The sequence below is a fragment of the Rhea americana genome, unplaced genomic scaffold, assembly GCF_003343005.1.
Source record: "Rhea americana isolate MKP2758 unplaced genomic scaffold, rheAme1 scaffold_13, whole genome shotgun sequence".
In the NCBI taxonomy this organism is placed as follows: Eukaryota; Metazoa; Chordata; class Aves; order Rheiformes; family Rheidae; genus Rhea; species Rhea americana.
This window is the reverse complement of record NW_028185372.1, coordinates 3319550-3463728: the sequence shown is the minus strand read 5'-3', so window position 1 is coordinate 3463728 and position 144179 is coordinate 3319550.

The following is a 144179-nucleotide window of genomic DNA, read 5'->3' as shown; positions in this document are numbered from 1 at the left end:
AATCTCCCATAGGAGCTCCTTGTTTTTTTCCTGCCTTCTCTCCCAGGCCCACTCTTTCTTTGCCCATGCCTCACATTAGGAAGCTAGTCTTCAAAAAGCACCACAAAATGGCTCTTCATAATACTATCATATTCTGCTCAAAGGATGACTATTTTTTTCCACTGTTTCCCTAAACTGTTTTCCTCAATGTTACGTTTTTTGGAGGTTAATCGTAGTGCACAGAAGAGTAGTTCATAGGCAGCTCCAGGTTGCTAAGCAGAGCTTCCTCTCAAATCAAGATTCACAGAGGGAGCCAAAATGCAACATGTACAAGCACCCGTAATAAGGTTTTCATGGAGTCACAGGCTGTGGTTTTAGACCTCTAATCGGCACTCTCCATAACAGAAGGAATCCATRCAAGACACAGATTCCCAGTCATACACCCTGTGCTCACTTTCACAGCCTCCCTATCGACTCCTCAATCCAGACAACAGAGGCCTCCTCACTCAGTGGACCTTTTGGCAAATACTCCAACCAACAAACTGGCATGTGAGAAGAAGGAACTGTTGGTAGTGACGTATTGCTGGAGGTGCCACCCAACTATTATATCAAGGCCAGCCATTGGGTTGTGCTTTTATCCACAGCTGAGGTAAATTACAGAGAACCTTCTTCATGAAAGTCTGCGGGAATGGACGTAAGTTAGGTGGTGTCAAGACTTAGGTAGTTCTGGGCCTGTCCAGAAGCAGACCTCCAGGCTAYGAGAGAGCTTTTAACTTATATAAGGACCTTAGGACTTTAGATGCCTCGTGGGTTAGATGCAAGCTGAGAGTAGTTTTGAAGATCTGGAGTTGGGAGGTCAGTGTCCCCAGCACTCACATGTTAAGTGCCCAAGGCCTTTAGCCATATTAAAAGCTTTCAGTGTTTTGTGCTTCTTGCTATCTGGTCTCTCTGAACGCAAGCTGACCCTGAAGCAGAGATATTTACTGGAATCTGGGGGGGTTTTTGCATGACTGAAAACTTGGAATGTAGTTCTTTACAGTAACTGCACTTGCAGCAAGTTTAGACGCTTTAAAGCTTCTACAGCTGAACTCCTGATTTCCCCAAAATAACAGAGAGAGCAAAAACAATACTAAGGAAGGTATTAGCCTTATTTTCATAAAACTGTTCGCTTTAAGAGACAGCCTGCTGGTTATTTACACTTACTTGAGGAGCCTTGGTTTGGGTTATACTATGTGATATCTCTATTACTTCATCTTTTGAACTCTTATTCATCTAAAGTAAAATCACCTCCTCTGGCTGACAGTCTTCTGGGTAAAACTTCATTTGAAAATGGACTGCCTAAGGATTTTTTATAGTGTTTTCTGATATTACTATCTTCTGTTTCTGATATTACTCTTTAAATACTACTGCATGTTTAAAGAGCACCTTATTATTAAGTAATGAGAGCAATGAATGGTTGAGAAGACAAATCATTTAAATTTTTATTCAGACTACAAATTGAACCTCAAACCTTATTCTTTCTGGGTCTGCCTCTGGGAAYGAGGAAAATGCTATTCGTAGGGCATATTTGGCATGTTTACTAAACAGGAAGTATCATAAGTACTACTTTTCCCAATCAGACATCTCTGTGCAGCAGAAGGAAGAGATTAGATGCTCATTATTTAGACGTTCCTTCATCTCCAAAGGACCATGAAATGACTTTGGATGCCCTACCATCACCACTGTTTAGATAACCTATATTGCTAGCCAGTAACTTTACTGTAGTCATTTATATTATTTATCACAGTGAAATTACTCATAAAATTTTATCACTCATGTCAACAGAATTAAAGTTCAGTTTATGCAGAGTATCTCTGTACATCATACCTTGGATGGGCTAATGTGCTGGACACCGCCTGTAGCCTGATCAAGGACATTCTGTAACATTCTTTCAATACAAAGTCACAAGGAAATCCAAAATTACACTAGAAGGATATACAGAAGTCTATCATTCTATCAACAAATCAAAGGACAAGAAGTCAAGAATATTATAAAACAACACAAACATTTCAGTCACCTTGAAGGTACAAAAAAAATTTCACATCCTTCAACTAAATTGCAGTGTTCAGAAAACTGACCTGGAAGGGTATGCTGAAAACTTTCTAAAGCAGCGTATCATGCTCACACATCAAAATCTGTTGGCTTTGTTGGGGATTTTTGTTTAGCACACTAATGTTTCACTGCAGCTGCTACTCTTTCTCTCTTAGCTAGTTTAACCATTACACAGCTTCCAAGAGCCATACGCTATCTTCTCAGCCAAATTTAGGCTTAAATCTAAAAGCTGCATTATTGGCTTGTATTGGTTGATTTAATCTTGCTACTCAGATATGCCATACAGACTGTCTTCCGAGAGCCCATATATGAAAATCCTTTTGATTTGTCAAGATCTTGTTTGAAGAAAGTCTGAAGCAAAAACTCATCAGCTTATACAAGAATAAAATTAGTTCCAATGAGAGGCTGGAAAACAATGTGTTTTTTTTTAAAAAAAAAAAAAAAAAAAAAAAAAAGAAAAGCCTCTCCCACTGACCTGTTGATAGCATTTTCTCCGTTTATAAAGATAGTACAACCAAATGATAATTCTGTAACCTCTGCTTTATACCAGCCAGTGAAACATGTTTTCCACCTCTGGAATCATCGCCACACATTTACTATCTTGACACAGGTAAAATGACACAGTTGCAGATCTGAGATTACCTTAATTACCTTTAAAAATAAAGTAGAGAAAAATCTGATACTGCCTACATCCACTGCAATAGAAAAAGTAGCAGTGAAACAAATTGCAAAAAGAAATATGAGTCTGGAAAACTTTTTTAGGACAGGGAGAATGAAGCGTTGGAACAGATTGTGTGCAAGCTTATGGGATCTATCTTTAGAGGTCTTTAAGGACATCTCTTGGAAATGGTTYGGGTACAGCTGATCCTGCCTTGTGGCAGAGGGAAAAATCAGATGAGGTCCTGAGATCTCCTCCAGCCCTCTTCCATGYGATTAGCAGTTTTCTCCTATCACTYCCCATTTTAAGGACTATGTGTTTGTGCAACACTATCTAGTGAACACATTTTACAACATGTCTCTTCCATACAGACTTTTCAAGAGGATCTTTGTCAACAACGTGGTTTATGATACCCAGGCCACAGAAGTTAAATTCATTCTTATATAAACTTTTTACCTTTCTTACAGGCAAATATGAGAATTTTGAAGGCCATAGAAAGAAGGTTGATTAAAACAGAAGTTCCCCCCAAAAGCTGCTTTTTCAAAATGATTTCCTCTCAACTCTTCGCATAAGTTTAAATATACTTTTCCAAGGTAGGAAACCCCTTAACAGTTTGGTTTTGAGTTGCAATAAAACTATTGCACTTCTGACAGCATGATACAGGCCAGTTTTCTTCCCTTTGCTTTTAACCATAATCTTTTTTTCAGTTTCTTCAAATCACTAAAGCACAAGGGTGGTAGAAATTGGTTCATGTCAATGTTATGACAGTAGTTTCATCACTCAAACAAATGTGATAAATGGCAATCAAAATCAATCTCTATTAACTAATTTCTGAGCTCTTCTACACAGAATGCTGAGAGGCAATGTAAATTTATCAGACATCATAAAGGCTATTTCTTTTTGCTTTAAGCTAATAAACTAACAGTTTCAAAAGGTTAATCACATAAAAATTCTAAAACCCTTGCACAGTGAGGAAAAGAGTAGCAATAAAATAATTCATTATGAAATGGTATTTGCCTAAAACAGACTTTTCTCCCTGGACTTTAAAGTGASTGAACAAATAAGCTATCATATCTAATCCTTTTGAATTCTGTCCACAAGTATCCATCTACTTTTTAATTCAGCAACTTTAAGGATGTTGCTAATACTTTGTGCCAATTTCTGAGAGTGGGAAACCTGGCAAAACTATCCTGGGAACTAACCACAAGTAATCTGTTCTCTAGGGATCAAGGTTCTTGTTTTGACCCCAGTTTTTGAGCAACTGGTAGTTGTATCTTCTGCCAAGAAATGAATAATAGTCACACATTTATTGAAGTTTCTTTGCTTCATCTCAACTGGTATTTTTCCTCAGACTGAACATAAATCTTGGGATATACTTCAACTGGCATACAGTTCCCATCCACATTTATGATGCTGTAGTCACAAGCCTATTACCATTGCTTAACAACAAACCTATTTTCCCATTATTAAAAATAGGAAAGGACTCATTGCCTGTAAAAATGAGCTACAGATTAACAAATAAAAGTTTTTTATTTGTTACACTTCGTACTGCACTGTTACAACTTGATCACACTTTCAACCTTACCGCCCTAGCCCACTATTGCAGCATCAGGCCAACATCCTGCTGAAAGAAAGGAGCAAAAAGACTAAAAACAAGCTCTTGTGCCATGAACAAGTATTTATGAAAAATCTAAAAAGTTATTATATTTGTGTGTCTTCCAGTGAAGACATCGATGACAATTCAAGCCTGGAATTGTCATTTGACCCTAAAATARATAGAGGCCATTCAAAATTGTTAGGAGGAATTCTCTAAAATAGGTTTGCTAAGGAAAACCTTGCCAATCAACTAAGAGAAAGTCATGGTTGTGAAAGAGTAAAGTGTAAGTGTGCATACACGTGCACACACACATGTAAGCAAACTTTGAGGCCTTAGGCCTGAGAAAACACTTCAGTAATCCTATTAGTTGCACCATATTAACACAACTACAAAGTAGCCATAACGATGAGACATTGCTATATTTGAGTAAAACGGATGCTTCCCAAAGGATTCCCTAAAAACGTGAAATAGGTTGAACTTTAAGAATCAAGTAGGAGGTTTTGGGCAATAGCATCTAATATATATACAGAGCTGAAGACCGTAAAGTCCATCCTTTCTTCCTAGCACACTAAGTCTTCTATTAAGTTATACATTAATCCTTATTCCTTTTAATTTTTTAATTATATACAGCAGCTTCAATTTTTAAGCATTTTCTAAATTTGATAYAGTGATCAAAGAAAGTTAAGGTTGCAGAACCAAGCACTCAAGACTTCAAGTGCCAGAAGTAAGTCTTACAAGTTATCCAAATATTCAGTTTATTTTATCATGTACTCTTTTTAGTAGTGTATCACAAATGAAACAGTGATCTGTACTGTGCAGTGAAAATATACAGTCCTAAATGAATCACAAGCCTCCCAGAAATGGTACACACATTCAGAAACGATAGGTGATAAGGTGAAAATTTGCCTTAAAATTGGCAAAAGCATGGATGCAAAACGTTTTAAATGATTCACCCTTGCACTCAGACTTGCCTATTCTGAGGAAAAATTTCATCAGAAAGTTTTTGAACTTTTTYCCTTTTCATTCTCTCCTAGGCTGCAGCACACAAGTTTTTCTTGCAAGTGCTGACTCTTCTTCAAAACATCCTGAAGAAAATTATATTTTGAACATTTTGGTCTTGCTCATCCTGGCTCATCATTTTCCTCCCAGTCTTTCTCCTTCTGAAATACACTACTATCCCTTTTCTCATTTTGTACCAGAATCAGCAGAGATGAAATCTGGCTGTGTGAGTATGTATTTTCTAGGTATGCAAAGTGCAGGTTCTACCTCAGAGACAGAAGCTATGAGAGAGAGTATCATTTAAGCTGATTTCAGTTGGCCAATTACAAGAAGCACAATTTCTGCATATGCAGATTCAGACTTTCCAAGACTTGTCAAAAATTTTCATAGGTTCAAGAAGAAACACTTTCTGAGCACTCTCCTGATATGCCCACAATAMTCCAATCAAGTTTCAACCTTTGCTCCCAAGTATGGACAGCACACTATCAGTCAAAGAAAATGTTGCCAGAATTGTTTTAACATTGCAACACACTGCATTTTCTCCAGTATTTTCTTGGAAATGGCTAAACTGTTTTGGCTGAAACTTTCTGGGAAAAAAATAAATAAAAAGAAAGAAAAAGGAGCCCAATATCATCTAATGGTAAATTTTAGCCTAAAAGCCTAATATTTGGCCAAGCAGGAATTAAACTAAAATGGAAGCATTATTTCGATAGATCTCAGTAATAGGCAATACTGCCAACACCTGCAAAAGGTAGTCCATATAAAGGCCARAGAATTAATGAATAGCAATAACAGTGGGGAGCTCCAAGCCAAAACACCAAATTGGACAGTAACAGAAATTGATAGCAGGTCTTAAATTTGAAACAGCCCATAAAACTGGTAGTTCTAAGTATTTTTACTGTCCTTGTACTGTGTGGTATTATGTTCTATCTGTCCTACTACGTATACAGATAGGTGCACACATAAAGTCCTCAGTTGATGCCTTCTTCTAACAAATGAAGGTATTTCAGTACAGATGCATCAATCACTAAACCAAATTCAATAAGAAAAAGTTCAGATTCAGCAATTGTGAGACATGATTTAACAAAGCAGAAATGTTTCTGGTATTTGCCTTTATAATTACAGAGGATTGTTCAGCAGTAACACACAAAAAAAAAATTGCCAGAAGTCATATGGCACTAGGCCAAGACATAATGTATTTAAATACTTTTATGTTCATTAAGGTTCATATTTGAAAAGAAATAAACAAACAAAAAGGCACCATACAAATGTAAGCTTTGGTGCATCAGGTTGTTAACTCTGAAAAGCTGGAATGAAATTACAGCAAAGAAAAACATGTGTTTTATTTTAAAAAGAAAACCACAAAATAACTTTTGGGGGATATTAAACTGCAAAAATCTGGACTAGAGAATTTTATGGGTTACTGTGGTATGGGCTTCTTAGGCAATCATACTTCATCTAAATTCCTCAACTCATGATGAATAAGATATTAATATGAATTTAATTAAAGCCAATGTACTATCATAAATCAAGAATTAATCATTAGTCCATAGTAATTTGTTTTTTTGAAAATCATARGTAAGTTAATGTATAATTTAGGGTCAGATACTCAGCATCTGAGTTTTTTTTTTTCTCTTAAAGTCTGCACTTAAATTTCGTAACTTAAGGTCTGAGAGAATTACTAGGTGGAATTATACGCAAGAGGCCAAATTACTAGACTTAAAGGTCCTTTCTGGCCACAGGATCTATTCCTTCACTTACTCAAGAGGTGGAGAGCAAGTTTATGAGGCCTATATCCCTATATCCCAGGCGGGCAGCTCAAACAGCCACCCGCAGCTGGCACGCAGAAAGTAAGCGTCAGGCACACTGTGCCCTCTGCACACAAGCAATGCAACTAATCCCTGCTCAAGTGCTAYCCTAGGCTTACCTGAGTACAAGGCTTTTCTGGTAGCTGGCTCACTTTGGACCTYGGGCAAGACTACCTGTCTTACCAGATCATCGTGCCAGGAGCAGTGTTGCTGCGTAAGTACAGCACCTTTGGGCAGCAAACKATTTAGTGCATAGCATGACCCTGCACCGGGCACAGCACATGCGCACCAACACGGGCTCTGTATCACACCCGCAGACTCTCACTGCGGGTTCTTCTGCATTGGAGCAGTATGTCCTGTCTGTTGGACCTCTGCATAGGTGGGGGCTGTTGATTAACAGTGGCTTTGCAACCACTTAATCAAAAGCAGACCTGATGGAACTGGAAGGCATAAAGAATCATCCACAACTGGCATTAATTTATAAGCATTAAACAGTAGAAAAAACTAGTCTGGAAAGTTTAGATTACAGGTGGCCAAATACCCATTTGAATGCCTAAGGCCAAAATCTAGGTAGGAATAGCATTCTCAAAACCCACCTCATYCCATAAACACAAACTTCCTTAGTAAAATCATAGAATAATGTAGAATAATAAGTTAGAAAGGACCTCCCAAGGATATCTAGTCCAATACTCTGCCCAAACCAGGCCCATCTTCAAAGTTAGATCAGTTTGAGGTGATTATTATTGCTTTTTAAAAATGTCCAAGGTTGGACACACTTCTCTTAGCTTCTCWGGATACCTATCCAGTGCTTAGCCATCCTCAAAGGAAAGAATTTTTCATATATCCATTTGGAATGCCCTTGCTTCAATTTGTGACTGTTGTTCTTGTCCTTTAGCTGTGCACCTCTGAGCAGATTTGGGCTCTTCCCTCCTCCCCTTTTTTTWAATATATAAGCTCCCATCAGGTAGCTTATAAGAAAAGAAAAACTAAATCTATCTACTCTTGCCCTTCCCTGCCCCCAGCCTTTTCTCTTATGGGCTAAACAAACCTTAACTCTGAGTTTCTGCTTGATTATGCTCTCCTGTTCCTAACTAGTAACCCTCTGCTGGACTTTCTCCAGTTTATCAACAGCTCTCTTTTACTGGGAGGCCCAAAACTGGGCACGATACTCCAGGTGTGGCCTCAAGACACATGAATAGAGGGGAATAGTYACTTCCCTCAACCTGCTGGCTGCGATCCTGCTAACACACTCCAGCACATAGTTTGCCTTCATTGCTGTAAAGGCACACAGATGAGTCACACTTTGCTAAAGTCCAAGCAGTCCTGAGCAGATAGGGATCTAGCTCAAACCCAGACTTCGACAGAATCAGAGAAAATAAGTATTCATCTGCTTATCTTGCTCTGGTAGAGTTGATCTGGCAGATTTATTTGATGCAATACAACATAAAACAGCTGGCTAAAAGGGAATTCTCCACCTTGCAGATATAACAACCTGGTGGTTAGCTGACTCACACATACACATTGTGGAAACTGGTTCATCTYGATGACATATATGAGGGGTTTTGAACTTGTGCATCTTCAAGGAAAGTACTTCACCTCTTGACTTCTCCAGGCCCAGAGTTTGTTGGAAGGACAAGCCTTAAATGATTTGTCTTAAATTAAATTTTGATGAAATAGAAAATGAAACAAAGGCCTCATGCTTGGTAATCTCTAATCACCAGGCTTTATAATCACTCCCACTTTCTCTGCTCAAACAAAGGTGTAATTGTTTCAAGTGGAACAATTATAACAAGTAGCAGTGAGAAGTCTCCACCAAGCGCTTTCTGGGAGGTAAGAGAGGTTAAAATCCCCCACTTCTCCAYCCCCAGGCTTGGAAATTTAGAACATAAGGCTCCCATACTCAGAGTGATTACGTTTGCCATTGATTTGCTGATTTAAGGACACCATATCTGCTCCTGACTTTTTTTTGGGGGGGGAGGGAAGAGAAATGATAACAAAAAAAAATGCCATTTCCTTAGTTCGTAAGGGGAGGAAAAGYGGAGGATAGCTTTGGAAGATGGCTCCAGGCTATGTCTTTCAAGRATACAGGTAATTCAGTCTAAACGTGAAGAAATATTTAACAATTGCTTTGAAAAGAAAAGAACTACCTGAGATAAGCAAAAAAGCCAAGTAGATATTAGTTCTTTAAAATCTTTTGCTTATCAAACGTATAAGGAGAGATGATCAACTAAATGGGAAAATAACAACAAAATATTTATGAGCCTCCTCYGATTTACWTTTTCTTTTCCTTTCTTTTTCTTAGTTAGTGTCAGGGTCCTAAAACAYGATCAATACAATGGGAGTTCTGTGAAAGGCTCTTTTCACAGAAAAAGCCTGTATATTCTGCCATTGCTTTAATTTGTCTCAATAGAAAATTACTTAAAAAAAAAGTTAAAATTAAGCAAGCCAAGAAGAATCAAGGGAAAGAAAAATAAGGTATGTATTAGAATATAGAAAGGGATGGGCAAAGACAAGGAAGACTCATTTCAAGTGTTTAACCTTGTGTAGGCTACTCAGGAAACGTCCTGAAAGTTCAGCTGCACACCACTTCCTCCTGCAGAGCCTGATCCAAACAAATGAGGACGACATACTTATCTTGGCATCACATGCCCCTTGACATTAGCTCTGGCTCTAGTCATAACTGTTCAGCAGTGGCACAGGAGGGCTTCCACACCTGCTGAGCACTTGCAACCTCAGCTGAAGTCAGACACTTGTGGAGGATTTCAAGCTAACCTAGGCCTCCCAGTTATTTGTAAGCAGAGGAGCACGCTCTCTTTAAACTRTTTGCATTCTCTGTTCTTCAGTCAGCCTGCAAACCACACGACTGACAAGGCTATAGCAATGCTTATATTTAGATACCACGTTAGAGTAATGTGTTGTGGATGCTAATACAGAGGCTTCTAAAACCTATGGTTTTCAAGTTGGTCTCTACAGTATATACTTAATTGCTAGTGCTGTTGCTAACAATAGTGACACAACTGATGTGAAGATGACTAGTACTTGTTCATACTAATGCTAACTAGGGAGGTATCAAAAGTCCCCAGAAGTCAACAGTAAACTTTTCTCAGAACACAAAAGGCATTTCTGAAACTTCCTATCTCATTCTCAGATTTTCAATTAAGCACAGAAAAATGCTTTGCTGGATTCACACTGCATAAAAYCCAGCCTCATCAAGGAGGTTGTAGTACTGATGCTTTCCTTTGTCTCCTATTTTTTTTATTTATTTGTTTTTATTTTTTTTTATTTAAACCCAACAGTGCCATGTTTACAAAACTCATACAGGTTGCAGGAGACTAAAATTTAAATAGTTTCTCATCCTCTCTCGCATATTCTGAAGAGTCTAAGTGTACTCTGAGTGTCTAGTAGGATATGRAACAGGACCTGAAAATAATGTTTGCCCGCTCTCCACATTGCCCTAAACAGTTGGCTGGGGCAGTAYGTTTCCTCATCTGCCTTAACTGATAACAATTATTCTAGAGCAAAATGATAGAGCTTCCACAAGAAGGTCTAGGAAATTCCAAAATATCCAATAAGCTGATGCTCAGAGCTCTTTGGTGGGGTCCTCAGGCAAAAGGACAGCTGCCCTCACCAGAGAGGCATCCCAGTCGCTTGGCTATTGAACAAAGCAGGATGCTGGCTGAGAAGGGGTTAATGTGTTTCCCACACACCTAAGCAGAAGCACAAGTTACCTTGAAGCCTRAAACTAAGTACTGAGCTACTTCAGCATTTCCTGTTGTCTAATTTAAGTAGCTCCCTATKCAACATGAAGATCTTAAAGCGTTAAGTCCTTTCCATGTGCAGTAGGCAGACACAAGAAAGTTCACCCTGTGCRCTCTGTAGGTAGCAGGAAATGTAAGAGAGGAACTAATTTTTTTCTTTTATTTTCCTCTCCATGTCTCTTGCCAGGACAAGAAGCTTCCAATATTAACTTCATTCATCATAAATAATAAAACTGTCAAGGACAATAGCATGTCTCATGAGAGCACGAGAGTCGTCTCTGCATTTGGCCTGGTCAACAGAAAATCTCCCACCAAGAGGGGATTGACAGTGAATTTGGCAGCCTTTTTGGCAAGACAAAATACACGGAAAAAGAAATATCTACATTAATAGAACAGGGTGCGAGATGGGGAAAAAATGAAGAGCTGCCATACTTCACAGGAACAAGAAAATTGGTAAACTGCACTAGCCTTAAGCATTTATTAAGTGCTCAGTCTCCATAATAATTAGCATGGAATAAATATGGATATATTAACCTTTAAATGGGTTACGGGGGTGCAGCTCTGATCTAAAGGTGTAAGGGGTACCGTACAGCCATGAGTTCGCTGCTGCAAGTGCCAGTGCACCCCACTGTGCATTGCAATGCCTGCTGCTACAGACAGGCAGCAGTTAAAGTCCTGGATATATCCACAGCTGTCTATATCCGGGAATTCAAAATAAGTTGCCAGGATGATCTTTTAGGCACTTGGGCTTGGATCTTAATACGTTATGATTTATGGTTTGACTTGGAGGCAGATGAATTTCCATTTCTGGACTGAAGTCCAACATGCCAAATGTGCTCATCTAGAAACAGTATTTTTAGGAAGAAATTGTTATAGATATTTGGAAGATGGATTTTCTGCCTGTTTTTTCAATAGCTGAGTAGTGGGTTCCATGCATTTCCAGTGGAACAGACAGTCGCATCAGTAAAGCATGTATCAGAGTTTGCCAAATAGAAATCTGTTTCAACAATTTTTATTTACTAGAATCTCTGATTTAACCTAGTTGATCATAATTTTCTAGAGTGCCAGATCCTATTAGCTAAATTGATTTTGAAGCAAACAAATTGAGCCCACAGATTTATTTGGCTGCTATGATCAAGCCTGGTTAATGGACTTGGAAGGGTTTTTTTGGGGGTTTTGGTTGTTTTGGGGGAGGTTGCTTTATCTTTGCTAAAYGATAAACGCACTAAGTTGGCATATGTTGTCTTCTTTTGGAACAGAGGCAGTGCAGGGATCATCTGCCGTAATTTAGCAGGCCAAAGTGCCAATATCTGCTATTGTACTAACTTAACTGTTCTGGTGAACAGTTCAGRTTCCTGATCCGTCTGATGAAGCAAYGGAACTAATTGTTAGCTGTAATTCAGCAGGAGAAAGAAGGGAAAGCAGAAAGCATCTAGCAGAAAAGAAAGTAGACTATATCCTATTTGAAAAATAAAAAGATTTWAAAAAAAGRAAGACAGAAAARAAAATAATTATAAAGACAAAGGAAAAAGGCTACAAGCAGAGTAAAAGTAAAGCTCAGTGAACCAACAAAGATACTCAATTAGTTGTATTCAATTTTCATATTGCTAGCAGCATTTATCTGGGGCTTTATTGTTAACTTGATCCRTTAGTGGAACTGCTGGCTTCACAGTTTGTTTCCTTCAGTCACCACTATGTTCTGGYGTTCAGCGAGACATTTACAGTTCTTCGTTCCTCTTGGGATAACTTTTTGAAGTGGAACAGGAACTTTTTGCTATTCAAGGTCCTTCAGAGCTCTTTCGCCTGGACCAACTACCAGGTGTGCATGTGCTTTTGAACAGAAAGAGCGATGGAGAGAGGGAGGAAAAGAGGGAGAAAGTCTAAAGTAATTACTACAATTGAGTTGTTTTACTCATTACTATCATTATGTCTAGAAACAAATTAGTGATGTAGTATCACTCTGACTTTCCTAACAAAATATCTTTTTGTGACTATAAAATAGCAATAGAATAACATTATTTTCAAATTTCCATAAAGCAACTAGCCTAAACTTAAGATTTCTCAAGTTGTAGCTCCCAATCGAAAGTCACTGAGATTTTTACCTCCATAAACTTTTTGCCAAAAGACATTTCATACACAAACAATTCAAGTTTTCTAAAAGTAGCTTTTAAAAAGCTATTTTTGTTCCCACAGCTATGTCTCCATGAAAACCCAGTCTTGTATTATAAGCAAAGGAATGTGATTCATACAAGTAAGACATGCTAGCAATTAAGATTGTAAAGCAAAAATGAGCCAAGATTTCTAAAATAACTCTAGGGAATGACAGTCTCAAGTATCTGTACATCATATTAGCCTTCTATTCTACTTCACTATTGCAACATGCCCAATTCATTCAGAGGAGATGCTCTTTTTCCCTTGAGAAAACTGCATATAGCACAATTTCTTTCTTGTTTAACTTGCACTATTTGGAACWTTTTTTTTAAGAGAACATCTTTCTGCTTTTGCTATCGGTTGGAGACTACAAATAATTGATTTAAGTTTCTAAAACAATGAGTCACTTTTAGCCACTAACACGCCTACATCAAATGCAAGATCTACAGACCACAGCTTGCAATTACTTGCTTTGCGACACTGAGTCTTTGTCCAAATTTCTCCCTGTTCAGCCTACTGAATTCAAAACTTTWGCTGTGTGTGAACATCATCCTTATCCCTGGAGGCAAGAGGAACATACCACCTTTGTACCCAGCTCTGGGAAGGGAGGAGAAGGGTTGTGTTTTTGTTATTGTTTCATGAAAGAAAATAATCTGTGAGAACAGTATGGTACGAATTTATCAGCCCAGATCTGTTTTACAGAAATCTAACATGGCTAAAGGTTCCCCACTCCCTCATAAACCATTTACATAAGAGCTGTTTATGACTTCTCAGTATTGCACATAACCACTTCAAACCACAGTAYAGCCATTAAAGTTCACCTCAGCTCAGCAGGTTCTGGCCAAAACAACACTTGGCAATGGCTCTCTGGGGGAAACAGGGCCTCTGTAAGAGATGGTGGTAATTTGGTGGCTACTTTGCTCAGCATTAGTACTGGCTTTTTTTCCACAGGACAACACAAAAGGGTGCTGTGCTAATGCAGGTGCTCAGATGAGAAATACAAACTACATCTTCCATGAATAGGGAAGAAAAAAAAAAAATCCCTCCTTCCACCCTAGTCCCAGCCATCAAACACAATGGTAACAACCCTGAAAGGGCTGCTTCCACTATCAAGCAGCATTTTCCTTCTAACACTTTTTTTTTTTTTTTGCAGGTTTGTGCAAGCATGTGTCTTTCCAACTGGACAACTCATCTCCCAAAGAACAGCAGCAAACCATTAATCTGCCATAAACTTTGTCAAACCCAGACCAGAAGGTCTGGTACCTGGAGACCAGTGGAACATCCTACCTGCAGCTTTGATTCAGCTTTGTTTCATTTAAGTAAAAATATGTTTTTCAGTACCAGTAGGACTCTGCTTCAGATATGTAATGGAACAACAGTGACATCCATTGGCTAAAGTAAACCCAAATTGGAACTATTCATTATACATGAATTATTACTTATTAACTATAGTGACATAAGTTGTTCTGCTACATTTTTATGTGATCTATAATCACTAGTGTTTTTAGGAGTGCCATAGAAGCAAAGCTAAGTTTCACACTCTTTCTCCAGGTCTTAAAAGAGAAGTGATCAGTAAGCTTAATTTGCCTAGGAGAGAAAACACACACTATACTRCAAGACACTGATAACTGGAGAGATTTCATTTCCTGAATATTATAATCCTATGAAAACTTAAAAGCTGGAGAAAATACCAACACATCAAAATATTTGCAAGATGCAGATATGGTTATCTTYTTTCTTTTTATATGGTAGATACTGCTAAAAGGCTAGACCCCAACTCCATTTTGAACTAAAAAACCCTGACCCTTCCCCTCTACCACTTCTTGCACATTACAGGGTGTTTTCATTAGTTTTTGTAGGGTTTTTTTTAGGAAACTATGTTGCCAACAGTTTAAGAGGCTGTTGACATCAAGAGTAGTCAAAGCATTCCAGTGATGCTTGTGGCAAGTCCTAAATACAGAAATAGTATAAATTTCCCCAATTCTGTTGGTACGCTGAAGACAGCATCAACCATTTGGGGTGCAGATCTGTACTGCAAGCTCACAGCTAAGAGGTTATTTACCATGAACCTCAAGTCTGTTTCAGGCTGCCATTTTCCCCAAGAGAGAATCCTCATTTTTAAAAGTACAACTTTTATTTTCAGAGATATGGTTCTTTGTTCCCAGAAGCAGGATTTTAAACTGGGTTTTATTAAAACACATGGTATGTCCTTACAATCAGTTATAAATCAGTCCAGACCATGCTACATGATGTAGCATTCTCTGATATATCATAAGGGAGTTCTATGCCCCAGTCTTTGTGCCATCAGCCACTTTTATCAGTAAGTTTTATGTCTTTAATCCTGTACTATTTCAATATCCTACCAGGAAGAAAATATAAAATGTGAGTGTGACTCCCCAGTAAATTATGGCCAAGTGTTGAGGTCATTCTATATAGTCCACCTATTTCAGTTTCGCTTTTCTAGTTTCTCAGTTTAAATGTTGTGTGRCACTACATCCAATGTTTTTCAGAAGCTCAGTTTTACATCACACTATATCTGTCATTGATCAAAGCTATTACTGAGCCAGAAGAAAGCACATTTGTTCTGCAGTATCTATTCTCCGCCAATCTATGTTGACTGATGGAGTTACATTACACTTCTTTTTTTTTGTTTTGGAGCTTCATTAATCTATTTGTTACAGTCCAGGCTTTACCCTGGCCTAATCCTGCCAGCCTATATATCCTTTTTAGCATTTGACATAAAACTAACTTTCTTGTCTTTGGAAATTCCATGGTGTTCTAAGGTTTAGTAAAAGTCAGTTAATGGCCCAGAGAACTTACTGGCCACAGCAGTCCATATAATCAATRTTTTAAATAAAAACTATATCCCCAGTTATAAGTGAATATTCTTTCTTCTTTTTTTCCTCTAAACACAAAACAGAAATATTAATTATATCATTCTCCACCTTGCTCCTGACAATTCTAATTTCTGAACACATCAGAATACAGATCAGCACTTAACATTGTATTCTCTCGGTCACTTGCTTGCTGGTTATATGTCACAGTTTCTTGAGCACAGTTTAATGCATGGTTTTGAGCAGAGAGTTCATGGCTGAATATTAGTATAATGCTTACTGGAAAAGGAGATGTGCTCTTTTATAAGRTGACATTAAGCTTTATTTCAAGAGTATCTTATGGAAATCTAAAATGACTTGTATAATGGAGATGCTAAATCACCTAAAAATATTATTCTTAATATTATTAAGGCCAAAGCATTGTATATGATGGCAAACTGAACTTTACTTGCAAGTTCCCTGTGTTTTAATTTTTCAGGCTTTTTATGGTTGTAAAAATGATTTCCTTATTTATCCTCAACAGTCCTTCAGCTGACAAATTTCCCTACTAACACTTTTTTGCAATAGAAATAAAGTTACGAATATGACTTTCTGTTTCAGTGTTACTAGTTTATTCCCTCTGTCCCTAWCCACAGTGTAACACAGGGATTAGCCAAACTCTTAAAATAACATTCGTTCCTAATTTTACTAAGACGTTGCTACTTTTTACTGCTTTAGCTTTTATTTTTATAAGCACTTTTACTGCTTCTTTCCTGGTGGTGRATCAGAGAACGTCGTGTCAGAGGTATGCCTGGCATCAGGTATCAGAGGCATGTCTGCTTTGGCTTGTATTCATTCTTTTCTTCCCTCTCAATACACAAAATCAGACACAACTTTATTTACCCAAGTTTAATACTGGTTTGCTTTCAAATCTGCAATGATAGTTAATCATTGTATAGGACACTGCCACTCAGAAAAAAAAAATCATAACAGCTTCACCCATATATGATGATCAATTAATATATAATATATATTAATATTATATATTAATATAAAACGTACTGATGAATATGAGCTTCATAAAACCTTTAGTTATGGTTTATACAAGCATCCAGAATGCTCTTAATCTTAATASTAATTTTTGAAAGTTTGGTTTTGGTCTTGATTTATAACAATATGCTACCAGTTTCAAGCAACTAGTTCAAAGATTTCTACTAAAAATCCTGTGAACTGCTCACATGAGATCAGCAAGTTCAGCAGAGTTCAGAAAGGTATTATAATATACTCACTTGTTTTAAACTGGTTAATTTCTTCTAAACACTTAGATATCTGTAGAGATAGACCAAATCATRTTGAAAGTTGGGTTAGAAGTACAAAACCCAGAGGAGCAGCTTTGAATCTAGTCTTTTCCCTTCATAAAAAGTGATACTTCTCCAAAACAATCATAGTTATCCAAAACAAAATGTTTTATTCTGTCCTATCCTATCCACAACTAATTGTTTAGATCCAGAAATATTCCAAACAGTATCAGTTAGGAGCGTAACACAAACACACTCCTTCCAGTTTATCTTGTGGCTCATCAGCCACATCAAAGAAATCRATTATTTGCCCAGCACTATTTGTATGACTGGTCTGTTGCATGGGAGGAAAAGTCTATGGGCTTGAATGGCTGTTTGCAAGTTACTTRTTAAGTAAATTGTTGGAAATTTTGATTTAAGCCTATTTGTGAGGACATTGCTTGGAGAAGGACAGACAGATGATGAGTAATATCTTCCACCCTGCCACTTTCAAGTTACATGGAAGAGTTGAACCTGATCTGAACCTGGATGTGACTAGGCATTTTTTTTACAAAATGTAAATGTATTTGAAGGGAAATCACTGTCACATCTACTCCATTCTGGAATTGATTTGGCACTAAAAAATCAATATGCTGCTTGTCAGAGGAAACAATATTTCTCAAAAACAGTCTTCACATAAACATTTGAGCTAGATCATTCCAGCTTTGCATCTTCACTCAAGAATGCAATTTAGTCATGCACTAACAGGTAAGCTGTGGTGAGAGGGAGAGATAAGTAGTGCTGGCACTAAACATTTAATGGGTCTGCTTGGACTGTGCTTCACTTTGATATTCAACTAAATTTGCAGACATTCAGCAAGTTCAGAGATATCTCCTCCAGCCTTGTTCRCAACCTCCCATTTTAAGTGGGAGTGGAAACCATAGACTTCAGCAGCATCAAGTGCAAGAGAAGATGTGTTCTTAAGTACTTATTTGAGCAGAAATGTTTTTCTCAGTCAGAGCCTGACAGAGCAGCTAATATCTCAGAAGAATATGAGGATGCTCTCCTGGCTAATATAAATATGATTTAATTTTTTTTCCCTGATACTCCCTTTCACTCATTTATTTTCTACTGAGGGGGTATCAGGATGAAAACAAGACTTTTTCTTCTACGAGTTTATCTGATCCCTCTTTGATGTCTCAGTCTACATTAGTAATCCCTGGTATGAGGCAAAACAATAATTTTTCCAGTAACTGGATGTGCTATGAAAGACAAGGTCATGCAACAAAGTGTGGAAAAAAATAAAAAGACAACAGATATTCTCCAGCCTACATTCAAATGTCTAAAAAGTAGGGAAAGACTTCCTGAGTAACACACAAGAACACCACTTTCATGATTTCTCCTTTGTTTCATTGAAGTGATATAACAAATGCTTAGTACTCCCAGTAACCACATCTTTAAAAGCTTTGTTTCTACCCTTGTTACTGACCTACTAATTTCCCTCTTTTTGGAATAAGTGGTAACAAAGATCAGGATGCATATTTTTACTGTGCACGCTTATTTTCTCTATCTTTCAGGTGCTCTCTAGTAATGTAAGCAAACATCATTAACCAGACTAAGGATGTTTGCTTCCTTTCATCTAGCAATAGTTACAAATGCTACAGAGTAGAAAATATGAGTCAGAATCATAAAGCTGTTCAGACAAAAAAAAGCTCTGATACACATCAAATTTCTAATATTAAAAGCTGAGCAATGTTAGCACTTTGCTATTGTATACCACTATCTCTATAGTCACAGAAATCTGACTTAAAGCCCATAAACTTCAGGTTTCTTAAAGACATCAGCAGATACAGATTCAGGCCTTCAGACACTGCTAATACTGAACAAAATAGAACATGTGTTGTAATCTTATGCCCAAATCCTCAAATGGCACCTAGGAACTTAATTCCTACTAGATCCTCGTGGGAATGAGGAGCTAAACAGGCAATATTCTCAAAGCCTTTTCTGATCTGAGGCCCAGATCACTTAATCCCTCAATACAGAGCTGAGCACTTACCTCAGAAAAAGCTACATCCRTGGAGAACAGTACTTCAAGAGAGGYTCTTCAGGGGTGAAAACTTCCAGTTGCAGGATACATGGCTAAAAATTTCCCTTAGCAAAGTGTGCAGTTTCTCCTTTTTGCTTCTTAGTGTTTATTTCTTTGCCAGTTCATCACAAGTTACTTTTATTCAAAGCGTTATGCTTTGGGGAGCTTCCACATCAAGAGATTATGCAAATAACTTGGCTGTCTGCTTTCCATCTAGCAAAACAGAGGCTAGTGGTAGCAAACGTTTGAAGAAAAAGGTTAAAAACCAAGTGTTATTTTCCTCTATGTACCCTCCAGGTTTCCAGCAATTTCTGGTCAAGGGAATTCTGCACCTTTGTGTTACYGTAGCTTCCTTCCATTAATTTGACTAATGGCTTTCAAAGCCYAATTTCTCACCTTCATAACCTCCTGTCTCACGAGACCCTAACAGACATTTGCGCAGACAGCACAAGCAAGTGAGGGGATTACATAAGATCTACCCAAAGAGGTGCACCTGGGCAGACTGAYGTACAGCACTACTTCCTGTGTGGGAGCAAGAGGAGGAGGTGCTGAGGGGCCTTTTGGCAACACATCCTGGCCCCTTAGAATAAGCCGCATCAGAATACTGCAACTTGTCTGCAAACAGAGCASAGTTTTCCTTAGCCTGTATTTTTGGACACTTATTGCTAGAAGCCTTCTCAGAGGCCTGCTCCCCTGGAGCCTAAAGCAGCAAAAGCCTGTTGTGTGCAGTCAGCATCTCTAATGATTGCAGCTGCACTGTCCTCTGCTCCCACAGCTTCAGCACATCAACTCGCAGCCAAAGAGTAACTGCACCTGCAGCACATTCAGTCCCAATCACCTGCTAACAAGTGGCCAAGAGTTCAAACAAATCTTCCACTTAACTCAAGTTTTAAACAGAATGGAGCTATAGGCTCACCATACATCAACCATATCACTTGTCAAATGCCACTTCCATGACATTTCATTTTCCACCATCAAGTTCTGCTCATAAATATATTGGCACAAATAACATTTATTGCAAATAGTGCTAGTTCTTGTTTACACTGAAGTAACCAAGATCAAAATATGTCCTTCTMATGCACCACCAAAACAAAGAATACATTACAGATTATTTGTGTGTGGTGTCAAGTCTTCAGTCAGAGTCATTACTATTTACAGATATCAGAAGAAAAAAGGCTGAATGAGGATGCTTGACAAGGTAAAGAGGAAGATTTGCATGCTTATATGCTTAGGGATAAATATGTCTTTATTCTATAATGAAAAGCCTGTCAGCCATGTCAGAGCTGGTATAGTGAATAGAAGCTGTAAAGGCAGCTTATGACCATATAAAGGATGTGACAACAAAGATGGAAAGAAGGGGGTCACTAAAATGAATCCAAGAGAATTCAGAAAGAAATTGAAGGCAACCYGTGTATGTTCACTCATACATAGAATTCATTAAAGAAAAAGTCCTTCTATAGCAGAGAAGCAGCAAATTCTGACAGCAGAATGCTATTTCTTTAAAGCTCATTTCTCCACCTATTGCAATACAGGCAGACAATTTGAGCTACAATATAGAAGTTTTAAAAAAGAAAATGATTACTGAACACCACACACTAGCACCAGGGCTTCACATAGTAAGTCAAAATGAGTTCTTCCATTGACATAAAAGGGTAAGAATTTAATTCATGGAGTGTAATTCTGCCCACAACACATTTAGTGTATACCTGCTTTAATATCTAGCATTCTGGAAACACTGAAGAAAATGTCCACTTGAACTTTGAATAAATAAATCCCCCTTTCCTCCTTCTGTTTCTTAAATGCTTCAGTAGGAAGAGCATATGCAATGATCTAGAATATTACTTTTGCCTTTTCTTTACAAGACTCACGTTCTTTCAAAATGTCTCTCTTACTTTCCAGGTCTTAGGACAGGAGGGAACATCTTAAATTTAATTTTAGTTGCCTGTTATTGAAGAAGAAAAGAAGTCCTTAGCACAGAAGGCTACATCTTGGAAGCAAAGGAATTCCATAAGAGCTGTGAAGAGTTAAATTATAGCAGCTCTTTCACAGAATGTTAAATAGAAAACAGTTCTTCAGCTTTAAAGAAATGGGTGGCAGGGGGAGAAGTAGGATCATTCTCTTAAATTTGTACCATGTCTTCACTGCATAATCAAAATGACTACTTCATCTCATTATTAGCAAGGGTGGAGATATTCGGTTTGAAAGCAAAGACATTGTCTAGCAGAACACAGCCTATGGAAGTTTCCAAATTGAGAAGCAGATCCTAAGCTCAGTGTGGCCAAGTCAAAGAGAAATGATAAATGTTCCCTGCAGAATAAGTACTGAAGTAAGGAATGATGAAAGAGATAGAAGTAAACATAGGAACTGCGAAATGCTAGTGGAGTTCACTGAATGCCACATAGAGGGCTGGTCATCTGTGTTCAGCRGAGGTGGCTTCAGACTGAACGGATGCATCTGAGAATTCTTAGTCTCCTCTCAGACTTTCGTGGAGAATGGAAATAAGAATAAAACAAATAGAAAGGTTTTTTAAAGATACAAGATAGCACAAAAAATTTGCAATGACCATTAATAAGGTTGGGTCAGAAATTATGTGGGATATTGAGCCATCAAATCATTAAGCTTCAACATAGAACTTGGCAAGTTTGTCATGGACTCCAATCTGTTTTGAAGGTTAAGGGTGAATGTTAGGAGAATTGAAAATAGCTTCTCCCTCACACTGTCTACATCTTTCTGCAGACACACTTCAAATTGAATTAAAATCATGTAGCCGGTGCTAACATCTTACAAAACTAAGGATAATAGGTATCTCGGTAGGGAGTAGGAAGTTCCCCATCCCAGCCTCCACCTCCCAAATGTTAAGTTTCCTTATCTATTTATTCTCATCTTTAATCCTCAGGATTCAGAGCAGATCTCTGCTTCTCTTGCTGAATCACAGCTATAAGGCTTCCTCAAGCCTAAAAGTGGTAGAACCCTCTTATAAAAACATATTGGATGTTAATTCACTCAATGGCTTTACTYAGACCAGGATTACCACTTAGCTCATTCTACTGTGGCCACAAGTGATGCCTAAGGAAGGACTAAGTACCATCGTATTTGTCCAGTTCTTCCACTTTGTGGATCAGGGATTGCCTAAAAAAACGTTTTGTSTGTGGTTAGGGAGAAGCTTTCCAATGCAATTTTCATCAGAGGAATGTTTGTAGACATCCATTACTGCCCACTATTAACAGCAGAACAGGCTTGATGGGTAAAAAACCCTGGTCTGGGAAAGCAACTGTTCTGTTCCCAAGCACTGATCTTTTCTGCTTTTTATAGATAACATTCCTCCCACATTCCCTTTGCCTAGTCTGTCTTGATAGACTAACTTCCAAAATATCATTAAAAGTTTTTAAAAGAAAAAAAAACTGCAATGATGGTTTTTTGGGGGAAAGAGCAGATAAAACAAGCAATATTACCTTTTTATAGTGATTTTCCTTTGGAAGCCAAGACAGTTTACAGAGGAGACTGGGAGATTTGCTACTCTTATTTTTAAGGTGAGCAATATCTGAGAAGTTTTGCAAGCCTGAATAGGCACAATTATTGGGATGAGGCTTGATATGAAATTGGATTATAAAGTACACCAAGCAGAGCTGGGGAGTTAACATGGCTATGATTTATGACAGATTTTATTTTTTTATTATTATCTCAAAGAAGCTGCAAGGAGAATAGGAGGATTACAAAATGGTTTTGAGCAAGCAGAAAAGAAAGAAGCCCTGGATAACACCAAGAATGTTAGGTATTTTGTAGAAGAGAGTGACAGAAGGTGAAAGTATCATGGATATGTGGTGCATGAGGTCTGAAGCCAGCACAAGCCAGACAAGCATAGTGGGATTTAGCCATTGAAACAAACAATTTCCCCATAAGAAGACATATTTTTGGTGTTTCTTACTGGAATTTGCTCCCCACCCTACTAGCCCAACAGAGCTTGTTGTTACTTGAGCATCAGGGCACACTGCCAGGTCAACTTTCCCAGGCTTTCCTAATAGGAGTTAGTCCCTGCTATGTGGGAGTCCTAACAAGCATAAGATACACTTTGTCTGTTTAAAATAATTAACTGTAGAGGCTTTTTTTTTTCTTTTTAACTTTAAAGATAAAGATATTCAAAAAATGAATAAAGGAGTTTACTTTTTTAAAATTATTAAATAAATGTTATACATAAAAAAGGAGTAAGGCAAGTTCTCTGTAAGGATTTTACAGGTCAGACTGCATGATGGCAGCCCTATTTGGCTTTGTCATTTATGAATCAAAGAATCAATGAAAGCTGAATCAATCATAAACCTAACTCCAGTGGAAGACAGAGGAGAGAGCAACATGCCTGGCTACAACAACATCACTTACCATGGGAACAAGTGCTTTACTGATCTCTCCCTACCCCATTCCCAGACAGTTTATATTCATCTGATTAGCTACACCAGTTACATCAYATATGTCATTCACAACAGGATTATGTCACCCTTCAGAACCATTCTCTACCCATAGTAATCACTATAGGCTAAATGAAGAGTCCTGTTTATTAAGCTAGTGAAGAAAGAACTATATTTTTAAAAAGAATATTTTTTAGGCTTACTGGCAGTTGGAGTAAGGTTGGGATGAGTACCTATTACACTACCTCATGTATCACCAGAGACTGGAGAGCAGGTATCACCAGAGACTGGAGAACACATTTTGGCAAGTTTGCTGTAGAAAAACATATTGCTGTCAGTCACCAAATGAAATTCATCCCCCTAACAAGAGGGAGTTAGGTTCAGGGTTAGCCTTCAAAGAATGTTACTTGTAATCTACATTGATTTTGTCAACTAAATCTGGCCAAATGTCCCTACATTGAAATTTAAAAGAATATATTATAAAGTTTCCTAATGAAGTAGCACTTCAATTTCAAAATTCACCTGTTTCAAGGAATAGAAGACAAAGGAATTTTTAAAGGATTAACCAACAAAAAAGTAATTTACTTCAGCAAATCCTTGCTTCTGCAACTTTTTCATCTGAGCACCAAACTCAAAGAGTGATTATTTGCTATTGCCCTCACTAGAGTACTGTGACTCCCTTCGTTCTTCTCTGCAGCTGCATTCTGGCCTTACAATTGCATGCTTCTTATTGACTGATTCCATCAGGCACCTTCACCTCTGCTTTCACCTCKGCATTGGGCCCTCTGCTTTCTTTTCTGAGCAAAACCTTGAATCTGCATTTCGTTGCTCCCTCCCTTTCAGGACTCCTTAGTTAGTTACACAAGAAAGCAAAAGCTATCAGACAACAGATCCTGCTACTTCAGAGATTAACTTGAGGGCTATTTCTCTAGCAGTTAGCTGCCCACTTAGATTCATAATTTAGCCATTAAATAGTAACTAGACACTGGTCTAAAGACAAAATAGGCATGAAGGAGACAATGATCCTTGGGATCTCCCAGCTCTAATATTTTAGTGCTGTATGACTCAATTGGTTTATTCTCATTGGATTCAGTAAATGAACTAAAAGTATTAATACAGCATTTCAATATGCATTATCATCAGCTCAAATGTCTGTGAAACCTACCATGCTCCTTCACCTTGTTACTGTGTGATCTTTTGAAGACATTGCATCATTCTTCACTGCCCTTTGAAGGCATGCAATGCAGCAAGAACTTTCAGGAACTCTTCCAAAKATATTATAGTTATTCAGATTTGCACTTTTAACAGAACTGACCATTAAGTAACTACCCAAGTTTCAATTATACACCAAATAAACAGCAATAATTGCCTTTAGAAACATGCGTACCTTTTGCACCAAATACAATTCAGAAGGTGCAAGTGCTTGAATACTCATTGTTTTCTGGTACTTGCRTTCTCTTTAAGAATCATCCTAGTCCAGAAGCTGATCAACACTAAAGGGTCAAATTGTAAATAGAATTTTTACCATAATTAAGACTAACATTAAGATGATTGTGTTATTTATGCAATATTTAGAGGCCATGTAAAATAACTTAACTTACTAGAGAGAAAATATTTTTAATTTTAAAGTCATACAATTACCATCACAAGTACAATTTTGGGTGAAATGTACTGTATTATTTCAAATGGAAATTTACCAGGTATGACTGATGCAAGCTTTTGTAGATCACGTAAAATATCTCTTTTCCAGCTTAGATTGCTGGAAGTGGCTATGGTTTTCCCGGTCATTTTCTAACAATGCAAGTAAGCAACATGGATTACGTTCCAGCTGCCAAAAGTACTCCCTGTGCCCCGTGCTGAAATTTTTTCCCTTGGTTATTTCATACTGCTGGACAGTAAACCACAGGAACTTCAAATTACAGGAATTCTTACAGTTTATTCATATTAAAGTCTTGCTCCAGTGACTTGAGGTCTGCTATTTTACACTACACATGATTCCCAGTTCCCAAGCCTGCTGACTCACCAATTCATACTGAATCATATCAGTAGCTCCAACTGTTTTTCATCTTTATGTACTACTTGTTTGCCTTTGAGCCAATTTCTCAAGCTTTCTGTATGAAGAAACTAAAGATTGCTGCACATGAATATGAACAGGATGCATGCTAACYATACCTGTCTGCACTCAATTCCTTTTTGCTAGAAAAATAGCCTTATTTCTAATGGGTGAAAAATCAATGGATGCACGTCAATCCTTTTACCACAAAARTGTCTATCAGCCCCCTTTTTACCCCACCCTATCAACTTTGGCACATTCTTTTTCGTTTGATCTACCCACGAATAAAAGTAGTTATTAGCATTACAATGTAATACTCTGAAGTATAACTCTTGAGTTCCCATAATATCAWATTTATTGAGAAAACACTGCATGATCTGACTTCACTTTGTTAAAAGCTTTGAGGTGAATTGTTTTAGGAACAGTGCAGCAACAGCTTCAGCCAAATACAAAGCAGGTWGGAACCCACAAATTCCCGAGAGCTTCATTACCCAAGCTTATACAACTGCTACATTTCTCCACTTGTACTGCTTAAGTAGATCCTACCAGTGGGGCCAAACTGTGGAGTTAGTCTGGGGGTGTGTGTTCAYTGGAAGTTAGGAGTGGAAGTGACAAGGAGGCAAAAAAAACCCCACATTTCCTAAACCCTCGTAGCCCCAGACCTCATAGGATCACAGAAGTGTTGGTTAGAAAGCCACTCCATGTTCTGTGCTTTCTTCCCATTCTCCAAGCGGAAGCAGGAGTTAATTTGTGTGACACATACACCCCCTCGCCTACACTGGCTTGTAAGGACATCTTCTGGTAGCAATTATTCCATACTCCTGTGAGTCAGCCTTTCTTACCCTCAGCATAGTTGCAGAAGAATCTAATCTGAAGCAAGTGACAACAGTGAGTCTGACAGACCAGAATTTTCCTTCTTTCTCAGCATGAGTAGACAAAYAAGTTGCCTATTGACAGTGTTCTTCATAAGAGAGAAAATTTTCCTCAWCATAAAGATTCTTCTAGGAAACTGTCCACTTCTCATCTGGACAAAATTTATTCAATTGCCCTGAACTCAACTCAGTATTGACAATACCACTTGACTCTCTGAACGTAATCCTTTATGCTACCATCATTCATTTCAACATTCTTTAGCAAAGTCACGGTAAAAAAGCATAACACATTCCTTATAATCAGGAACAGAAGAAACATGGAGAGAACATAYGAGGATCAGACAGAATGCTTATAGAAGTGAATGGAAAGACCACTGTGGATGTACCTAAGTCATCTATGTTCCTATTTACAGTAGGCTAAAAACCCACAGGCTTCCTGCACAGTCTGGTCTCTCCAAATTCCTGGCATATATGCTTGCATGGAGAGGTAGAAGACACTTAAAAAGAACCACAGAAACAGTTGTTCAGAGGGACCTCTGGAGTTCTCTAGTTTGATCTCCTGCTCAAAAAGCATTACCAATAACAGATCAGATCAGCCATGGCCTAAAGACCTACATCCATCCTGTATGGATGGACATCCATCCTACTCTCTGGGTAAGTGACCTACTCCAGAACTACATTAACTTAGCAATTTTTTCCCCTAATGTCCAAGCAGAGCTGCCAACCTCCAATTTGCAGTGCTTGTGCCTTGTTTTATCTTCTGGAACTACCAAGTTTAGTTCTGTTACCTGACAAAGCTGTTATTAGGTCATCCGTTAGTCTTCTCTTCACCAGATTAAGCAAAYCCAGTTCCCTCAAACTCCCATCACAAGAATGTGCTCTAGACTTCTGGCCAACTCTGCCAGACTCCTTCTGGTTTCTTTCCTTTCCTCTGGAAATGGGGGCCCAAAACAGGACATAATATTCCAGTGGTGGACTGCTCAGCAGCAGGAGCAAGGGCAGAGCCAGGTAATATGAGTCTTCACTCCCACGGTCTCATCTGATAATGGTGTAGGGCTGTGCTCATATCACAGGCTCTGCAGAAGAGACAGGAAGCTTACAGCCCTTTTCAGTATCAGAGGTATATCAATAGAACTCATTTCTATGAGCATTGATTCAGGCCAAAAGATAKCATTACAGGCAATTACTTAGTATCTCAGACAACTTTCATTCCTTTTCGTTCTTTTTCCTTCATGCAGGTACTACTTGACTGATTATTCTCCTTTTCCTCTTCTAGCAGSAAATTTATTCACTAAGAATTAATGAAAGCAAATTATTGTCTATTAAGATGTCGCAATTCYTAATCACAGGATTCAGCGTCAAGAAGTAAAGAATGATTATTGGAACATCAAGGTTTAACTTAACATTTTATTACTTGGCAAGGCATCCTCTGAACTGACAAGGAAATGGACAGCCTTGCATAGTATATCCRTACTGGTAGCTCTGAAACAGAATTTACAGAGTTTTAGGACTTTGTTTTTTAAGAAGCATTTAGCCTAGGTGCTCTCACACTAAAATAAAAAGCTTTACAAAAAATTAGATACAATTTTTGGATTAATTTACTGTTGTTAAAGCAAGTATTGGCAAAGACTTCATGCTTTGCATGGATTTACAATTAACAATCATTGCATTAACAATTGTTAATGACATTTATTGACTGACTAGATGTGTATAAGTTGCCCCAGCAACTGTGTTTGGAGAAAAGTAGAAGTGCTTATCCAGAGACCAGCTGATAGTCCTTCCCACTGAGTAAAGCAGGAAACAGCCTAACGTATCAAAGATATAAATGCTRTTTGCAACATTCAGAAGTCAACCTGGGTTACTCCAGGACAGGCCAACCTTCAGAAGCCAGTTCAAGCTTCCTCAGGAGAAGAAAACATTGTCTTCTGGAATGAAAGGTTTGGTGCCTCTGATAGCAGAGCTGTACAGCATCTATTTGGATACAAGAGGTGAAGGTATTCTGAAAGAGGTCATTCTTTTTAACTGAAGACCTTAAAACTCTAGATTTGGCAAAACAGGAGATTCAATTAATTGACAATTGCAAGTTGTGCAGTTCCCAGATTGAAAGTATATGTAAATACAGAAAACATGTAGGAAATACAATAGATAAAAATCTCATCCTCATTGCTATCCTTCCCATACATCACCAGGTTCACCACCCTTTCTAATATTTCACCACCTGTAATGTTTTCTCAGGCTACAGATCATTAACTGGTGGCCACTGATTTTCAGCTCTACAGAGCAGATGAGACTTCTTATGAGAGGAGTCACTGGCCCTGCAGCATTGCTGTCCTTCCCAAGAGACACAGTGCTCTTTCCCGCAGCCCGAGCTCACAGTGTGGAAGAGATTTTGAATACCTCTCGCCTTCTTATAATGAAAAAAACCCACACAACTACCAGGGGCTGGCCAGCCCCAGCCTTCCCCAATGCTGTGCCGCAGACAGGCTGGCACCCAGCGTCACCGCAGAACCCCAAACGCTACAGTCACGCTCCCTCCGCGCTCAAACCTTTCCTGTGCTGTCCATCCTGCCACACCAAGGCGGGGGGGGGACGACACTTCACTCACGACACTGCTGGAGGCAGCCAGGTTTCCTCCCCCAGCCCCCTCCCAGCCAGCCCTTACTTTCCAGGGCTTGCAGCCAGTGCGGATGAGCCCAGGACAGCCGCCAACCTGTTGCAGAGCTGCGAGCTGGACCCCTGTGGAGCCGCCTGTCCCTGCAGCAGCAGTCCATGCAAATATTTACTTATTGCTGCAGGTACATATAAACAGAAGTGCATTAAACCAATTCAAACCACACTTAAGTATCACAGCAGATGTACCCTCCTCCAGAATATGGCCAAATATGTGGTGTCTGCAGCGACAGAGGATTAAGTGGCCAATTAAGCCTCTCAAAAGAGATTGTTTCCAATTAGAAGAATTAAGAAAAAAAAAAGTATTCAATAAACAACTGCAAGTCCTCTACAGAAGTCATCACTGAACTTGTTTTGCTGTCTTGACTTTGATGGAAGATTAATGTTGGCATCCCCCCACCAGCATAAGAGTTACTTAAACCAGTTCCCCAAGAGGAATAAGTTGCACAGTAAGAATGGTTGTTTCCATAGGTATAGCTCTCTACATTATTTGCCAGCATAACTGTGTTCAACAGAAGCAAAGTCTTAAGTGTAAATCAATTTCATTACTAATTAGGTGCTACTGCAAGAGAATCAACYTTATGTGGCCAGAAGTGTGAGCTCCTGGTGCGTCCCCAAGGTTTTCCAGGTCCAACTTGTSCTGTTCGAGTGCTCCCAAAGAACAGAGTTACTCTGTCGGACCTCTAGCATGGTCTCCGTCTATCCACTCGTATGACTGGTAGTCACAGCTTGTCTCTAAGCAGCTCAAGGAGCAGGAGCCCAAGAGTCTGAACTTTCTGACTGGAGCTTGGGGTGAGCAGAGCCTGGAGCAGCGTTTGAGGTCATTGCTTGCCTGCCCTTCACAAAGCAGCAGTTCAACCATCTCCATTTAATATATGGCCTCTTACAGTAAAACAGCCAGTTTTGGCTTGCCTCAAAATACTGCAGTGCGAATCGCAAACGGGCACTTGCAACTCAGCTGCCAATGCATTAGGCTTGGGCTGATGCTTAGAGGCTGTTATCTCATCAGTCACTGCAAGACATCTCCATGCGTGAACAGCACTGACAAAGCAGTTTAGAAATCAAATACAGAGGGTTAGCTTGAAGAACAGATAAGCAAACCTTGTGGCATACCCTGACATTTGTCACTGACATATTTGACCCATTGTCACATAAATATTTTGGGATTTTTCTGCTATAAAAAATCTGGGATTTATGTTTCCTAGCAATCAGATTGCTCTATGTGTGGATTTTTTTTTAATAGTACTACTCTGTTAAGTGTTCATTCTCCCTCCTTTTAGTTTATTGTGATTTTTTGCTTTCCATGTTTTTTTTTAATTGGTCATCTCAGGYGTCTTTAAACATGATAAAATCTAGGAATTAAGTAGACTTTGCAAACAGGATGCAGGTACAGTCAGTCCGCTGTTCCCCTGTAACATCAGGCCCATCTATGTATGTCCTTGGAAATTTTCAAGATCACATTGAAYAACGCCTTGAGCAAGCTGATCTAATCTCAGAGCTGACCCTAACTTGAGCAGGAGGTTAGAGAGAAGATCTCCTGAGATCCCTTGCAACCTGGATTGTTCTTTGATTCTATGTCTTTCTGTTGTGGTCATTTCTATGACATCCGAGTTTCTTTACTCATGCATTAAGCAACATGACTAACATCTGCCATATATTGTTTGTTTTCTTCCCTCTCCCCAGGGAAGACATAAGGGAGAGTCTGGTATTGGCAGAGTGTTTTGCATTTGTTTGTTTGCTTAGCATGCATGTTGCCATGTGTTTACAACAGAAAACAATTTCAGAGAAAAGCTTCATTGAGTCAGAGTGGAAGGTATAATGATTATAATGGTCCTCAGAAATAGCAGGAGTTCCTCAAATCCTCAGGTAAGAGAGTGCTTCTTTTCTTTATGTCACAACACAGCTGGACATAATTTTCCTCCTAGATTTGTTTTTCTCAGGCTTAACGTCTTRAATGTAAACAGCAGGATTTTGAACCTGATTCAGAATTCAATAGGGAACTAGGAAACTAGTACAGAGAGTAAAGGCTACGTCTAACGTGGTCATGATAATACATGTTGCTGGGGAGAGTGCTACTATGTTCTGTGTTTGCTGAAGATGCCTAAGAATTGGCAGTTTCACACACAGACACATTACACGTATCAAGGTCATCTGGGATGAGACAAGGAAAAAGTTCAAAAACTGAGGACAGGACAGAATGGCAAATTGAAACACTCTTTTCCATTCAGAAGGAGAAAGGAAGAAGCACTATGCAAGGGTATTACACGCTGAACTTTCCCAAATAAAGGACTAAGGTGAACAAGTGATTCAGAAACGTATATCTGGTGTATGTTCAGTGGAAAAAAAACCTGTGTATTGGTTGCAAGCGCTTCAAAATAGCTTCTTCTATCTATCAGCCCCATCTTACTGGCTTGAATACAACTTCAGGCAGCTGTTTTTCATACAGGGCTGATGTTTTCTAGGATTAAGACTGCCTGAAACTTCCTATTCTAATAAAATACTGAAAATAGTTTTCACTTACTTATCACTTGCCAAACCTTTTCAAGGGGCGACTGAAATTTCACGTATCGATGATAAATATTTTGGTAGAATTTCACTCCTGTATCTTTGAATGAGGCAAGGAAAAATATGTTCTGCCTTTGTTAAAAATATAGGCAACTCTTCTGTGAAAAAGCCCTGAAAACCCTTAGTCTTAAAGAGACTATATGAAGACTGCTAAGGAAGTGGTCAGCCTTTTTCCAAAACAGATTTTTTGTTGCTTCTGTGAAAATATATCCGTATTTGGGCAAATTATAACCCTCTGAAGAATCTCAATTCATATACAACCAATATAAAATGTTTCTCCTTGTGCTCTGCTCTCTTGTAGCCTCTAGGCTCCCCAGACCGTGCATTCACCATCTCCAAAAGGCCAGAGATACAAAGCAAAAGGCCTGTAAGTCTTCTCCCATAGAGATGGAGAACCAATAAACCAATAAGGCTTCTTTGGGCGGATCACTAATACTAAAAACCATATATTTCTTCTGTGCACATCARGCTCTCTTTTCTGGCAAGAGGGATGAAGAGGCTGTGCCAGTGAAAAATATGTGCTAAAATGCCGGAGAACTCAACTGTTCACAGAAATCTTTTTGATTTTTTTACAAGGAGGGAGAAAAGAGATCACRATACGAACTCAGGTACAGAGGGAACAAGAAATGCTCAGCTTTGGTAAAGCCCAGAAAGGCATGACATGTAATCCTTTATTGGGGATAACTAATTTTGCATTTGGCATTTTTTTTTTCAATAGACCTTCATTATCAATTGATCTAGATTGTTTCATGTAACAGTTCTGTTCCTGCTGTTATATATTATTCTGCTAAGCTTGTATRTTATCTGCAAAAGTTTTGAATTGTGGTTTTATATTTACTTCCAGTTCATTGGCGAAAATGTTGAGTGGACAGGATCTACATCAAACCAAACAGAGCCATCTCAGAAATGCGTTGATGAGGTTAGGTATCCACATATATACCCGCTCAGAGATCTCACCTACACTGCAATCTTTTAATTGTTTTTCAGTTTAGCCTCATGTCAGCTTTCTGACTTCAAGATTGCCACGGCTGCTGAAAATAACATAACGGGAATAATTTTATCTTTAGGTTACTGATGTGCATGCAAAAGGTTTAAAATATTTCCCACTGGAAAGAAAACATTGAATAACTATTCAGTGAACTAAATAATACTAATTAGTTAATAGGTAGTTAACTAGTTAATAACTATTAAGTGAACACTGTTCAGCACCAGATGGACAGGTCTACTATGGAAAAAACAATATAACAATGTGTGATTACAGTCTGTATCCTAATCATAGGATTAGGATCCTATATGTAATCAATGTGTGATTACAGTCTGTATCCTMCAGTCTGTATCCTCATATGGGGAAAAGTTAAAGTTCCATGCAAGAGCTTTATTCTGGCATTTCCTATTGTTACTTCATCATTTCCCAAAAATTCTTCATTATTACTATTACAATCCATTATGCCTTGTTAAACAACAATAGGAAAGTTATTATCTTTGGCTCATTTCCTTTTAATAAAGGGAGAGAGAATCCTGTAAAATCCTGTCTTTGCCATTTTCTTCTATTAGTCTTTCAATAAGCAGATGGGAACAAAAATAATCACATCAGGCTTCTAGCACTCTTTTAAGATATAACTATCAGAAACACATGTTATTACCATCTTGACCTTGGCAYGAAGGTTATGGCATGTTTGTTGAAACAATGCCAGTTGTTAGCCGGATGGCCAATTAAGTGCTACAAATCCCCGTTGAAGCATTTTCCTGTTTTCCCATGTGTATAAAAAGCTGATCTGAAAGTTTCAAAAAAGTGTTCTGGGAATTGAATGGGCCCAAGTACACTTAAATGTCACCAGTCAAACTTGTGAAGCAACTAGATACGGAAAAGCAAGAAAAAAAACAAGAGTTTCTAAGTTTGTAGGTAACCCAAGAAATTTTCTCTGCTTTCTCTAGAGATCATCCTCAGATAGAACACTATTAAAACATTTTAAAGAAAAAGGAGATGAAAAGCAAAGAAGCTGCTGTGTCATTTAAACAGAAAATGTGTCTTGGGGTTTAAGAAATGCCAAGCAAATTACGGAAAAATGGAGAGCAGAAGTGAAGGAGCAGCTGGAATCTGTGGTGAATGAAGCCAGTGGAGATGTATAAAACAAGAAGTAGAAAGCCAAAAGGAGAGAGAGATGCTGAAGAAAACCAACGGTGAGTCCTGAAGCTCAGTTTAGAGACCTCGAGGAACTTGGAAAAGGATTGATGGGATCCCACCTACTGTACTGGTCTGGGTTGGAGTTTCTGCACTCCTTGCATTTAATAAATACAGTAACTCTAAGACTATGATACAGGAATGACAGCAACTGGTAGTAGTAGTGATTAAAGATGTGAACTCAACAGAGGTTAAAAAAAAAAAATCAAAAGCTAGGACAAATACTGATGGTGCACAAGTAGATGTGATTAGGAATGTCCTTACTAGCACCTGAAATGCTTGAATTGATCTCCAAGAGATGATCACAGTTATGTTTTATTTTTAGTTAAAGTTTTCATTTCAACTTTATGTATATACACCAAAGTGATACTGAGTGGTTTTAGGCATATTGTTTTTCTCTCAACCACCAGTTCAGCATAGGCTGAAATTTGACTTCTATCGTTGTTCTAGAGTAATTTACAGAACAGCAATTGTGAGGATTATTTGTAAAATGATCTGCTTCTGCTTATTTGTGTGATAAACATTCGTAGCAAGTAATATCCAACAACATAAAATACCAGAAGAAAATGAAGTACAGATTTTCTAGTAATCGTTTTCATAATCTAGACTATATAGTATGAACTATTCATATCCTTTGGCTCAGAATCATCTGTAAGTCCATTCTAAGGCAAATTATAGGTGACCAGAATCACACATATATACCTCAATGAAAGGATACTCTTCCTGGAAGTTCCTTAAGTTTTTTCCACCCACAGAAATCCCTAGTGACACTGAAGCCAAAGGAAGATTAATGTCTTATATTTAAAATTAGAAAAGTAATTACTGAGGGTGTTTTCTGCAGAAATTTGGAAATATTCTTTTTTATTATGTCATTTTATATAACTGTATAATGTAGAACAAAGGAGTATTGTCCTAATTTCAGACTTGTCCCATGCAATATTACAAAGGAATCATGATGAGAAAAGATTTTAATAGAGTTTTCTGATTTCTCACTTTTAAACAAATGTTACTGAATAAAACATTTTTTAGTTTGTAACAGACATTGGGAGTCTCCTCAGACAGTGCAAAGCATGTAATGTATTCTTGTTATCTGAACCTTCAGCTCTCAAAGCAATGAGGAATCACTGACTTGACTGGAAATAATATGTGTAACCAGCATTTGTATAACTGGAAAAAGGCAATAAGGAGGTAATCTTCTCTTGAACAAAAGTAGAGACAATAGGAAACCTTCCATTGCACTGTTATTACTACATTGCTAGCCATGATGCTGTAAATTGTGTTAAACTGAATAATAGAAAAATGGATATAAAAGGTGAATGTCAGCTACATATTTCAAGTGATTTTCTAATTTCTAAGCAAATTTCGTACTTTGCAAAGCCATTAAAAAAAAAAAAAGCTTTTCTAATAAAGTCAACAAAAGTCATACAGTGGTGAAAAATGAATACAACTGAAGTCAGTGTTTTTACTGCAGTCACATATACTCATATCGGAAAAAAATAAACAAAGCAATATTGTGGGAATAGCCATGACAGAACAGATTTTGTTTAACTTGAACCTATGGGAAATACTGCCAAAACTACTTACTTCAGTACCTGTACTGTGATCCAGTTGTTCTACATCCGATCTTGTTTTAGCCATGGGTCACACTTCTGAAAAAACACAAAGAGTCAGCAAATAGAACAGTGTTTTTAATGGTTACAGATAATTTTTAGTTCTGTAACTACTTAACAGAGGCAAAACTGAAATTGGGCCTTTAGTCCAAATATTCCTGTAAAATATTTATGATTTGCCTGCTCAGAACAAACAAAGCAGTAAATAAGCATGGCTGTTGTGCATCGCTCCTATCACAACGATCTCCAAGGAGCTGCGCTGCAGCCGGAACRCTTGGCTCTTGCACTGAGCAGTTGAAGAGTTTGTTCATGCAAAGGAAGCACACGCAGCCCTCTCTTACACCGAATAGAACCAAAAGGTACCGAAACACATTAAAATAGTAACCCTTACTTTCAAAATAGATATCCAGTTAAGTATCTGACAGRAAAACAGCTCTCTCTAAAATACGTATGCTCTCCATAGGAGAAATTTTATTTTAACTTTAGCAACATTGCAAGACCATGGGAAGTGTTATAGAAAGAAAAATGCACATGCATACAAACACCATCCTTCCTCTCCTGATAAGCTGGACATTACGCAGAAATAAGTGAAAAGTACTACTCAGACTAAATTACAGCTTCTTTGTATCTTAGTGATTATCACCATCTTTTTCAAATTCATTTACTGTCACTGTTAACCTACGGAAGAGATTTGGAGGTTTTAATAGTCATGAGTTCCAGCTGAATGAGACTAAATAATAGAGCAAGTAACAAAACAGAGAAATTTATGTAAAGAAAATAAAGTGACTATGGAAGTTATCCTGGCAAGTCCTCATCTTACACAGGAGAACTCAGACCTCTTCGTACAGGTAAAAATATTTATTTTGGTCTGCTGGTAACTTTATTAGAATCTGTAATACAATTACACTAGCCAAAGAACATTCCTTTATAAACATTAATTGTATGAAAAATTCTGTGTGTTGGATAAAATACTTCTGTCTGCCTGTCTCACCCATTGTAATTATCTCCAAATCCCAAGTCAGACATTCTATAAACATTTTTTTTGTTTTTGTTTTTGTTTTGTTTTTTTTTACAGTGGAGGTTCATCCCTTTATAGTATTTGTGGTGTCCATGGATCAACCATGTTTTCCATCTCTCATTGTGCAAACACAACAGCTCTAAATCTCTTTTCTCTTAAAAATGACTTCCTCCCTAAAGCAAAGATTTGGGAAAATAACTTTGGCTTTAAAATGCACTGAACAGTGTAAGTGCAATAAAATCATACAGGGTGATAGCTTCAATTGATCATTTAGATTCCATTGGAAATTTATACAGAACCATTAAACTTTTGACAGAAATTTCTGTCCCCAAAATATGTGATTTCAAGACTGCATCTCCTTCTGAGGTACTCTCTAGCCATACGATGAGATTCTTTCACTGTTATGTACCATGTGCTGGGTGAGGTTCATCTGAATTTCAGTAAAACCTCAGCTACGTCAAAGAAATGAGCCCAAGTGGAATGTAGCATTCTCTATATTTTTGGCTCCTCTGACAGGATTATTCCACCAGTATTATTATTCAGCAGCGTCACAGAAAGTCCAATGGGGAGTGTAACCATACAAATCTCTGTAACACAGCCAACTAAAAGACAGTGGGTTTGAAATCACTAGAAAAGCAAAAAAAAATCCACCGAAATGGAAGTTGGGAAGACCACATTGTGGCTATGCATAATGAGCAGACAGGATTTCTTTTGAATCCTTTCCACCCTGAATCCCTGGCTGGATAAGTGTATACACACCTGAATAAAGCATCGTTATGATTTAAGCCAAGAAGGATAAAGAATCCCATTTTGATGGCGATCATCCATTTAGATTCAGTTCAACCAGCGAAGTGATACCTGTTTCTATAAGCTCAAGGCCAAGCTCAAGCTACTCTTCCTGTATGAAAAAATACGGTCTGTTTAAAATGGAACACTGTGCTCTAGGTGCTTGGTGGGTGTTTCAGTGCATTTGTTCAAAGAACTGAAATCTCTTTCCTGAACCCTATTACAAGAGGATTTATGTTGTCAGTTAATGACAAATCATCCTGTCTGACACCAACAAAACAGTAGTTTGACTATTAAATTAACAAAAGTAACATTATGTTATGTGCCTAATGAGCTGGAAATACATTCAATTTGCACTCCACTTGCAATGCAAACATTAAACAGCCATCCAGACCTGTACTTAGACTAACATTTATCAAAATAAACCTTAAACAGAGATTAAACACAATTTATCTCAGGCTTATTAGATGCTGTCTTTTTTTTCAGTTGTATTGTGATTTAGCTCCTAGACAGAACAATATAAACTCAAAGATAATGGGTAAATGAGTAAATGGTAAATGGGTTTACAATAATAGGAAGTACCTAGAGAAAGGGAAAACACTCTATAACTCAGACATTACTTAATGAAACTAAAAGCCATGTAACCGACTTGAACCAAAGCTTACACTTCAGATGGGTTTTGAAAAAGAAAAAGGAACGGAAAATGTGAAACACACTCCTTTGGGGCAATTATGACACTTCTGTGAAGCAGAAAAGAGTGGGCACATCAGGGAATAAACAGAGCTGAATCAGTTACTGGTCATGTCACACTGAATGTGTTGATTAAAATCCTGAAGTTATTGGAAGAAGTTTCCCAGGTATGACTCTCATCAGGTATTGCTCAAGTCTGGGCATTAGTAGCACAGTGTGCTGAAATACTCTTTCCATCTCATCAAATATTCACCTTCCCGAAGYTCACTTGCCCCCATGTATGTGCTTACATAACCAGACAGTGGTTGCTCAGCCACTCCACTACAAGGGCTTCCACACACTACTTCTGTTTCCTAGTTTAGGTAAACAGATTTGTCATTCCCACTGTCACATATTTAACATGACTAATTCCACATAGATTATGCCTTCAGCCTTTAAAAGCCATAACAGTCTGATGTCTTCTAGCCTCAAAATCGTGCTTTCAGTATCAGTATGAAAAGGTTCATTCCAGTGGTATGTAACACAATAGGTGGCAACAATTTGGGGCTCTCTGTGTGCTCTGAAGCATAGTTACTGCATGTTCCTGCATGGTTTGGACTTGGGTATGTTGAAGCAGAAGTTTCCATTCTAAGAAGTCTGCACTCACTTGAGATATTTGGCAATATTCTCCCTTAGTCCTGTTGCTTAGCCTTAGCTCTGATGCTGCCACTGCCTCCTTGCATGGAAGCATGTGTAAGCCTCGTGTTTGTGTATGAGAACTTGTTCAGGTGTCCCGGAGTCACAACTGGACCTGTCATGGAGCTAATGAAAAGCCAGCCGAACTTATTGATAGGAATCCATCTCTTATCAATAGTAAACTTCTAAAAATTTATTTAGGCCTTGCAGTAACAGCCGAATTTTACCATGTTATGAGCAGCAGTAATACTGAAGTTTGTTTTYTGTAGTCCAAGTAAGGCCACTGTGCATTTATTTACAGTCTCTTCACATGGAAGAGCTTCCTGGTGCAGTCAGYTTTGTAGGGCATTTTATGTCTCAAGCTACTTGTTTCATGTCCTGCCAAATCAGATGCACARCTGAAACTTCCCAGGCACATATCTGTGCAAGACATTGAGGTGGTACACCTTAACACTGAGGTTTATTTCACTTATTTGAGATATCTGCAACATAGATTATGACATCTGGAGATAGTTGTCCTTAGCTCCTTTGAGGAGTGATTCGTCTGACTTATTTCTAGACGTCCACTTTAGGGTAAGAYGACTTAAGACTCAGAAGTGCTGTCGTTTCTTCCGCTGTGTATAAAGGATGCCCAAGCTGACTAACACAGAGGGGGGTGTGGACATTATCAGATGATTTCTCCAGCAAACCTTCCAAACTTAACTCTTCCACTCACTCTCATTTAATAAAACAGAATTTAACAGGTACTAGATAATTTTTTTTCCTCTTCTTTCTAGAGCAGGTCACAGATTTTCATTCAGTTATTCCTGCAATGAGCACAGCCATTTCTATCACACAAAACTCCAGAAAAGAAGTTAGTCTCTTTTATTTGTCTACACTATTCAGAATTGTTTTTACTGAGCAAGATCTTCTACCTCTACCATGGATTAATTGTTCTTCATTGTTCATCTTCGCTCCTTTTCCCAGTAAGAGTTCACATGGTGACACGTAAAGAAAATGTGAGTAGAACCACTACCTACTGCTAGTAAGGTAAACTACTTACCCATACCCAGGTTAGGAAGAGAGTACGCTATTCTGGCTAGACTGGGAATATAAGCCTAGAGGGGACATCCTGGGATATCAAATTCAGTTTYTTGTAGCTGAAGGCAATCTTATTATATAATCTCTCTACCATACTCAAATATACTACTAAATCTTTCTAGACTGAAAAGAAAACAGAGCTAAAGCTGAAAGCCACAACAATCTTCAGTTTCAGAAAAAACTTCCATCTTCACTGAACACATGAGCCTAAAGAAAACAAGTGGCTGTTGGTTTCTATAAGTCTATTGCTCAAATTCATTATTTCAGTACATATATTACCAATGTCTATTTTTATCCTAATCTTGACATGATTTAATCTCCCCTCAGAGACACGAGTATAAGCAGACACACAGAAGACAATGTCAAATCCCARCACCAAATGACTGGATCATACATTTGTGTTGGCAACATGAAATTTACTGAAGGACCTGATTTTTAATGATGGCAATTAATCATAGGGGGGGAAATATGTTTCAATTTCAATGGCCGTTACATTGTTTTTCATTATTTTAGAGAAGCACTACATYAGCTGAAGGCCAACAGCTCATAAATCTAGAAAGAAATAAAAGTTTTCTTTTCTTTGCTCAGCAATAGGATTTTGGTAATCTTCAAATACTGTTTCATATTTGTTTTGTGTTACACTGTTTCATGTGCCGTATTTCAAAATCTAACTCATATAGCCATACATATACACATTTGTATGTATAATATATAAAAAATATTTCCACTTTTATTYTTCATTTCAGTCTGTGGAAATAGAAATTGGCTCACTCAGGAGATATCACTCTCCTGTAGTGCAATTAAGAAGTGTAATGATGAGTATTTTCCTATCTGGAAAATCATAGACTCTTTAAAATACTAACTCAATGCACCTCTAGTGGTATATTACACTCCCATCTGTTGATATTTCAACTTGTCTTTCTATTTCACATTTTGCCCTCTTGCCCAAGGACTGCCTCCACTGTTCAGTACGGAGCTATATTCCACATCATKTCTGCACTGTAATTTGCGAGGTATATCAAAAACATGAAATTCCTCCACAGGCTGGAAATGCATCACAAATGTCTTTATTTCCTTTGCCTGAAGATAGACATCCTTGTCTAATTTCTGCTTCAGCTGTGACCACAGGCAAATCTCTACGCCTTATTTAGAGATAACATAACKTCCCTAATCAGAAAAGGCTTGTAAAAAAAAACATATTTTTTTTTCTAATTTAAGGTGATTTTTTAATATAACTGTGATATAAGGATAATTCAAGGACAAACAGCACATTTGGTGCATCTTAACAGAGAATAGTTAGAAGCCAGCTCAGCCTTTGCTCCCACAGTATCAGTATGCCCAGAAATGTCTCACCAATTCCATCTTGGTTTCACTTCCTCACATAACACCTGAACAGACATTGCACTGAAGGAAATGCTAACTCTTTTTTCTCATGTTCTAAAGGTAATAATATAAAACAACCTTGTTTATAACAACATAATTTGTTGCTAAGGCTGACTGTGACATTCACAGTGACTGTTTTCCTAGAGTTTACAAGCAAAATCCATTGCTAAAGACAGATTTTCTTAACTAATATATATAATGGAAAATGATAGATAAGAAAAATAGGACTCATACAGATCAGTTTGCCTCTTGATCTTTGTACGCATTTTAGTGGAATTAAAGGCATATGAAAAATTATTTATACTGATAAAAATGAAAGCACAAAGCATTTCATCTACAGGAGAGAGAGAGACTGTACACTGAGGGCATGATCTTTCTAACTGCTACTCATGCAAAAAGTACTCTAGATTTTACTAAAGATTTTTAAAAAATTCACACTAATGGAATATGGCAAAACAGAAGTTAGCCATCAGTGTGGGAGTTGAAATGATAATTCAGGGTCCACCATAATGAAACGTAAAAATTGTACACATCGCATTATAGGTATGTATTTCAAAGCTATATTATATTGCCTGAGCAGAAGTCTGGCAATAACTATACTTCTCACAATGTTACATAGCCCTCTTTGGTCCGTTTCTGTGAGCTGTTTGCACATTTTTACATTCTTTAATTAAGAACGTGAACATGCAGCTCATTGTGCTTAGGATGCTAACATTCTCTGCAAATCTACCCGAGGAATATACCAGGAAAATCATGCCAAAATATTATCTTATAAACACACTCATGTTCTAGAAGACACATATGCTATTCTGGGACTCTTCTGATTCAGAATTAATCTTGGTTTTACCAATTAATAGTCATTGATTAAACTGGCTTTGTCAGAGTTCTTTATCTGGGTATTAGACCAAAAAAGCTTGAGATCTCCTTGATCGTGTCAGAAAGGATGGATTGTTTTTAATTTCAATTAATTATTTAATTTTAAGATTTAATTCCAGTCTAGTATTGAGAAAACACTATTGTTTTRTAGATTTGATACTGTGCAAATTCATTCTCAGTTTCATTTAATATCAAACAGCATTATTTTTTTTTCATTCCATTTTAGTAGTTGTCAAGTTATTATGGAATACTGGTCCAGACCACATGAGGACCTAAGAGGGCATCACCTACTTCACCTATATRCCTAGCCAGCTTTACATAATTTACTCCTGATTCTCCTCTGGGGATAGTAAAAGCCATCCAGTAAGGAAGACCATTAAAAGAAGAAGACAAAAGAAATCACAGGAAAGGAGGAAGAAGCTGAAAAGGAAACAGCTAAGAWCAAGAGAGAAAGATCTGATAATTGTGCAATAGTAATAATGTGGCTGAGGAAGAAGAGAGGAATTGGTTACTCATTAGCAGCAGTGTCTGAACCAAAGTGAACTTTGGAGATACCAATACTTGAGGCACAACCCAGCTTCTCCTCTGTGCCACTTCCCTTTCCAGGATCAGTCTCATCAAATATCATTCCAGATAAAGAGCGGCTTCAGAGTCAAGCATGAGAATATGATGAAAAAAAKCAAACAGTGGTAAATACAGACTCATCTACTTTGCCAGTACGACCCATTTCAGCAATATCTCACCAAACTCACAGGCACCACGTATTTTACCTTCAACTGGTATGCTGATACAGCTATAAGAGTTGCTTGAGGGAGTTATTGACTCAGTAAATTATTCCAAATGTTTACAAATGTAGGATCATTTTCTCACGCCCTTGTGTTTCCACAATTCTCCTTAATGAGGATAGCAGAGTCCATGGCCAGTTCTCAAACACACAGATACCAYAGGAAATTACTGAAAGTGTTTCACATTCATTTAGCACCATCAGATTGGAAGAACTGATAATGTATTTCCAAACTGAAACAAATGCTTTATGACTCCCRTTTTCAAACATCAAAAGCTTACAAACAACACTAGTGGATCAACCAAGACTCTGAAAGAAGCCAAAAGTGGGTAATTAGAGAACATACAATAACAGAACAAACACAGCGATCCTTCCCTTGACTACTTTCCCAGGATACAAAGTTTGACAATTTTCCATCCATTTCTAAATTYTGCTTTTATCATCACTGACAAGAGGACAAGTCCTTATTTTAACACWCTATTAAGAGCACTGACAGCTGGGAAAGTGGCTGTCAGCCTCAGATTAACAGAACTTGTTTATTCACAACTTGCAGCTTATCTCTAGGGCACACATGGACTTTCTGTTTTTCTAAGCAATTCTCTATCAGTTAAGAGCCTGATTTATTTACACACATGAGCAACTTCACTCACRCAAGGAAGGACACTTAATGGGAGATACATACTATTATTTATTATTAAGCAGTGTCTTATTTGCTGTCAAGTAAAGATAATATTATAATTGTTGTCATGCACATTCACATTGCAATGCCAGTCAGCAGTAAACTCAGTCTTATTGCTGTGTGTTTGAAAAGTGGATAAGCTCTGCATTGCCCAAATTTGAAAAGATATCATGCACTCACTTTTACTCTACACACACTCTGACAGTGATCCTGTTGAATGCAACAGAACTAGTATTGAGTAAAACTATTCAGTATCATCATGATCTGGCATGGCAATCAGCTAAAACCAGGAAGAAAATAGCCTTTTTCCCAATGAGGAAACACACTTTATTCTTTTCTTCTTACTTTTAGTTCCTGTTGAATTCCCTGAACCTCTTTTCCAAATGCATCCTRGAAACACACCTCTCCTATTTAGCACAAGTGACTATATGGTCCGTCTTGCTGACCTGTCCTGTGTCCTATCATCTGTCAGTCTGATTCCCACAGTACATCTTACGTTGGTTGCATTGACTGTCTTTCTATGGTGTTTGTTGGTATATTACAGAATAGAATCCCTCTGTAAGAACAGAAATCCACAGCTTCACTGCAGAACAAGTGGTCAAATCCRTATTTAACACAATATAAAGCACTACATAAGAGGTGATTACCATGACGGAGTTTTAGCAGCATATTCTGAAAGCACATCACTGAGTTTAGGACAGCCAGTTCAGAAAACAGGACAAGATATAGCCATAATCGGACAAAAGCAAAATCAACAACAAAAACCCCAGCATATTCTCCTCCTGTCCATGTGATCCAAAGAGATGCTAAAACAGTCCAAATCCAAAGACCCATCATCCAGAGATGATGAAACTCTAGCATTATCAGTGCTAGAGTAGGGAAGAGAAGGGAAACTGCATTAATTTTATCTCCCCTAATAATTCCTTAGCTGAGGAACCTAGTCCTCTTTCATATCTTCAAAATAGATAGATGTCCTCATTTAAACAAACACAATGAAAAAAGAAGCTCCATATATCCAGATTCTAGAYATGGGTTATCGAATTAATCAAAGTTGTCTCAAACTCTGTTTGAAAAATAAATATTTTTCCACAGTCCTCCAGACTAGGGCAGATGAAAACGTTGTTTGACAACAATCCCCACAAATGCTGTGAATGTTCCTGTGGGTTGCAAGTCCTTGATTTTTCAAAAACAAGGCACTGCTGCTATCTGACCATTTTTAGCAATTCCTCCTTTCTTCTTCAGCCAGCTATAAACCATTTTGCCCTCCAGTCCCTTTTGGATGCAATGACTCTGGCTATACAGTAGGACTGGCAGCTTGCCATTTATAGGCTTGTTATTTTGGAAATTAGTGGACACATTTTAGATGAAAGRGAAAGTATACCTCATTCCTGTAATAATATGTTCACAGAAAAATGTTTCTTTGAGGCTTGGAGCTGAGATAATTTTCTTTTAATTAACAAAGGGGTACATTATACATAGACCAGATAAAATGCAAAACTCTCCAGCATTTTCTGGTTCCAATTTCTTTGCAAGGAAAGAGGCTACATCACCAATTAGTGCACACAGCCCAATTCCTCCTTCCATGCCARTGTGCTGCCACCCATGTGTGTAGAGAATATACAGGAGGACTACAGAAYAGATGCYTGTAGATGGGCTCTGATATCATTGGACAACTATAAAGTATGTGATTTCTTTGGCTGATTTTTGCAGTGCTATAGAATTAGCATGAATAACATAGCAAAGTCAAAATGGCCAAATTCAGAAAGAAGCTGAAATAGTATAAAGTTGGARTGCATTTGTTATCGTCAATGATCTTCAGTTGATGGTGTTGCATTTAGTCCATTAATTTTGATAAATTTACTCTGTATTTGAAACACTGAAAATGAGATCAAAATCAACCCTTAATATATATGTTACAGAAAAAGCYTTCCTTCTTTAAATAATCATCTATTATTTTTTTTCTAGTGTTCATCAGATGAAACAAGCAAGGCTTATGAAAGCCACCAGCATATGGCTCAAAATATCATGTTTAGTGACAAATATATCAGATATGAAATGTATTATGGACTCAGGACTGAACCAAAGCACTTCCATCCACTTGGGATTCAGCATGTTGAGGTCCCAGGAGGAAGAGAGCAACAACTCTTCTGTACAGTACCCTTGAGGTTAGACACCTTGCACAGTTTACAGWCTTGCACAGATACAGACTTAGATCTTTTCTAATCAGATCTGCTTGAATCCAGTGTTCCCATATCAAACCACATTTGTGAATTCAGGCTATAGTTTCATTATACACACGTTGTAAACAAAAAGACTAGTAGGAGAATATAGAGGCAAACAGCTCAGAATTAGGCCTTACTAGGCACAAAAAAAATAGATTTATGTCTAGGTTAAAARTGAGTTTATGGCATCCTGTATTTTAAACATTAACTATAAAATATGTAATAAGCACTTTATTAGTTCAATTAACATTCTTGGTCTTGAGCTAAGAAATCTGTTGAAACTTGCAGACAATCTAGACAAGTTCTAAAAATCACTGACCCAGAATAACAACAAAAATACAAAGATATCTTAGTCAGGTGTTCTGTTTGAAATTGTACATTGCCTCAGGCACATTTTATTAACATAATTATGGCTGTCTATAACCAAGAAAACTCAAACTAAAAGGTGGTACAAATATTACCCTGCCAAACTGAAGAAGAGTGCGTGCACCTTGGCAACATAGAATAGTTGATATTTATGTTTTATACAATATAATGAGTTCTGAAGACAGATGGTCTGATTTTGCTCATAGTGCTGGATTTCTGGGAGGTATACACATATCCAAGTGATTTAATGAAGGCTRGAAAAAAATCTAAAAAAATTTGTCAGTGTATTTTCTACTAAATAAAAGCTGAACTGGGAGATAAGGGGGTCTTAAACGGAAAATTTATTTGTTTTAAGAATTTCTGCCTTTTGAAACTAGATTAAATAAAAGCCCTCATGAAGTACAAGCACAGCCAGACACCAACATAATTAAAGGTACATGAGAACATGAGAAGGGAAGAGATTCCAGTCTAAAAGATGTCTCATTTTCCCCCTACACTCAGTAAAACCTTGACTTTTTCATCTGTTGATAAACCTTGGACTCCAACCCTGTCCTCTGAGCAAACAGGGATTGTATATCTATTCTCAGTTATTTCCTCATGTAGTCAAACTTAGTCAAAAATAAGTTGTTTGAGAAAAACTTTTAGCCTAGAATAATAACCTAAATGACAGAGATAAAAAAAAAAAATAGTGCAGCTGTAAAATGAAATCCTAGACATATTTATTGCTTTGATGGACTAAGCATATACATTTCCTAGAAAAACAGTACTTCTAGAGCTCTCTAATTTAGGGTTTATTTGAATATTTTGTTCACTTAAGCAAAAAACATTTGTGATCAGACGTGTAAACTGTTTAAAACATTATTTGACTTATTTCTTTAACTGTTATGTATTTTTGGGAAGCTAGAAAGGGAGATTGTGTTCTGGGATTAAAAAACAAGTCTCAACSTGCTAGGACAATAGTATATTCTATTTTCTATGCCCTTTGGTCTTTTTTGCCTTGAAGTASCAACTAAACCCATTCCTGGAGTGTTATTTCCCACAGGGATGGGCACACTGATCATAAAGAAGCTACAAAGCTACGGAAATTCACACAAATCCATATTCAACTATTTGGTTCAATACTTCCCTGTTTATTTACCTGTGGGCTTCTTTAGCATGGCAATWTTAAATATTTTTGCCAATGTGGAAAGTCATTTTCAAGAGACTTTATTTTGGGGGAATTTTTAGTCATTGTTRGAATAAACAACATAGTTTTAACACACTGTGTTCATATGTTCATATGGGGATATAGTGCTTCCAGAAGATGAGTTCCAAGCCCCCCGTTAATTATGAAAAATTTAAAGTGCAGGATTAAAGCTGACCATCTCAGACASACTGTGCACAAAACCATGTTCTCACCTTTGTAAAATTTTTCCCTTCCTTGTATGAACCATATTGAAAATACTTACCAGAAGGCATCGGTTCTGCACATTTCCATGCTAAAGCTGATTCCAGCAGCAGTGTATGGTTTGGTGCCACACCGTATTTACTCGCACAAGTGCTCTGATTTCAGGATTTGTATAGGCAATTTTCAATTCTCCAAACTTCCTTTCTACTCTTTCTTCTTATTCCAGGTCTTCAGAGGCTGCAATAGTGCCTGTCTCACTGACTTCTGGAAGTAGAAGCAGCAGAAAGTACATTTTTACCTCTTCTATTGGATCTACAGAAGAGGAGGCCCCCTTGTGAAGCTATTCATTAAAGATACTGCCTTTTGATGAGAGTACCAGAGAAGCCGGAACCTGAGTTTTTACTTTGAAAGATAACTAGCAATTAATTCTTTAAAAATAGAAAACAAACATAAGTTTTTAGCAATATTTTGATGTTCTGCATTAAAACCTTGAAAGATAATGGTCTATGATAATATGACAATAATCTAATTTCAGTGATGTTTCAGAAMTATAATAGTCTGTATTTTAGTTATGGGCATAAAATTTCACTGCTGTCTCTATTAAAGTTRACTTTTTATTATTTCAATTTTCCAAATTAATAAATAAAAAAAGATGTGGGAATATACAATTGTATAGCTGTGCTGAATGCCTCTACTATAGTGATTCCATGCTTCAAGAATTCCTACTCTAATTCATTTTAGAGTCAATAGACAAATTCCATTTTCTTTAACATCTAAACCACTAATTTTGAGGCCAGCATAATTATCTCTTTCACTTCTGCCTAAGCCAKAAGAGTGGGAAGGTTTGTTATTTCTCAAGGGCTCAGGATGTCATGAYATTGGATTTATTGTGGAAACCAGAGCATACCACCTAAAGTACCTCCTTAGATGTGAAATAATTGCTGTAAGTCTACAACTTTCAAAGATYTTTACATATGCAAGTTATACAAAATTTCAGGCTTGACCAAAATGAATTGTCCAGATTGTTGCCATATGGTCCAGAGCTGTCCATGCCCATGAAATTCAGCTTCAATACTGGCTATTATACATGTGGGGGGTAAGAAAGGATGTTTATCTCAGAGCTTTTAGTACTTTGCAACTTTGTTTTCTCATAAGCAACTTTCTCTCACCAAATAATTCCCACTTTCAGCTCTTTTATGCCTTTGGTTATCTAAAGATTTATTATTAAATATCACTACTTCCAAAGGGATGGGAGTAATACTTGTGAAAACAGAAATAAAATGCCTGAACACTTTTCTTCAGGGTAGGGTTTGCATAATCCAAGTAAATGAGGTCTGCAGCCTCACACACAGATACAAGAAGAAAGCATATTAATAGCATACATGCCTTATTTGATTACACTAAAGCCAGCAAGGATCCCTGGAAAAATAGTATGAAATCACGGAATTCAAGGCCATCATAATGCATAAGTGGGAGCAGTTAAAGCTCACAGCCATCTGCTGCTGCTAGCAATATTGCCAGTGTCTTCTTAAGCATATTCTGAGGACATGCACATAATTATATAAAAATGAATTCACTCATCCAATTTCTCATGATAACAGGACAGTAAATTTTCATTTAAAATAGAAACACTAAAATTAAAGTACAATAAAACTACAAAGAAACTAAACGATTGAACTTTCTGGTCAAGTGATTTAATCACCACTTACCAAGTTCGAGAGACATAGAAAGACTAATCCACTTCACTACAGAAGAAACTGTTTGTGGCTAACACGATAGGTAACTTCTGTTCACATGGTTGCAAGAAAAGGGAGTGTTCAGGTCTAACTGCAAGAGAAAGAGTCTTAATATAAGTCATAGGAAGACAGATAGGAATTTCTAAAGCAATGGAAATTATAAGTAACTGTTAAAATAGAATTAAAGTGGTCTTAATAAGGAAATCTGTGTAACACTGAGAGCTGTATCAAACCTTTGACACATACTATTGCTGATGCAGGAAGATAGTATTTATGGCTACAAACAGGCACATCTTCAGTCTGTGCAATTATTTTTAATATGTTGATGTCTCTGACCTGGGGGTCAGRTGGGCTAAGATGTTAATACCCTAGACAGAGCTCACAATGACAAGAGGAAGCTAAATGGAAACGAAGAAAAGAAAATTCAAGGCTATACAAATACCTGGCAATTTTTCAGGTTTCCTAGGTCAGTCAGGAGCATACATGTATATCAAGATATAGTAGATACAGAAGCCTTCTAGCATATCTCTAAAGAGATAACTCAGTCTTGCTTTAAAACATTTTGGTAGAGCCTAGGAGCCTCATTCTAGTTCTCATTCAAGATTAAAGAGGAAGTAGTTAGCAAAATTCCCAGTCACTGGCGTTTGAAGGATTTTTAAGCAGATGATTAGATGATCTCAACTGCTGTTTGCTTAAGGATAAATTTCCAGCTTGCATGATTTCAGGAAAAAGCCTGAAAATATGATTCATCAGTACCCTGAGGTTAAAAAATATAAGGTACATAAATCACTATTTTTAAGCWTTGCAGAAAATTCCTAAGGTTGGTCTCAGGATCTGGAGGGGATCTGGAGGCTTTAACTCTCAATAGTCAAATGCTTGGGATAAACCATTACTAAGCATTGTCTATAACCTAACAGATTAAGTGAAACTAGTAAAGTCAGACACAGAAGCAGGCCTTGACTGCACTTCTCAGCTGTGGATCTGAACAGGCTTTTACTGCCCTGTTTGAAAATATCTTCCCGGGAAAGTAAAGTCTGGAAGAGAATCTGTTCGTCTCTTTTTTCCTTCAGGTGATATATCTTGGCCAATCTTATCTGGCCAGAGCTTTRGAATCCAAGAAATTTGTTAACTAGAAACTAGATCTTGAGCTCTACCAAAAGAGAGGAAGATGGCCTGTAGAACAACGATTTGTTTTGTTGTTTATAAACTGTGGAAGCTGCCTGAAGGGAGGGTGGAGGAGTTTGTTTGTTTTTGCTTTGGCTGAAGCTGAATTAAAAAGTCTCCATGAATAAATCTGAAATCCTGGAGACACAATATTCATTGTTGAACATGTGGCTCCTGCTGAGTTTATGTCTAGCTGCCTGGCCCTGACTCAGACAGAAGGAYGGTAAGAACTTGCCACCTACATGAAAAAGTCTCAGTACCTGCTAAGGCAAGAAAATCCAAACATTGCTGCTGCCAGTTTGCCAAGAGCCAGAGGGCTACATCTAAGCAGCAAAACAGAAAGAATAATCCAGCTCTCCTTTTCCATTCAGATATTCTCCACTCCAAAACCAGCAGCATCTCTGTGCCAAGGAAAGGAACATGAGTCATGACAGAGAAACTGTTTCAAGATTGTGTGGGTCTCCAGGAGGCCTGTGTTAGAAAGGGGCAATATAAGACTCTGCAACTTTTCAGTTAATAAAGCTTGCACTAAGGAAGGAAAGCTACCATCAGGGRAGTTCAACTGTTAACCTGCTAGGAGATTTGACCAGCAAGAGGACCTAGAGCAGAAAAATTATTTTCCTTCATTCATTTTAGCWTTCATTTGCTAATGAATACTCTTAAATATGATCAGTCAAACCCAAGAAATCACTGCTATTGTTAGCCGAGTAATTTTTTCCAGAAAAATCATAAATTTCATTTATTCCCAAAGTTTTCAAATATTTCATCATATGATAAGGAAATTATCAAAATACTTCTGTTAGTTAAGTTTATCTGGGACCTAGATCTCACCTTATATCTTTATTTTCTTCTATTCTTATGCTTCATTTCAAATTTTGTTAATAAAATACTATTATTTAAGTACATATCTTGTCCTGATGGCTCCAGTCTTGAGTTGGAAATCACTGGTGAAGGAAAACAAACAAGAGGGCATATATATAAATTATCTGGACAAGCATTACCACTCAGGTAAATCAAGCCAGGCACCCACACAAAGCCCAGGCACCCGGAGAAGGTGCAACATTGCTTCTATTAATTAAAAAGATGAGGAAATGTAAATGGTAAAGCAGAATATTCAAAACAAAACAAAAAGGTTTATTTTAAGGACAACAAATTCTTGAAGATATCTAACTAAGAATTTCCAATGTCTCATTCACAGTTTTCTTTTGAATACGAATGAAGATCCAGGGCAGCTAACATTCAGGGTATGACATAGCACCGGTGCTATGGCACTGACTGTGGGAGAGATACACAACCAACATACTGCACAGCTGTGTTTGTCAAAATTAATTCTGTCTGGAATATGCTTTTGACATATCAGCTCTATAATGGACAACTCTGTAATACTAGAAATGGACACAAAAACATTGGTGACATTCACATCAAAATCTGAATCCCAGCTTTTCAGTTGTCTTCAAATTAAAGGGTTAAACCAAAAAATATAGACTGAAATTTGACCATTTGGTTTTCCGTCTAAATGAACAGTACTCATTAAGATTAATGAAAAACTCAAATAAGAGCTCAAGTGGTGTTATAAAGTGCCTAACAGTGAGGAAAAACAATAAAACTGGGTGAAAAGTGGAACACACATGTTAAGAAAAAAAATAGGAAGATGTTTTAGAAGAGTTGATTAGATGGCTGAAATACAATCAGGAATGAAAAGGTGCTTGCAACCCATGCATGGCAAAGTGAATTAGGAAAGTAAAAGCAGAAATTAGAACTAAAGTAGCAACGTATAATAGATCATTGCAATTCAGGAGGGGTTAAAATGTAGGAGTAAATTTAAGAAGTCAGGCAAAAAATTCCTTATAGCGAGGGATAAAGAGTTTGGGTAAAATATGAAGGAACAAAGAAAAGTGTAGCAGTGATATCAGTACGCTGAGCAGGGATTATGCAGAAAAGGCAGAAAAGTTTTGTAGATTCTTGGATTTTGTGTGTCTGTGTACGTTCAGAGAAACAGTAGAGTACAGCAAATGTGATAAAGTCCTGTCCAGCCCTGGAGTTATTAAAGAGGATGCTATGTGGAACATCATCTTTGGAATTTGCTAAAGTCAGGAGGACTTGCACTCAGTAATCCTGAAAGAGCTGGCTAAGAATATCTCACTAATGTCAGTTTTAAATATACCTTACAAAACCAGGGACATCCTAAAGACAGGTTGAAGGCTAATGTGCCATTATTCACAGCAGCAACAAAATGACCTAAATACATATCCCCTGATTAATCCAGGTGAAGTCTGAGATGAACTAATATGGAATGCAAAYGATAAAAGATGAAAGGAAGGGAATATAATTATTGCTTGTTAACATCGTGTTATAGAAAATAGATCTTGTCAAATGAAACTTCTTTCTCCAATCAGACTACAGGTTTGGTTGAGGTATAATGTACAGGTAACATGCTTGGACTAATGATAAGGTGTTTGACTTGGTACTGCATGAGATTCTGTTCAAAAATAACACTACGCAATATAATTAACATGCCAAGTAAGCAGTTTAAGAAAGCTGACTGATAGACATCAAAGTAGATGCCACTGAGAAATAAACATGGAATGGGGATGTTTTTAGTTGACTACAAGGATTGTGGTTTTCCAATGATAATCACTTTGTATTAATAATCTGGATGTACATATAGAAGTTTCTGCCAATAAACTTGTTATTCGCAGAACTGCACATGTTCTCTGAAAGATGGTATTATTATTGTTGTTGAGCTAAAACTCAGTAACATTTTAACTCTACTTGCCAAAGTGCAAACCACTATGTCATACTGAGACCACAAGCATAAGGAATTTCGGAAATTAGATTAACAAGGTATCAGTCAGAAGGCTGCATTTTGTGGCTCTGAGAGTTTGCTCTGACACCAGAATGTCACCCTGCCAACTATTCCCCACCACAACTGGATGTGTCATGACATATCTCCTGGTTGCTGCAGCTTGGCTTTTTATGAGAGGAGRAGGGAGGACTGCAAGCAAGCTTGCATTTTCAGACTCTCACATCTGGGGAAAATACTCCTAAGTCCATTATCCCATTTCGGATCAGTCTGAGGAGTTTYGTATATCATTTCCATTAAAATTCCCAGACTGTTTTGAAAATCCGGAGGTTGAACATGCAAACAAATTATCTCAAAGAGTAACAAGTTACTGCACATCAACTGTCCGTCTGCTTAGAGCTACAGTCTGAATTTCAAGATTTGCATCTGTAAGTACTCTGGAATTAGGAAGATCTTAAGGTCTCACTTAAGCAGTGTCAGACCTTGGGGACCCAGTATTTCACACCTTGCTGGCATYTCTGGTAGATGTCCCCCTGAGATGGGGGACTCTACCTTTTATTTCTGGAGGGGAAAAGACAAGGTGGGAGGAAGAAAACAAGACATACTTCGTGTTCCAGGAGGACAACACATTTAAAGGCAGACATACTTTTTGAGGCCTTGCTGTGAGGCACCTCACCCGGTCAGGGGCCTCATGCTGACAATCCAGTCCACATCCTCTCCYGGGGCACTACAGACAAGACTTTGGACTTTGTTTTATGGATAGAAGATTTTGTGTGCATCTTGGCCAACTAGCCTTAGAATAAATCTTTCTAACTGCAGACCCCTTTAAAAGATGAGGCTCAAAAGAGCTAATGAGAATGATAGCTTTGGTCTATCAAACATGTTTTAGAAAAACAACATGATCACTGACTCTGCRTCCTAGTTTGTAGAAAACTAGTCTCTGTGTGGATGTTTTATTATCTTACTTGTTATTTACAATCTGAAATATAATTTGAATAGGTGAAAAGCTTGTATGTCTTTATTTCCTTCGAGTTAATCTCCCCATCTCAGTCTGAAGCTAGATTAATTGTATTTTACAGTACAAAGTATTTATCCATTTGTTTTACATTCTGTTCTGTGTCACTCAGACTAATGGGTATTATGGCAGGACTAGACAGCTGCATTTGAAAATACTGCCTCAGGATTCTGTCTGTTTCTTTTAAATGAAATAAAGGAAGCAAAGGATAAAACTGGAAAATGGAGGTAAAGTAAATCAATGTCCTCATGATAGGAAATGCCTGCCAGAACTCTTATTCAGTGGCTAATTGATTTCCTTTATATACAAAGCCCTAAACCTTCAGCAATCTTTAAAAACACATTTCTGTTGAATCTTACATCATTAAGTCACAAATCCTTCAAATCTACTTTAAAAATCAAATGCCATAGTACATTTCAATCTGCAAATATTCAAATCAGTTATAACAAAGAAATTTCAAGTATCGCAGGTTTTATATACTGTCCCTCCTCTCTGTGACGAAACTTGGATGCAAAAATTTATTTAACTGCCTTTCAACAACAGAATAATATTAAAAAGAGAGAGAGAAATTCTAGCAAGTGAAAGAACAGCTCTAGAAAKCCCCTTTCTGTGCTTCACACATCCTGTCTATCACACTGTAATAAGACTTGCTAATTAGAGACTATCACAAGTTTTGAAACAAAAATTTAGCATTCAAGTTGAGGGAGGAAGAGGAAAGAAACMTGATTTTCCCTCCTCCTATTTCTGCACCACTTCTATTAACCTTTCAAACTTTCCAAGAATATTTCTAATTATGGGGGGATATATATTACCATCATGCTGCAGAACAAGTTCTGATCACCATCAGGAAAAAATTCACTGGAACCTTGTTGTTATCAGTCTTCCTGCAGATATTCATATGGTRTTTTTGCCTTATTCTGCACAGAAGCAACTACTGATGCTCATGTTACTCATATCCATGATGCAACTCCCAATATTACATCCTGCTTTTATCCTAATCATGCTGCTTTATGGCAACACACATGCTAATTGAAATAAATAATCAGTGACATTTCGATCACAATGGCTTAACTACAGGATCAAGCTTGCACCTCCTGGTTGCCAGGATTTTGCACTATGTATTAGATTTTTCTAACCCTCATGAAGAAGATGATAGGCAAAGATACTAGTGAGCGTGAGTAATAAGTTTTGGAACGTAAGATTCAAACTACTCATTACAGGATCTGTGTGGTTTTGTGGTCACTGACTGTGTGTGGGCTAGTCAGCAGGGAAGATGGTGTATTTTGGACAAGATCTTCTAGGTAGAGCAAGGAGCTTASAGTCACACGACAGCAAAAAGCCCATACAGAATGAAAAAGTTCATTCTCCAAAAGATAAAGAACATTCTTTTACRCATTATATGGATTTGCACTATGGAGCACTGAACCACACTTCTGCTGRAAAGTAAATGGCCTGCAGACTAAAGACAGTATTTTCTTCCCTCTTCTGTTGTTCTCTTGCTCCATCCCTCACAATTGCTTGATATTAGAGATGTAATGCTGGTGCTCATAACAACTACTAAGTTACAGAAGAGAGGTGAAAAGCTTATATTTCTKTATTTCTTTGGGGTTAATCTCCCCATCTCACGCTGAAGCTAGATTAATCGTATTTTACAGTACAAGGTATTTATCCATTTGTTTTACATTCTGTTCTGTGTCATTCAGACTAATAGGTATTATGGCAGGACTGGACAGCTGCACTTGAAAATACTGAGAAATAGAAAGAAATACATAAGTTGCATGCAGGTATAAGGAAGAAGATCAAATAAGGTTAAAAAAAGACTGATTTTAAATGATTTTAAAAAACATTTRCTATACACTCATATCTCACAGTGATTAGTGCAGTGTAGATGAGACAAAACACACGAGGGAGAAGAAAATAGAATTCATATTTGATATTAAATGTCCTTTTCTGCATCCAAACTAGTTAACAAACACATAATGTTAATGTTATAACAGAATAAACAACTATAATAAACAATTTATTAACCCTGTATGGCTATTTAAACAGGGTAAATTGCTAATGAGGACATATCAAAATCTAAAGACTAGAAGAGAACTGATCTAAGTTTGTCTTTTAAATGAAATTGTCTAAYTATCAGAGTAATTAAATGTTGGAAAAACTTACCAGGGAGTTTTATGGATYCCACTGCATTGGAATTCTCAATCCAAAATCAACTTCAGTTTCACAATCATAAGTGAATCTTCATCATTGAATAAAAAGGAAAAGAAAGACCTCAGTGGAACAGTCTCCCAGAATATATACTTCTGCAGATACAGAAAAATATATATTTTGTTGATTGGCATGGAAAGACAGTGTCAGAAACATTAAAATAGTTAAATTTTCCCATAATGCCTTCTCAAAAATCTTTCAAAGTTTAGATCTTTACAGAAACCAGAAAAAAAGGCTTGTAAAAAGATAGATAACAGCTGCAGAAGCTATATTTTTAGCATAGGGATATGACATTTCTAAAAAGTGCTTACTGTTGGAGATTTTCAATGTACCTGCTACTTATACAAACATTCAGGTAACTCCATTAGCACATAGTAAGTCCACCTATATACACTCAGATGTATTTGTCAGGAGGTAATGTACAAGAATAAAGAGAAAATCATGTCTCTGTTTCTATCAAAAGGCCTATGCTGGAATACAACACTCAGCCTTATGTCCATGTTTCAGGAACTATTTTGAAGCTGTGAAAAAAAACTGTAGAAAAGAGCCAGAAAAAACTATTTGAACCAAGAAAGTTCCCTTATATTGGGAAATTGAAAAAAAAAAAAAATCTCTTCCACGAAACAAAATAAATACTGAAAACTCTCCTTATTACAGCATATAAACAGCTTCTCTGTTAACAGTTACTGGGTAGTAATGATATAAACCAAACAGAGAAAGGTAGAGAAAAGCTGGCATATTCAAATTGCAACCCACAAATGTTTTTACCATTGCAAGTAATCAGTTGTTGGTGCAGGTGTTCTGCATTTTCAGCAGAGTCCTRATCAGGACTGCATACACTTTCAGTGGGTCGGCTTTGGTGAACACATACTATTAGAACTGGCTGGAATTTATTAGCACCTGGTATGCGGAAGAACAGATAATTTTCTAGTGCCTTCTGGTATAACTCTATGATAGGTCTGTCGTAAAGGTATACCTCTCAAATGAAGACAAGGCCTGTTCTAGTTCCCCACCTTCCCTGAGTTTGATCATATATCAATTATTTCCATATGGTATCTCAAAACAGCAGTTCCTTACTTCACAAGTTAAGGATGCATTTAACATAGATATAACCATAGAAAATCTGATATTATGTAATCTTCATGCTCAAAACTTACAGTTAGAACACTATCTATAAAGACATTATTGGAGACTATCGGATTATTGAATAGTTATTTAGGTTCTTGTACACAGAACAGCTTCTGCATGACTTGGTGAAAAAAATGACCTTGATTAATACCAATGAATATTTTTTTGATATTTTAAGTGAGAATATCTTTGAAGATTCATCTCAATTCTCCATCTTGCCCATTAAATGAAAGTCTTTTCATTTATCCATTGGAAGAAGTTAACTAAAAACATTCCCTTGGTTTTGTACTGAAGAACTCTATGGAAGCATGTAAAGAACAAGCTAAAACATGATCAAGTCTCTGATTTTGTAAAATAGTCTTCCTGAGTGCAAAAGAAACTGATCTGGCCATTAAAGAACCACAAAAAGAAAAGATACATCATCATTTTAACTGTCTTTATGCTTGAGATTGCCTCTTTCACACATTCCTGGATCGTTTATTAGCTATTCACTCAGTTTTGAAATATTCCATCTTTGCAGGTGAAACCCAGCAAACCAATTTACAAGGCATGGAATTATACGATGTGAAGAACTAAAATCAGGTACTTTCTGGCATACRGAAACAGGCATCATTTAAAGTATACATTTTCAGACGCAGTGCTGCTAGGAATCTATAACCTACCAGCAGACTTGGCTTTCTCTAGGAAAACCTTAACGAACAAGGTGAATCCAGCACAGGGTTTGTACCCCATCTGTCAACGGAGCGGCCATCTGGGTGACACTGTGTATCGTCTGTTCTTTAAGAAATCTGCTGCATTAAATTGTTGTGTCAGCAGGGTGTCTTGCGCTCTGGAAACCCTTTATTAAAGGGCTGAAGATAGTGTAAAAATATATTGCAACATCTAAGTTACTGTACTATTTCCTCTTCTTTTGTTGTGGTCTTCAATCAATCTTTTCTTTAACAGACCGGCTTCTTGAATGAGATACTGAAATGTTCACAAGACATTTCTATTGCTGAGTCTGTTTAGACAGAAAACCAATTACTTTTCTCAGATTATAACCCTCTGCTAAGTTGGCTGCCCTTCTACTTTATCTGAGAAAACAGTAGTGCTGTCACATGAAAAGGTGTGAGATATTATTTAAAATAAATCTCATTGATAGGCTTGATCCTCTACACCTTAGGATAGCAATTATGCACAGTCTTTGCTGCCTACTATATGATTAGTATTTCTGTTTGATAAGAATATGGTACCTGGTGATTCCCAGCTGTAAGTATGTACTCTTTTAGATAATTAACAAATGCCACAACCATAAAAGTCTGAGTCTCTATGCATCCTTCAGAAGAAACCTGCTTGAAAAAAAGTACTTACGCGGTCACTGTGGCTTTCTGTTTAAGTGAGGCAGCAGTTTTCTCTTTTGCCACAGAATTATGTTTTGCACCATGTATCTTCAGCTTYTGGCACTCAGACTACACTAACAGCATTCTCATGACCTATTCCCTCTTGAGCTTTAAAACTTATTGCTCCATAATTTTAGAGTAGGACTTACTATATTGAGATATATATTTAGCCAGTTGAATTATCTTGACCTTCTGAACTACTTGCAGCCAGAAACTTTCATATTTGCTCTGATATTTTCATGGAAGCAGAATAAGACTACTGGTTTATAGGAAAAGGCCATCATTAAACGTACCTAAAAAATCCTTATCAGCTTGTACCTATTCGGTGGTAAAATCAAATATAGARTTCAGGTTGACCACCAGCTCTGCACCCTATTCACTAGGCAATATTTCTAGTAATTTGYTAAATAAAACCAGAAGCTGATTTCTTTTTGATGCACTAAGGAGCAATCACTCAAGTATGTGTTAACCTGCGACAGTTTGCTATTGCTTTTTTTTGCTTGTCATTCTTTTATTATTATTTCAAATTATTCAGCTTATTATTCTTTTCAGTTTCTCTAGATTTTAAACCAGGGTAGACAAAACATCTCTGTCTCATGAGGCAACACTCAACACTAAATGAGGCACTATGTGAATTATGAATCTTTACATACCTGGCAGGTGTTTGACACCAGTACTGGCTATGCTTTGCATCCCTGCACAGTTCCACTCTCTGGGCCTCTGGTGCCTTTCTCTGTGTTACAGTTCCCCTGCATTTACGACACACCACCCTGTTCAAAGGCAAAGCTGTCCTTTSCACAGTACAGCTACAATAACTAGAATTTTACCAAACTAACAGTTACTTGTTTATATCAGTGTGGTCATGTTTTCCAGTGGAGATATTTAAAATTTGCCAGTGCTGGACATACTTGYGCACTGAGGAGCTTTATTCATCTTTGGAGAAATTTCAGCAGTCTAAATRTATTACTTACCACCTTTGATAAGTGGCTCCAAAAATAAAGGTGCACAGCTGTGGGATGATGTGTTCCAGAATTCACTGCAGAAACTCATCGCGTTTACCCTTAATTTTAGAAGTYGTAATCCTGAGGGAGTGAAATCCCTGCTTTGACAGAATTAAATTTAGAATGCTGCTGACATATTCAGGCTTTGCAATATTTGCAAATATTAAATGTTTTAAATTACTTAATGAGTCATTAAGCACATTTCAATTACTTGCAGTATTATTATTATTTAAAGACATTCACTAGCTGTAGTCTTAGAGTTGAACACTGTAGTTTTGCTAGACATGCTACTTTGTAAAGATGCACATCATCACTCTTATGGTATCTCGGGTTCTGAAATTCACTCCTTACACCTCAATCTACCAGAACTGGAATTCATAAACCTTGTGAGTCGCCTATAAAGTCTTTCTTCCAAAAGGCAAAGGGCAGAGGAGTTGTTTGAATCAAGCAGCTGAATCAGCCTGTTTGAACGCTGAACGTGGGTAGTGCTCATTACTGTTAATTGAGAGCTATTATCTTTAAGCAGACGGTTCTAGCAGAGCAGCTATTTGGTGTTTTTGAACTTCTCTATATCTGCATTTTAATTTACCTGGGGCAAATGGTAAATACTTTTAAAAACGTAACAAAGAGGAACAGGACAGGCCAATTAGATTATGAATGTGAAAAATTGATTGGTAGTGACCCATATTTTTCATCATATGTGGGCCCTCTCATGGCTTGTGTGAAGTAAGTTAGCAAGTTAGCTCTCTGTTGTGTTCTACACATCACAGAGCCATAGCTGGCATCAAATCATATYGATTTTGTCAGAGGAGAGACAGGTCTGAACATTGAGCAATCAGAAGTTCAGCATGTGGAGCAATACTGGGAAGACTGTGCTAAGCATGCTTCTGCAAGGCTCATCCTTTCAGCTCCACATTGTGCTGCTTTTATTATTATTATTATTATTATTATTATTATTTATTACCAATATCATATCTGTTTGACTTAAGATGATAAGTCCTTGGAGAAGGAACCTGTTCTATTCACAAAGCACTCTATAAACTCAAGGACAAAATAAGAAAAGCATTTGCATGGTCACTCCAATTATATTTCCAAGTCAAGTTCAAAGCAGATTAAAAACAGATAGGAGACTCCCCCACAGATCAACTGAAATCAATGTTTATTCCTTGTTTCTGTATTCTTCCAAGTCAGCTTTAGGAAAGTAACTACAATTCTATTGCAAAGGTGCCAAAAGGAAAGAAAGAGCACATGTGGCTCACAGTCATCCGCATCTTGGAAGATGTAGATATAGAGGTGTGTGCACTCAGAAATGCAGATTAGAGGCTGGTGAGCCATTACACCACTGCTGCTGTAGAGAGCTCCTAGGCCAGCCAGGCTGCTGCCTTGGTAACCATGAAACAACTCTGTTATCATTCTATACCTTGTAGGAAAATGCCCCAACATCTACAAGAAACTACACTTCACCTGGTTTGCGATTCAGGTATTAAGAGTGAAAATAAGTTGGCCCATAATATGCAGTAGCAAGCACACTAGGTCAAGTGAGCCCTGTGGGGAACTGCATTCGTTAAAATGAAACCAAGCTAAACCAAAATAAAATTTATTCTGCACTTCTATAGTGAACATATTTTAAGTGTCATGCAACACCAGATGTGTAAAATTGATGCTATAACTAAGTAATGAGTAAAATAGCTGAAGCACGAGCTGGGGGTTTTGACATTACAGAAAAATAAAAAAAGAGAATATGATTGTCCAAATTCCCATATTAATMATTATGTTCAAGTAAAACATATTCTTTGTGTTATAACAAAGCCCTGCTGCCTATCTTTATCCATCTGAGAGATAATGTGGGCAGTGTTGTACTTAAAGCCTAGAATTTACCTTAGTGAGAGACAAGAAAATTAGAAAAAATAAACCACACTACTAGGAAATTATTTGATATTAAGAAATAGCTCTTCTACTGCAAGGCTTTTCAGCAACCCTCAGCTGATAATAGATAGCCTATATTTGACTGCTCCGTGTCCCATGGATATGTCTACATCAGAAGCCATAAAGGCCGTGGCAGCTCYCTAGGAAGGCAGCTCTAACAACTGTCTACATCCTAATATCTCCTCCTTTTAACTCTCCCAAGTTTACAGTTGCCACCGACTTTTTGTGCTTTTCAGTCTCCTCCAYCTAATAGTATTAGGGCTGTACCATCATAGCCTCATAGCCTCATTTTTTTTTCCCCTGCAAACCTGTTTTTGACCTGTTTTTTTGCTACAACTTATTTGTTACAGTGATGACTGCCTACAAAATTCCGTGTCTTTGCAAGTGCTTTAGGACGCACCTGCAGTGAGTGGTATAGCGGCTCAGCACACRGTCTTTTGTTGTATTATTTTATTAAGGAATATTTCCTGTAGAAGTTGTGGAAGGAAACTTTTGAAAACTAGAGCCTGTAGGGATTATCATCTGGTTTTGTCTAGTTATATATATATATTTCTCCCACCTGGACAAAGAATTTGTTTTAAAGGATCTTTGTACTATTATGTAAAGACTTAGCAGTGGTCTTAATCTCTGTGAGAGAAACTTGAACCCTCCAGGAGAGAGTCCAGCACGCAGAATAAGCAAGAAGCAGAAGGCCAAAGTTCAGGTTCAGTGAGGCTAATGGCACTGCTCGTACTGATTTCAAAGGGGCTAGGAACAACCCGCAGTCTGAACCTGAATTTACCATCCTAGGAACAGCAGTGCTAGCTGCCCAGGTCCCCCTCTTGCCTTACCATGACCCATTGAGCTCATGGCTTACCATGAGCCATGAACCGGTTAGCAAGCTGGTGGCWTGGAGATGATTCTGCAAGCCAAGATTTGTGAGAGGTGATGTGCTCCTTCAAAACTGAGGACTTCATATTAACTGACACGTACAAAACCTCTCAGTAATAAAAATCAGGGTATCAGAGTGAATATGAGAAATACTAGACACAAAACCTTCTGTAACTTAAARTTGCTTTCCTTGTCTCTCTCTCTTCATAGATAGAAAGGTAGGCCTATAGTTAAGAAGGATCTCTGATTCACTGCAGGGGGACAGGATGAAGGTTGGATGTGGCTACATATTTATATGAGATAATAGCATTTTGCTGCAGATCTGATTAGAACTCTAAGGACACTAGCAATCTGAGTGGCTTAATATGATTTTCCACTATGAAAATGTAAGGTACTCCTAGGACTTAGGAACAGTACCTCTAGCATCTTGATTTGCCTTTTGTTTTCTTCTCTTTCTTTCTGCCTTATCAATAGTTGTGTAGAAAGAAAAAAACACACACACACACACACACAAACAGCAACATTCAGTGAAATTCCCTGTCTTTTGTATCATGGAACTTAAACTAGGAAATAAGAACGAAGTAAAAAAAACTTTCTTACGGGTAAAAGTTTATCCTCTTAAATGTTCTCCATGGAGAAATTGTGTTGACTCATCTTCATTACAGCACAACAGAACATGACTTCAGCCCTAAAATGATTAGTGTTATGAATCAGATCACCAATTGTTTTAGATCTAGAGTCATGTTCCAGCATTGTCATGTAATGCAGTAGACTGATGCAGCTGGGGAATAGGGCAGGTTGATTAAAAGAGATAAATGTAACTCTCAAGGATATTGGCTCTGGAAAAAGGGAAAATGCCAGAGCTGTGTGATTCCTAGCTCCATGACATACCTAAGTATCACAGCTCAGTCAGACCCTTCTCTCTTACGTGAAAAAAAACCACCTGTTTCAGAGCTAGGAGGTGAAACAGGATATTGGGTCAAAAAGAAAAGTGCAGTAGGAAAGCGCAGTTCCTTCCAAAATGAAGGGGAATACTTCCATTTGTTGACTCAGGTAAATCCTCTGGAAAACTGGGAAAAGAGAAAATCACAGATTCTGAGCACAAAACTGGTACAAAGTGTCACATCACTGACATGTAGCCTGTGCCCCGCAGATTTCAGTGGGTATGGTAATTGAGGGTTACCAATGTATGATTAACGACAGCTAATTTTGAAGTGCAGRTTAGACTCTTTTTAGGTATTAAGGCCTGAACAAGGCCTAATTTGCAAGAGTGCTCCAAGGCAGGAAAAGAGCTCTAGAGCTCAGCAGCTTTGAAAATGTGACCTTTGTGTTTTAAAAGCATACATGGGATTCTGATCATAGTTCTTGCTGTACTTGAGAAGTACCATCAAATTACACATTAAGTTTAATATAGCTATCTCGAATGCTTTAGTATACCTGTAAATTTGCCAACAAAACCTGCTTGAAAAGCGAGATAAAGAAACAGGCCTTTTCTAAAAAGAGGTTACAATAAAAATCTGCGGCAACAACAACCGCAAGTAATAAGCAGGGGAGAAAGGACTGCACACAGGGTGCTAACATAAATGAAAAAGTTCAAAGGCTGTGAGTACCCAAACAAGACACATACCTCTCTTGACAAAGTCAAATAACTTGCTGATTAGGTATTTTAGTTCTTACCTTTGAAATAATGCATTTTTGAGGTAAACTATACAGATCTTAAAATTGTCCCTGTTTGAGTTTTCCCAAGGAAGATGGCTAAATTAAGGCAGTTTCATACATATTAAGTTACACTTGCCAAACCTCTCAAGACATTATTCAGCAAAAGCAAGAGCGACTCAATGCTCATTCATAACTATACTCCCACTCTTACCGAGCCAGTAAGCCTACTTCTGCAACTTATTATCAGTCATCTGATTTTTACCTTTGATGGCCTCTTTTTACATTCACTTTAAAAAGGGATGTTTCAAGTTTTTTCCACATGAGTAAATTCCACTCCTTGCCTGCAAAGCTCCACAAACTGAGGTGTGTCTCCAGGTGAGGCTGAAGATTAAGGCAGGAATTTGCCAGAGCCCTAAGGGAACTGGGGTGGTGAAACAGGGGTTTGCTGCTTTTGCTGAGATCAGAGCACCACTCTCTGGACAAACACCTAAAGCATTTTTATACCACCACATGGTACTAATTCTTGTGCAACTGTTCTTTAATGTACTRCATCCTTGCAAGAATTACTGAAAAGGGTATGTCATAGCTTCAGCACTGGCTACTTTTCTGCCAAATCTGCTTCCTTTGTGCAGCAATAATCTCAAGGCAGGAACTGACAGGACTGGTAAAAACAGTGTCTTGAATTAGCCACTTTTTTTCTGGCTGTCCAGCGCTGTGAGAATAATTGTAGCCTCTGAAAGGCTTGGTGGTTAGAATAAAAAATTTAAAGGAAAAAGAATGCTTTTCCGYTCACCCTTGGGGAAAGACAAATTGTTCTCAGTAGAAACAAAATATTTCCCATCTCTTCTGTCTGGTTTTAGTATGTATTAAAAACAGATCAGTCTGCATCCATAGGTGTTGAATGGTATACTCCTGACGATTGTGAAAAAGATATATTTGTTGCTGAAATGACTTCAAAAAAATAAGGTTGACTTCTCCAACAAAACTGCCAGTGAATGACATTTTTATGGCCTCGTAAGCAAAAAAGAAAGAGAAAAGCAACAATGAGGGAATGGCATAAAATAGAAGTGAAAATGGGTTCATCCAGTACTCCTACTGAATGTGATTTCTGCCCCACTGAGCAAAACTACTGAAGTATTTGTGCACAAAGAATAGTGATGCAGCAAGTGTTTTGTGTCAAATAGATAATGAAAGTTGTAATTATTACAATTTCYATCAGTACCACAGCAGCATTTTGGAACAGAAACTTTCTTTTCAAGACCAAAAAATATGGAAGAGGCATGATATGTTATGGATAGCAACACATAATGTGAGAGACAGTCAAAACAGCATCTCACCGCAGAATCGTCATCAACAGACAGTAGGAAACACACGAAAGGATGCGTGGAAGTAAGAGACAGGATCAGTGAGTGTGCCATGGTCCATGGTGGAGTTCACAGGTGATATGGCATGGTTTGGGAGATGCAAGAAGATAAAGGACCAGCTCTCTAGTTAGTGAAAATTTGTAGAATCTCATTATGGTCAACGGAAGTGTATGGAAGAGTCTTATCATCTAATGACCTCACTCAGGACATAAAACAGGTTATATGAGTCTTGAATGTAAGATAAAGAGCTTGAAGTTGATGTGTAGCTCAATGGCAGCCAAACACACCTAAGATGGGGAAGTGACACGAGCGAGCAACAGAGAAAACCTGTCTCTCTGTCTCTCTCTCTCTCTCTTAAGGGACAGCAGCCATATAACTATTCCCCTATATTCTTCTGCAACACAAGCAAAAATAATCAATACTGTTGGTGTTGGTGCATCAATGGCAATAAGTAACACGAGAGATGCTTTCCATCTACCAGGGCAGATAACAATACTGAACAGATATAATTTCATTTTCTCTTTTGCTGACAACAAGAAGGATGAAAAATGTGCAATAACCAGGCAACGTCAACACATATTCAATAGGACAACTAACATATTCCAGCTGTTTAGGACTGCCATCACCAAACCATATCCTGGCCTCCTCTCATGCTGTTTTGTTCAAATACTTGAAAATTTATAGACTAGTTTCAGGGACAGACTTTTTGAAGTCTGACTTGGAAAAATGCAAACACAAATTGACTAGTGCCAAATTGTGAATGAGCATTTAAGTAAACAACYGAGAAAAGCCATTTACCTCTGAAGCTTATAAAAGAGAATATGAACAACAAGGGGAAGTAACAAAATGTTATTGAAATAGATTTTTGTCTGAGTTTCAGTAAAATTGAAGATCATTCAAATCTCTATTACAGCAGTTTTTACTTTTGTAAGACACAGAAATAATGAAAACAACATTTATTCATATGTGTACCAACTGGCATGTTTTTTTTCTTTTAAACAYAGCAGAAATCTGATTCAATCCCTCYGCCTCTGTAATGAGTTTAGAAATGCTAGTTTTTTACTTTTCAGGTTTATTTCCAATCTATTTAACAGATCTATGTGTTTCATCGTTCCCTTGGAGCATTAAAACAAATGTTCTAGCACCACATATGAGAGATGACCAAAGAGCAGCTATATCACTTAGGATTAAGTATCCTTAGCCCCTTTTATACTAGCTGAATTTGCCCATATGAATGAGGATCTAACATGTCACTCTTMTCCATCTTGAAGTTGAATCTCACATTTTCCCTATGCTCAAGTCAGAACTACCAAATACATCACCTCTGTTTCTCTACATATCCACCCAGGTTTCAGACATCTATAATTCTTATGAGCAGTGACAGAAGAACAAAAGATCATGAAAAAGGTAGCTTCATTAACAACTTGAAGCTGTTTGGGAAGAAAGAGACAAAAAGATATAAAGGAAAAACAGAAACAGAGAGAGACTACAACCCAAGCAGAATTATCTAATTTGCTGTAGCAGTATTGGCTGGGTTGACTGAGATTTCTTCAACTGGCAAATAAAGCAGAGCAGTACTGATTTAGCAAGCAAACCGAGGTCTTTTTGTGAGTGTGCATCTGAAGGTGCATGGCAGTCAGAAGACAGACTGCTTTGTACAGAAGCCCATGCTGCCGTATTGTTACCCTAGCTGTCACGCAGACTCCAGCATACGCCATCACCCTGCTGCGCAGGACAGATATCCACCCCCGATCCCCTCTCCACAAGTGCCAAGCTTCTCTGAAGATTTAAGGGCTACATTTCTGTATTTCTGGCCCCACATGTGAAATCTCACTGATGCCTGYGCTTGGATGCTGGTTTCTCCACTGTCTTCTGGAAGCTCCAGAAGGAGAGGTTCCCATGCTTGGGTATTTGGACCCCTCTGAACGTACGGTATGGTTTTGGCCTGTGCCAGTTAGCTCTTTTCTACATAATTTCTAGGTACTATTCAGGAGTTAGCAGACCAGGCCAAAACATGCAATTTGGCTACAGTCCACCTGTAGCATAGRTAAAAAATACGGACACAAACTTTTCCATGTCAATGTTATAAATATCCTTACAGAACATGCATATCTTGAAGCACACATTGCCCCATAACAATTTGAAATCTGATCATCAGAGAAATACAATTTTTGCCTCTTAGAAAACATACATATTAGAAGTCCAGCACAATAAATATGAGTGATRTGAGCTACTGTTTTTCTATTCTATAGTAACTGCATTATCTTTTTTCTATCCAGTAGCTAAGTATTCTTATTTATTATTGACATGGAAACTAAGCAAAATCTGTAGGCAAACACAATTTCATTAATGGCAGTAGAATTCTGTTTACCCACATAATTGGTATATTTGGAMCAAAGTCATGGACTTTACAAAAAAGCCTTCATATAATCTTTTTAATTAATTAATTTAATTTAATAAACTTTATACAGTGTAATACAACTCCTCAAAGCACAGATAAATTATATGAAATATGATTTTGGACRCTGTCTCACTGCAGGGCACCTTTTTAAATTATTAAATTCTTTAAATAAATTAAATATTTAAATTATTAGGGGAAATTATCTGTGAGAATAATTTGCAGATTACCTGAAAAGCTAAATCTTGAGATCTCTTAGATTTCTTCCAGCACCCACAATATCTCTGTAAGACTGCGTCAGCTGTGAACACTTATGAAGCATGCCACGTCCCACAAAATGAATACAGACAGGGCTATCACTGAAAATACCCCACACCAACATCTCACTCAACCAGKTATATCCTTCTGTCAGAAACCCAGCTGTCATTTAAAGCACATATTTCTGGTTTCTTTGATTGTAAGGAAAAGCTACAAAATATGATGATGTGCATAAGGTTAATTCATATAGTGTGTAAATGTAATKCACACACACTTCAAGATATTTATTCAGCAGCATATAACGTTGATGTGTAGGTATTGTCTGTTAGTGTTTTAAACAGATAAGGCTTGAAGGAGGGATGTACGACAGATTACACACTTTACCACGAATACCTCTCATCTTGCTATATGGGAGGGAAGTAACACTTCCCACAAAAAGAAATCAAATCTAAAGAGCCTTACAGAACCATGTGAATATTCAAATCCTGTCCAGGACAGACCTGACAGAGAGGGACAACAGCCTAACAACCTGGCGTACGCTCGGTCTTATTTCGAATATTTGCTAAAAAAAAAATGTCAGGAGAATCTCAATTAAACCGCATGTATGGAGCATATTTTGGGCCAGTATTTGGGGATAAGTACTCATCTACTTCTGTTTTCTAGTACGTCTTATCATACCTGCTTTTTGATATATGTTTGATATTACCTTTCTATATAAAGGTGTGTGTGTGTGTGTGTGTGTATAAAGTGCCTAATGCATTCTCCCGAATAGTCATTGCATAGCTGCACTTGTCCCTGAGTAGCTCCAGCAAGAACATGTGACTCCAGAGGAGATCACCTCGGGAATGTGTATTTCTGGAGTTTAACGGACAGCACTCCAGAAACAGCGCGGTCAGCTGCCCCCGCCGTGACAAAACCGACYCCAGGGTCTGTCCCTGTCTCATCTCCACCCAAACACCACAGTTTGCCAGGGGAAGCAGCAATAGTTACACTTTCTCTTCTTGTTTCCTCGGGCTCCTTGCACAGGCAAACTTGACATATAAGATAGTTTGGAGGTGAGACTGCAAAAATATTTTTGCCCATCTCCCCACTGTGCACACCCGAAAAGCAGAGCCAGCTCAGGACAGTTACAGCTGCCAACTGCTGAAAGCAGCACAGTGCCAGGGTCACCAAAAATGTTACGGCCCTACCACCTACCTGCAGTTATGCCTTGGAGAGGCAACCTAGCAGCTGCTGCTGCTGCTGCCCTGAGAGGGGCCGTGACAGATAGGATTTTACAGCACATCCTTTCTGAAGCAATATTTCCCCAAGCTGTTTCTCAGCCTTCCTACAGCACTTCTTTCCATACTATCTGAAAGGAACGGGATGTGATATTGGAAGCTAGCTGTAAGATTAGAAGCATAAACTAATGCTAGGCACAAAAATTAATTAATGTTAGGCACAAAAATTATGGCTCAGATCCTGAAAATGCTACTTCAGGAGAACAGTTTGAATCAATAGYAGAACAGTACTGCATTCAGTGATCTACTAATCACTGTGGCATTTCTCTAGCTAGTGCCAGGTTAGAAAGGAGGCCTGCACCACCTTCCAGAAGATGTCTTCCCTAGCAAAAAATTTTATCATCTGTGCTATAGAGCTCCTTTGATATTAATTACATCCCTAAAATGTATTACACTTACTAGTTCTGCTTTTAAGATGTTTTTAGCTTATAGACAATTGAGAGCARATAGATGTTTTGGACATCACCTTGGGAAACCATTGCAACTGTATCCTATCAAGAACTCTAAATTTGTGAGTACAATATTATTACACAGTAACACCTGTGAGCAGAGTGTGTCCAAGCACTCAGTGTATCCACAACACTCACCATCCACCAAAAAAAGAGGAGATTATTTAAACAACAGAAGCAAGCTGTGCCGTTGTTCCCTGCCATGAGAGAGCAACCGTACTGCTAGACTAACGTTAGCCCAGGTATGTCCATTTCTRCTCCACTGTGTTTGAGGTGTACTCAGCTGTGTTTGAGGGGCATTTAGAAATGCAAAATGAGTTAGTACTAGACCTCTAATTTGAAAGAAATAATAAAGTAAGTACCCAGTTCTTTTTGTCTTTTAACAAACTTTTTAACATTTTTTTTGTATTTCTTCTTAAAAAGCACAAATAATTCTTAGGCAATGACCACTCCCACCCAAGCCCTGCTTGAAAACTCTGACCATAGACTCTACAGTGTCACACGTGCTCCCAGAAACATCATGTAGTTCAATATGAACAGCCCAGCAAATTTCCAAACCCTGCCAGACCCCATAAGGTTTTTGTTGGTTCTGTTTTTTACAAGTAGCTCAAACTTTTAAAGTGTTTAAAAGTATCCTAAGATATCTGCTCTTTATATTCTAATTGTGGAAATTTTCATAACAACTTGAGGAATGTTTCAGTGTTCTGTTCAACTGGTAAAACTGTGCACGGAGCCTGACTGGATTTTTKCAAACTAAAAGGAAAAAGCTGAATTTGGTGCCAGCACTCCTCCTCATGCACATGCTATGGAGTGCACTGCAGTGTTCTAGGAAATGCTCCATGAAAGGATTCCTTGATGTAGGACTACTGATTTCTGCAACTATCTTCAGAAAGCTGAGAGGTTTTTGATACTTTTAGGATATATTTCCAGCAAACACAGAAAAAAGGTAATTTCCAACCAAATCTTCAGAAACAGCAAATGATGCTGAGATTTTTAAAGAGTAAGCTCTCAGTCCTTACTGAGGACAAAAAAAAACTTCTACAGTTTTTCATAACTAGTTTATTAGTTTATTTATGTATGATGCTACAGCAAAATTAATCTTAATTACCTATATTCAAACTATCTCCAGAAATACTAAGCCCCATTATTCTAGATAGTATGTTGCGAACTCAGCCTACTCCAGTTAGCCCACTGCTTGATTCTTTTGGGACATTTGTTTTATGATCCTGTCGTGTTCTCCATATCATTACAGGAGCAGCAGGAGAGTGAAAGAGGAATGAACAGACCAAAAGAAGCTGCTATAAAGCTGTAAAGCTCAGATCAGAGGAATCAGAACTCATTACCCAAAAGCTTTAGCAGAAAGCTGTAACTGAACAAATTTAGCAGTGCTGAAGTACTGAGTCCTAGCTTGCTTTTCTTGAATCAGGACTGGTTACCAAAAGAATACATGGTACAAGAGTCACAGAACAAAGCATTGGCTCCCACACTGAAACTTCACTACTTTACTTACACTAGGTAACACAGTCACCAAGAAATCAAGCCTATGTAAATAATAGAGTGTGCGGATAACAGGGAATCCTGAACGGAACATATATGTGAAAATCTGGAGTGCTGTGTTCAGTTTTAGTCTTCTCAGTACAAGAGAGACATGGACATATGAGAGCAAGTCTAGCAAAGTGCCATGAAAGTGATTAAGGAACTGGAGCATCTGACATATGGGAGAGCCTAAGAGAGCAGGGACTGTTCAACCTGGAGAAGATAAGGCTTGGTGGGGATCTTTCACTGTGAGTAATTACCTGGAGGGAAGGAGTAAAGAAGGTTGAGCTAGACTCTTCTCAGTGGTGCCCAGTGAAAGGATGAAAGTCAACAGGCAGAAATTGAAATACAGGGAATTCCATTTAAACRTWAAAGARAAAAAAWWTTTACTGTAAGAGGGATCAAACACCGGAACAGGCTGCCAGTGAGGTTGTGGAGTGTCCATCCTTGGAGACATTCAAAATCTGACTGGCAACAATCCTGAGCAACCTCCTTTTGTTGACCCTGATTTGAGCAGAGGGATTGGGTTAGGTGATCCGCAGAGGTACCTTCCAATCAAAATAGTTCTGTGATTTTGTGAAAATGCTGTTTTAACTGATAGTTTTCTTAAGAACTCAGCATCTGCAGACATGTGGTTGTACAAAACCCACTGCTTTCATTTTCAGTACTGTTCTATTGCTGATAATCAGACAGAACAGCTTGAGAAAGTGACAAAAATTCACTTTTATGATGCAAAAACCTATGAAGAAATAAAATGAATACAAAATTAAAAATCTGGTAAATTTTACGACAATTTTTTGGTAAGTTTCAAGACCACATGATTTCTGACTCAAGATTTCTGAAATCTTACGATTCCCATTAGTACTGAGGTGAATTTCCTATTAACTAGCATAGTTAGGCACAAATCAGAAATTTTACTTGAAGATGGGGTAGGGAAAACAATTACAGAAATATTTTGTGTAAAACACATGTAGGATATTCCAAAGCCTAAATGGAAGCAGATGTTTTAAATAATGCCTGATTATATGAGATTTACTGTCCCTTATTTCAGACAGTTCTCTGTTCTTGTACAATCTGTAAATGTTAGTCTTTTTAATACTAGCTTTTAAGAAGACAAGGGAATAAATATACAAATGATTAGGACTCACAGAATGGAAACACTTGATTGTTATTTAAAGATGGTAGTTCCACATCTGTTTGACAGCTGTCCTGCTCTTCCATTTCCTTGAAATGCATATACATTCGACAGTCATTCACGGTCTGTTACCTAAAGAAGAATATTCTAGGGGGATACCAAACTGACTCAGTTCTGACATGGCACTTGGCAATTCTTTAAAATGAGCAGAATAGTTCACCTTAGAAACAGCTTATAGAGCTTGGGGTACTTGAGRAAGTTACTCAAGTAAGACTCTAGAATTGAGGATGAATTCAAGTGTTAGAAAAGGCTTTGTGGGAAAAATTATTACTTACTAAAAGCRGTTAATTCAAACCTTTAAGTTCTAAAGCTGCCCTTTTCTTTGCTCCTCTTCAATTGAGTAACTAGGATACTACAAACAGCATGAGAAAGAGCTAGTAGAGGGGTCTCTATTTTCTTTTTTTTCTGTATGGAAGAGTAACATTGTCTCTTTAGTGGTCAAATAGAAAGCATGAAAGTGTCTGTTAGCGTCTGCTAGTCTCAAGTATTTCAAAAATCGTATGAGTGCCTTTCTTATCTCAGACACTGGTTTATATATTTCTTTTTGTTTTTACTTTTTTTTAAGAAAAAATCTGATAGAGCATACACCAGACTGAGTATCTGTCTTCCGGATTTGAGCATTTAAGAATTATATTTTCTGTTTCTCTTCCATAAGCCTTGAGATTTGGTGTGGGGGGCAGTTTGGCCTTTGTTTTTGTTTTTTGATTGAAATTACTATGTTGCTCATACTTTCCCTTTTCTTTGCCCTAAGCCACTGGATCTGTTCTGCCCAAGGAACAAAGCCTTTACAAAATTCTGCAAGGCTGAGAAGAGGACCTTGGTGGGCAACATTCCAATTTGTTCTGCCTCCTCAAGTCCCCAACCTCCTTTTTAACCAGCAACAAGAAAGTACGGAGTAGCCATTTAGTCCAATACACGCTCATATCTTTTCTACTAGAGGCCACAAATTATTTAGAGTATAGTGGGATTTTCATTCTCTAACTGCTTTATTTAAAATATGTTACTACTAACATTAGGAAATTTATCTTTTTTTTCTCCCTAAACACTGCTGCTTCCTACACTTCCTCTCTCAGCTGTATTCCAGCTGTYCAGATTTCTTCATCTCCTATTTCCTTTCCAGAAAGCCAAATGTCCTATTAAACCAGCAGATGTAACACAGTCTTTTCTCAGATGATAGCATTATGTGTATAGTAGGTAGCACGGACTAAATGATGCTGAAGGACAGCCATCAGGGCTGTCGTCTCCGGAATCTCCTGAAAAGGTGTCATCTGGAGTGCAACTATTAGAGCCAGCAGTTATCACAGTTTCTCATTTCTCCATGTATGAAAATTTCTTCTTTCTTCCATAAGACTCTTCCTCCTGGACTACTGGATAAATGCAGGTGATTCAAAGAGATTACCTCTGCTCATACTAGAGGTTATGCAGATATTTTCCAGTGTGGCACCGCTCCTGTCTTCAAAGAGCAGGACTTTCTCAATCAGCCTGGAGACCTGTCAGTGAATGAGCTGTAGTCCAGGGATTTATCTGACCTTGTCCTCTGTTTCTACTAATACTGAAGGGAATGAATCCATCAGAACTGACATGCCATTTTTGCAAAGTTCATTCTGCTCAAGCCATATCTTTGAAGGCAGAAATGCCAAGTGATAGGCATCTAGGTCATCATTGCACTAATGGGATGACACCATGTGGAAGAAAAAGCTTTAGTAGAGGGCGTTCAGAGATATAAGCTGTTCATTTGACATCTCACTGGTCATTACAATAAATTGGATGAGTTTTAGGAGATCTTTTGTATTGATGGGTGTATTTTTCGTTACATTGAAGTTTGAATAAAGTAAAAAAAAATGAAGATGAAATTCAGGGATACAATATATTATATCCCATAACTTTATTTAACAACTTGGTTGTAAACTAAACAAAATAATCATGGTCCCAATAGCTACTGCTGCAATGTCATCTCATTACTGAGTTACAAAACAYTTCTTGTAACACCAATGAATTGATAGCAAATAGTTATAACCCGTCCCAAATTACTACACCAGAAATTTAAAGATAAACAAGTTTAGCTTTTTCATTCATTCTTAGAGACATCATGAATAAAGTGCTTWTAAGAGTTAATAAAGAAACCAGAAAGGAAAGCCCTGGCCCTGCAGGCTATTTCACCATTTCCCCTCCCCTCATCTGGATTGGATAGTGTTAGCGTATGAGTCAGATAATTATGAAATATTCCTCTGAAATGAATTAGATGAACCCAGCATCTTTCATTGAAACAGACCTTGTGATTAGGCAGAATGCCACCCTGATCCAAATAAACCCCACCCAGATGTGCCCATTTCCTTTACTGTAATTCAGACAGAGTAAAACATTAGTTTGAGCTTCATTCCTCAGCCAAGTATCTTTCCACTACTCCTGAAAGACAGGGAAGTAATCTTTCCAGTTTATCATCTTAAACTCTGATGAATCAAGTCATATGTGACAGTAGCATCCAAAGACAAAATAGCTTTATTTCATTCAGATCAGAGTTAAGGTGTTGCATTAAAATATGATTTGCACATGCATATTTACTATTGTCTTTAGGAAACAATCAGGACCTATTTCAAAAGGACAAAGTCTACATATTGAAGTGGTGAATGTGATGAAGTTGAGAACACCTCAGCCAAATACATATAATATCTCCCAGAGGTTAAGGGATTAACCTAAGGGAGGGTAGAGGTTAAGGTCTGAAAGCACCGTTACCCCACATCTGCCTTCCAGTTTTAGGGGTTTTGAAAGTAAATGCAACATTCCACTTAATTAAATGATTCTGCACTTTGTTTACTGAGTTTGATCTCAGAGCCTTTCATGTTAATTATTATATTAAGCGGACATCAATAACCACTGAACTGAAATCAAGTCATAGTTCACTGCTCTCAAAAAACACTGGGAAAATAAGCTTTAGTTGGTTTTGTCTCTGTGAGTCAAGTCAGTAGCCTTAGAGATTGGTTTCATAGTAAACCCAAGTTGTGTTGCAGCTAGATCACAGACTTGCAAACCTATCTCCCTGAGGCCAACAAGACACTTAGATGGATGGGTTGTAACCTGCATACTAAATGAACGTTTAATTCATTTAGCAAGTCAGATGTGTCAGCAAAACTGGCCAGTCATCTGTCTATATAGACAAGTGATATCACTTACGCTCATCTAACATCATGTAATAGAGCTTAGGGAAGAAGCAAAGTCAGAAGTAGAGACAGAAACAAACTCCAGGCATGAATAACCAGGCCAGAATACCTTTTTACAAATCACTTCAAAGCTATCAGAGCAGAAGAAGATAGACCTCTCCATCCTATGTAGCTACCTTCCTAAACTGCCTATACAGCTTAATCTATATTTAGTAGGCTCTTGATCTACTAAAACTCAAAGTAGATAAGGCTAAGCTAGTCACAAGGATCTCTGGGAATCTTGCAGAGATGTTCATTTTTGGAAACCGAGATCTTTCATTTTTGGAGGAAATAAAAGTGCTTTTAATTCACTGTTTTTAGYAGGACACAATGGATGTGAGAATATTGAATTGATCAAATCTCTCTCAGTAACTTAGATTATAAAYTGACATTCAAAGCTTGAAGGATTATCTATACTTATAATGCTCAATATATGGCCAAATTCACTTCTTCCTCTTGCTAATTAAATCCAACAAATACTACAAAGGAAAGCCGAATGACTTATCAGAAGTCATTCTGATAAGACTCAAAAAATAAGAACTATTTAAAAAGATTCTCTGAATGTTTACTAGCTTGTAATTGTGTTCATAGTTATTGGTATTGCCAAGTGAGATTGTTTTTACCTGACCATTCTACGTATGCCTCATCTTATTAATMTTTCTCTCAGCTACCAACTTGATTCACTCAATTTAATTTTTCCAGCAGATTTCAAACTTATTTATTCAGCTCTTTAGTTACCTTTGACATAACCTATATATTTTCTTTCTGATCTTCCAAGAGATAGTCCAATAAGATAAGCGACCTGATGATTTACCTGAATTGGTTAAACACCCTGTTTCCTTGGTCTTGAAATTTTCCAGGAGTGAYATACTTTCTACTGAAGGTATTAAACACCTGTCTCCTATTTTATTTCATTAATATTTTGCAACTAAGTCTAAAATAACATCCATTAGTGCTATCCAAAGGAGAGTAAGGGTCAGGTAGTGATTTTTGATATGTTTACTTTCAATTTGTTTAGCAAATGTATTGCTGTAAAAATGTATTTATATGGAAAATATTATTTATTCTCTGCATCTGCATAATATCAAGTTCCTGTAAAGGAATGTTTTGTGGTCAGCAAAAACAGAGACAGAGTTGGAACTGAAGCTGTTTCTAACCTGATTATATCTTTTACTTTCATTAATAAGTGTCTGGAGCCTTCTGAACAATTTATTGCTTTTCATTTGGTGATGGAAATAAAATTAATTATTAAAATGTTCTTATTCAACATAAAATGAGTTTCTGTCAAAACCTGTGAGAGAAAAAAAAGTGAAAAAGTTTATTTTGGATGGAATCAAATATTTGAAGTGTGTGGTCTCACTTCAAGACTTTTCCTGTGCAAAAGCTCAGTTTCCCAGTGGATCCCTGGRGGACATACTGGCTGTACTGTGTTCATGCCATATAACCTAGAGGTTACTACACTTTCTGAGAAATGGGATATATCATTTTCAAGYCCCCTCTGATTCAGAGATTTGAATGACTTGTCTTCAAAAGAYCTCTCAGGACACTGCATAACCACAAGCATTCTAACTCACAAGGTTGGTACAAGAACCATCTCCTCTTTGCCAGTTTTGTCAACAACAGTAAATCCACTTCATTAACGAAGTCCCAATAATTTAAACACACAAAATAGAAATATTTCAGGAATGTTGAAAATTGGTGGGGAGGAGGCATTTGGGCATTACTACCCAAGGTCAATCCAAGCATGTAAATACTTTTGGTGAAGTAAAACKGCATTTTTCTATAAATAAACATTTCTCACAAAAATCCTGTCCATCTCGAAAAACATCTCTGTGGTCCCCTTCAACATGTCATCCAGCCAGATAAACCACATTCTGCATTTCAGTATCTTTCTTGCCTAAATCACCACCATTTTGGTTGGAATTAAGAGAGAAATCCTTAAAGAATGCATGGCTTTCCCCATTGGGAGGTCTGTTTTTCACAGAATGGAGAGGGTAAAAAAAAAATCAATACATGAAGCATTTAGAGAAAGGAAGGTCTCCTTTCCTAAGTAGAGTTAATATTACAGAAATGAGGTTACTCTGTACTAGCAATAAAAACTAAATCCCTTTAATATTTTGGCAAAGGTATTAATTTATGTTTAATCTGGTTCTTATTAGTTTCACACAGCATTTCCTCCTTTTATACAGTTTATTATTCCTCTCAACTCCCTTTTCCTTGTTTAAGCAGAACTTTCCCAAGTCCTCTGGAATTCTATTTTTCACTTTTTAAACCGTATCATAGGATGTTTTTTCACAAATACTGCTATACAACCCCAGCAGTTTTTCTGATTAAAATTAGTCAAAAGCTAACTTAAAAATATCAGTGGTTTGACTAAATCACATTGTCAAGTAAACAATCAACATCATTCAGGCTTCAGGATTTTATAAGAAATAAAAAGTAAAAGSAATGGCCCAAAATAGCATTCTATTTTACAAGATGATCTTGATTTTAACCCAATCACATTTATGCTTGTATCCAGCTTCATCCCACTATTCCACTACAGTTTCATTATTGGGGCACACAGTGATGGAAACTGGSTTGGGTGGCAAACTGCAAAGTACAATACCTTGACAAATTTATATGCCTGTGAAGGCAAGGCTTGGGTCTTCTAGCCTAAATAGCTACCCCCTGCCATCTGCCTGCACAGCCTCTGTTCCTGCTCTTCTAGATAAAGAGTCAGAGCTTGCAATATTTTTTAGCTCCCAGAAGAGACAGTAGTTACCCTCTGCAGAGCATAAGGGGACTAGAAAGTTTGGTTCTTTGGGACTTCCCTCCAGTTGGGTCCCACCTTTCTCCTATTCCTCCACAATAGGGGGTGAGTTTTGTTTTGGTCTCTTTCTACCAGACCAGAAAGGCCTACCAGCRAAAGTAGTGAAGGTAAGAGATACTTGTGAACACCAAAAACAAGGTGACTAAGAAGGTAGATGGGGCATTTGCACTGTGGTTTGTACTGTGGGTCTGGATATTAATACTCCATTGAGATGAAAGACCACGGAACTTCTGCAGAGCTATCTACACACTTAGGCAAGTATCATTTGCTTACACTAGACTTATTTGTTTTAAACCCATTCCATTTTGCTAAGAGAAAAATAAGATTCTGATCAATCCAGGTACTGAGCTCTAAACCCGAATGCCTGAAACTAAAGTCAGTTCTGTGCTTGCTTATGGAAGTGAATGCTGCGACCTTCTTTTCCTTAAACTTGTCTGACACTAAAAATATTATGGCTCCAACTGATTTTTGGCATAAGAATACTTAACTATATACTAATATCAGCATCTGTTCTGGACTAGTCATTTCTCGTCCAGTTTTTCAGGGCTACGACACRGAAAATACACCATATCCTGTTTGTGATTATACCTTGGTGTCATGGACACCTTCATAACAAATAGTAATGCCAGAAAAAAGCTCTTTACTAATATATTGAGTTTTGCCATAATGGTACATACCCCAGCAATCTATTCATCTGTAGCCTACAGGCTCTGATGCTGTAAACAGTGAATGTTTCTGCTGTGAAATAGACGTCAAACTTGAGCATGTGCATAAAGGTGTCCTCAACTTCATTTTTAGAACCCAAATATAAAATTTCAGTTCTCAGAGTTACCATTCAGTTGACATCCAGCCTGGAAAGAATGTATATTCCCTGGGCAACTATTCACATATCACAAGAACACCCTTATGAAAACATATGGGTTCAGGTAGTGATATTAAATCCTCATGTCGCTAAGCTACTCAGTGTCTAGCAAGACACTGATCTACGTTGCTTGCACATATTGATTTAATAGTAGGAGAAAATGAGTTCAATTCATCTTTTACTCAACAGCATAGTTGCTCCAGAGATAATCTATGCAAGAAAGACCCACGTTCAAATTCCTCCTCTTCTTTGTAAAGAGAACAGGCATGTGAACCTAATTATCCCATACACAGGAAGAATGATCTAGACTCTCAGCTGTAAAGTGTCCAGATGTGGGTTAACCTCTCCCAGTCACTCTTCTCCATATTAAATACAGTTCATAAGTATTCAYTGAAGAAAGAATAACCCCATAGCGTTGATTAGGGCATACATCTACAGAATCTGCAAACTGTGGAAGAAAGTGGGAAGCAAAGAGATTTTATTTTGGACTTTTGTCTCCATACTGGCATAAAAGAGTGAGTCCAGAAGAGATGGTCAWGGTCTGGAGCATGTAAAACAATGAAGAGAGGCTGAGAGAAATGGCTCTATCTAGCCTTACAAAATGAAGGTTAAGGTTGTTGCTGTCTTCCTGATCGGAATATACAGAGCAGATGGAGCCAKATTCTTCTSAGAGGTGCAAAGTGATAGTATGAGAGACAGYAGACTCAAGTTGGAATGTGAGAAATTCCATTTAAACATAAGGACATTTTTTTTCTAACCATGGGGTGGTCAAATACTGGAACAGGACCCAGAGAGGCAATGTAATCTTCATCATGGAGATGTTGAAGACTCAACTGGACACAGCCCTGAGCAATCTGATCTTATTAGACCTGCTTTGAGCACAAGTTTGGACTGGATGACCTSCAGAGGTTCCTTCCAACCTAAGTTATTCTATGATTCAGACCCCAGACTGACGGGAAGGGTGTAGAGCTCAGACTGTCTGTTTCCTCTAGACAGGCTCTTCTTCAACCTGTTGTCCTGCTCTACAGCTGTGAACTACTGAGCTAAAGTTCCCCTTCCTAACCACAAAAAAAATAAGACCTGTCCATTTTAACCTCCTTTCACTAGGCTGAAAATCTGAACTCCACAAGCAGAAAGCATGAATGACAGGGCTTACCGTAAGGCCCAGATCCCTTCCAACTTCCTAGGGTTTGTCCCAGTCTCACGATCATTCAGAGCTGAAAACTCAGATTTTCTCTTTCTTTCTCTTTCTCTCTTCAGCTTTAATGACAGACAYTTCTGTGAATTGTATGAGGGCCGTGACGGCACCACTCACCTTCACTGTTCCTCCTATCTCCCCTGGGAACTCCCACCACCCTGCCCTGTCCAGGCCCCCATCTCAGCCCAGCCTGGGGCTGTTAGTCCCTGCTCTGCGATGCTGCAGCAGTGCCAGGCTCCAGCCCCACCATGGCCCAGCCATAGGCCGTACCAACCCCAACCCACAGGCAAGCTTCCTGGTCTAGCCTCAGCCCAGCTCCAGCTGTAGAGTTGCCTGATGCCCTGGGATGGGGCTGCCCCTGGATGCTCCCAGCAGTCCTGCTGCCTTGCAGGGTGGTGGGACAAGCCCTGGTTGTGAGGCCTGGCCCTGCCACCACTGGGAGCCCCCAGTGCCACCAGCCCCTGGGAGCTGCTGTCTTGTGCAGTGCCCTGACAAATTGCACAGAACTATGCCCAGAAGCAAATTAGTAGATAYAGAGAATAAAGACTAACATTATACACCCATATATAAAAACCATAGGCACATATATACACATAAAAACTATTATTATTACAGTTATTATATCACCACAGTTAAACCAAAGAAAAGCCAATACTGCACCATTAAAATTACATTTTTGATWTGAACAGCAGGAAGAAAATACTATGTCTTAGCCATGAATCCTGCTGCTACAAGCATATGTTCTCCATGCTTTGACTGCCACTGCAGACCACRTCCAAACTCAAATACACTCCTCAATATTTTAAAGTCTCCCATAAAGTAGCTCTGACTGTATCTCTGCCTTTTTGACCATGATATAATCTATGACTTCCTCTCCTACAGACACTAGAAAGTTTCACAGGACCCAAATTACAGAATTTTCTCCCCTACAAATTTTTTTCCCTTCAAATTGRTCTCTTGAAAGAATTCATTCACTGTTGAGACTTTCCAAGGCAGAACTGAATTTGAAASTCATTTATTTGTCAGAGTTCACAAAAAGACAATATTCACCAATTTATTTGTATCTGTTTAAAAAGGAGGAATAGGGAAGGTTCTGATTATGCAWAAGAATGAGGTAAATAAAAAGCTGGAGAACAGTGTACTCTGGACYACTGGGAATGTCCAGTGGATTTAGGGTGGTTATCATAGCACTTTTACACAGCCTATAGCATCTTGGCCACTTGCCTGCTTAACTCCCCTCTAAGTTCTGCTTCAATGAGCCGTGCTTCACTGTGTATCTTCATCTGCTTCTTTACCATTCTAAAAGCAGGTGGTATCAAATCTGAAGCATAAAGAGACATTTCCCAAGTCAGAAACTTGGTAGATACAGAATTTAGGGTTTTTCCCACAGGACTAAGATTACTGTAAAGCTCAACTTCAACACAGAGAGAGGGCAATCATCTTTGACCTGCCTTCCCTAAGATAAAGCAATATGTATATTGCAACGTTCCAAAACAAAATTCTGTAATAAAAGCTCTTAATAAAACCTTCTCCCCAGAGGATGACAGAAAGATCAGGCCATGTATAACAGATGCTTCTTAGCTCAATTAAGGCACAACAGGTAGGTGCTTAATTAACAGGCCACACGGAAGAGAACTTCTGAAAAATCCACAGGAGAAAGGACACGGTTGTCTCTTTTCACAGTCTATAGCTTCAACATTACTCTCTGATGCTTGTTTTCTGCTTTCYGTACTGTTCACCAAATCTCACAAAAGCACGACTGGTATCCAAAAACCCTCAGCTTCAACATCCTGCAGCACCCTGATTAATGCTCATTTCTAATATAAAGCAAGAGACAATTCCTGTGAAAAATGTATTCTGTCATTAAACAACTAAAGAAATAGAAACCAAGTGGCTTTAGCTTTCCCAGTTGCAGCATTTCTTAACTTTCATTTTGCTTTGTAACATTCATCTTTTATGTTTTATATTTCCTTGTATTTTATTTGTAATAAAAATGATACAAGTTTTCATACGCAACTAGTATTTTCCAACATGCATCTTAATTGAGGTTGAATGAATGGTTGAAAACAAACCATTATCACCTAGGACAAAAAAAAAGAAAAAGAAAAAGGAAATAAAAATAAAAATGGTGTCCTTATTTCACTCAGGCAAAATGGGACAGGGCATGAACTGGTGGAGAACTTTCCATTAGCTTTCAAAATAAAACCAAGTTGGAGCAGAGAGGAGACATGGAAAGTTTCTGTCAACATAGTTAAATTTTGGCAATGCAACGGTAAGGAGTGCAGTAAGCCTAAATAAAGATTTCCTACTAGCTATAACAGTAATTAGTAGTATTGTTGGTATTATAGACAAACATATACTACAAGAAACCCGACAATATTATCTCATGATTACGCACACATAAATTAATACAATTTTCCTTTTGTCATAATCATGTAAAAGTCAATTCTAGATGAGAAATAATGAGACAAAAGAGACTTGACCTTRAAGAGGAAAATTACCTAAATTTAAATGTTTTTCCTTATTCACAATGGAAAAAACATGAAGTAGGAGGGAAAATATTTTATTCTCAGAGACCATCTGAAGGTTAAGAAAGCAGAAGTACTAAACTACAGAGAAATAAATTACTGGAATTCATTAGAATTTCTCTCAAGCTTTATCTTTTGGGAAGACTAAAGAAAAAACTGATAGCGAAGACGCCATAATTGTCAAAGATATCCAGAAGAGTTAAACTGATTAGACATCAGATACCACAGTGAATTACAACACCATCACTTAAACCAATCAAGGAAGTGAGCACAGCACAGTTAATGGTATCTTTGACATATTAGCTAACGTTAAAATAAATAAAATGTGGTTTTATTCCTGGTGGTTTATTTCTGACCATAATCCCTTGTCTTTGAATAAATTTGAGTGAGCTTTTGATGTTGAACACCTCTTTCCTGTCTAATTACATGAACATTTAGCCAGACTCTCTGAAGAGCCTCTAATAAGGAACTAACAATTATAACAAAAAATGCCTGATTAGCCATTTGACACAGAGTTTGGTGTTCTCATTTCAATGATACTCCCAACAGTTGCTATAAAAACTACTTCAGATCAACAAAAAGAAGCTGAGTTTGAGGCATTCACATGCATTCTGAATTTCTGCATCCTTGTTTAATTGCTGATGTAAAACTCCTTTTAAATCTATAAAACAGAGACTCTTAAGGATGCAGAGGGAAAAACGTCAATTTTCTGTAAGGATAAGAGACTTTGTCCCATCTTTATGGCAAGGTTCCAAATAAACTAATAAATTATGTTCATCTATATTTTCTTTGCAATTTTGAGATAAGAGTTTCATTCTTTATTTCCTTTCCTACAGCTTAAGAACAAATTTTTAAATTGAATTAGTACTCTAACACCACAAGGACCCCTAAACACCATTCCCCATTCCATACATCCATCACCCATTCCAATGGGCAAAGACAGATACTTCTTCAGACATGCAGTTCCAAAACTTAATTCCAAAAGATAGACAGTCAAGCAACCTAATTGTCAGAAACGGTTGATTTGCAGTGGGAAAAATGGGAATACAATTCAGCCACTGCAAAGAACACAGAAAGCTTGTCCATACTACAGTGTCAACATCAGCATAACTGTATTAGCAAGCCCAAGAGGGAGCCTAAATTGGCCTGACCATGTTAGTACATCACAACATCTATAGTTTTCCCACAGGTGTTCTAGATCATTTTTGAACCCTTTCCTGGAAAGCAGACAGAAACTTATTCAGAGAAGAAATTAAATACACTACAAAGGGCAACTCTCCTTTTTCATGACAGCTACCAGTGATCGGTTGAATCTGAACATACCAACTTACACTGCCTGTGTTTGCTTTCTGCTTAGTATCACTCACTTTGGGGAGTACTAATAGTCTGTTAGGTGAGAAGAAAACCAGCTTTCTGCTGCTAGAATTTCACCCTTTGGAGGATTTTCATCTTCAAGGCTTCCTGCTTAGCTATGCCCTGCAGAAGACAATGCAAGTCTGAGGATACAGGCCTGGCACTTGTGTGATTAAAAAAAAAACAAAAAAACAAAAAAAACAAAAAAAACAAAAAAACAAAAAAAAAAACCCAGACCTATGGATTACCAATTATACACAGAATTGGTGAGACATAATTAAATTGTTTCTACCAAAAAGTAGAGATAGATCTACTAAAAGAAAGATCTACTCTAGCCTACTAGCATCTGAACTGTGRTAAGGTAAATCAGGTTTGATTTGTTGACTTACATTCAAAGTCAAAAGAAAGCTTTGTAACAATATAAGTAAAATTGATTTTGAGTGCTTCTGTCCCAAGAATGAGAGTTTGGTCTGCCCTTGCCACAGGATCAAGAGCAAAAGAAAGATCACTAAGGACTGCACAGAGCACTTCTAGCAGCATGCACTACTTGGAGTCATCCACGAAGGCTTTGAATGTCACTTAGTGCTGCTTTACCCACAGRTGTGTCAGAACCAGCAGCCTCCTATTAAGTTCCCATTTCCTGCTGAGATGAATAGCTAGGTTGTCCAAGGTGAGGAAAAGTTCTCATAGCTTGGTAGGGTATCAAGCTGGGATGAGAGAAAAAGCTTAATGAGAATCTCAGTGCAAGGTTAGCCTGGTACATTTAGTGTACAGCTGCAGCAAGCTCTTCCTATTGTCATAGAAGACAGCATGAGTGAGGGTACCCCAAGCACTGTACCATGAACACATTTGTGTCTATTGCTTCTCAAAATAGTTTCCAGCACTGTCCCTGGTGTGCCATGGACCCACTTCTAAATTTTAACATATCCCTTTGGGGTTTTTTGACTTATTCAGGTGGTCCTACCATTTTTTGTCTGGGTWGGAGAAAAGAGTAAGGAAATGGAAAAAGTAGAGCATGAATGCATAATCACAGAAAAAAATAGAATCATAAAGATGTCTCTGTGGCATTGTTCAGGGGAAAAGAAGATATTTAGGCAATGACTACTACATCTGGAAGAGGCTTCCTTCCTTCCTTCCTTGGAAGCAGCCACAACCCCATATCCTCCAAGCTCCTCATTAGAAGTGGCAGCAACGAGCCTAGATCAGCTACAGATACAGAAGGCAGCATGTTCTTGGCCATTTTACTATTGCTAGCAGTCACCTGCCCTAGACAACAGCATGTGGTAGCTATGATTATAGCTATCAGAGCTTTTAGAAGATTCTGTAGTGAAGAATCTTCTCTGCTCGCACTATTGTCCTTCTAGATCATCTAAGTAAAACCTTGTTTTCAGCATGAGCCCATTTTCCATTCATATCAAGGGAGCAGGTTGAGAAGATGTATTTTACAAAGTATTTGTTAGTTAGCTTTCAAAAGTGATGTTTTTGCTAGTGTTACATATAAAYGGAGCTCATTCAGACAGTTTATCATATATTGGCAGTGATTCAGGATTCATCTGAAGAGGTCAGCAATCCCAGAACTATGACTGTTCTGATATGCATACATAATCACAGGTAGTGATAAGAATATAGCTAACCCTGAAAATTTCAGGGCAAAGAAAGCAGACTGTTTTTGAATGAAATGTCGATATAAACTACTGTTCATAATTTCTCACATACCATAAGTTCTACCTCATCTCTGGGTAAGAATGACAGATGCTTTCTAAAGTCAACCATAAATCTAGATTTATTAATATTTCTAATGCTATCTTGTGTAGAATAATATTTCTTTCAGGCAAATTAAACAACAGGGTGAATGTCTTGGTGGTTAAATGACAAAGTACAAAAAAAACAGAATTACTGGACTGATATAAAAAAGAAGAATTAAAAAAAGGCTGCTTCCATGTATTCTCTGAATGAAGCTATCATCAAATCAATACTCATACCCCACGAACATAGAGTGCATCTACACTGCAAAGAAGAAAGCTGCTCTAAAAAAACTTGAGGTTTAATTTCAGATAATAGTTCAAGTTCAATCTAATAGGGGAGACACAGCTGAAGCTGAACTTCTTKGCTTATTGTAAGCAAAGTTTGGTCAGCCTGAGCTAAGAACCACCTACACATACACTCTCCAATCCACCGCACTCCTGGCGGCTCAGATGTACCCAAACATCTATAAACCCATCACAGCTGTTCCCATTTCTGAATTCAGCAGCTAACTCATGGAGCCTTTTAGACTGTGGAGGGATAAACAGCAGGGCTCCCAGCTGTGGAAGGCTATCGTGCAACTGCGCATAGCCCTGATGTTTCAAGAAGCTTTCCAGCTCTACTTGTAATCAGAAGTCCCAGCCTAAGACCTCTGTTGCCATAAGCATTGTTTAAAGAAAATGGACTACAACCTTATCCAGCTTTTTAATTCCAAGACCCCAGAGAGAGGGTAATCATATGAGCACATATTTTTTTTTCTCCATCTGCTTATTACAGTCAGTATAAATTGTTGACACTCCACATACAACCAGAAGAGAAAAACAGTCTTTAGGCTGTTATCAATATAGATTACAGGGTTGCTCACAAAAATTCTTTATGCAGAAAAGTGATTGATCCTGTTTCCAGCCAAAGTAATGGGGAAATCTTAATGATAGGATCACTTGCACATTTGAATTCCTAGGGCAGAAGACTTAGTATTTACATGCAATAATTTACACATTCTAAAACTTGCCTTGTGCGGGTGGAATTGACAGCTGCTATTTTTCTCAGTAAGTTGCTACGAATCACAACATGTACAGTACAATTTTGGTGACAAAACATATATTGCATTTAAAAATAAACACTATTTTAAAAAGCCATATCTGTGAAATTTACATTGCAAGAGGAATAAACAGATGGGGAAATGAACAAATGAGGAAAAAAGGTAAACAAATCATTACTGACTTAAGTTGATCTCATAGCTTTTCAGAAAAAATATATTCAGATTCAAGTTTTCCTTGTTTAAATGCAGTGATAATGAGGAATGCTTACATTTTTACTTTTTCTTTGCTCTTTAATTTTTTTTAACTCTGAAAAGTCTTATGAAAAAATTTTAAATCATACATACAAACATTTTTTTCTACCTGCTTGTTCTATTCCCATTTGTATACCTCAGACACAAAACATTCTCATTGTTACAATAAGATCATAACAACTTAAGTTCCTAGTCAAGTAAAAACAAGCATTTCTTAGTCTTGTTCGGAAAAAAGAAATTCAGAAATATCTAAAGCCTTTAACAATAGTACGCTAGTTTGACTAACTACAAAAAAGAATAAATACAACTATATTTATGTACATTAAAGCTTTCTCATATTCTTTCTCGACCTATCACTCTTGAATTAGAGTAAGTCTAAATGTAACCCTTGATTCTTCTTGAGAGTCTTACCTTTTCAAGTAACTGCAAGTATCTAAATTGTGATGATTCCTTAATAAGAAAAAAGGATTTTCAAAAACCTGTAAGTATGTGTCTGAGGGGTTACTTAACTTCTCCTTTTCTAGTTCAGCAAAACAAAACGTCTTTCTCCTTGCATCCTTTTTAAAAGAAAATTACTCAGCACATGCTAATCCAGTATTCTAATTAAGAGCCAATATGAAAATGCACTAGCATCTCTGACAACAAGGGTGAGTGAAAATAACTCTACCTTTCTCTCGTAAATAGAAGGCTGAGTGCTTTTATTTTGCACAGCTTGGATCTTCGCTGTTTACTTTTTTTGTGTAGGGCAAGGAAGAGTTGTCTTAAATAAGGCTATTTCTCTTAACAATAACATGCATTAGAAATTTCAGAGTTTTGCTTGTTTCACTTAACCGGCCTAAAATTTCACCTTCACAGAGATTCCAGCAAAGTAAACAAAACTAAGCAGTAGGAATAAAAAGGCAAAAATTCTCAATGAATTCAATAGGCTGATGATTTGTATCATCAAATGTGATGACATATATAAGCACATATGTCAGTCTCGACTGTATTTGAGTCTACAGCCTCCTCAGTTATTTCCCCAAAACTCTTACTCTGTAGGACTAAAAGGAGGAAAAACATCATAACTCTGAGATGAGCGAACTCAAAAATGCTGTTCCCAACATCCGCAAGGATTAGGATGCCTCCTAGTGTAATAACAAGAATTATACAATCTGGCAGCAGCAATCTACAGGTCAAAGGGGAGGGACAGTTTTAATTTGTGGCTACGCTATTTTTACCTATCCAGCAAGGGAATGTTCACAGCCCAAAACATATTTTAAAAGGTCCATTGCACTGCGATTTCTGACAGCAGTCACGTTGCAGCACTGAATTGATGACACCTGAAAGAATGATGATTTCTATACCAAAGTGGTTTTAAGTACCCATAAGGTTTCAAGGATGAGAGAGAGGATGGGTGGAGGAGGGGGAGAAGAGAGAAAGTTCATAGATCATAGAATGGTAAGGCTGGAAGGGACCTCTGGAGATCATCTAGTCCAACCCTCAGCGTAGCCCATACGGGGACTGAACCCGCAACCTTGGCATTAGCAGCACCATGCTCTAACCAACTGAGCTAAACCATTCGAATTCATTTTGTTCAAATGTTCAAACACACTGTTAAAAACATCACACAGCTGATGAATGCCATACATACTGCATAGCAAAATACTTCTGCTGAAGAAAATGGGTACAGAAACAAGAATTATAAAATAGATTCAGAATTGGAAACAAGASATAACTATTTYTGTTGAAAGGAGAAGTTTGATTTTAGGTTCAATCATTGAGCATTTTTACAAAAATAGCAAATATGCTAAAAAAAAAAAAAAAAAAAAGTCCTTTGCTAATAATACAGTTATATGGAAGTCTTCAAGTTTTCACAGAATTAGTGCCTTTCAGACAATAGTATTACTCTGGAGGAAGACTGGAATATGAGAAAGGAAGTCTTGCATGATCTCCAAAATCAAAGTTTGGAAATGGGCTGTATTCAAGTAGGGTTGGCATTTAAGACTTACCCCCCCAAAAAAAAAAAAAAATCAACCAGCCAAACCAACCTGCAAAAAGCAGGAGAATCATCAACTAGAATGGAGCAAAAGATAAAGTAGATTGAAATATATTAAGTCAAAAGATGACTAAGCCATCACTATACCACAGAAAATTGTTTTCAGAGATGGTAGACAATATTCATAAAAGTCTAAGGCACTGGTAGAACCTCATTTGAAAAGCTGCATACAATTCTGACCTCTGTGTTCAAGAAAACACTAATTTAATCTGGAACAGATACTACTAGAATGATATAAGATGTAGAAATAAACAGTAGTATAAACTGTGGCAGTATTGTAGAGCATGTCAAGCATAAAAACCTGGGAGGAAGAAAAGCTATTAAGAGTAAAGGACAATGATGGCAAGTAATCAAACACTATAAACCACTGTGAGCTGTGAAGTGATTCAAGCCCTCGGGGGACTGAGGTTCAGGACAGCCTTCTTGTACTAGTGAAATGAGAAACAATCTAGCAAGTATTAAGATGAAGCTGGAAATGCTCATATAATGTAGCTGCTTATGAATGATTGAGATTAGAAGTGGTGACCCAGGAGATCCCCTCTCTTTCTGTGTTGTATTTCCACATTCTTCATTTTCATTCTACTTTTGCAGTTCATCTTTAACCAAGGCCTTGGAAGGGGTAATTCCACTTGCAGAGACAGTATGCAGAGTAGTTCTATAACAAGCATATAAATCCCTGCTTCTGCTTATTGACTTCCAGGTAGCCACTGATTTTCGTAATGCATGTGACTCCCCTCCTGCTGAAATTGTTTTTCAGTAAGGCAGTATAATACGTCTTCATGTACTGAATTTCCAGATAGGTAAAGCTTAATCACTTACCTATTAAAACAGGGCTTTAAAAAACTAACTAGATCATTCTCATTTGGAACTTCATATATCATGCTCATACAGAGCAGAAATTAATTGTATTAAAATTACAGGTCTCCATGAATCTATGTAATTTTCTTGTCTATGTTGGCAATAATGTTTTTCTTATACATTGTGATCAGAAAGGAAAGGAAGTAATCTTATACTACAGTTTTTTCATTAAAGGATGCCTTAAGAAAGAACAGGAATTTAACAGTCTCTATAGCTCTAATAAGACAAGACAAAAGAAAAAAACATTAAAAGAAAGATCAGTTATACAGCCCGAATATTGAAATGAAATATTTGTATTTCATATTACAATAGATTTTTTTAATGAGTGTTTGAATAAAGACATATAGCTTTGAATACTAATACATTCTTCCTTTGTATACACTAAATCACTGAAATAAAGGAGATTGACATTGGAAAATACACCTATAAATTTATTCTAAGAATTAGATGGAAATTTATTGGAAGAATGTTTGTTTATTAGGAGTTTTAAAGAATATGTATCAAGTTTTTCTGATTATAAAACAGATGGAAACTAACTAGCTTTCTTTATCTATAACACCTTTTCTTTTATTGAATTAAGGTGAATACCTTGGGAGAATTAAAGGAATGCAGTCAGAGTACACAGAAATGCAGCGAGGAAGGTCCGGTTGGAATTGAGTCTGGCAAGGGATGTTAAGGACAGCAGGAAGGGCTTCTTCAAATACATCAGCAGCAAGAGGAGGACTAGGGAAAATGTGGGCCCACTACTGAATGGGGCAAGGGCCCTGGTGACAAGGGATACAGAGAAGGCAGAGCTACTGAATGCCTTCTTTGCTTCAGTCTACAGTGCTAAGGGCAGCCCTCAGGAATCCTGCAGCCTGGACGTGAGGGAGAAAGTCTGGAGAAGGGAAGACTTTCCTTTGGTTGAGGAGGATAGGATTAGAGACCTTCTGGGCAGGTTAGACATCCATAGATCCATGGGCCCGGATGGGATGCACCATTGAGTACTGAGGGAGCTGGCGGATGTTGTTGCCAGGCTGCTCTCCATCATCTTTGAAAAGTCATGGAGAACTGGAGAGGTGCCTGAGGACTGGAAGAAAGCCAATGTCACTCCAATCTTCAAAAAGGGCAAGAAGGAGGACCCAGACAACTATTGGCAAGTCAGCCTCACCTCCGTCCCTGGAAAGGTGATGGAACTGCTCATCCTGGATGTCATCTCTAGACAGATGGAGGAAAAGAAGGTGATCAGGAGCAGTCAGCATGGACTCACCAAGGGGAAATCCTGCTTAACTAATCTGAGAGCCTTCTATGATGGAATGACTGGCTGGGGAGATGAGGGGAGAGCAGTGGACATTGTCTCCCTTGACTTCAGCAAGGCTTTCCACACTGTCTCCCATAACATCCTCCTAGAGAAGCTCAGGAAGTGTGGGTTAGACGAGTGGACAGTGAGGTGGATTGAGAACTGGCTGAAAGGCAGAGCTCAGAGGGTCATCATCGGTGGCATGGAGTCTAGTTGGAGGCCTGTGGCTAGTGGCATCCCCCAGGGCTCAGTACTGAGTCCCATCCTGTTCAGCTTATTCATCAATGACCTGGAAGAGGGGACAGAGTGCCTCCTCTGCAAGTTTGCTGATGATACCAAGCTGGGAGGAGTGGCTGACACACCTGAGCGCTGTGCTGCCATTCAGAGAGACCTGGACAGGCTGGAGAGCTGGGCAGAGAGGAACCTCATAAGGTTCAACAAGGGCAAGTGCAGAGTCCTGCACCTGGGGAAAAATAACCCCATGCACCTGTACAAGCTGGGGGCTGACCTTCTGGAGAGCAGCTCTGCAGAGAAGGACCTGGGAGTGCTGGTGGATGACAAGTGGACCATGAGCCAGCAACGTGCCCTTGTRGCCAAGAAAGCCAATGGTCTCCTGGGGTGCATTAGGAAGACTGTTGCCAGCAGGTCGAGAGAGGTGATCCTGCCCCCTCTCCTCAGCCCTGGGGAGGCCTCATCTGGAATACTGTGTCCAGTTCTGGGCTCCCCGGGACAAGAGAGACATGTGGCTACTGGAGAGAGTCCAGCGTAGGGCTATAAAGAYGATCAGAGGGCTGGAGCAYCTGCCCTGTGAGGAACAGCTGCGAGAGCTGGGCCTCTTCAGCCTGGGGAAGAGAAGGCTGAGGGGAGATCTTATCAATGTGTACAAGTACCTGAAGGGAGGTTGTTAAGTGGACGGGGATAAACTCTTTTCAGTTGTCCCGTGTGACGGGACAAGAGGCAATGGGCAGAAACTGAACCACAGGAAGTTCTGCCTGAACGAGAGGGGGAATTTCTTCCCTGTGAGAGTGACGGAGCACTGGCACAGGTTGCCCAGAGAGGTGGTGGAGTCTCCTTCTCTGGAGATCTTCAAGGCCCGCCTGGATGCAACCCTGTCTAAAATGCTCTAGGTGACCCTGCTGAGCAGGCAGGTTGGACTAGATGATCTCTGGAGGTCCCTTCCAACCTTACTGATTCTATGATTCACTTCCACAAAATATCATTAACCTCCTATACAGAGAAAAAAAACTAAATGATGTGTTAACATTTTTGACACATGAATCAAGAAACATAACTTCTTTCTCAGGTGCTATTTCTTCTTCTCCTTTATCCTCTCCTTGTGCAAGGCATGTGCTCTAGAGCATGCTCACCAACTACAGCCAGCTCTGTACAGAAGCACTCTACCAAACACAGTTCTACAGTCTCCTTGAAGGTATAATAGATCAGAATGCAGCTTCCTGCCCTTTGCTTGTATACGTCATATCCCATTTGAATGTATGGAATATGACATATACAATTTGTTCTGTCACAGCAGCAATGATGTACTCTTTTGTATTTCATTTTTTATGTTGTATTTGCTCAGTTACTCTTTTTGCAAGTACCTAACGATACCTATAGGTGGTACTCTTGGATAATCCAGAAGTTAACAACGGCAGTATTGTGGTGCTGCTTTTCAGCTACCTGTATTAGCCTTAGTAACATTACTGCTGTTTTATTCTGCAAGTTTGCAAACAAACAGATATAATACTAGTCAAAAGACTTAATTCTAGATTTACAGCAGTCTTCATTACTCTCCAAATATTTATATTGGAAAAGTTGCTGGTATACTAAAGCTACCTACAGAACAGAAGGAACACATACTTGCTCATATCTCTCTGTGCAAATAGGCAGCTCCTTCCGTGGAGCTCTCTGCATCTCCTCCTCCAAACAAGCCAAGTGCTAAAGCTTTCAAGATTGGATCCTGAGCCACATTGAGAGTCACACCAGTGCTGGTCTCAGAGTCCTCAAAACAGACACCTCTCAGAAACTAAACTTCATGGGGCTGCTGTGCCAAGCCCAAGACCTGTGCTAACCTCCCTCTTCTCCCAAAATCCCCCCACTACCACCTTTTGAATCTCCACACCTGCAGGGGCCTTTATAGCATAATCAGGCGGGGACATGGTCTCTGAGGTTCTGCCAGGTACTTATTRAATGCACATTCTTGCATTTAATGTACTTTTCTGAAGAATAACACAACCTCATTACTCTCAGTCCTTTGGCTCTTGGTCAACTCTCAGGATACCAGAAACTGCTCTCTCCCCTCCCCATCCCATCTTTGTATTTTCTTTCTCCATTTCTGAAGGAAAGCTTTCTGTAACTTGTTACAAATGTCTCCCAAAACAATTTCTACTTCTGCAAAGTGCCCTAATGCATATGACCTTAAAAAGCCATTTTTTCAGCTCAACAGCTCTGGCCAGAAGAGGCAGTGGTTTGGCCAGAGTAATCCTTACCTTCTCCAGGAAGTTCTGACGTGGTATATGGCACATCCCCCATTAAAAATCTACTGACCTAATTCACAGCAGGTGTTACAAATTTCATAGGAGATGAAGACCTCCACTCTGTCACAGCAGCAATTTGTCCATGCTGGCTGCAACGCATAACTGAACACAGCTTAAACAGTGCCACTGTCCTCTCCATTCCCACTGAATTCACTGAAGCAAAACTGAGCTTCCAACCTGCAGACAACTTTATAGGCTTGAGGACAAGAGTGGACCAAATGTACTTCCAGTTCATCCTACCACACTGCCCTTCCACAGGCATGCCCACTAGCATGGCACCCCTGCGCAGCTGGGACATCAGCACCAGTGTGACACACCTCTCTGGAAGGAGTGCCTTTGTCTGCTGGGAAGACATTTACCTGTATACCAGTTTGAGTATTCTTTCAGCCTGGAGAAGCTGCCAAGTCCAGTTCAGGAAGCACCACTAATCACTGACTGCTGAGAAAGTATCACAGCATGCTTACCTTACCTCTTCTTTACACTTCTTCTGGTGGCTGCTACTGACCATTAATACCTAGTGGTGTCCAGTGCCCTTAGGTGCTGTGGCCACTGTGAAGAAGACAAAAGAATTATCTGCTTTTTTTCATCACAAAAGTAGCTAGTTACCACCTAAATTCCCCTTCTTAACCTTGTGAGAGCAACATTAATTTCTGTGAAGTACCATGACACAGGATGGTATAGGAGAAAGCATTGGTCAGGGTCTCCATTTACCAAGACTTAGGGTCAGAGGAAACACATCACATTGTTACACAACAGGCAGTGAGTAAAAGCAGTCTATTGTCCTTGTGCAAGTGCATAGGTTAATTTTGCTGCTTTTAGTTTTCATACAGACTCACTGAAGAATTTTATATGGGCTGCAAATATTTAGGAAAAATAACGATATGCTAATAATGTACTAATGCCTCTGTGTACATTATATACAGTAGCATATATTGATTTATCCATCTACTCAAAATAAACCTTTGTTTAGGCCTCATTTTTTACTCTCATTTTTGGTACAAACAAGTTAATGTCAAACATGAAATGCAAAACTAGCTATTTTCAGAATAATTCAAAAGAAGTTCAGCTGCTCCAGTTAGTAAAATCCTAGCCTGAGCGTAGCATAGTCTTGTTATTTGTCAGATATCCATGACACTGGCCTCAAACTTTTGCATCCTTGAAAAATCAGGCTGTCAATCTGCATATAGATCATTTTCTTTAAATGAGTCAAGACTTGTGAGAACAGTAAGCATTTTTGCTACAGAAAAAAAAAATCCTTAACTGCAGCAAGGGGAATCTATAAATTAATAATTCCACATTCATCACAGTGGGCCAAACCTGTAAGAGCATTTTGGCACTGACAGAGAAGCATTGATCATAATCTTAACAGCAATTTTAATTATCTAAATATACACATACAGAGATCTATTGGAATTTTCAAAAATCTTCAAGGATCTCACTGCCCCCTTACTCCACTTTCACAGGCAGTTTGAGGGTTACAGAAGTGAGGGAGTAAGCAGAGAGGCAGCACAACTCAGCCTCCCCCAGTGCACAGCTGGGAAAGAGCACTGTGAAGTATCTCTGGCCTTCAAACACTCCTGTTCGGGCTGAGATGGACTGATAGGTGCAGCAAGCGGGATCTCTCCCACCTGCTGCTTCAGACTGGGCTGGAAGAAGAAATGAAGTGCTGGGCTGCTGCATAGGGCTTACATGGATGCAATTTTTTATCTGATCACAGAATAAAGTACAGAGGTAAACATAGAGATGGAGGCCATATCTACACCACTCAGGGCAACCTGTCTGCTATATTTAGCTATAGGATTATTCAGCTGCCAGTCATTACAAAATTGCTAGTCTCAGTTGCTACTCCCCATTGCCCCATCTGTGATCAGCACCTCCATACTACAAAGAGAAGGACATACCTGCCACATTGCAAGGGGTAATGCAGGCTTAAACCTAAACTCTCAGCCCGAGCACAAATATCCAAACAGTTTAGGCTTATCCTGTAGTTAGCACAATGGAGATAGAGCTGAAACAGCCTTTCTAACGAGTAGTTCCCGCTGCTAAGAAACTGGATTTTCCCTAATTCAGTCAAGTGCTTTGAAGTGTTTACTAACTCTGCAGAAAAGGCAGCTGTAGCTTGTAGACAAGAAGATAATGCATGTGCACCTACAGGTGCTTGCCATTAAAGGTCAGCTTCAAGTAGATAAGCTCAGCAAGCCACACACTTGGCTGAAAATAAACCAGTAGAACAAAGCAAGGAACTCTTGTAATTTCAGCACTGATTTCTGGTGTAATAGTCAATTACTTAGATCTCATAACCAGACCCCCTGTCTTTCAAAACTCTGAGTAGATGCCAGTTCCTGCAGCTACCTCTGTCTGGGTAAATGCTATTGTATTACGCAACTATCGATAAAGGCCTCTAGTAGCTCCTACATCCACACAAAACCGTGTAGCCTTATTTCAACTCATATATAACTATATTTTGCTCACCAAGTTCTTGCGTTTACTAGCATTTACCTCTAAAATATATCTCAATTCCAAGCAATGTTTATCAACTTAAATAAGATCTTTGTAAATGTGATTTTATCAATTAAATAGCTTAATTGGACACAGAAGAATTAACAACTGGACTGGTTATACCTAAATGCAACACTGTATATTAAATGACTGTTAACACCTTTGCTGTTTTAGCACCAGAGCTACCGGGACAAAGTTCAGGTAATGAAGAAACTCTTCATCATTTTCAAGTATAGACTCCTTTAAAATTAAAGCACATCCACTGTTCCTACAAGGAGCTAAAGGCTCTTGTAAGTCACTCACAAAGACAACCCTAATGTTTTTTGCAATTCTTTTTCACAGAATGGTTGAGGTTTGAAGGGACCTCTGGAGATCACCTAGTCCAACCCCTGCCCTGTTCAAGCAGGGTCACCTAGAGCACATTGCACAAGATCACATCCAGGTGGGTTTTTTAAACATCTCCAGGGATGGAGACTCCACAACCATCCTGGGCAACCTGCTCAGTCACCCCCAAAGGCTGCAACAAGGTGGTATTCGAACCCATGTGTGCAGAGCACAAAGGAATTCTAACCAAAGACTGGGGATTCACAGGCTTGTGTGATCAAGCCCTTGGTGATGCTCTATCTTTTCAGGATAGAATCAGCATCAGTGAGAATTAAACTTTTTTTTTTCTTTCATTCGGGCCATCTGACAGAGACTGTGTTTCAATCTATCATCAAAAAAAAACATGACCTCAGCCTTTGCTGTGTCCTAGGCTTGGCACCCTGGAGCTGTGGCAGTGATCAAAGGCATTGACTGAAAATCTGGGCATAAGCAATTAGCTCAAACTTATCCTAATGATCTGGCAGAGCCACAGAGTGAACACAGTCCTGTGGCTTATTCCAGTCCTCCATAAAGGGACTGATCAAGTTGGAAAAAATCCTCATAGGAGACACATGTATCTCCTATATATATACAGAAGAAAAGAATGCTAGGGAGTTCTGAGATATGTTGTTATTGCATATTTTTGTGTAATGGTATATAAACTGGTGAAGTGCGGCTTGGGTAGGGGGACAATAAAGTGAATCAGGCTGTTTGCGGGGGCTCAAAGGATTGGGATCAGCAAAACCCCGGAGTGGCCAGTTATGGGCTGAATTCCTCAGAGGTCTATACTGTTTACCACTTTTATTAATGGGGGCGGTGGGACAGATGCCCTCTCAGCAATTTCCACATGATATTAGGAGGATCAGTTTATATACTGGAGGACAGGGTTGCTATTCAGAGGGACATTGACAGACTGGAGAGACGAGGTGACAGAAACCTCATGAAGCTCAACAAAGGCAAATGTGAAGTCCTGCATCTGGGACAGGATAGCCCAAACAATAGTACAGGCTGGGGACAGACTGAATAGAAAGCAGCTTCTCAGAGCAGCACTTGAGAATTGTGATGGGCAGAGTTGAATACAAGTCAGCAATATGCCCTTGCAGAAAAGAAGGCAAACTGCATAGTGTGTTGTATGAGCAAGAAGACAGCCAGCAGGCTGAGGAAGTGGCTATCCTCTTCTTTCAAGCCACACCTGCAGTATTGAAGAACCCCAAACTGGAAACAGTATAAGAAAGACAATGGCATATTGGAGTAAATCTGGCAGACAATTATTAAACTGGTCTGGGGCTGGAGTAATGACATAAAAAGAGAGGCTGAGAACAGGTTTTGTTCAGCCTTAATAATAGAAAGTCCATTGTGGCTCTTATTGCTGCCTACAGCTCCCTAATGAGTGGGCGTAGAGAAGATGAAGCCCAGCTCTCCTCATGGATAGGATAAGAGACAAGCGACACAAGATAATGCAAATTCTGATTAGATATTAGTAAAAAAAAAATCATTCTGAGGGTAGTCAAAGACTGAAATAAATTGCTCAGAGATGTGGAATCTCCATCCTTGGAGATAACTTCCTTACTATGCTTAAGGATGCTTTGCCATACTTGAAGTTCTCCATATAAGATACTATGCATTTACTTACTTACTGGGTCTACTTCTAGTCATGTTTCTTCAGTATTAGCAAGAAAGTTTAGCAAGTATAAAGATATTACTCAGCAAAAATAAGGCAATCAGAACTTGATCCTTGACTGAAGAACAGTACCTATTGTAACTTCAGTTATCTCATTTTTTATGAAGCACAAAATCAAGGAACAGAAGTTTCACGCAAGCACTTTATGATATTCACATGGGAAGGACAATTCAGTTTGTTGTCTAGAGTTATCATAGTTTAATTAAGCCCTGGTCAAATGTAGCTATTACTCAACTTAATTAAAGGGTAGATCCAAATTCATTTTTCTAAAAATGATACATTCCAACTGCAAGAAAGAGGTCTTGTTGAATAATTGTGGGTTCATTTGCAGAGATCACATCTATATAACAGGGATATTATTACCTTAGGAAGCAAAGCAGAAAAGCTTTCTTTTAAAGGCACATCATGAATGCACAGGGAACAGAGAAGGGATGACTTTCAAAACATTTCTGTCCAAGAATAACCAATAAAAATCAAAGAAGTAAGTTTTCAAGCAGTAAGTTTTGTAACTGACAGAAGAAAAAACAAGTTGCTTCTAGGAATGCTTTGGCTCTCCTAATAAATATGTACATCTCCGGGATCCACCYGGAACACTAATTTCCTGGGCATGTGGTCTATTAGATGTCAATTTTTTCTTCTCAAGGTAATACCTGCCCCAGAGAGCTTCTTCCTGAAAATAATAGATCTTTCTATACAGTGGTGGTGTGTACACAGAGAAGGATATTGTGCTTTTGTACTGTATAAATATCTTCCTTAAATGCAGTTATGTGCACAAGGTGTTCTTCCTTTTTGCTACAGAATGAATGTTTCACATCCAGTTCCTTCCCCTTTCCATTTATGCAGGAGCAGCTAATGATACCACTCATGTGGTTTGTGTTGCTGACCATAAAGACATTTGTGTTTTGCTGCTGCTAGCTACTTCAGCTGCAGTGTTTAGGGAACTCCTTCACAGTGCTCCCTGAAATACAGTGTGCGTTTTCCCTCACACACACACCTCATTTGGCCTCCCTGAGGCTGCAAAGAGTGAATGCCATAATACCACAAGAGCRTCTCTTTCCTTCGTTGATCACCAGCTTCAGAATCCCTGCTGCGCAGACATCTCAAGGTCACCTTTACATATATCTGCAAATTTAACATATGCATAATTGCCATGCATCAAATCAAAGATGACTTCTTTCATAAGTATAGTAGACTTGCTGTTCCGGCACAGCTCGTATCTACTTTCATAATGTTTCTAGAAATTCAACATCAGCTCCTATTAAGTGAGCCTGTGAAGGAAACTGGGATGTTAGAGAACTTCCACTGAGTGCACTAAGTAGGAAGAGAGATAGTCCCCTTCTGCAAAGTGTTATATCTCCTCAGTATCTAGCATCTTCTATATGCAGTGCTCTTTGTTCAGTACAGGAAAAATTTAACTCTGTAAAAACATGGTCTTTTTATTAAATCAGTAAGAACTGTAAAGCACAGCTAGAGTTTACTACTACTTTTTTTTAGAAATTTACACTGCTGCTCTTTCAAACTCAAGGAAACTGCGTAATCAATAACCTCCACCAGCTCCCAATGACAAAGTCAAATTCTCCTGCCCTGACATATACGTAAGTAGTGATTTCTAAGTTCTCGTTCAGGACAACATTTGAAAATATCAGTTAAACAGCCATGAGGCCTGAAACATGGCTAAGCAGTCAGCTGGATACATTTGAACTGCATTTTTCTTCAAAACAGGTGGGAAAAGACTTATTACCTCAGCTTATCAGTCTGTCTATTTTAAAATTTATTTGTCTCCTTGTTACTATAATGTTTTGATTTCACAGGGGTTCCTGCTTAATCTATTCCAGATATAATTTTAAGTCTTATTTACTACTTGCCTATACCCAGGAATTAAACTGATTCTTTGCACCAGACGAATACTACCATCAATGAAAATATGGATAGACACTCATTCTTGTTACTCTCTCTTTTTAGCTCCTCCTAACTATGTTTAATCCTCTGCTGGACATACCCATGGGTCAGGGCCAGTTCTACCTGAAATATAAACCAGGAGAACTATCTCTATTTCAGTGAAACTACTTCAGAAAAACAGATACTGGGACACTTCTCCTAGGAGGATGGCTTTTGGACTGCTTCCACTTCTGTAAAAAGGAAAGTACATCCTAGGTAACTTCTAGGCTGTGCAGAACAACTTGGAAATATGAACAAACATAAAAGGACTGAAACATAAAGACTTGGAGAGAGAAAAACAACTTTTGTTCCTATAACCATTCTAGGACTCAGGAGAATTAGAAATAAAAATTTAGGAAAAGAAATTTGAGCTAGCTGGTATTACTCAACTGCAATGGTATGACTCACATGACTGGATATTAAATTCTGTGGTTACAGGCTATTTAAGAAAGATAGAAGTGATATTATATGGTTTAGAGTTAGAGACAATTTAGGGAAAAGATCTTGATTGAATACTAATTTATGAATTAAATTATAATTTACAAAATGGTATAATGCTAAGGCACTGTAATAGGCTGTTGAACAGGATGAGGAAATAGAGCAGTTCCTTAGCTGCTAAAGCATACTGGAAAAAATGTGTTAACCTACAGAAGATCAATTTAGGAGGTTTAGGTGCTATGTAAGTAAAAGCAGATATAATTTAACTGATGCTTTCCCCATGTAAAAATAGAACACAGCTCTGACTAATGTACATACTGAGTGCTTTAAAAGATCCACTTTCTCAAAGCTGAAGGCAAAAATAGACTGGAAGGTGGGGTTTAAGTATAAAGAACTGGAAGGAATTACTTCTACCATTATGTGTCCTTCCAAAGTCACAAAGAGCATTCATGCTCTTGAAATAATTAAAAATGCTTCATCAAAATGTCTACTCCACCTTTTCCATATGTGAGAGGCCTCAAAAACATACAAAATTTCTGCCAATACTATACAGGCAGAAATCCTTTCTTAATTCCAGATCTAGAAATCAATTTAATCAATATGGTAAAACTATTGATCATGTTAACTGGTGATGGCCACAGATAAAATAATTTAGATAATAACATCTTTGTAGTGAATTTGGAAAGAATTTGAATTTGGAATATGTTCATCCTCTAGTTAAAATTAAATAATTTCTATTCCATCAAAAGATAGAGAGGATAGAAAGGTAAGCTAACATCCACTATAAGCAACATCATGGAAAGACTAGGATGGATGACCATCAGAAAAGTATTGAAACACAATGAATGCAAACAGTGTTGTCCTGTGGAAGACCTAGGTAACTGATATATCACAAAAAGTAGCTCTGAAGGGGAAATGGGTGTTTCTAAAGGGATTTGTTCAGTTTGTTAAACAATGCCTTGATTCAAAATTTGAGGAAATGTATAAACTCCTAGCAATAGCTGCAATTATCACTATAGTTAATTGGAGAGAGAATTGAGATGTGAATTTATATTTACAGCCTATATGTAGGCCTATCTCAATGACTTCTTCAGACATGTTCATTTCAGCAGCATAAATTCCATATAGCTAAATGCTATGCAGGGCACACTGTTAAGGCAGAAGATTGAATCCTGGAAAGCAGCAACACTGAAAAAGCATATCTGAACATATGCTGCCTGTGCAAGAAGCTAAATGCATTTTTCAGATGCATTAGCAGGAAATCTAGAAGTGGGAGGAGGGAAGTAATTTTGTTACAGAAATTACAGAGCCTCTCACTGGGATAATCTTCCCAGATCTGATATCAACACTTTCTTTTTAACAAGAAAGCTGACAACTTGGAAATTGTTCAGATAAAGCTGCAAGAGTGATTCAAGGAACTACAGCGAAAGATTGAGGAAGTTCAATTTTTTTATTTGTTCAAAAGATCTCGTAAAATAGGTGGGGCAGAAATCTTCCAATATGATCAGAAAGAGCAGCACTTCATGAAAGATATAATCTGTCCAGGCTTATAGTTCATGGAAAAATGACGAACTCTGGAGCTACGACAACAGAATTTTTTACTGCTGTTGGAAAACCAAAAGCATCTAGGGACTTTTAGCCAGAACTAGTCAGGAGGCAAAATTTTCATACTCTGTGTAAGTATCAAGCAGATTAAGATCTTTCTGACAGGCAATGCCTCTTTAGCATAGGAAAAGAGTACCCTTTGATAAAAAAACAAAGATTTTTTTTTTTTTTGTCTTTTGCCTTACTTTTGAAAACACAGGAAATTTCACCAATCTTATATCATACGAAGTTTCTCACTATATCTCTTGAAAAATGGAAGAGCCTATTAGTGAACAGTTGATGTATAACAACTAAATTTTATACTCTGCATCGATACCATATTCAGAACCTTCACTCCTAAAAAAAGAACGCTTTTTACTACCTGAGATTAAGAAGAAGTAGTTACTAGTGATTATCTTCTCGTCATTTAAGATAGTTCACTAGTAAGTGAAAAAGGCATATTTTCTTAAACAAAATGTTATGTTACCAAGTGAATCTTGTACCTTTCCAGTAATGGCAAAACCATCCCATCCCACCTATCATTACTTCACTGAGACTCGGTGAAGTAAATTTGCTACTGTTCTTAAGAACGTCTTCATTTTCTCTGGAGCTGAATTAGACAGTGACTACAGCAAACCTGCACAGGCAGGCAAGAAGAATATGAAGTCACTCAGTTAAGAACTTGTAAAAGGGCAGTATTATCCTGGACTTGCAGTCAGATACCTGGAAGTATAAATAATCATAATCTATGGGGAGAAAACAGTCGTTTGTGAATCTCACAAAGGAAAATCTTGTAACAAATGTTTTCTTTTATGAATCTCCCACTCTTGGGATCCGAAAGTGATGTGTGCATTGAAGAATTTGAATTTGCTTATGTATATGTCAGTAGCTACTCAATAATCACTTTTGCAATCAATGAAAGTGTGGCAAATATGTATTCTTAGAAGTATAAATAAGCTCAAACTAGAATTTTGGTTCATTGGAACCCTGTGTTGTTTGGATACAGAAATACATGACTCGTAGTGATCATTTTTTTCAACACAGGGAAGATGCACTTCTTTATAAACTTAATGTAATTATATTTATGACGAACAGGCCAAGCCTCTGCCTATTAAAAAAAAAAAATCAGGCAAAATATGGATTGATATCACTAATACCTGTCTACTGAATTTTCTTTAACAATAAGGATGCTCGCTTTCTGTAGCACAGGAACAGAAGGCAATATGTGAGTGATGTTGATTCAAATTCCTGTGTCAGATAAGGTGGAAAAAAATCAGGGTTGATCTAGTTACAAATCAGAGTAATTGAGGGCAGTATTTAGTCTAATATGTCTTTGCTTCTGAGGACTTGGTGTAGCTCATGAGCCTATGAAAACCAGCTTGAASTGTTTTATTAAGAAAATGTAGCTGCAGAAATATATTTTGTGTTTCCATCTGCAAGAAGCAGAGGAAAAAGAAGTAACATAAGATGGATTTTGCTAAAGTATTGGACAGATGTAATTAATCATTGTAATTAATCATGACTAACGTACATTAATCACTGACCAGAAGGCATAGTAGAAATCTAAAGCAGAAATGCCTAATTTCACTTAGAATGAGATGTTTCATGGCCATCTACAGAGTCAATGCAATTATAATAGATCTTTAGCCCCCCCCCTTTTTTTTGGTTTGATATAACCAAGATACATAAAGACACATTTTAAAATAGTTTGTAGAAGACTGGTAAAAGCATTAATAAATGGCTAGCTGATCAGTCCAGGGGTTGATCAGTTGTTAAAATATAACCATCTAGATGACTATAGACAAACTAGTCTCCTAAAAGTTGTGCTTTAGGTAAGAGCCTTTTCTGTGCCACACTTATATCTATAAAAATTCGTATTACTTTTAATCACACTGTATAAGTCCTTAACTTATAAATTATTAATTTAGCTGAGCACCAGATAAAGATGTGAGTCTGTGAAAGCACATTACCTATCACTGTTAGAGACTAAGAGAACAAAAAAAAGCCATATTAATTCATCCTGAAAATTGTTCCCTGTTGGAATTCACGCATCATTTTGTGTGATGACTTTAAATTGTGGTTCATTTCTCTTTTGGTGAAAAATGCCAATGGTACTTTCCTGTTTAAGTATTTTTATATATATATATATTATAGTGGATTTTCTTGATTAACAGCTACATTGTCGTACTTAACACTGCTTATTTGTGATCTATGTGAAAAAAGTGCATCTCTGTTCTTTTCTGACTTCTAAAGCATGGATTTTCAGATAAGCAATAAAGGGGAAGAAGACACATACATTAAAAAAAAAAACATGCAAACACTCATTAGTAAACTTTTAAAGTGAGATAACAGGATGGTTTTCCTGTGTAGGAAATAGCTAAAAGAATCCAGGAAAAGTTATCCGCTGAGAGTGCAATCACATGATTCCCAAGGGGAAGGAAAAGACTTGGTTGTTTAAGGTTACAGTTCAAGGGACAGAGCAGTTGGTGTCTGTAGAGTTCAGCTAGTATCCCATCAACCCTGAGTGACTGACCTGCAAGCATGCAAGACATTCTAAAATTATACCACAATAACAAGGTGTTGCGGAATGGTGAGACCACAAGGATATGAAAAACAATATTTGGATGTCAGATTGTTCATTAGGGAAACAGATTGTTAATAATGTAGTACCAATTTTCATATTCAATTTTTTAAAAAACATTTTTTTTCCAATTTTAACTGAGATGTGTTATACATATTATTGTAAGGAGTAACTTTTTACAAATGCCTGTGGCAGTCTTCTCAAAGCAGAGACATTCTCCTCCAATGTTCCAGATGCAGCATATTAAGAAAATAGTTTCAGCCTAAAATGTGGCAGCTATACTAAAACTTGAAGAGCTTTTCTTTTTAAATGGCAGCAGACAGTTAAGCTTTCTTGGAAAAATATGGTTATATTTCACATGATTTTATAGATATGGATTTCAGATGGTTAATACGCTGATGACACTGAAGCTTCATTTAACCATGAAGTTCTAATCAAGGACAATGTGCTGATCAACGGGTGCTTAAGAGTTCAGAACTTCCACCTGAACCACATGGTAAAATTCTGACTATGTATGGAGTCYGGCAAACGAGAACTGATATTTCCCCTGAAAATATGCCAACTGATCAGAGTCAGCCAAATCTGTAGCTAGTGGGCAGAAGATTCACAACTCCATGGAGATTGCTGGCACAGATTTTCCTGGATTCTGGCTCCATGATCACTATTTTCAGAACTCTGTAAAAAAGGAGGGAAGGCCTCGGGAGACTTCTGTTCACTGTGTAGCCTCTTTTGTAATCTCACAGCACTGATTGTTTAAAAGCATTTCTCCCTGAGAAAGCTGAGGCTCGGTTCATGCTTACTCTCATCCTGATACTAACTTCTCCTAATCAAGAGGCTAAACTGATATTTTTGATTCCATTTCCATTTGATTTGTCATCATCAGTGACGTGAAATCTCGTTGGAGGCCTGTGGTTAGTGGCATCCCCCGGGGCTCAGTATTGGGTCCCATCCTGTTCAGCTTATTCATCAATGACCTGGAAGAGGGGACAGAGTGCCTCCTCTGCAAGTTTGCTGATGATACCAAGCTGGGAGGAGTGGCTGACGCACCTGAGGGCTGTGCTGCCATTCAGAGAGACCTGGACAGGCTGGAGAGCTGGGCAGAGAGGAACCTCATGAGGTTCAACAAGGGCAAGGGCAGAGTCCTGCACCTGGGGAAAAATAACCCCATGCACCTGTACGAGCTGGGGGCTGACCTTCTGGAGAGCAGCTCTGCAGAGAAGGACCTGGGAGTGCTGGTGGATGACAAGTGCACCATGAGCCAGCAACGTGCCCTTGTGGCCAAGAAAGCCAATGGTCTCCTGGGGTGCGTTAGGAAGACTGTTGCCAGCAGGTCGAGAGAGGTGATCCTGCCCCCTCTCCTCAGCCCTGGGGAGGCCTCATCTKGAGTACTGTGWCCAGTTCTGGGCTCCCCAGGACAAGAGAGACATGTGGCTACTGGAGAGAGTCCAGCGTAGGGCTATAAAGATGATCAGAGGGCTGGAGCAYCTGCCCTRTGAGGAACRGCTGYRAGAGCTGGGCCTCTTCAGCCTGGGGAAGAGAAGGCTGAGGGGGGATCTTATCAATGTGTACAAGTACCTGAAGGGAGGKTGTYAAGGGGACRGGSACAAACTCTTTTCAGTTGTCCCGTGTGAYGGGACAAGAGGCAATGGGCAGAAACTGAACCACAGGAAGTTCTGCCTGAMCGWGAGGGGGAATTTCTTCCCTGTGAGAGTGACGGAGCCCTGGCACAGGTTGCCCAGAGARGKGGTGGAGTCTCCTTCTCTGGAGATCTTCAAAGCCYGCCTGGATGCAACCCTGTSTAMCATGCTCTAGGTGACCCTGCTGAGCAGGGAGGTTGGACTAGATGATCTCTGGAGGTCCCTTCCAACCTTACTGATTCTATGATTCTATTCTATGATTCTATAATTCTATTTCCTTGTTCAACCTTATAAAATGGTCATCAAGGGCCCTCAGAGTACACAGGGAAACTTAGGGTTAGAGGCTGAGTGAGATAGTTCATGTAAGAATAGTTCAAGGCCAGATAACACYTCTTAGCTTAAGACATTATACACAATTGCACTAATGGCCTTTTTTGTCTTAATTGTCATTAACTGCCTATCTCTGCAGACTCACATCTGCTGAGGGCATTCACCAGTGTCCTTGGCCATATGCCCTGATCCTGTTTCCATTTTCTTTGAAGATGGCATAAGGAATTAATGAAGAGATGATATGAGAAAAGAAAAAAAAAACACAATTGCAATGTTTAACACCTGGAATGAGGGATGGTGAAATCTGTGATTTTAGCCAAAAGATTAGTCAATAAAGTGGTAATCTTGCTTATAWTACTGAAAAACTGCATGATATCTGGTAACAGACAGATTAATTTGCTGGTATGATCAGAAAGTTTCAGTAAGGTGTGCAGTGGAGGGCCTACCCCCTATACCCTATTGGAAAGTCAGCGCAGTGAGACATTGAAGCAGCAAGGGAGAAGCCCAAAAGAGACGTGAGAGAAGAAAATGGAAACATCAACCTGAAAAACTCAGACAGATTCTCCAGCTCTGCTGGAAGGCTCTGTTGTTGTCATTGCAGTTACTTAAACATATGTGAACATATATAATTGGGCATAAAGGAGTAGGAGACATTAATGTAAGGAGATAATATAAACCTCAGATCAACCATCTTCATTCCTTCTTTTCAGCATATGGATCTAGTCTTTTTTCTCAGTAGTAGCTCTGTCTTTGCCTCTGACCTTTGTGACTTGAATCACAATAAGTGCAGGAAAGAGAAAATCATTAAGGCGAAATATTTTTAACAGTGAATGGAGGAACCCAACACAGCCAATAAGGAAGCACTTATCTAAAAATAAAATAATCAAGCATCCTAGAATAACTTCCAGACTCTTTCATTTTAWAAATGAGGACTAATGGCAGAATATYTGTATCTCAACACATATTGTTTAGTGCACAGAACTAAATAAATGTTGATAACCTCTAGCCTCACAGAACACAGAAACATGACTAGGAGAACACAGTACAAGCCTATGCTACAACATTAATTTGATGTATTGTTCTACTTTATTTTGTTTTCTGCAGGTGTTGTTGGCAGCTTTGCCTATTCTTAGAGGAATATTTCCAAAAGTCACTCTTTCTCTGCCAGCACAATGTTTATATTCATGCTACAACTTGTTGGCATATAATACTGAGTGCTATGAATGATTATGTACTGGTGCATTTTTTCTTAATGAATGGGACACATTCACAGAGGATTAATGCTGGCCTTTAATTCTTGTCTCAAAGTTATTTTTAATTTTAAATGTGCCAAACACAGGAATTACAGTTCTTACAGTGAGATTCAACTCACTAAGCATTGGCCATCTGAAAGTTAGAAATCTAGTAAAAATTGTTTACATAGGTTTTCCTTATAATTAGCGATAATCTAGCCATCTAAAAAGGTAAGGTGAATTGTCTTCTAGAAGCTCCTATGCCTCTTCACTGTTGGTAAAGGAAATACAAACAACCGGTTTGGAGTACCTATTCTAGACTGCTAAAGCTAAGTGAGATAGATCCCAACCAGCTGATGGCTGGGTAATACAAACAAAAAGAATACTGTAACAACATACAACATTTTATTCATTGCCTTGGGAAAAGACTGATTTTCACTTTTGAAGGTGAGTCTTTGTCCAAGTAAATTCCCATTGAGTCTGACTAGAGATTAAATGAAAAAGAACCTTAATACATGAGTTCGTGGGGCARATCCTTCCAAAGTCAGCCGATTTTCTACAGATGAGAGAAGGAAAGGCCAGCAGAATTGCTTTTCCTGAAGGAATAACTATTCTAATAACTATTGAGTTATTAGAATTACACAGACTGAACTAGCCTCTGCAGTGTTTTGGCATTCGGCTTCAAAGATAGTATTTCTTTGATTCGGTTTGCAGAACTCCAACACATTACTTTGGAAAACGCTTTGCTAGTATGATACTTAGAAGTAACTGATACTTCCAAAAATCACATGAGAGCAATAAATGACRCTGATGGTTTAATTCCATAGTGACGGGTATCATAAGAAGTGATACTACATGGAAAATCACAGCATTTGTGTAATAATTCACATCTATATGCACAGAGGCAAAGAGAGGACCAAGTGATGTCCACCCTGTCCACCCCTCATGTAAACATTTGAATGGCCACAGAGTTGAAAAGGGCATTTGGATATGAAAATATAAACACATAGAACAAATTGATTCTATTCATGTTCATAAATAATTGCACCAAGCCAAAGTGTATTTTCCTGATAACTCAGAACCTGTTCTGCTGTTATACACTGTTATACCATAACCCAACAGAAGCTGATGACATAAACACATCCTTTTTCCAAATGCTTGAATTGTGTGTGATTTAACCTTTAACTCCTGCTTGTTGATGTAGGTGAGATGTCAAATATTTCTTGTGAACCCTTGGCAGGGGTTTGGATATGTTTTCATCACTCTTCCCCTAAGCAACGTGCGATGTAGTCAGAAAAGTAATGCAGCAAGTTTTCCCTTCCCCCATCACTATGGCCATTTCCTTCAGGCTCAAACAGGAAAGCAGGGACAATGAAGAGGGATCAGCCACGTACTCACAGTAAATCTGTAATTACTTGAAATGTCACTTCCTGTTTTTGAAGCCTACAAAGAACACACTTCTGAGCAGTAATACAAAACCAAGAGGCCCAGGGTACATGCACACCCAGCATTTCTGGGGCTTGTGACTGCAAGAAAGCTGAACCACATTGCTCAACCAAACGCTCTGACGCTTCCCGGGGTGAGAAGGAATCTTACTCTAGAAGTACACAAATGCTATTATTTCACATTTGTAAATGAGATTGTTATCTCAGCTAAGGCCTCTACTTTTACCTTAAAAAAAATTTTGCTTTTTGGGGGGATTAATTTACACATAGATTAGAAGCTAGTTTTCATAGCCAATTTGTACAGAGTTTAATTTGCCAGAAGTCTTGAGCCATGGTTAATTTGRTGACCGCACTGCTTAAGGTAAGCAGTCGCTAACCATCCATACATGTTGCCATAAGGTTCTAGTTCCCACCTCTTCACTCCCTCTTACTCTGTGCCTCACAAACATCTGTGTAACTAACTATTTCAGTAGATCTGGMTGAAAAACTACTTCTATCAGTGTTCCCTTTAATGTTTGGGGTGGCTTTTCTCCCAGCTGTATTAGTTCTTCAGTCTGGTTTATCACAAGACCGACAGCCCAAGGTGGGCTTCAGCGTGTGCTGTTGAGGAGGTAGCAATGGGCTAAGTCAGCACCAGCTTAAYAGAAAGCTACTTATAAAACTTAGCAGTTAGTGTAAAGGATATTTCAAATCTGTAAGCAGTATCCAAACTGTAGAACACGAACATACAATAAGTTATGGCATCATACAAATGCTCTCCCAACCTCATGTGTTTGTGGACCAAGTTCTACTCTCCTTTACTAGAACACAAAAGAAAGTGCTATGAAATACTCCTTTATGCCTCTAGGAAATACTGTAAGGCACAGTTTTGCTCCTAGATTATGCCTCGTCAAGTTCAAATGTACTGAATTCATAAAGGAATACATATGTATTTTTAATTACAACCTGAGATCTGAGTACAACACTTGATTCTTTCTGTTCATTAGCACCAGTATTATCTCTAATGGAAAATAATATTGTTTTCCTGTGGGAACATAGTTTCCTTTGCTGGCTTTACAAAAGCTTGTCATTCTAAGGGGAACCTTGGAAATGATTCTTTAAGTGGTGCACTAAAAAAGAATAGCACTCATCTCACTCCATGTTAGTGCTACTGGCTGTGAAAGACTGATAGCCTAAAATGCACTGTCAAAGTGAGCAGATATTGAGTAAAGTCAGAAACTGATCCGTTGAGTAAGCATGTGTCTTTACTGCTTAAACTATTTTTAGAAAACACTGCTTAAAGAAATTGCTTAAAGTTCTCCAGAAGTATTTCAAAATACTTTCTGGAAGTTGTTCTTGGAAAACCCTGTTAAACCCAGAAATTCACCAGCATTTCTTATTTGTTGCTGTTTTTCATTATATATATTTACCACTAATGCTTGTTACTTTTATCTGAATGGGCACTAACAGAGAAAAAATATAGAGATGATCTGAAAAAAGGCTAATGATTTTTTTTTACTGTTGGAACATGATTGTTTTTTCTGAAACTGGAGCATGCCACAAAACGAGTTTGATTATAGCTATGTTCCAGGGAAACCTGAATGAGGACCTGAAAGGCTCCTTCTCAGGAGGCAGATGCTCGAGCATGCCCTGACTCCTTCCAGCCCACCTGCCCCTCCATACACACCCAGAAAGACACGCTGCTAAGGACTCAAAGTGCCAAATTCCCCAGAAACTTCCCTGCCTCTCAGAGAGCAGCAAAGACAGGCTGCTGTGCAGGGAAGGCAAGCCAGGAGCCAAAGGGACGGCAAGGCAGGCAGCACCGCAGCCTCTCAACAAGGGCCCCATCCCGCAGCACCCAGATGAGACCGGCAGAGCTAGCCACGCTTTCAGGAATCTGAGGCCTTCAAACACAAAGGTCCTTCCATATCCTTGTTTCATTTGGGCAGCTTGTTTTGTACACGACCAAGGCAAGTGATCTGAGGCTTCCCATGTCTTCTCCATTGGAACAACCAGTGGGACTGACACAGAAATGCAGGGCCCATTCTCTTTCGCTAGAAGTTGCAGCACTTCTCGTTTTCATCCCACACTGGAAGGAAACCAAATTTCAAAATACCAAATCCTCTACACCACAAATGTCTTTACAAAAACCTTTAAATTATGTAACTGCTGCAGAAAAGCATCGGAGATTGCTTGGAAATAGAATCACACTTCATGTTCTGCATTCACATTTTCATTTCGTATTTTCTATCAAATATGTTATTCCACTTTTTAAGAGAGAGAGTTAATTCATTCTACTAGTACTCCTCTGACATTATTAGGACTAAGTGCCAGAATAAGGCATCTTCCTGTGGGATAGATTTTCATGTTTCAAATATATTCATGCTGAGGATTTAGGGTGAATAAAGCTCTATTTATGTCCCTGCTCAGCTTGTGACCACAGCCATAGTAATGAGAGCAGAGGTGACTCCATCAGAAAATCCTGGATATTGTGTGCTTTTACAGTTCAAAGCAGTCATTTAGGAATACAAATGGAAGTCTTGGAGACATATTAATGGCTCATACTTTTTCCAAAAATGGCACRATTTTTCATGAAACACTGTTCCTGCCAAAAATATAAGAAGGTGTTTTGGGGAACTGTGCATTGTTTCCTGCCAGCTTGCCTTCTGACTCCGGAAGCTCTGTTACTCTGAGGAGTTACATCAAGATCATGTTAAAGCTAGAGATCCCAAATATGCCTGTTCCCCATTATGGAGCTGGAATCACAGCTCTACTAAGGGCTCTTGGGATCCACACTTAGCTGCAGAACCCCTATGAATCTTATATTTGAAACAGAGATCCTAAAGGTGTGAGACTTCCCTCAGCAAGAAACCTAGAAAACCACGGGATTCCCAAATTAAAACTGAGCTATCTACATGTTAGAAGCTTCTGCTTCCCRTTGTATGCTTCCATCAGCTCTGGCTTACTCTAAAGCACCAGAGCTGCAGGACACCAGTTGTTTCAGGTTTCTTTAGGAAAAATCAAAGAACAAAAATGTTTCAATGTTTCCACAATTATGAAACTCAGACGTTTCCCTTCTGAAGAGAATACCACCATTTCTACGCTCTGTTCTGAACTTGAAAAGTTCTGAACTTGAAAATACATGCTTTTTCAATTATTATAGTTTCCTAAGGACACAATATTCTAAGTGACCTCTTTATGGCTTAACTGTTTTAGACTTCATAGAAGTCCGCAATCAATTTTTTTTTTTAGAAATAAAAATGAAAAAAAATAACTAAAGCCAACAGAAACAAGTTTCCTGATATTTAGGTGTCCAATCTGGACCTGCCAGAAATGGTAGATGCCATCAGTTTCCAAAAAAAGGCAAAGAGAGCACTTGGAAATCAGAGAACTAACTGTGGAATCTGTGACTGTAAAACTCATAGGAAATGTCCTGTGGTTAAACACCTTTTCCTTCAGAAAAGGACATGGATTTTTAAGATAAGATTGGGTAAAAAATGATTATTATATTAGGAAGAAAAGCATGGGATTGTATTTTCCCTGTGATTMTCACTATTTTTAACACAGGAATACAAGTATCTGTGACCCTCTGGAGACAGTCTTTACCTAGAGTGATAAAAGAGAGAGGATAATCCATTTGCCAGGTCTAATAGCCAGCAAGCTTCTATTGCCATATATGTGGAGCACAGGAATAAGTTATCAGTTGGACTGCTCTATACATGTGCACAAATAGTAGCTGATTGAATCCCGGCTTGATGTTGCTCCAGTGTTTGCACAGTTRCAATGACTACACTTTGTTTTTCTACATGCATTTCTTTGTTGATTCTTTGATAGTAAAAATACTTTAAGGAAGAATGTCATATAAGGCTAACTTTGAAGTTGGAAGTGTCCTACAAAGTAACAAATATCTCTGCCAGTATGTCCCAGAAAAGCATAGCATAAGCAGAATTAGAACAATATATATCATTTTTGACCAGAACTTCATCTGCACTGTGCTGCTCACATTTTTGTTCTTCCTGCAGGTGAAAAAACAACACATTTTTTCTTGAAAATCTATATGCTGTTTTGACCAAGTATGAAATTGCTTGATTTGAAAAAACAATAGTAAATAGTTATCCTTTGCCATGTCATTTTCTTGCTCTTCTTTACTTGTCTGTCACAGGTAGACCCAGTCTCCACATAAATAGGGGTAAAACTGGTGCTGTGCATTGCACAGCAAGTACAGCAAATACTATGCAAGTGGTATAAGAGTACCCAGTGCACCTGTAGGAGCAAATGATAGGATCTGAATTTTTCATATCCATCCCACTTTAAAAACAAATCCCATATCTGACKTCTATCATATACAAAGCTTCTGAAGAATCTGAAAATAAGGAGTGATTAAAGAGAAGGCGTACCTGCCTGATACAGATTATAATGCTTTGGAACATGTACCTTTGAAAAACTTTTTATTTCTCATTTCACTGTTCTTGTCTGTTTTTTTCAAACTCATTGGGCCACCCTATAGATGTTTACAGCTAGGAAAAAATACAGATTTATATTTAGCCAGTCATTTCTGGAGATTGGGTCAAACCTGAGTTCATACTTTCAGACATCCCATTAAGGCCATAATATCACCACACTTCAAAATCACACAATTTAGGAGACTCAGTGATTCAAGAGCCTTACTGTTATTTTATAGGGATACAATTAGCATTTGCAAAGAATGCTAATTTTACTGCAGTACTCCTGTGCTTAGAGTTTGTAACAGCAAACATACTGCTATAATCACTAAATTTTCATACTAGTTTCAGCTGATGGATTTAAAACTATTCCTTTCCAAACCTCTGATTTAAGAATTGTTTAAATCATCAATTAATTTTTGTATTATATCATAGCAATTCAATGGTTTAATAGTGGTCAGCAGGGCTTTAATTTAGAGAGACATTCATGTTCAGGAGTCACATGATTAACTACATGCATAAGTACTCACCAAGACAAAGGCCTCAATTCCTGCTGATCTATACCAAAAAAGCTATTATTAAAATTGGCATTGAATTGGCAGCCCTTACTGTTCCAGTCAGGAAAGTCTATAGAATTAATCAGATGAAAATGAGCTCCTTTGTTGCTCATTTATATGATTATATTGGGCTTTCCTATTATCATATAAGATTATGGCTTTGTTAGCAAATACCTCTTGCTCAACAACTATCTCCGTCTTGATATTAAGCAGATTTACTTCTTTTAGGAAGGCAAAGAGGTTGTCATTATGTTGGGTTTGTGCTGTTGTCAAATGCATGAGGGCCACTCCTCGGATTTCAACATATCCTAGAGAAGATCCGGCCAATCAGAAACATAAAGTAGATCAAATGAATTCCATCAATGATTAAGGGTCATCATTAATCAACCTTTCTCCTCATCCCAATTTCCTTTTGATAGGGATGATGATTGTATCATAAAAAACTTAGAAAAGTACAGGGATATGAAAAATAGGCAGCCCAAAGGCATTTAATAAGCCAGTCATAGGTTAAAACCAATTTACTTTGCAATTTATGGGACAAATTGTATAATATCTAATGAGTATTTTTACAAAAGACAGTCATCCAGGGGAAATAACTTCTAGAATCTGCAGCTTGTTTGTCATTGGTTTAAATTAGCACCATAACATTGAATACCTTGAAGCTATARAAATAGTTTGAAATTATTCTTTCAGCAGTATGACTAAATTTCTGATTAAAATTGGCCTTTTAAGAGTATAGTTTGTCTATTTTGCATTAGCATTCACCAAAAGAAAATCAAATACAAATTCCAAYGGAAAATCTCCATAAAAGTAGACTCCCTTGTTATTTTACCTGAKCTGCTAGCTGGGTGATCCAGAAGTCCTTTATTCACTTAACAACTTAATTCTACTGACAAGACAGGCAAAAAACTAGGAATTATCAGCMAAGATGAAAGTTTGAAAAGTTCCTGGCCAGAGACAGTAGGAGGAAGCCCTCATGTGATGTAACTCAGCACGGCTCAGTTGAAATCACCAGCTGAGAACCTTTATAGCTTGGCGAAGATTTAAAACAAATGTCTCAGAACAAACAAACGTCTCTGAATATACACAGACTTTATGCAGACTCTAATAACATAAACTTTCTTTCAATTTAAACCCTAATATGGATTTATATTAAACTACTTAACTCATATTAATGAAGYTGCATGTTTTCTTCCAGGCATGACAAACAGATGCTGCTCTTTCGTGGTCACTTGAATGCACTGAAGCTTCACACTGTCCAATTAGGAAGTTGCTGTGCTTGCTATTTTATGACTATATCTTTCAGTGAAGGCAGATTCAGTGACAACTACAGGTTTTGCCATTGTATTAGTTCAATTCTGTCTCAATAGATCTCATTTCAGCAAATGTGTATCGCACAGTGGCTTCCAGGCCACTCAGGCTAGCAGTATATGTGAAAATGCATTTGAAATGAGTAAGGTTTGCTGGGTTTGCCATTGCTTAGTAAGGCATGGTCAGACCAATATGGAGAGGTGTTTTAAAAATACATTTTCTATTTATTGTAGATTTTATTTCCTCAGTTCTGGAATTGGTAATATTCTTCAGGAAACTAAATGATGTCATTTCCTTTCAACAGGCAAGTTACATAAATGCTGGAACACAGCCACTTCAAACAGCCTTCAAACAGATGGCCATGTGTATAAATGCCAGAAAGTGAGAGCAGCCACTTGCAGTAAAAAATGTTACCCCACACATGGTATAATGTTTATTTTATAACCTCTCTCATGGACTTACATGGCTCATTCCTCTAATTTTTCCAGGCACAAATCCCTTAGAAAGTGACTGTAGAATGCCAAARTAAAATAAATTGCAATTATGTAAATAAAATAACTTGAGCAGAACAAAGCTTAATGGCTCAATAGATATTAACCACAACAGAGAGTTAAACAGAGAGGGATCTCAGTATCAAATGTTTCATTTGTTTAGTTATTTCAGGACTGAACTTTGAATAGCAAACCAGTGAGACTTAAGAAAACCCAATTCTGTTTAAAGGCTTCATAAAACTAGAAAAGGACCTTTAACTAGAGGTGTGATAGCTGAATCGCTCAAACACAAACCTATATTTAGTGTAACCAAAAAAAAACCCTCCACAAGGCAATGAGTTAAAGCCAGATGCTGTATTCTGCCACACTGTGAGGAGGAGCAGACTCACCAACTTGGTTCTTAAAAAGCCAGCTGAGAAGACAGAAGCCAGTAATACATGAACAACCCTCCACGAGAAACTCATTCATCGGACTGTGAGCCACCTGGGACTACAGCAGCACGCGTCAGACAAGAGAAGGAAGATGGCACAAAGAAAGGGACTATCTCACACGGCACACTGCCACCCGCCCCAGTAGGCCTGCGTGCCAGGCAGGCTGGTGGAGTGATGCTGCTCCCAGGCAGTGATGCCTTTCTTTCACATGCTCCTTCCCACACTTTGCTGCAGCAGGAGGAGAAGCAGGCAAYACTGGGGATCAGCAGCAGCATTGCCTTGCAGTGTCAGGAAGAGAACCCAGCTGAAGGAACAGTGCTAACATGAAGAAAGAGGGAGTCAAGCTTTGGGTGTTACAAAATCCCACTATGCTTTCCAGCACCAAAATCCTCTGGCTTGATAAAAGCATCCACTGAAAATGGTAGGTGGGATTTTTTAAAGGAGTTCAACATTGTTCTGACTCTGTTACAATCTAATGCAAAGCGAAAGACTTCAAAAGGAGTGGCAGAAGGCCAATKCATAGCACTGCTGAAATTTCTATCTAGGCACTTCTATATTCTTTCTTTTCCRCAATATATGCAAAAATATTGCCCTGGCTCCAGCACTGTGGCTCCAGGGTCATGCCTCAGCCTTGTGAAAATTCAACTCATGAACACAGCAGACTGGTTCCTCTCAGGTGGGAAAAATCAGCAGCAAYGGGGCCTGGGAATGTATCCGCAGTTTAACTTGATTTATTCATGCACTACAGCCCTGTAATAGAGGCAGCCACAAGCCCATTACAGACAATTTCCTTTTTCAGAAGTTTCCACTCATATACTAGTGTCCAGTTCCCAAGAAATTTTTCTGCCTAGGAGTCTTTTCCAAATATAGGGAATAAAGTAAAAAGGAAAGTTTCTCCTAGATGCTGCAGCTTATTTCAAGGTCCTTTGCATAACAAAACGATATCGCATTTCTTCAGAGTAGATAGAAGCACTGCCATTTGAATTCCTTGCAATAATGAAAACAAATAAATTCTCATGATATTGCCAAGTATCATGTTAAGCCTATTGGACAAGAGTCAGTGAGTTTTCCATGGGATTATGGTTGAAGGTGGAGATGATCCCCTCTCCCTCCTCACTCTCTGTTCTCCAGTCATTACAATGTCTAGGGGCTGAGACCCATTTGCTGGGACGCTTTACCCTGTTGTAGAGGTGGAACCCAGAACAGCATTGACAGTGCCAGGATCCTTCTCTATGGACCTCTGAGGGACACCACATGGGCAGCCACTCAGCTTGGCTGCAAGGGAAAGCAAAGCATGTCACCTACTGGYGCGCAGGAAGTGAGAGAGTCGCCCATCTCTAACCCCCTCCCTCACCCCACTTCTGGAGAGGAAAGACTGTGCACACGTCAGCATCCCCCTCCAGAGGAAGGAATACACGATGAATACAGGGGGCTGAAAGAAAGACACACTGGGGACAGGCAGTGCAGCTCAAGACTGGATCAAGCCATGGCAAGAAGAGCAAGACAGGGCATAAGACTCATATTACAAATACCTCAACAGTATCAGTGGCAAATATCTTCAGCATCACTTGACAGCATTTATGTCTCATGGGATCATTCGCCATCACTCCCGCAATGACTACAAAATTGTAGTCTTGTTAATAACAGCAAACTTTCTTGTTTATGGCTTTCTTGTTAATAACAGCAAACGTGAGATTTTGTGTAACAGCCATCAAAGCTGCTATGCAATTCAGCCCTTGGTCCAAACACTAGGATAACAAGACTCCTCTATATGAGAGTGGTAAATTGCACTTACTTTGTTTTAAAAGGTAACAATCCTATTCTAAGCCTATTTGTCCAGAAAAACACCTCAGTATCACGTCTCGTCTCACTTGCACAACTGCCACACAGCAAGAGAATTACCCTTAATTTGTACAGATAAATTAACAAAATAAAGTCCCAAAGCTCAGATTTCAGTGTTTTAAAGGACGGAAAATATGGTCAGAAGTCCACAAATACAATGCTAAACTCTAACAGGCAGATATAAGAAAGAGGCTAAATTAACATCACATGGCAAACATGCCCCTGCACAAGAACAGAGTGCCCTTTTAATCCTCTGCGGTAGTGATCAAGGCAGCAGTGTGGCATGAACTGGAGCCTGCACAGGCCACAGTTGCATGCTCAAAGGGATGACAGGGTAGAAGGGAGGAAAGGCCAGGGTACAGGGTTGGCACAGATTACCCCACCTCCCTGTTATCCTCTTCTGAAAGCATGACCTGCTGTAACAGTCTGCTCTAGGTCTACTCCTGGACCAGCAAAACCTGATGCTATCTCTTGCTGTGGCTGCCAAAGTCACAATTTAATCTAAGTCATTTGTGCAGTTTACCAGGTCATTTAACACTACCAGAAGAAGATCTGCTCACTATGGGGTCAATCTGTGCCTTTGCAACAGGGACAAGGAATCACTTGGAAGAAGGTACAAGCAGGTGCTGGAAAATGGCAGCTCATTTGTTTCTCTTGTGCATCACTGTCTTTTTGAATTTCCAAGGAGACTGACTGATCCTCACTGCCAATGCACCAGAGACACAGAAATCCACTGCACTGAAACCGTGAGTCAGAATTCCTTGATACAACTCAAACTGTAAACGAGCCAAGAATCAACGCACTCAGCTGGGGAAAGAGAACCAAACATACCCGCCATTGTTGCAGTCAAACCACTACTTTTCTACTATTATTATAGGTTTCCTACTTAGGGTCTTGTGACTGCTTGGAACATCAAACGTCTGCATTCAGGACATTTCTCGCCTGTATTTTGTATGTATTTGATTGCAAAAGAACAGTTTAGAGATCCTATTACCTTAAGGTAGAATTGTGTCCTCAAATGTTTTTATGCTTCTCTTGGGCTCTGCTGCCTGAACTCCACCAAATAGTCTAATAAGTTCCATATGCCCATTTTTTTTGAAGAACACATTTTCAAAGCAGCAAATGTTTTGATGGATTGGCTCACGGAGAGCCTGAATACTGTTATACACATCGTTTAGCATTCCACAAGGCCCCCACTGTTAAATTCTGGGAATGTGGCCAGAGTGACCTACCTAATACTGCACTAACTAGCTTAAAAAAAAGGGGGGGAAGAAAAAAAAAGAAAATTCTTAACCATTGTGCTGCACTAAAGCATATTTGGAATTTGAACATGTCCTTGCTGCCCTGGTAATTTCTGTTTTAGGTGTATGGGAATTAGGCTGATGCCTAACTGGACTCAAAGAAAGAATGCTTTGCATAAAACTAAAAATAAGTTTTAAGAGTAGCTCACACACTTCATCTAAAGCAGAAACTGGGGCCCCCATCTTGCAAGAAGTTAAGCACCACCTGAAAAGTTGAGCCTCCCACACATACTGAGTTTAGAGGAACATAAGCATGTCCAACACTATCTAAAGAGCAGACCAATTCATTATAGAACTTGACACTTCATTTAGAGCATAGTGGAAATATTTAAGAGAATGCAGTGAACACTATATGCCTGCAAATTGACTATACATTACAAGCGCATCCAGAATTGAAAAGAAAATGCTCACACATATTTATTTTGGTTAAGGAAATGTTCTATKTTTTTTTTAATGTTTCAACACCAACTTTAATTTTTCCGTCTCCTTTTTCTAGTAACAGTTTTTTAATTTCAGTCTTCATGAACTACTCACTGGTCAAAACATTCTGGAAAGCAGGTGCAATTTATTAATTTCTTTACATGTTGAAAACAAGGGACCTGAGCAAACTGGGAAACAAGTGACTAATATTGCAGATTCCTGAGCCCTTGTGCTGAAATCAAATGCGGGGTGGGGGTGGAAAGAAAGAAAAGAATTACAAGGTATTTGCTTATTTGAAAGGGGAAAATTCCTGACCTCGCATACTCATACTGTATGTATAATCCATAAAATGCAAGAATGAGCATTAAGCTGAAGAGAGGAGAGAGGCAGTAAGGAGGATATGTGGGTGTCAGGATATTTTGTGTCTCTGCAGACATGATGAGAGGTAAGGTGGGGTTAATGACTTAGAAGGACCTGGCAAGACCTGCATTTGAGAGTGGCAGTTATTAGACACATTCAGTAGCTGATGAGGAAGCCACTTACGTAGCTACTACTGCAAGAAGCTTATATACGACATAATTTCATCCATCCAGGCCAATTAGACTGCAAATAGACTAAGAATGAAGTGTGTCTGTGTGTGTGTGTGTGTGTGTGTGCGCTCACGAACACAAATGCAGCTGTTTTGTGCAGGACTATATGTACTTGCAATTGTAAACTGTATTTCCAAATCTGTGCTACTAAAGAACCACTACATTAGTGTCATACCTGTAGGTTTACTTACTTGAGACAGCTTGCACCAAAGTAATACTTGTGGTAGTGCTTGCTAGTGCTACGAGGATTCTTCAAATGTACAATTGAGATTTTCACTCTAAATCCCACCAAGCTGTTTCTTAGGGAGAAAATAATTAATACCCTGCAGTCTGATTGGCTTACACAAAATCTGGGGATATTTTGCAGGCTGACCCAATAACTGCTCCACTTCGAATGCAGGCTACACATTTCTATTGTCATCAGTGACTGAGCTGACCTGTTATCCTAGAGGTTTGAAGGCTCCTGGCTAGGCCTGCTGACAAGATCCTGGTAGGCTGGAAAAACTGAGACCTTTGCAAGCTTTTAGCAGTCTATAGAGACAAATACGACATGTCTGGGACATGCTGTCAAGAATAAGACACCAGCTCTGGACAAAGATCAGTGGAAGATTTAAGTATTTGTGCTAAAGTACAAAGGTATAAATATGGTGTTGAAACCATGTATTTGAATATACGCAACAGCAACAAATTGGAGGAGGTAGAATAAGGAAAGCCAGTAAATTTACTGTCTAATATCTTTTGTTTGTAAGATCTGCTTTACATTCTGAACACTACCTGCAGTGCCTTATACAATTTACTATGTGGCTGTAAAGGACAAAGTCAAAGTTTTATCTGTAAAAAGACAAAGTCTTTGGCAGCTATGCCAGTGTAAGGTACTCTTATCCTTCCCACCCATCACTCACTCTCACCCTGTGCCTCTCTCCTCAGTTGTGCTGGCACAGCTGTTTGTGCAGCAGTGCCATGAAGCACTGTGAACCAGCCTATAAACAGATCCTGTTTTTAGAAACACTCCCCAAAACTGTGTTTTTTGAAGCTGATCAGCTCCTCAGTGTGATTCATCAGCAGCTGCACAAACTGTTCTGTGGGAACATCTAAAGGGGTGATGGATGAACTGGTATAATTAAGCTAGCAAAATTGCAGAAGACTTCATCTTCTGGAATAACAGCCTGTTTTCAATGTGTATTATATTAAATGGTTGATCTCCTCAGAAGCTGAATGGTATTGCTTCTTTGAGAATAATCTGGGAACTGCTAAACCCAAAATATTTAAGTTCTACGTACATACAATAGCCCTCAGGTTTACTATCATATGGTGCCTTCTGAAAAGTCCTGAAAAGACACACTTACAAATCCTACTGCAGCATTAATGCAGGGTTTAAAAAGAATGGAACTATGAATTTTGCATGTAATACTTCTGCATCACTGATCCCCAAGGGCTACACTGTAGAACAGGTTTTGCAAAATCAAGAAAAATAAATTCAAGGAGTATCTGAGAATTAAATTCTGGAACAAAACAATAGTACCTCATTGCTCTGAATTTGTTAATCCCGATGAGCAAGTGAGCAAATACTGATTTGCAGTTTTCCCTAAGTCCAGTTTGATTTTTTCAGACATTGTTAGCTCCCACTGCCAGTCCCTTCTAAGAGGCAAAAGAGAGGGTATGTATGCTAAACAAATTATTATTCTGCAATTTCTGTCAGGGGAGGGTCTACTGGTGAATAGCCGTTTTTACCAACAGACCCTATAGAACTATAGCTATCTCAGCTCTGCGCTGGTCGCTACTGGGTCTGAGACTTAAAGTCATGTGGCTGGTGCTGGCCTTCCTATGGTTCATACTCAGCTTTGCTCAACAGGGATGAAAACATGGATCTGCGCTGTTAACTGAATAACAGCATTTGAAGGAGTAATAGATGAAATATTTCACTTTTCTTAAAAACAAAATATGCACATAATGCAAAAATTGAATCAAGAAATACTTGAGTTTTAGCACAGGGCATTTATGGAGCAATTGTCTGTGTAGTGGATAAGTGCTTGACATGGCATTTAACTGCAAAATTTGCCAGGCTTAATTTGTCAAGACAGTGCCAGTTACTCCTTAGCAAATTCTGTTGCCTTTCTGGAAAGTCCATGTCACCTTTGCTATTGCTACTTGTAGTTATTTAGAATAAGCCACAGCAGTTATTAATAGCTAATGGGCTATAGAGAAGTAGTACTTAAATCTCCATCATTTCCTCTGTCTAATAGCGAAAATTTTCTCTTAGAGAAGGTCTCAAATTACAGACATTCATTTGAACTTGTCTGGGGTTTTTAGAGTCATTTATACATAGAAAGATCAGTACATTTGTAAATGCCCTTCACAATAAAGCAGGGAAACCTCAAGAAAAACCAAGCAGGATCTGCGTCCTCTGTGACCTGGTTTATCAGGGCGTTCACTTGGTCAAAATTTAATGTAAATAATGGTGGCTTCCTCTCACTGGCAGTCAGAGTGTTTTTACTTCATCAGCAGAACAGGGAAAAGGGTGAGAGAAAGATTAAATGATCATGCCAGAGAGGAAAACTGTAGGTGTAATATAGCAGCAAGGACCTATCAAAGATAATATTTGCTTATTTCTTGAGCCTATTTAGCGTTGGTGTGATCTTGGAAATAAAAGTACATGGAGATACACACACCTCATGCAGCTACCAGTGCGTTACATTGCCACATGACGGTTCAAAGAGGATATCATTTCCAAGCACAGGGAACCAGGAATGCACTTGCCAGCCCTGCCGCAGGGCACCTGTGGGGCACCTGTGTTGACGTATAGCAGGACAGGCCAGCAGACGCAGAAGAGGCAGGTGGCTGGCTCTCCACCTGCCCAGAGGCCCAGAGCGTTGTACGGTGAGAGCAAGGAGAGCTGTTGCCCTCCAAACAGGTGGTTGCAATTGCATCTGTGTAGGAGGTGGGTTAGAAGGATTCACCCTCATGCAGTCATTCAAACTCTACCCTGGAGTCCTCTCTGATTCCTGTAAGATAATGATCACGGCTTTCATTTGAGTTTTAGGTGAAAAGTGTGGCAATTCTTTGTGCTGCTTAAGAGTCACAGTCAATCACAGTATCAAAATTTGGGGAATCCTGAACTACTCACAACATACATTTTTCCCAAAGGTGGCAATGTTTAATTGTACTGAAGTAACAAGATGCATCCTGCTGGCAAGGAAGGATGATCCTGGAGGTACAGGTGGTGTGTGGGGAATTCAGAGGCCCTGGAAGGGATCAGTCTTATTACAGAGGCCTACAAAACCTGGTGCCCCTTCCTCAGCATCTGTCTAGGACCTCCTGCCTGCAGCCTTCCATTTTTAAATGGTAAAGTATGCTTAGGTAAAGAAATTGAACTAGGACATGGACGAAAAAAATTCCCAGCAGTAGGAAAAGTACTACACCTATTCAAAAAGATCTGCTCAGATCCATCTAAACCAATCTGAACATGTTATGTTTCAGCTGTTATATACAACTCTACCAGGACATTGCAAAGCAAGGCAAGAAATGTGTCAAGGCACCAGGGTCAAGATAAAATTACCTTGTGACAGAGGCCAAGAACAGCCTACACACCAGGAACCTATCCCCAAAGCCCAGGTGGCCTGAGGAGCACTAACCACATAAAAGTGTATTCAGCCAAGAAAAGCTTTGCACACAGGAGTCCAGAACAGAGGAGAAAGGAGCAAGCCGCTGCTTGTTTATGCGGGGAATGTGGGGAGAGAGCACGGGACTGTGATGTTTATTTCACAGCTCAAGTGAGACACTGGCCTCACCAGCCTCTTCCTAGGTGCAGCCCACCGTCTCTTCAGGTCCTCCTTCCCTTGGATCCTATACATTTTGGTATATTTTTAATATTTCATTTACATTTCCCAGTCAGTCATCCAGCAACCATATGTTCTAGTGCAAATAGTTATGCCCCTGCAGTTTATGACAGCTCCCCAGCAAATGCCATGGGACCTGAATATCATAGCAAGCCACACAGCTTTAGTAAAACTTGGCAGCAATATTCATCTGATTCTCTTGCTTGCCTTTTCTTCTTGCCATCAATGTCTCCTCCACTTCTGTGCCCTGAATCTTCTTTTGTTAGTTTTGGAGACACTCACTAACATATATTAATACACCACAGAAATCAATACTGAAATTCCACAGGATACTGGGGGAGATGGAGAGAATTTGTAATTTTTGCTAATATGGGTAACATTGTCCAATTCCACCCCACTGGTGCTAATTACAGCTCCATCATAGGCTTGGTGCTTGAGCTACTGCCATCATTCTTATTCCTCATCATTTTTGCTATCCAATCCACCCCCTGATTCTGAGTCACCAAAATATTCTTTAGCTTTCTTCACCACTGGCAAACAGCATGGATTTAGGCAGGCAACAAGGCAGCAACATTAGGATGTTGCAACAGTTCTTGGTCTTGGTACTTCAGTGATACAATCAGTGGAAGATGGGAGGAAAGAAGAGGATACCAAGTTTCATTCTTGGCACAACTAAATATTGTGACATTGTCACTTAAAATGACAGCAGATGCTGTCCAGTAATCTACCCAGCGCTGAGAAAGTTTTGATGTTACCACAGTGGCCTGGAATACTTGCCAGCAGGAGCAAAAGCAATTGGTCAAGGTAATGAAACGGAAGTTCAGGACAGAAGTCACAGGCCCAAACCTCCTCTTCTCTAAGTCAGTAGGAAGGTTTCCATTGGTTTCAGCAGGAGCAATGTCATTACAACAGGCCTGAAATGTCTAAAAATATGCAGATCTCATGAAACCAAGGAGACTTCACCATTACTGACAATCCAGAATACATCCTGCATGGTGACACTCTGGGAGCAGAAGAGGTAAGGTGTTCCCATTTCCTATTCACAGAGCGAAGGCTGAAGGCAGCCTGCGGACTGGCTAAGCTCCCCCGAGAGGGCGAGAGCTCTGCAGCCCAGCATCGCCCAGCCGCACGTTCAGCCAGCGCACTGCGCTCTCCCAGCCCCCTGCAAGGGAGAGCAGGAACGTGCTCTGCTCTTCTTCCTCCCCAACAACGACAGGACCCAAGCAAAACCCCAAGGGGYGTCTCTCACAGCAGTGTGAGGCCCCCGAGTAACAAAGGACCAAGGTAATAAAGGTAACTAAGAGCTAAACTGGGAATGTTGGCTGGGTTCTCTAAAATTAAGAATAAATCCATGTATGTCTACAAGGGAACATCACAATTTAATTGTGTATTGGTGTTAGATGACCCAGGCTTCAAAAATTCCCAGAGTTTGTTTTTATTCACCTGTTATAACTTAAGAGTAGTGAAATAAAGTTACTGAACAGACACARACAGATTTTTAAGTAAGGAAGATGTGACACCATTAGCAGTTTGTTCTAGCATAAAAATTCTTTGCAATAATATCTGTAGTCTTCCCCCCACACACAAATGGCAATTTTTGCCTTGTTATTTTGCTATTTTTATATGTAGTTGCACAAAATAGCTTTCTGCAACTTTTTGTAAAGAATCCTTAAGATTTAATAAATTGATACCATAAGGATAAGAAGTAGACTGTAAAAAGAAATAGTCACCTGCTTCCCCTATTATTTTAAAAGTGTAAAAAAGAATTTCATAAAATGCTTTTGATGTCATGAAAAGGATTCTGTGACACAGACAAAGACCTGCAGTACAGTGATATTTATCTTATTTCTTTTGATTTTATTCAACCACGTTACTATGCTGGCTGCTGAAAAATCACAAGAAATGTCTTAGGAGAGCTGGCACAACATGCCTTTTAGGCAGTGTTCTTCCTCCTGTCTACTGGAAAGAATCCTTGTTTAAATATTTAGAAAAACAAATCTTGTATTATTTTTAGCAGCTGTATCTTAGCTAGCCTGAAGAGAGAGGGAGAGAGGACTGAAAGAGACAGGAGAGAAGGAGAAAAAGAGAGAGAGAGAAAGAGAATGAGGGAGGAAAGAGAGAGGAAGAGAGAGAGAGAGAAAAACAAACAAACAAGGAAAGGAAGGACAAAAGAGAAAAACAGCAAGCATGGAAAAGGAGGGAAAGAGGAAAGAGGAAAAGGGAAAGGCAAAGGGAAAAGGAAAGGAAAAGGAAGAGGGAAAGGAAAAGGAAAAAAATCCACGTTGCTTTTCAGATTATCCAAAAGCAGAATATTTGTTTCATTTTTGCAGTATTTTCGCCGAGTTGACYGTGAAACGGACATCTTGGAGTGCCTCTATGACACAAACCATTCACATCTGAGTACGATTTAATGATTTAAAAATAGAAAGAAAACCAGTCAAAGACCTGAGAAAAACAAGGCTGGTATGTCAAAAAGCAAAATGACTAAGCAAGGCTGTGTGAATATGCCAGATTTTACRTCTATTTCTGGTAGCCAAAAAATTGTCTCAGTGATATGCTGCGAGAGTTTGGGTAAAGTAAGTGATTTCCCTCTGTTACAGTTTTCCCATCTGTAAAACAGAAATAATTACACTTGCCTCCTTTCAAAGAGCATTTGGGATTTGTAAGATGAAGTCCCTATCTCTGATTCCAAGGGGACTAATACTCCTATTCAGCCTGAATAAAAATACCATTTTCAAAAGGGCAGAACTTGCAACAAATTTGATTGAAATCAGTGGCTGGATGAAATGGCGCTGATTCACACTACAAGTCTGGCCCCAATAGTTTCCATTTGTACTGTCAGGAAATTAATCAGTTCCAGTCTTATCTGTGCTTAAACAAATATTCATTATATCTATGTGTACAATACACTGCATTAAAATATACTTTATGTTGACAGCTTTTTTGTTCCCATCCAYACATTACCAAATGGGGGTTCCCTATGTAAATGAGAATATGGCAGCACTGAGTTAGCTTTTTGGTCTGTTGTTTAGAGAATGCTACACATATCCCAAAAGACATGAAGAGTTAAAGCAGAATAGACTCCAAGGGCTAGCGTATGTTGCCATTTTTATGCAACTCCTTACTCCGTTTTCTCCCATATTTACATTCCTATAAATMCCCCATTTCCTGTTGCATTTATCTGTTATACTCATCTAAACTTTGACTGCCTTGGGATACAAGCTGCTTTCTTAGTTCTCTTTTACTTAATTAATTTTTTACAAGGTACAAGGGCAACCTGGCTAATGGCTGGATATTGCTGCTTACACAAGTGATGCAAAGTCCATGAACGTTTTGCCGCCTTGGGAGCTGGTTTAGCTGGTGCCAGTACCACTGTAGGATGTCTAGTGCAGCAGGGGAAGGAGAAGTGCCAGCACTTATATCCATGAGAGTGCAGAAGAGTGAGGAAAATGCAAACAGGGAGTGTTCACAAAGCCTGATGTACCAACCCAGCACAGCGTCCCCCACACCAAGCAGGGGCAGCARCTACCAAAGCTCCTCAGGTGGTTGAGTCTGAGTTGCTCATGAGGCTCCAGCTCTTCATTTAAAGGAGCATCTGTTCAGGAATCAGATGTTACAGCCTGCCTACGGAGGCTTTAAGCTGGAGGCATTAARCTGAAGTTAGCTTTTGCAAATGCCCCTCAGGCAATCATCTGCAGCTGTCTAGCCTGACCATCCTTAAACCAGGACAAGAGTCCCCTATATGTATGTATGTGTCATGTTCCATGAATTCTTGTAAAATAAAGCTAGTAAAATAATAACAATATTACCAAAGAAGTCTATTTGTAAAGCTGTAGAACACATCTGAAACACTTTAAATATTTGTTATCGTCACACCTCGCCATAGCATTTCCATAGAAAGGAGACTTTAAATTTACTCCTGACAGTAACGATATGCAGTACATGATATTAAAAAGATACTGACTTTAACTGGAGTGATAAAATACCAAGGTTTTTTGATTTACAAAGTAAATATTGATGTGCAACGAAGCCAAGGTTAATATTTGCCTCAAAGGACAATGAATTTTGGTGATCAACAAAGCTGTAAGTTAGTCAAGGCCCTTAATGCCCTCAGGTTAGAGTGGTGTTAATCCAGAGAAAGTCTATTGAAATAAATGAAATCGTAGCAGTTTGAAAAGAAGAATGGGTTTAGGCTTAATATATTTTCTCTTTTTCCTCAAAGCAATAGCCAGATTGCCAGCAACAGTTTAAGAGAAGCTTTTAAAAAAACTCTCTTTATTGGTTACTGTTAAGCAGTAAGGGAAAATATAGAAGTACATCTAYGCCAATATGATGTGACTGAAGAATTAATTCAAGGAAAAATAAATGTATAATTATTGTCCATTTCTAAGATGACAGCCAAAATAAAACAAGTTCATTCCTAATGCAAATGAAGTAAATACACAAATAATTTGTATGGTCACTAATTGTGATGGTCACAGTTTTAAAAAACAAGAGCTGGCTTCTGGAGAGATTGAAAATAAGAAAATTTGCATTGAGTTTTGAACCCCTGAATCTGCTTGACAGCCCTGAAGTATAGTCTAATAAAAGTCAGGTAAAATACTGTTGAATTCTAGTATTAAAGAGTTCCCCATATGAGCTTTCCAGCCTCATCACCAGATACTTTTTACCTGCATGTAAYATAAATCTGGATCTTTATGACTACTTGATCTGAGCAGCTGTTGTGTTACTTGAATGTCAACATTGCTGCTTTCAACAGAATTAAACCAGCATACCGATGGAAAAATGCAGTTGTAAATGAGGCCATCTCATCTCTTTTCTGAGCCTTCCTTTTTATGCCAAAGATGTTGCACAGGTCATCTGATCTAAGCTTTGTTTTCACAGAAAAAACCCAAACACTTTAGATGTCCTTTCAAGACTTTTGCAGAAGCAAGGATTTCCCACCATCAATAATACATCAGGTTCTTGTGCAAAGGGCAGCCACGGAGGATTCTTGCAACATCAAAAACAAATCCATCCTTGAAGGATTTTTAAAGCATATTTCAAAATATGTTCTAACCAAAACAAGCCACACACACGGGAGAAACACTTTATTGTCACTTCCCAGCCACTAGACACTTCTACGAGTAAATGATTTCTAACACTCTTATTCTACTACCTAAATGTTATGGTGTTCTCTCCAGTTCCTGAAAAGACAAAAAAGAGGGTTTATGATGTCCCTTTCTTTACATGCAAGACTGATAACTAGATAAAGGTTTTGCAATTGCTTTTCCAAGGACAAACAAGGAAGAAAAAACATCCAAATTCATATCACCAACGTGTATGGAGGACTTTGATACCAAGCTGGCTTGCCCGAGGTAACCTCAAAATGTGCAGCATAAGAATAAGAAAAACATAACTTTGAAAGTATATGATGTTGGTGTTGGCAATGAGTACTGCTGAACTGCAGGGAAATACAGGATGCCTCTGCTGTTTCCTTTTTTGCAGAATACATTTGCTCTTGGAAGAGTTCTCTTAAGGCATTTTYTGCAAATAAAAGCTATCTGATGTAACTGGGTTTTTTTTTTAGTCTGATCACTTGTTAGAAATAATTTATTTTTGCTCAGTCATGAGTAATTGTCTGTGACAAGCACAYGTTTAAAGTTGTAAGCAATATTGAAAGAGATTTTTTTTTTAATTGTGAAAGTTGAAGTAGGTTGTATTGTGCACAGACATTCAGTCAGTTTGGCACATGCAATCATGTAACCTTAAATTAATATTTATTTCTCCTCTCAGACAATGGAGCTGAAATATTCCAAGTTGAGTTCAAAATTTGTCCTTTTACTTTTAGGGGAAACTTTCTCAGTCCAAAACCACAGAACTGATCCTGAAGTCACAAATTATATTCTTCTAATGACAGATCTAATTGGAAAGAATGAACTACATCATACTATGTTCTAATTCCTGGATTTTTTTAGTAGTTTACATCTAGTAGCCAGTCCTAAAATATCTCAGTAGTATATTTCTCCAAGGAATAACTTGAATGGGAAACAGTGTGGAACTGTGCACTGAGGTGAACTCAAGCCTCACCAAAGACAAAAGCCTCAGTTCGTGACAATTGCAAACATTTGGAGCTTCGTAGCACCTTGTTCCAAAGTGAACTGCCACTGCCCTAATTACTCCTGCAGCTGGTAGATCGACCAGCCGCATTTGAGGATTACTTATACTTGCCCAGACTGTCTGACGTATAAGAACTGGACATGTGCACACAGCTCAGGCATATCAACCAGATTACAAAGGAGCAGCACATCTGACATTTAAATTATCACTCACACACAAGCAGTGGCTCTGCACATGCTTGGCAAGCCCACCTCTTCCAGGAGGTATCAGACCTTCTGTGCCTGTACCCGATCATTGACATGCACCCTGTCTTCCAAGACAGTGGCAGCAATAAAAGAAGTATGGCAGGGATCAGTCATACTTCCTTCCCTTGGACAACCCTAATAAGCCTGTCTTGTCTTTTCCCTTCCACGGCTTTGCAAATATGTGCACAAAGGATGAGGCTCACTATCCATAATATACTGTGCCCACGAACATCAGCCTGTTTGGGAAACGCCCAAGAGAACATGSCTTCTGTATGTAAGCCTGAGGTAGCTTACTATGTGCCAGCTCTGTCTGCCTGGGAAGTCAGTGTGTACTCATGAGCTAGTGCACAAGAAATCTGCTTTCCCTATAGACACTGGGATGGAGATCAACTTTTAGCCAAAGGCTTAGTGATTAGAGCACTCAAGCAGGAATCTGGCCTCAGGTTCCTTTTCTGCATCTGGGAAATGTCAAATCCACATTTTCCACAGCAGATAGATACCCTTTCTGCAGACCCAGAGACTCAAGTGCTCTCGCTGCTCCTTGGAATCTTTCATTTCCCTTTGGAAAGTTGAAGAGCTTCAGAGGGAGAAATTACATCTGATCGCTCTCTCCTCTCCACCAAATAATCCCTTGCTCTGTATTCAAGACACATTCCTGCAACAAGAGAGTTAAGTCCAATGCCTATCAGGCAGAGGGGCAACTACCTAGATGTTTTGCACATGGGTGAAAGCCTTGTTTAGTTACAGGGAAAAGGGGTGATATTACCTCCTCTTCTAGAAGCATTTTAAATAAAAAAGCTGAGCCTCCCTTTTCTGAAAAAAAAGAATTTAGGCATCTAATTTTAGGAATGGAAATCCCAAAGCAATTCCAAGTGAAGTAAGGCTCTTTGCTGTAGCCTGGCACAAGTTGACTATGCCCTGGAGAAAAGCAGCATTCAGCTTGCCCGGTGGATTTTAATCTCCGTTCACTTACTTTAAAGGCACATCCACATGGTTCAGCTGTGTTTGAGATATCCATTCTATCTCCAGGGGAAGAAGCACATTTACATAGAAGAGTATTGGAGAGAGAAATTCATTAGGATCCCTGAAGCAGTTCAGAAGCATCAAGGCTTTCAAATCAATTAGCCTTGTCTTCGTGCTCTCCTGAGACCTCTATTCTGCACGAGCAGTTACCTGAGGCTTCTGCAGTACCCCATACAGGGGATGGATCTTTTGCAGACAACGATCTTTTGCAGAACATGGATTGCGACCCAGAGGTTCTGGCTTTTAGACAGCCCTACACCTGCCAATGGAAATATTACACCCATCTCATCTGGTCTTCTACTTTCTGAGTCTGAATCATCTCTAGACTGATGGATAGGCGATACATACAAATACATACAAAAATTGAATGGTTTGAACAACTTCAGTTTAGTAAATTTAGTGCTACAGGGCAAACACATAGAAGTAAATTATTTCAGACTAGTTAATTGCTCTTTAGTATAGAAGCCTGCTGTTACATTTCCATGCAAAGGAATTGAAATAATGTAATAAATTGATTTAGAAACTATTTTAGTAAAGCTGATGCAACATCTGGTTGTAGACTTAAGACTTCTTTGTCTCTTGAAAGGGGATTTGTAAATTGACAATGAGCAATTACTCATTTTCATAATATAAATTTCAATGGCGTAAATCTGCCTTGCTGTAAATAAGTCAAGTCAGAATCTATTTTCTCTTCTCTATAATCAATGTGAATAAATGAATATTTTTTACAAAATATTCATAATTCAAACACTTCCTGAGCATGACTAACGTAAAAAAAATTTTTTTAGATTTCCTTTGTTCCTTCTCACATATCTTTTTATAAATAATACTCACATTCTGTGCACCCTGTGAATGAAAATTAAGAGACAATATCCAAGGGATATGCCATTATTTATTATGGGATAATAGACTCCTGCTGCTACATCAATGGGATTGGGCAAAGCTGAGGAATTTATGGAAAATATATGTCAAGGCAAAACTGATAATTTTATTTCCAAAACAGGAGATTTTTATCATATTATATGTTATGTTTTATGTTATACTATACATGTGATATAGCTCTTGATTATTTTCTCTTATCAAAGTTGGTTCTGTAGAATAAGAACTTACTATTTCCTTAAAGCCCTTTATAAGACAGTTTCGTACACACAAACAGTCCTATTAGAAGGAATAGAATTATTAGTCCAAATATAGACTAGCCCAATGAGTAAGGGCATAACACTAAGTTCTTGGGGGCAGAGTGTGCCTTTAAGGCCCAGTTTTGCATTGCTGCAGAATAGACATGCATGATCCATCCCAGGGATTTCTGAAAGTGATTGTGTATCAAAGAGACCACAAATACATCCAGACAGATAGATTTATGTCATATGCTCTGTCTGAAGGGAAACTGCTGTGCTGCAGTCAATCAGTGATAATGGTGTCCATAAATAAACAATTATCTAAATGAGCTTTTTAGCTTTTATAATTAAGTTATATTCTCTTCTATGAGTGTTTTTTGAACTCTAATTGGATACTCGAACTACAAGCAGTGATGTGGATTTTCAGAACAGCAGGAATCCAGGACTACAGCTAACACTGCATATACAGTTACTACTGCCTGGTCATTTATCCATGCATATAGGCAATTAAATAATGACATGATGGCACAAACTGCTGGAGAGGTACATACCCTTCCATGATCTTTGCTAGAGAAGAGCTTCTAGGCATCTCATGCAACTCTTGTGGAGGGTTATTATTTTCTACCAGCTGAAAATGATGGGCCTGTGACATAAGGCAGACACAGAAAGCGGCGTGATGGCAATATTATCCATGAAAATATTCTTATATGTTGTACAACACATTTTGCCACAAATGAGTGTGTGATATAACCTGCTTCTTATCTTCCTACCCTCCTCAGATACCTTTGCTTAGCATTAAATTAGGGTTTTTTTGGAACTTTAATTTCAATACTAGGTTTCTCCTGACTTACGTTATCTTATTTTCACCAATTCACCAAATTGAAAATTAATGCTTTTTTATTAAAAGATTCATTCAGTTTTTGATTTTTTTGTGATTTTTTTCAAATAGCCTTTTTCAGGGATGAAGGAATCATTTCTCTTTGTACTGAGGTTAAATTTGGCATTAGTTTCTTTGGGCTCTGTAACAAATGAATAAAATCACTTACTTAAATCTTTTTGTTCAATCTGGAATCTATCATTTTAAAAAAGGACTATTTGAATTATCTCTTTCTCAATCCCAAATTCTAATTCTAATTCTAAGTGCAGTAGCTATGTATTAAATTTCCACTTCTTATGCCTCTTTTTCAAACTAGTTACAATGAAATGATCAAATTGGCTTATCTTTCTGGTGAAAGGCTACAGAGGCTTTCATTGTAGATCACCATTTAATACTGAGCCCACATCAGCAGAAGATCACAGTCATCACTATCTAATGACTGATTGCTTGGTGATCTCTGTGATCGTGTGTTTGGTGGCGCTAGTCCCATACTTCAGTATTCCTGTAGTATGCTGGCCAATGGTTTGGTGTTGCAGGACTAACCAAAACACAAAGATGTATACTTCATTAAAAAGATTGTGTTTTGCTACATGTTTGAAGACTTTTGTTTCTACACTGCAATTAAAACTGTAAGTTTYGAAAAACGTCCGTGGGAGATACAGGAAAGGAAAAGACTACAAGACATCTGCACCTAAAAGAAATTAGGAAGCTTTCTAGTTCAGTCATAGGAAGAGATTTGGAAGGGGAAAGAGTAATCACTAGGTGCTGCCTTATTTCTTCCATTTCCCATTCCTTCATTTGTCTGCATTTGGCAATCTGCTGTCCCCGGTGGTATGGTCGTTTCTGGTCTATCAGACCCTTGTGCCTAGCATGGTTTAATCAGTAGTCTAAGTTACTCTTTCACTGTAGCAATGAAAGAAAAGCAAATAGTTAACAAGTGACTAAGAGTCTCTATAATTGCTGACCTTCAATAGTCTATATAATGTGACTTTAGGCCACTGAGTAATAAATAGACTAGTGTAATATTTACAGACATGTCTGGAATGCAGCGAGTTCCTCTCTTCTCTTTCACGAAGTCATTAATGGCTCTGTTAGGAATCAGACTACCACTGCTCATGTTCCCCCAAAACATTTTTATCTCTTGACAGTTTATGCTGACCTTTCTATTTTGTTTTGATTTGTTGTTCCCTGATCCATTTCCCAAATTCTGCAAACTGTTCTAAGGGGTTAAATGATTTCAGCAACTGGTTCTGTGAACTCAGTCCCAGCCATGGATTCCCAGTCCGATGATCAGAAGACCTCATAGAGACAGTGTTTCTCAATCAGTTCCTTTCAGGTGGAAAGGACTATGTTGTTTGTACGAATAGAAATTTTCCTACTGAAAGTACACAACTCTCCCTCTCCAGGAGCCAGTTTCCACTGCTTTGAAATGCTGAATATCGAAGCAAAAGAGGAAAAATAGGAAATGTGTTTTGGAAAGTAGAAATGAAAACATATGGAGAAACAGTTTATTTCTTTCCTTCTTTCTTTGCCTCTAAGACAAAATCTGAACGCTTCTAAAAACTCCAGCCTTACCGAAAAGAAACAGTGTTAATTTGGTCTTTGAGCTGTATTGGGTACACAGGATTTGCTTATAAGAAGAGTGAAGGGACTATTTCCGAAGAATAAAAATCAGCACTTTTGAAGAAGCAGTTCAGATTCATAATGTTGCAGAGTTCCATTAAAAAAGTTAAGTAATTGTTTGCAGCTGCCCATTAAAGCTATTTCCTTTAAATCCCATGGCACTGAAGGCAGAAAGAAAGAGTCTTTATGCCAGTTTTTGTGGATCATAGCGTTGGCCATAAACCCTGTTCCTGTGGTCCCCAAATCATTTTTGGTTTGTTTCTGTTTTATTCCAACTACAGACAATTCAAACAGTCATTTTATGTTCCAAAACAAAAATAAAGTAATGAAGAATGAAAGGAATTTACAGAAAAATGGATTAAAATCCATTCAAAACAAGACAAAAGAGAAATACTATCAGAACTGCTGACTACTAGATGGTCCACTAAATACTGAATCTGTATCTGCATCAAATTATGTCTACGTTGCAGAGGAAGAAATAAGCCTAGGTAGACTCCATCTCATGTAATATCTCTGAGTCAAATCTCTTTCCGACATTTAGTTTCCACAAAGATTTTTGTATCAGTCTGTAACTTGCTTTGATTTCCAGTGTGGTATGTTGCATTATGACTCAGCTAAGTATTTGGCCCTTGGGAATGTTAAAGAAATGTTCTCCTGAGCTAAACTCATTTGCTTTGTAATATTTACATCATAGAGCTAAATTTAACTTTCAGCAGAATGTTTTTACCTTTCACATAACTGTTCCAYGGCCTAATTGCCCACATGAACCTCACTTCCTTGAAAACAACAGCATTAATTAAGTAAAAGCCTAAGGCAGTTTGAGCACAACCCAGAGATGTCAGACCCAAACAGTATCTATTATCCAMGGGCTATGTAGACTGGAGAGCGGGTGGAAAGTTTTTTAAAGGAATTTTCTCTGTGAGGTCAGTAAAAGGAGATAGCACACTTGGCTATTTTTGCAAAACAGCAAATAAGGAAATGTGAGAAATCTGTCTCATGTTATCATCTTCCTCTGATATTGGGCAACTATTCTCGGATTAGTTCAGCAATTTCTTTCCCTTCCATTCCCGCCCCTTCCATTTCTGCACATGTGCAATAAACATCTGTGTTAGGGCAATGACACATTCTCACTTCAGACCCATTCCTTTCCCTTTTTAGGGAGAGCTGCTCTCTAGTCGACTCTGCAAGTGGCAGCATGTTAATATTTACTTGCACTTATTATATAAAAGACAATTTTTCAGCGCTACAACATCACTGTTTAGATGAGAATGTGAGATGCACAGAGAACTCAGACTGTAAATAAAGGTCATTTTAATCCTGTTCTAAATTTAATTCATTTTGCCAAATGTTCTTGTCTGGCAGAAATGCCACAGATTATACACATTAAAGAGGAAAATAAAAAAGCAAACAGATCTATCTTAAGCAAGGACATCTTCAGTTAAGGCAGAAGAAAGACCTGGAGTCTTCTAAAACCTGCCGTGTAGTTTGCAGAGCCAGTCAATACACTTCAGAAAGATTTCTTTGATGCAGTGATTGGAATGACACAAAATGTGAACATGAGAGATCCAGTTAATACATTTCCACAGGAAGAATTTACCATTATGTCCCACAGAATTTGTGCAATACTTTTTCTTTAGTAACTGCTCCAGAATTGGTCATGTGCATCCAAGGAGCAGTTCTTTCACTTCAGCTTATCATACACAGCTCTCATTTCCCTGTTACTTTTTATGACAATATTCCAACAATGAATGTAACAGCGCAGACATTTTTAAAAGAGAAACACACACGTTCCAGCTTCCATCTTGGAAAGCACAGAGATGGCTTTTACTACACAGCTTTGTGTTTCTCCATAAGCTATTTTGATTTCTTTTAATACAAATACTACTATAAAAATAAAAATTACACTCTTTAAATATACAAGAAAGGAAATGAGTACTTCACCAAGTAAGTGCTTGAACAACCTCCAGAGACAAAGTACACGGGATAGAAAAGCCACATAAACAAAAAGAAGAAATAGAGGAGTGAGAGATGATGGAAAACTGTAAGAGTGGAGCAGTAAAATGTAAGCCAAGGCTTTTTAATTTATTCTGTGTGCTGCAGAACAGAGGAGTAGATGGGGAGGTTTCCAATAACGAAAAATCCATTTAAAGTACCTACAACGGCTGCCAATGTATTTCTACTTTGCAAAATAAATTTGCTTCCCTTTATCGTCTTCATTCGTCACTAAGCTTTTTGTTTGCAAATCCTTTCCTCTTTAGTATGGAAGGTGAATAGTTCTACCGGGACTGGTGTCTTTTCTGTGTGGTGCACACCTACCCGTAAGATGTTCACATACTGAATGTAAATTTTTTGTGGMTAGAGATGGCTAGAGGTGCACATCACATTCCTGTGATGATCTGGCAACAGCTGATTTCTCCCTTGCAACCCAGAAGGATTTCTGCTGGTTTGTTCTGTTTCACATATAGTCCTTTTAGCTGGATTTCTCCATCATCTGCAATTTGTGTTTAGCAGTATATTTCYGCATGATCTGAGTGCCTGGGATCTCATTGTGGTCACCTTAGACTCTGAATCTTGCTTTTATATTATTCCAATCTTGGTTTTGAAAACCTTCCTGGGTTAAGCTTTGGCTACCTTTTAGCCCTTCTCTTTAAACTTCAGCATTTTAACACTTTATGTTTTCTAGGAAATCCACAATTGCACCTGAAATGAACAGATGAATGTCTTTAGACCAGACCTTTCACTTCCTGTCATTTTACTTTTCAAATGACAATTTCAGAGAATGTGAAGTGAATTTAAGAAATCTGGCTTGCAGAGTTGGTGCTCTTTTACTGTGCACAATGATAGCCTAAGAATACCTGTGTTTCTTTATTTGTTTTACTTATTTCTTGTTTATTTTAAAAAAATGTTTGATATGAGAAATCTTGTCTTCAGATGTTTCTCTGCCATTTTGTGCCAGCTCTCACTCTTTTTGGAAGGAGATTTTGAACAGTCTGACTAACAATCCTTCCTCTTTCACTTGTTTGACTTAGGAGTCACCACAGTTTCACTAGTTCTGTACTCTTCTATCAGCTGCTTCTAGAGATATTGCTGCATTTTTCATATGGAAAATTTGAATAACTTCCAAAGTGAAAACAAATACCCGAAAGTTTCAGACCACCTTCATAAATCAGGCAAAATGCAGTCTTTAAGACTCCCACTCTCAAAAAAATCCAACAAAAACAACCCAGAATACCATTCTTCTTTCCTTCCAGTGGTTTCAAAAATCACAGGCCTTCTCTTTTTATCTCCATTTTACAAGTAAAGGAAAAAAAATGATGATTCAATATATATTTCTATTATCCCATGCTCTAAATGACTTGTCAGACTTCTGTGATTTTTTTAACCACTGTATTAGACACTTTAGTGTGAAAAACGCTTATTTCATCATTGCAAGAAAACTGGTAGTACTGGATCAGCCTAAAGCTTTGGATAGCCCAGCATTTGCAGTCGTAGTCGTAAGTGGATGGCTAAGGAAAAGTATAAAAAAAGGCATGCCTATAGTACTTCCTATTAAGAGTTTCCCAGTATTCCCCCATATTTTTCTGCTTCCTGAGTTGGATGTGGTTTTTATATACTTAGTAACTCTCACTGGATTTTTCTACCACGAACTTGTCCAGTCCTTACTTTAGCCCAGGCAAACTTTTACTATCCATACTGCTCTTTGGCAAGACGTTTGCCCATGTAAAGAACTATCTCCTTTTKTTTGCCTCTGGTTCATACCAACCTCATTCAAAATTCTCTGGTTCTTTCATTGAATGAAAGAATGATCCCTTTCCACCCTTTCCATGCCTTTCATGATTTTATAGACCTCTATCTAATCCCCTCAGCCATTTCTTTTCTACTCAAAGAATGCTAGGTTATGTAGACATTTGTATATTTTTATGACAACAAGATAGGCATATTTCTAAACACTGAGTAGTCCACATTTCTGGAAAGAGATTTTTTTCCTAAGTCTAAAGTTCCTCAGCTACCTGTGGAGGTTCATCACTTYTGCCCTCTACTCTACAATGTTTATATTCACTTTCCTTGACTCTACATGTATATTTAGAGTTGGCCTATATGGATCTGTATCTGCTTCTAAAGCTTCACATAYTGATAAATATACCTACAGTTTTTTAAGGCAAAGAGAAGGTCTGCTTTGTACTTGGAATCTGAATTAACTTAATTTAAAATTAAGAGTTTAAGGATTAAAGTAAAGCAAAACCACCAACAGTTTCTATGACAGAATATGGTATCTCTCACAATCCACATGAATTCACAATGAGTAGCTTCTCATAGGTAGAGGCAGATTACTTTGATGTAGTATAGAAAAATAATACCCCAAAAATTATATCATTACAACCCCATAAATAGCATAGGACTGGGGACAAAATTTATGCCCTGTACAAGTGGAGAATGTTGTGGTTGTAGTCAAGGAGAGTTACACCCAACTATAGAAGGACTGAGTCTGACTTTCARCCTGCAGGGAAAAAGTAGGATTCTAAACTATTTGTTTAGCTAAGCTTGCCAAAATCTCCCTGGGTAAAAAGCTTTTTAGCATCAGTAAATAGAGTTGTAAAATTGGGCATGATATTGTCTTTTAGTAAGCTAAGCAGAATAATTGCGTATAGTAGTCTAATTAACCCAAATTCATAACAAGCACAGGATTAACTAATCATTTGGTACACTACACCCTGAACRACACATCTTATCTACCTGTAGAAACACATAACTGAAAGTTTTGGAATAATCCTAAATCTTACCTGATCCATCCACTTACATTCATCAGGATTTATCTCTATACTTCTCTCACAAAGATTTTCCCTTACCTACTTTTGAACACCTTTCAGCTGGTGACTGGCAACACCCTGGCTGCACGGCACTTGCACAATTCTTTGACTGTATTTCAGAGACGCCCACAATCAACAGAGACGTTTGGATCCAGTTGCAACTGCAGGTRTCCGTTATGGTGTCATCAAAAAAGACATTCTCCTACCAATCATTGCCCACAGAGAGTTGCTGCATGGACACCAACGCTTATGAATGCAGATCAGCCACAGATTTCTCTGCCATGGTGAGATCAAGCCTAAACTTTACAAACCGAAGCTGCCAATTAGACAGCAGTTTCCCTGCAGCTCTGCCCAGGACAGAGGGCCATTGTATTGCATGACAGGACTCCCCAGAGCTCCRTCTGCAAAAAATGCACCAATTTGCTGCATTGTCTAGTTTAAGCAACTGGATTTATTATCCAATACAGAGAGAAAAGATGAAATCTCCCAAAGATGTCCAACTTCAGAAAAAAAACAACTTGCAGCCTTCCTATTGTATCATCTATTGCAAAGCTCCAGAACCTCTGAAGAAGATTTCACCAGCTCCCACAACTCCCACCTGCACACAGAGATCACAGCTAGCCATAGGCAAGTAGGTAATGTAAAAATAGTGCTTTAATATTCTCCTGATGGATAAACTGTTCCACCCTTACTCTAAGGAATAGGCATACCCATTGGTTGAGTCAGAACTGCTACAGAAAGCAATAGGTCCCCGTTTTATTCCCAGGCTCAGCCTGCTGCTAACTTTAACCCTTCTTTTACCAATATATCTGCTAATTTTTCTTTGAACTATAATTGCAAAGATTTTGTAGGGAGACAGTTGAACCAGGCCTTTGAACAACAGAAGCTGTAGATGCAGGACTCATCTGTAAATATAATTTTACACATTGGTCAGGGTCATCAGCATGTTGGCAAAGAGGTGGAGACCTTTTTTCACCCTGACAACTGCCAGATCTATGCTAGTCAGTCACAAGTATTTAAACACATCTATTCACACCCGATTCACTTTTAATCATCTGTAGATTTCTTTTTCCCTTAGATGCTACAGTACATACTGATTTGTTTTTATGAGGTCAGTTTATGCAACTTCTGTACTGTTTTTCAGTTACATCAGTTTATAGCAGGATTTCCCTGCAGAATGCCAATTACTTCGCTGTATGCATGGCTAAGTGAATGCAGATTAGATCTTCACCACCATATGAACAAAATGATCACCCTCATAGACCCTTTGCAGGATGAACAACCCAGTTAACAAATTAGTATAAAATACCAAATTAAAATTCATAAATGGAGCTACTGATGTACCATTTCATAAATAAAATATACTGATTGTAATTTATCTTAGTTTATTACAAAAAAAAGAATTAATCTACCTCATCTCATTAGCTATTCAATTTCAGACACTAATTATGTTTATTATAAGCAGTGTTTTCCTATTATGCAAATGGGAAGCTTCCTCATAAGATCACTGGTCCTCATTTTAACTCTATTAGCTATCAAAACCATCTTCTTTTTATATCTGTACTAATTTAGTATCTGTGCAGGAACAAAATACTTCTCTACATACACATGAACACATTTTTTTGCGCTTAATCACATCATTTCAAGTAATAGGAGTTTCCAATAATTTAGTTACATTCTCTAATCCCTTTATCCTCTTGGTAGACCTTTTGCCATACAGAAAAACAGCAGTACACAGGAGTTGCAACACACTGAAAATACCCAGTTCACAATCAACTTTCTCTGAGTCAACCATCCTGGAAAGAAAAGAGAAATATTCCCCAGCTTGATAATTCAGAAACTGGGAACACTCTGTTCCCCATTATTGCCAGATCTGTAATGCTGAATTGCTAATGAACAAATATCCCTGTGTCATATTATCTTACTCTGCTTTCACTTCTCCATGAACCAACTTTAGTATCAGTCCTAGAAATGGTGTGTGAGTCATTCTGCAGTCCTTAGGGCTATTCACATTCATAATGTTGTACATGTAAGAGTGGAATCTCACTGGCCTGGACCAAATTCTGAGATCTTTCCTCACTTGGGAGGACTCCAGTGGCGATATTCAAAAGGGACCATATTGGGCTGAATGTGCATACTGGTATCTGAGCTATCTTCCTATCAAACAAGACAGCATGTGTGAACTGGTTGTTCTCTACCAATGTTAGGCAATAGTACAGTAATACCAAATTACAACGCTCCAGACAATACCATGAGTGCAATTATCGTCTCCACTTAAGTCTTATACCCCTCTTAGCATAAACCTGCATACTCCAGCTCTACACCTGGCTCCTCCTCTCCCTCTTTCCTATTTCTCTCTCACAATAGCACCAACCCTTCCTGGACCAGCCCTTCCACTCGAGCAATACAGTAGGAAAGATCTAGCAGGTGGCAATACATCTCCCTTGCCTCATCTGGCAGAGGTCCTTCAACTTCCCAGCAGAGAGGAGCAGTGCGTGCAGGTACCATTTATGGGCCCCAGAGGAGGGGTGGGAAAAGGAAGGACTTGTGCTGGGGTAAAGGGTCTGGGTGGAAGACCCAGAAACCAGAGCAGGAGAAAGTGTAGTCCCACAGAGCAAACTCTGGTCCCCCACCAAAAGCCGATGAGTTGGGAACACGGAAATAATGTGGAATAAGAGGAATATTGGAATAAAAAGTCCTTGACCCTACCCACAGCCTCCCCTTCCCCCCAATTCCAGCTATCCTTTCTTAAAATAATTAATGGTTTCACAATACTTTGTGGTATTGCAATACTTTTTTTGGTGTTGGTTTTGAAAAGAATTCAAATATATCACTCATCGCAACTGTATACTGATTTAGCAGAAAAAGAGCATACAGA